This window comes from Cornus florida, unplaced genomic scaffold, assembly GCF_030987335.1.
Source record: "Cornus florida cultivar Cherokee Brave unplaced genomic scaffold, ASM3098733v1 CherokeeBrave_3.0.0_Hap2_Chr11, whole genome shotgun sequence".
NCBI lineage: Eukaryota > Viridiplantae > Streptophyta > Magnoliopsida > Cornales > Cornaceae > Cornus > Cornus florida.
The window spans coordinates 47859120-47988504 of NW_026775581.1; the positions used below are offsets into that span (position 1 = coordinate 47859120).

General features: G+C 38.3%; 2 protein-coding genes and 1 long non-coding RNA gene across 5 annotated transcripts; 2 read left to right on the top strand and 1 right to left on the bottom strand.

Moving 5' to 3' along the window:
- The first annotated feature begins 44252 nt into the window (after positions 1–44252).
- Positions 44253–61220, top strand: LOC132286751 (RINT1-like protein MAG2). The gene is made up of 4 exons (XM_059789136.1): positions 44253–44763; positions 44856–44963; positions 58614–58717; positions 58808–61220. Exons 1-4 carry the CDS (start codon positions 44460–44462, stop codon positions 60722–60724), a joined length of 2433 nt encoding a protein of 810 aa, XP_059645119.1. The 5' UTR covers positions 44253–44459; the 3' UTR covers positions 60725–61220.
- A 2781-nt stretch (positions 61221–64001) lies between these two features.
- On the top strand, positions 64002–73953 carry LOC132281033 (receptor kinase-like protein Xa21). The gene is made up of 4 exons (XM_059782772.1): positions 64002–66407; positions 69861–69865; positions 73110–73318; positions 73856–73953. The coding sequence occupies exons 1-4, from the start codon at positions 64002–64004 to the stop codon at positions 73951–73953; spliced, it is 2718 nt and encodes a 905-aa protein (XP_059638755.1).
- Positions 73954–74743: 790 nt separating this feature from the next.
- LOC132286925 (uncharacterized) lies at positions 74744–115761 on the bottom strand. Of its 3 annotated transcripts, XR_009472890.1 has the most exons (5): positions 115282–115761; positions 110033–110098; positions 106671–107439; positions 105334–105413; positions 74744–75148 (listed from the first exon to the last, which is right to left on the bottom strand). It is a non-coding gene; the product is annotated as an uncharacterized LOC132286925 (long non-coding RNA). The 3 variants fall into 3 exon arrangements; XR_009472891.1 differs by lacking the exon at positions 110033–110098 and having other exon boundaries at positions 115300–115759; XR_009472889.1 differs by lacking the exon at positions 110033–110098 and having other exon boundaries at positions 115282–115758.
- Between the last annotated feature and the right edge of the window lie 13624 nt (positions 115762–129385).

Here is a 129385-nt window from a genome sequence, read left to right on the forward strand (position 1 = left end):
ACTCAGGGAGCATCCTAAGCTACCTTAGATCATTTCTAACATAAATCACATGCTCCATGCAATTCCAACAATATAAGAGCATTCTATACAAGCAACATGATATAGATTCTTAAGGTCACCAACTTGAAATCTAAAATACGAAAACGACAAAAGTAGGTCATGCCACCTAACGTCTATGTTCCAGATGCATCTATAGGATCATTCTAAAGTTGCATTTGAACAATATAACATAGATGTACTTAACAACAGTAAAACCTGCAATGATTCGTTTGAAATCATAATGCATAAATGTACTTAACAACATTAAAAATATGCTACGATTCATTCAAAATCATAATGCCTAAATGTACTTAACAACATTAAATCACCAATAACCAAAACCACAAGTCACAATTAAACATTGGTTGTCAACTTGGAATTGAATGCGAAATCAAATTGTGGAAAACTTGGACATCACGTCTCGGGGTAAACCAAGATCAAAATGGTTATTCCGGGCATTAACCCACTGGGAAGACCACCCTAGTGCGCACTATCTCAATTGGGGAGAATTCCTACCTCCCGCACTAGAGCCAAACTCTAGCCATATCACAGTAACAATGTCCCAAGCGACTCCAAAATAAATAAGTTAATAACTTATATACGTATTAAAAAGTACACGAAACTACCCTCATGCACAAGTAGGTTGAAACCACACAATACATGCTCTAAATCCACAACTACTATAGGATGACGATGTCGAATCTTCAAAGTATGATTCATTACACGCTATAATAACATCACATGTCGAATCTTTAGTGTACGACTCATTACACGCTATAACAATAAAATATAATATTAAAAACATAAACTCATAAATCCATTACTGATCGGTTGAGAATTCGATCTATAATAAATCAATCTTCGCAATAGCACGAATCATTGTAAAATAGGGCTATTGGTCGGGTAAGTTGAACCACTGGGATTGTGCTAATCTATGGCAACCTAAGTGTCTAGAGTCTTTTTAGAATGATACGGAGTGTTCATAGAGGATTTGTTGGTTGTCACTTAAGCTATGAAATTGAGGTGCATAAATTAAAAGCTTGCAAGAATTTAAAGGAAATGAAATACAAGTAAAGAGGACTAGGGAAGTAAATCCTCCTCCATCCCTATACACATGCTAGATTAGAGCTAAATTGGGGGAAAACAATATATGATGGTCAAGAAATATATAGCAACACATAGTTGCCATATAATCAACAAGATGTACAATAAATCTCAAGCAAGCATGATCCATCAAAAGTGAACATGTTTAGACTACCTAACTAAGGTGTAGCTTAACCACATTTACTTGAATGAAAGATTATCAAGCCCTAGATAAAATGATGAAGCACATGAAGGTAAGAAATAAGCATAAACCATCAAAGGCATCACCTAAGCAATGATCTATCAAAGTTCTCCAACTCCATGCCATTAAAACTATTCCATGATCTCACTACCATTGTCACCATGAGAGTGCAAGCAATATGATTAAAAGAATAAACCATCTAAGATAGATAATTGACTCAACATTAATCATTTAAATACATGAAGATCCATTACAAGAGGCAAAATGCTCTAGACCATGAAAAGACCAAAGATTATACATTGCAATCCCCAAAATAGAACTATACTAGGACATGCTTACAAGGGAGGGGCTTCATCACCTCCCTAGATGGAGGTTTAGTTACCCATGGGAGCCTTAGAAGAAGGAAGAAGCTTGGTTTCCATCCCCATTTTCAAGCTCCTTTGTTGTAGCTTCAAGAACTCTATCTTCCCTTCCACTTTCTCTCCCCAAAAATCTTGCAAGAATGAGATATCCCCATCTATCATGAGATATCCTCCTATATACACTCAAAACCTACTCCCCATGCTGAAAATCTCAACCTTCCCTCTCTGGTTCATTCTCCACCACATAAAATGAAGATAAGGGGACAAAAATGCTGAAAAAGAGGGGCAGGTGAACTGCCTGCAGAGGGTCGGCGGGCTCCCGCAAGGCTCCGGCAGGCGCCCGCAGAAGCTGCGGCTCGCGAGGACATCTCTGGAGTGTTTGGCGGGCGCCCGTGGTGGGGCCGCGGGAGCGTGCAGGGGCTCCTGCGGCTGCTGTGCAAGGTGCCGAGAAATAAGCCAGAGAGTTTGGGGTTGGCGGGCGCATCGCGGGAGCTCCGCGGGCACCCGCAGATGCTGCACCTGCACTTCAACTCTTAATTTTTTGCAATCTTCTTTGGGCTGGAGCGATGACACACGTCCCTCATGAAACACTAAGCCATGTCGCCACAAAAACGGTAATAGAAGAGGCTTGATCAAAAAGATGATTTCCCGACACGGCGCATGCAATTCAACACAAATGATATCAAAACCGTTTCTTTGATCAATCTCGGGCACAAAACCTGAAATCCGAAAGAAAAACACAATTGAATTAAAACTTTACATTATCCTCTAATAATGGACTTAATTAATGCAAGAAGGGGCGCTTGAATATGCAATATTCGGCGCTTATCACACCCCCAAACTTACATTTTGCTAGTCCCTTAGCAAAACAAAATATAGAATCCAGCAAAAATGACAACATGCATCAATCATTAAGCAAGAAATTTATTTATGAAGCTTAAAGGTAACATGGAATGACAAAAAAAAATTGGAGGAAGTTCCATTAAACAGACTACCTTGCATATATAAAGCCTTAATAATCAAAATGGCAAAAATGAGTTCAATCATAAATGCATCAGTCATTAAGCTCTATATAAAAACTTCAATTATCATCTCTTGAATAACATGGACTCCAACTTCAATGATGGTGGGCCGAATTCCCAATATGCGGCTTTAACCCTCTTTTTCCAATCCCAAGAACACATTTTCACATCCTTAAATCTCCTTCAAAATGAGGTCCCCATGGCATAGTTTATTCATAATGTAACTTTTATTGCTTATTGAGAACTCTATTGTTCAACACAAAAGAAAGCATACAATTGGTTGTGCAATCCCTTAAGCTTTTAACCAACCCATGTAGCAAGCGTTAGGCCAACAACTCCCAAACCAGATGGCTTTAGGGTGCTAAGTGTAAAAACACTCCTAGGGCTTAATAACTCGGGCTGGAAAGGCTATGAACTTCGACGAACCAAATATATTTATTTTTGAATAACCGTGCAATGTCTAGGTTCTTTAAGCTTTCTAACCAACCCATGTAACAAGCGTTAGGCCAACAACTCCCAAACCAGATGGCTTTAGGGTGCTAAGTGTAGAAACACTCCTAGGGCTTAATAACTCAAGTTGGAAAGGCTACGAACTTCGACTGGTCATTGATTGCTTTTTCTTTTTCTTTTCCCTTTTTTTTTTTTTTTTTTTTTTTTTTTTAAAATGCCAAGGGTATCGCTTCATTAGGGTTATTAATTCAGATCACTAAGTCCCGATCAAAGTCAATTTGGGTTGCATGCCTCACGATTAGGTTTCCGGTGTGTAAATGTGCAATGTGAAGCATAAAAGAGTATGAAATCCGACAAGAATTTAATTAAAGTCTTTATACAAACCAACTATGAATCAATATGCTTATTTCAAAAGTTTCCTTATTTTCAAAAATTATCTTGGCTTCTATACACAAAGTATTAAGTTCATGCTTCAACCTTCAACAAGTTCCATGGTTACACTATCATTGCTTTCAACAACATGATTTTATTAACTTATGAGCATCAAAAAAGAAAAATGAGCAAAAATCATACGAATGAAAGCACATGCACCCCCAAACTTGAATGTCACATTGTCCTCAATGTGAGAAGACAAAGGATAAGAGAATTAGAAAGAAAACTGGAAAGTGCAAAGAACAATAGTACCAAGTTGAGGAGGAATAGAGTGGCGGTGCAAGAATAAGCCACTTTGTGAATTCCAAGAGCATACCCCCACACTTGAATTCAAAAACCTGTCAAAAGCATCTATACAGAGCAAGAATCAAATGAATCCAAAAATTACTAACTATAACTGCAATTTATTTTAAAGCTAAAATTCATGCAAATGAACAAAAGAGATGCAGTTAAAATTTTAAAAGAACTGGAAAAGAAATGCCAAATGCGGCCCAAAAGAAGTCTAAAAGTAGTACTACTGCAAAAGGGAAAATAAAACGAGAAATAGGAAATCAATCCTCCATTGGCGCGGAGGAAGAAGCACCAGGTGCGCCCGGCGCCCGGTCAATCAATGACTGGAGCATAGCCTGCAAAATCTCTTGATTCTCCTGGGTCTTCTGGACGGCACCCTCAATGGCGTCAAAGCGTAAATCAAATGCATTAAATCGAGCATTCATGGCGAGATAGTCAGCGCGAGTCATGACATCCGGCAGCGGGACAAAAGTGGCAGCTGGAGAAGCGGGGGCATCAGGAGGAGCAGGAGCAGGAGCCACAGGGGGGGCTGGAGCACCCCAATCCAGCGCGTCACCAATGCTGGCCTGACGGGACGTCTGAAGTTGAGCTGTACTGGACTTCCAGACCCCAAGGATGAAGTGCAACACATTTTTTTCTTTCTATTCACCACGGGGAGCTCGGAACCCCATATTTTTTAGCAACCTTGTAATAAGGTATGGAAATGGGAATGCCCAGGTTGTGGTGGTGCGCGACCGAACCAAGAGTAATTCCTTGTAGATTTTAAGCAATTGGTCCCAAACAAGTTGTGGGACACAAAACCAACACTCCTTTTCAGCGTAGTAGAGGGTTCTCAAAAATTCTCCCTTTCGCTCAGAATGGCCTGGCATGGGTAGGACGTTCTTGGCCAGGACCGAATCCAGAAACCATAGCCGGTAAGGTAAGAAAGATTTATTGGTGCTTATGGTTCTACTTCCGGTGAATTGACCATAACAAATTTCTCCCATAATGTCCGCTAAGGTAAGCTGATCGGGACCTTCGACATAAAGGGGGAGGCCCGCCTCATCCACTGGCGAAATCAAGGGGCAATCCATAGCCATTGCAAGGTCATCGAGGGCAAATTCATAATCATAGTCATCAATGGTGGTTTTGATTTTGTTCGGTTCCTCACATGAGTGGACCATGTTGGCATAGTACAGCCGGACCACACGCGAGAAGTACGAATGAGCACGCGGTTTGAAAATAGAGGATAAGCCACGAGCCCTCAATTCACGGACGGACCATGCGGTCTCCACATTGCTCTCGAAAGTAGGTGTAATGTCAAAATGAGCTTCAGTTTCAATTGGCCATTCAGCCCAATTTGGGGGCAGAGGAGCATTAGAAGGGCCCTCAGATGACCTAGCACGCTTGGAAATAACCCTAGGAGCCATGGGAATGAAGAAATATGGTTTAGGACTTTTAGCGAACACCTGGTGTGTAACACAATTAGGAAGAGAGCAAAATGTTGGTTAGAGACTGAAAAACAGAAAAATATTGTACCTAAAATCAACCATGCACAACTCCAACAAATTCACCAACCGTCACCACATCAATCACATCCGCCATAGATCACAAAATCAAAGAAGTAAAAGAAGAAGAAGAGAGACTTACCCAATGTGGAGCAACCAAGGCTTTGCAAGCTTGAATGATGGATGAAGAGGATGGAATTTTGCTATTGGATGATGATGATGGAGAGTGGAGATGGGAAGAGGAATATTGGGGGAGAGAGACGGATGGTTGTAGGGTTGGAGGGGTGTAGGGGGAGAGTAGAGAGGGGGGGAAAGTTTATAAGAACCAAAATGGGCTTTCAAGCCCATTTTATTGCCAGCGGAGGGGATTCGCGGGCGCCCGCAGTGCGACGAATTTGCCTGCAATGTTTCGCAGGGGCCCGCTGAGGCTCGGCGGGGCCCCGCGGTTGTGCTGAGTGTACTAGCCTAATTTGCGGGTGCCCGCGAGAGCTCTTAAATTGATGCCTTGGGCATCAAACACAATTTCTCAAGGCCGTGAGTGAATCAGGTGAGCTCTTAACATGAATTGGGGTATGACGGAGATCTAGATCACCACATAAAGCGACATGAGTGAATGAATTCACAAGCTATGGCCAAGAGATGCAGAGACAATAAAAGCTCTGAATGAAACGGAGAACGTGCTCAATGACTTCAAATATTTCCCAAAGTGGAACGAAGATTTGGATATAATGAATAAAACCAAATGGAATTACCTGAATACCCGAAGAACTAATTCAGGGAACATGCACATTCTTGGTCGACTTCGCCACTTCTCGGGGAAATCTAGTTACAGGGCATGAAGAAGATGGAAGCTAAAAATTCGGAAGAATTGCTTCTCATGAAAGCTAAATTTAATGTCGATAGCTAGACGAACCAGGCTTAGCATGGCGCACTAGTCCTCATAAATTGGGTTCGTCAATAGGACTTTCTCAACTTTTCGAATAGGGACTATGCCATCAACATAAAGCTTAAGGCGTTGGCCGTTAACCTTGAAGAGAGATCTATTGGCAGGATCTTGAAGCTCAACCACTCCATGAGGAAAGACAAAATTGATGAGGTATGGACCATCCCACCTTGACCGGAGTTTACCGGGAAAGAGTTTTAAGCGGGAATTGAAAAGCCAAACTTTTTGTCCCGGGGCAAAAGACTTATTGACAATGTGTTTGCCATGGAATGCTTTGGCCTTTGCCTTATAGATTTTGGCACTTTCATACGCATCATTACACATTTCCTCGAGTTCATTTAATTGCAAAGCACAATTAGAGCCGGCCTGTTTGAGATCAAAGTTGAGCCTTTTTATGGCCCAAAAAGCACGGTGCTCTAATTCTATCAGGAGATGACAAGCTTTTCCAAACACTAGCCGATATGGCGACATGCCAATGGGCGTCTTATAAGCTATCCGGTAAGCCCAAAGCACATCGTTTAGTCTCAACAACCAATCTTTGCAGTCCGGTCGAACCGTTTTTTCCAAGATGTGCTTAATCTCCCGATTAGATACTTCCACTTGAGCACTCGTTTAAGGATGGTAGGGTGTAGCAACCTTATGAATGACGGAATACTTAGAAAGGACGGATTTAAGATAACGATTTCTGAAATGTGATCTGCCATCGCTGATGATTGCTCGAGGCGTACCAAAACGACTAAAGATGTTAGATTGAATGTGTTGGCCTAAGGATTTTATCTAAAGGTCAATCTTATATTTTGATGATTACAAACCATTAATGATGTTTAAGTACTAATGTTTTCATTGAGTGATATATAGTTGATCAATATTCAATCCTCAATGTTGAGCTAGAAGATCCATTCTAAGCATTACAAATACTCAAGCTATGGATTCAAGGAAGCCTCAAAGTTGCAAGAAATTGAAGAAAAGTTCGGACTTCAAAGATCACACAAAGCATTTCAAAGAAAGAAAGCAAGTCTTCATCAAGCCTAAACGATCATGGTCAAAAATGAAGAAAAGGGGTAGATAAGATGGTGAGAGCTTAAGATTTAATGTCAAAGTATTCTTGAATTCATTTGAAGCTCATCTCTATAGGACCATGCATATCATACATCATATGCTCTTACATCATTAGCAATAGACTTTGAACTTTAATACACATATATTTAACATATGAAGTCTTTGCTAAGAATGAGTTAGTTCAAGCTTACATAAGCTTTGAAAGAACTCAACTTAAGCTAGAAATGCTAGGACCATGCACATTAATCACAATACTTATTTTGGTCTCTAGAAAGAAAAGGAAAAGGCATTGAATTTTATATTTCATCTTTAAAGCCTTTATTGCCATAATTTGGTAAATGACTCTAGGACACAATGCACTTGAAATTTAACATCTTCATATGTCCCTAGACTCCTACAAATAGGCCTTGAACTAAATTGAATCATTCATCAAAGTCCTAGGTGCTAAAAAAATGAATATCTCAAAAGAAGCAATTTTCAGCCTAGAAAATTTCCAGACCAGCTTGCACTCAAAATGCTATAACTATTTGTGTAGTTGGAATTTTTACATAAGGCCAGTGGAATTAGAAACCTGACTTCGAGCTCTTGAGTTTAGACTCAAATTTCACCTAAAAAGGATTTGAATTGAAAGAGATATAACCATCACAAGATGACTGATTCTGCTCTGCGAAAATTCTGACCAGGTTGCACTAAAATGGCCATAACCATTTCTGTGTTTAGAATTTTTGAGCAAGGCTAGTGGCATTAGAAAGCTTACTTCAAGGTAATAAATTTAGACTCAAATTTCACCTCATTTGGAGTTTCATGGACTGAGTTATGTCCATCTGAAGTCATGAACTTTTTCTGTCCAAACCAATTCAGCAGCAGCCTTCATGAAGCAAGAGCCACCTCTATAAAAAATAGAGCCAGCTCTCTCAAGGCTAATAGAGCCTGCTCAATGAAATTTAGAGAAGGCTCAATGGGAATTAGAGAAGGCTCAAAGAATAGAGAAGGCTCCATGAAAAATTAGAGAAGGCTCCATGAAAAATTAGAGAAGGCTCAATGAGATGGAGAAGGCTCCATGAAATAAAAGAGAAGGCTCTTTTCAATTCCAGTAGGCTTTTTAACGAAAAATTAGAGAAGGCTCAAAGAAAAGAGAGGGCTCAATTAAAATAAAGAGAAGGCTCTTTTCCACAACTTCAGTATTTGAGAGGGCTCAATTAAAATGAGAAGGCTCAATTAAAAGAAAGAGAGGGCTCTTTTTTGTTCCAAGTAAGCTACGAAAAATGCATCTTCAAAATAAAGAGCAGGCTCAAGTTTTTACAAGAGCAGGCTCTTTCTAATGAAAATAAACAAAGAGCAGGCTCACATTTTTACAAGAGCAGGCTCTTTCTAAATAAAATGAACAAAGAGCAGGCTCTCTTGTTTACAGAGCAGGCTCTTTCTAAGGGAAAAATGATTCTTCAAAATAAAGAGATGGCTCACTTGTTTACAAGAGACGGCTCTTTCTAAGGAATAAATGAACAAAGAGACGGCTCACTTGTTTTAAGAGCAGGCTCTTTCTGGGTTTTGAACTGCAACGGAATTATTTTCATTAAATGTTTCCCAACAACCTGTAACAGCTATATTGAGTCTCAAAATTCTATAAATACAGAGGGCTAGCATGCTAAATAAATTATCATTGTTGAGAGACATTATATTGCATCAAAGAGAGCTGTTGTTCTTATATCTTCTCTTCTTCTCTCTCATTTCACGCTTATTCTATTTTTGAGAGATTCAATCAAGCATAAAGATCAAAAGGGCTTTTGCTCTTGTCTTAATCTTCATAGAGTTTCTGCTCTATTATACTACTTGAGAGAGCATTCAAGAACATCATTCAAGTGCATCCCAAGAGAGCTTTTTGCTCTACCATTATACAGAACTTTTGTTCTGCATTTTTTCCTCATCATCTCTCATACATTTCATACTTAGAGTTTGAGCTTCACTTGACTTCATATATACTCTATTGTGAGGTTTGATTTGTATCAGTTCTTGAGAGGATTTCTTGTACTACAAATTCTATCTACAAATCTGCTGTAAGACTAAGAGGAAGAGTTTCCCTTAGCAAAGAAATTGTAAGGGCTGGTGTGGCCTATGTAAAACTAAGAGAGGTGGTCTCTTAGCAAGGATATTGTAAGGGTTGGTGTGACCCAAAGGAAGACTAAGAGAGGTTTTCTCTTAGCAAGGAGTTACATCTAATCAAGGTTTGCTCTCCACCCGTAAGGAGAAGCTATATTGGATTGGGAAGTCTCAAGAGGGATCTTGAGCCAAGGAGTAGGAGTTTTCCAAACCTCGCAAAAATCGCCGTGTTATAGTTTGCAATTTCTCTTCCCTTATCTCTTTTATAATTGTGCTATAAATTGTTTACTTTCATATCTTGATTTCATATGTTGATTATTGCACAATAGGTTATATTGTTAATTAGAAATTGTATTTCTATAAATTACGAAAATTGGCCATTGACTCTATTCACCCCCCTCTAGAGTCAATTATTGAGTAACAGAATGAACTCGATCATGACTTTATGATCACTGGTTTTGGTAGCTGCGGCTTCCACCCATTTGGAAACATAATCCACCGCTACAAGGATGTACTTATAGCCATAAGAAGGTGAAAATGGTCCCATGAAGTCGATTCCCCACACATCAAAAATTTCAATTATTAAGATGGGAGTAAGGGGCATCATATCTCTTCGGGACATGGATCCAAGCCTTTGGCATCTTTCACATGATTTACAGAAATTGTATGCATCTCGAAACAGGGAAGGCCAATAGAATCCGCTTTGAAGAACTTTGTGAGCGGTCTTTTTGACACTGAAATGGCCTCCACAAGTAAGAGTATGACAGAAATTGAGGATGCTTGTGGTCTCAGTTTCAGGAATGCATCGCCGGATGATTTGGTCCGGGCAATACTTGAATAGTTTCGGATCTTCCCAAAAGAAATGCTTGACTTGGGAGAAGAACCGGTCCTTCTCTTGTTTGGACCAATGAGTTGGAATTTTACCTACCGTAAGGTAGTTGATAATATCCGCAAACCATGGAAGATTTGCATGAGAAATCTGAAAGAGTTGTTCATCCACAAAGGAATCACGGACGACGGCGAAATCTGAAGATTTTTCAATGAGTAAGCGAGAGAGATGATCGGCAACAACATTGTCTACCCCTTTTTTGTCCCGGATTTCAATGTCAAACTCTTGAAGTAAGAGTATCCATCAAATCAAGCGGGGTTTGGTCTCTTTCTTTGCTAACAAGTGCCGAAGGGCGGCGTGATCCGAGAAAACTATGACCTTGGAACCTAGAAGATAGGATCGGAATTTATCCAAGGCATAAACTACAGCTAGCAACTCTTTTTCAGTAGTGGTGTAATTTAATTGAGCATCAGAAAGAGTTCGACTAGCATAATAAATAACGTATGGGAGTTTGTCCACACGTTGGCCCAAAACCACGCCTAATGCATAGTCAGATGCATCACACATGATCTCAAAAGGGAGAGACCAATTGGGCGGTTTCATTATTGGGGCAGATGAGAGGAGAGTGCGAAGTTTAATGAAAGCTTCCATGCACGCTTCATCAAAATGGAATGGAACATCCTTGGCTAAGAGATTACACAGGGCCGAGAAATTTTACTAAAGTCCTTGATGAAGCACGATAAAATCTAGCATGGCCAAGAAAGGAACGGATTTGACGGACGGAATTCGGAGGAGGAAGATTAGAGATTAACTCAATTTTTGCCTTGTCTACCTCAATTACCCGTTTTGAAATGACATGTCCTAGAACAATGCCTTCTTGGACCATGAAGTGGCTTTTCTCCCAACTTAGAATGAGATTTGTCTCCTTACACCTTTGAAGCACAAGAGATAAATTTTTGAGACAAGAATCAAAGGATGAGCCAAAGACGGAAAAATCGTCTATGAAAACTTCCAAGAATTTTTCAACCATATCAAAAAGAACATCATGCACCTTTGAAACGTTGCCGGAGCATTGCATAGCCCAAAAGGCATGCGACGATATGCAAAGGTTCCAAAGGGACATGTGAATGTTGTTTTCTCTTGATCTTGGGGGGTGATTGCCACTTGGTTATAGCCGGAATAACCATCAAGAAAACAATAGTAGCTTTGGCCGACTAGCCTTTCTAGGATTTGATCAATAAATGGGAGTGGAAAATGATCTTTCCTAGTTGACGAATTGAGCTTCCTGTTGGTTTCCTGGATGGAGTCGCCACAACCAACAAAGCTTGAAAGTTGTGTGTGAATTTAGGAGGTGGCCAAGTTTTACATTTATAGAAAGCCACTACTACCTTTTTCTATATAAAATATAGATAGGGCGAGTAGGGATCGTCCCAAGGGATTTGATGGTGTATCGAATCGTGAAACTATGGTAATTAGGGTTAGTAGGTCGAGTGATCACACAATTGTTGATTGATTGGTTGATTATACTAAATGAGCTAAACTATAATAAAGCAATGCAATAAGATAAAGAGTAAGTAAGAAGGAAAGGTCTTGGGGTGTAGAGATCACCACCAAACAATACTATTCCAAACCATAATCAAGTGACTAATGAGGGAAATGAATGTGTTGCAACAATGTTGTGTGTGTAAAAGACATTCAATTGGTAAGGGTGACTCAACAAGTGCAAATTGTCTCAATCAACATGTGTGAGGCCACAATACATCTATTGGTAGAGGAATATATTGTCTAAACATCATGTGAAGATAACAAAATAATAATTCAAGTCATTGAACCTTTCATTAAGCTCATAGTCCAAGCAATCCATAAGGATGACTTAGTTAAACATGCATTATCTAATCATCATGTGAGAGGTACAAAATATCTATTGGGAGAGGAATAAATTGTCTAAACACATGTGAAAGATACAACATATCATAACTAATCATTAATCCTTCATTAAGTTCAAAATTCCATTACACCACAATATTAGAGCATATGCTTCTTGCATTCAAAAGCATGGAACATCAAAGAACAAGCATGAATTGTTTCCCCAACTAACACTACACTACTTAAAAGAGAAACACAATCCATCAAGGAATAAGTATGAACCATCTAAAGACATAACAAGAGCATTACATTAAGAACTTCATATTTTGGCAATCTCAAGATTAAAGGCATTAATACACATAGACATGCATCAATAACATTAAATCTAGAGGTGAGCATCTACTCTAGCATACATAGACATATAGATAGAGAAAATGATCAATTAGAAGCATTAATCCATAGAACTCAATGAATAATCAAGATCTTCATAAGTTCAAGAATCAAAATATGCATTACAACACAAATCCCTCAAAATTACACAAGATTAGGTAAAGAAAGCATGTTTGGGGCTAACTCTAGCCCCAAGAAGATGTCTAGCCACTCATGGTAGTGATGATCCAACCCTCAAGGGCTAACTCCATGGCTGCTCCTAGTTGGTGAAGATCTCCTCCAATGGTTGCTCTAGCTTCCTCCCTTCTTCCTCTCCAAGAATAGCCTCCAAGATGATTTTCAATGTGTGACAAGAGACTCTCGACTCCTCTCCAAAAAGTGTATCATATTCCTTATATAGGTAGGTCAAATACACCCTATGATGAGCTGTGGTCGTGCAAGGCATATTCTCCAATGATTGGGTGAAGGACGGAATAAATGAGCTAGACTTTAACTTTTTCTCGCTGGAGGAAGTTCGATCGATCGAACCTTAACTTGGATCGATCGAAGATGGGTTCGATCGATCGAACTGCATCTTGGATCGATCGAAGTGGTCTGACTCCTCCGGATAAGGACAAGGCTGAGATATTTTGAAGATATTTATGGGGAAAAGGACAAAAGTGGTTGGTAGGCGTACAGCTGTGGATAAGATCAATCATTTGAATAGGACAAAATAGGGTTCGATTGATCGAACTTGGAATTTCAGCAAAGGCCAAGGTTGGATCTATCGAGAAGTACTGTGATCGATCATAGATGTTCGATCGATCGAACTCTAAGTTGGATCGATCGAACTTTTCAGCTGCACAACTTTGATTCCTTTTTGCTCTTTTCTTTCTCCACTTTGCTCCCTCCTTTGGTTTATCTCAGGATTGCTTCAATTAAGCTCTTATTTGGCTGAGTTAGCTCAATTTTGGGATTAGTGCCTGAAAATATAAATAACACGTAATAAGTCTAAAACGGCAAAGTAAGATAGATAAAGGTACTAGAATGTTTAAGCTTAACGGGTTTAAATGCGCACTTTTCAGTGCTCATCACTTCCGGTAGTCAATGCACACATGCCACCCGGTGGTGGTTCGTTGCGACATGAGCTCACCCGCTGAATTTTCAACAACGGTGAGACCAGATTTCTTGGGAACAACTTGTGTGGGGCTTACCCACTTTCTATCAGAAATGGGGTAGATGATTCCCGCATCTAGCAATTTTATCACTTCCTTCATTACCACTTCCTTCATGTTAGGATTTAACCGGTGCTGAACCTCTCTAGTAGGCTTTGCGTCCTCCTCCATATGAATGCGGTGCATACAAATGGAGGGGTCAATTCCTTTCAAGTCAGCCACTGCCCAACCAATAGCTTCTTTGTGCTCTTATAGCACCGCTAAAAGGTTGGTTTCTTGGTCCTTTAGAAGGTCCGATGCAATGATGACCGGGAGAGTTTGATTTGAACCAAGGAATACATACTTGAGATGGGCCGGGAGCGGCTTAAGTTCAAGTTGTGGTGGAGATTTCAGAGATGGAACCGGAGGAGTGGTGGAGAGCTAAGGAAGCAGCTCTTTTGGAATTTTCCCAGGGGGAATGTCCATGATAGCAGCAACATCAAGCAAAGAATTAATTTCTTGGATAAATTGATCAATGTCAAAGTTTGAGAAGTCGAAATGAGACATGCAAGTTTCAAGAGGGTCCTTGCTTAGAATGAAGGGGAGAGATTCTTCGACCACTTCATTAATGACATCAACAAGGAAACAATCATCCTAATTGGAAGGATGTTGAGTTGCATGAAAGATATGGAGTTTAACTTGCATGTTTCCAAAAGCAATGTCCATCACCCCGGTTCGGCAATTAATTGATGCATTAGCCGTAGCTAAGAATGGCCTACCAAAGATCATGGGAATGTACTTTTTTGGATCGTGGACCGGTTCTGTGTCAAAAACCACAAAGTCTACCGGGAAGTAGAATCTGTCCACTTGGATGATAACATCCTTAAGAATGCCTCGTGGATGCTTGGTCGATCTATCGGCAAGTTCCAAAACCACAGAAGTCGGCTTTAAATCTCCCAGGCCAAGCTGTAAGTAAACTGAGTATGGAATTAAATTCACACTAGCTCCTAAGTCAAGGAGGGCCCTCTTGATTTTGTTGTCACCAATGACACAAGAGATTGTGGGGGCACCCGGATCCTTATACTTTGGAAGAGTGCTGTGCTAAATGATAGCACTAACATTTTCAGTTAACCTCACTTTTTTTGGCAAATGATTTTTAGAAGTGCGCTTTTGAGTGCACAAGTCTTTGAGAAATTTTGCATAGGAAGGGATTTGCTTGATAGCATCCAAGAGGGGCAAGTTGATCTTCACTTGCTTGAAAACTTCCCACATGTCTTGAATTTTACAATTCTTGTTCCCAATATGTGTTGACTCTTGAAGACGTTGAGGAAATGGAGCTTTTGGCTCATAAGTAGTTTCCACATTTGGGTTAACATGTGTGGGATTTCCATGAAAGGTATTTGGACGAGAAGAGCTTGGAATTTGATTAGAAGAGCTTAAATTTGGATTTTTCAAAGGAGGTTCCTTTTCATTTTTGTCTCCATCAACCTTGTTGTCAACCACTCTACCACTCCTAAGGGTGGTGATTGCTTGAACATGCTCATGACTCGGCCCACTCAATGGAGGGGTTTCATCAATCGCATGCATCCCTCTAGGGTTTTCAAATGGTTGAGCGGGAAGCTTACCTTTATCCTTTTGAAGCAATTGGTTCACAGAGTTAGCTATTTGGCCCACTTGATTTTCGAGCTTAGCTATGGATTGGGTATGAGAGTGAACCATTTGAAGAGTAGGCTGCAAAGATGTCAAGAGTTGCTTGTTGGAATCCATAATTTGCTTGTTTAATGATTCCATCATTTGCTTGTTTGCAGCCATAATTTCATCAGTTGGGTACACCGGAGGTTGATTGGAGACATTTGGATTGTATGGAGGATGGTAGCTTGAAGAGGGTGGAAATTGCCTATTTTGAAATTGAGGAAGGGGCTGATTTTGATGCCCCGTATTTTGGAATTGCGAATTCTGTGGGGCTTGTTGCCTCCACGAGAAATTCGAGTGATCTCGCCATCCCGGATTGTAGGTATTGGAATAAGGATTATTCCCGGATCTTGAGAACATGGCATTAGCTTGCTCTTGATTTGGATTGGAAAATTGCTCCGATGTGGGGCAATCTTCCGTGAAATGGAATGGACTAGTACATGATGAACATACCAAACTTGTCGAATTTTGAGATAATGAAGGAGAGAGATGTGGTGCCATCAATTGATAGAATATATGAGCTATGGCATCCACTTGAGATGATTCATCCCTTATTGATTTTGGTTGGCAAGGGTTGGTGTTCTTTGCATTGGTTGAGGTCGGAGCCCTACGAGAATTATGTTGAAGTGAATTTTCGCTTAAATTCTCTAGTAGGGTCCAAGCTTCATCCACATTCTTGGACATGAACATCCCACCACAAGAAGAGTCAACCATGAATCTATGGGGTTCGGTCAAGCCAGCATAGAAAGCTTGCACTAATTGCCATTTTGGAATCAAATGATGCGGACATTTTCTAAGAAGATCTTGTAGCCTTTCCCAAGTCTCGTAGAGTTATTCTCCATCCGTTTGAGAAAAGCTAAGAATGGAATGCCTCATTTGGTTGGTTTTACTCACTGGATAATACTTCTTAAGGAATTCTTGCAGTAATTGAGCCCAAGAAGTGATGGAATTTGGAGTGAGTGAGTTCAACCAATACTTTGCCCTATCTTTTAAAGAAAATGGGAAAAGATGCAGATGGAGTGCATTCTCAGGGAAACCTCTCAACCGGATGGTCGAACAGATTTCAAGGAATTCATCAAGACGCTTATACGGATCTTCATTATCAAGGCCATGGAAAGATGGAAGCATTTAAATGGTACTTGATTTGATCTCATATTGAGCCGCATCGATGTTTGGCATTACTATGCATGAAGGTGAAACATAGGTAGTAGGGATGAAATGGTCCCTGAGAGTCATTGGCTCTACATTTGGAATTTCGGCCATATCATTATTAATTCCCTCATTTCTGACATCTCATACATTTTCAGCCATTGTGTTAAATTTAGTTTCAAGTTCTCTTATGCTAGAAGATTCCCTAAGGTTTCGTCTAAGAGTTCTTTCAAGTGAATTTATGTCAACTGGCGAGTCAAGAGTTGGTAGGGAGAGTGATCTACGGCCAAACATCAACAATACATAATGCTATCAATGCAACTATTCATCATTCACAATTCCACATACGATGTTCCCATTCTCCTCAATTATCAAGACAGAATTTAAATGGCCACGACAAGGACCGATGCTTGTACACGAAATTTAAACAAGATAATAGCCTTAACAAGGACTTTAAAACTAAATTATCACTAAGTTTAACACATGCACAATATTCACAATGTCAAAACTAGAAGGTCAAGAGACTTACCTAGGGTCCTCTAGACTTACAAATTAGCTAGCTTTCCCTCGGCGAGTTTTGAGTCCCTAGAATCTCACTTACAACACAAAATGGTCAAACTACACAAGATATATTCACAATTCACAATATTGACAATCAAACCAAAATTAACCCTAGCACTTCGGTTGCTAAACCGTTTACAGTCCCCGGCAACGGCGCCAAAAATTGATCGGTTGAGAATTTGATCTATAATAAATCAACCTTCGCAATAGCACGAATCATTGTAAAATAGGGCTATTGGCCAGGTAAGTCGAACCACTGGGACTGTGCTAATCTATGGCAACCTAAGTGTCTAGAGTCTTTTTAGAATGATACGGGGTGTTCATAAAGGATTTGTTGGTTGTCACTTAAGCTATGAAATTGAGGTGCATAAATTAAAAGCTTGCAAGAATTTAAAGGAAATGAAATACAAGTAAAGAGGACTAAGGAAGTGAATCCGCCTCCATCCCTATACACATGCTAGATTAGAGCTAAATTGGGGGAAAACAATATATGATGGTCAAGAAATATATAGCAACACATAGTTGCCATATAATCAACAAGATGTACATTAAATCTCAAGCAAGCATGATCCATCAAAGGTGAACATGTTTAGACTACCTAACTAAGGTGTAGCTTAACCACATTTACTTGAATGAAAGATTATCAAGCCCTAGATAAAATGATGAAGCACATGAAGGTAAGAAATAAACATAAACCATTAAAGGCATCAACTAAGCAATGATCTATCAAAGTTCTCCAACTCCATGCCATTAAAACTATTCCATGATCTCACTACCATTGTCACCATGAGAGTGCAAGCAATATGATTAAAAGAATAAACCATCTAAGATAGATAATTGACTCAACATTAATCATTTAAATACATGAAGATCCATTATAAGAGGCAAAATGCTCTAGACCATGAAAAGACTAAAGATTATACATTGCAATCCCCAAAATAGAACTATACTAGGACATGCTTACAAGAAGGGGCTTCATCACCTCCCTAAATGGAGGTTTAGTTACCTATGGGAGCCTTAGAAGAAGGAAGAAACTTGGTCTCCATCCCCATTTTTGAGCTCCTTTGTTGTAGCTTCAAGAACTCTATCTTCCCTTCCTCTTTCTCTCCCCAAAAATCTTGCAAGAATGAGATATCCCCATCTATCATGAGATATCCTCCTATATACACTCAAAACCTACTCCCCATGTTGAAAATCTCAACCTTCCCCCTCTGGTTCAGTCTCCACCACATAAAATGAAGATAAGGGGACAAAAATGCTGAAAAAGAGGGGCAGGTGAACTGCCTACAGAGGGTCGGCGGGCACCAGTGAGGCTCCGACGGGCGCCCGTGGAAGCTGCGGCCCGCGAGGACGTCTCTAGAGTGTTAAGCGGGCACCCGCGGGAGCGCGAAGGGGCTCCTGCGGCTACTATGCAAGGTGCCACAAAAGAGGCCAAAGAGTTTGGGGTTGGCAAGCGCATCGCGGGAGCTCCGCGGGCGCCCGCGGATGCTGCACCTGCACTTCAACTCTTAATTTTCTGCAATCTTCTTCGGGCTGGAGCGATGACACACGTCCTTCATGAAACACTAAGCCATATCGCCACAAAAACGGTAATAGAAGAAGATGATTTCCCGACACGGCGCATGCAATTCAACACAAATGATATCAAAACCGTTTCTTTGATCAATCTCGGGCACAAAACCTGAAATCCGAAAGAAAAACACAATTGAATTAAAACTTTATATTATCCTCTAATAATGGACTTAATTAATGCAAGAAGGGGCGCTTGAATATGCAATATTCGGCGCTTATCAATTACAAGTCTAAAATCATGCTTTAAACATACTACCAATGTTAAATACATGATTAATCATTAATACAATAGAAACGAAAATTAATTAAATCAACTAATTAATTTCTCTAGGTTTCAAATCTCAGCTAAATGATCCCTAATTAATACATGTTAAACAACATAGCATGGTCATTACATATACCACATCAAAAACTTAATTAAACCAATGGAACCTTTAAATAGATTTTAATTAAGCCTTTTAATTAAAATCTCTAAATTTTTATACTTATCCAAATGCTCTCAAATTAAAGTATGTTAAAGAACATGCCAAGACTTAATTTAAAAGTATATCACAACTTAATTTCATGTGAGGTACGTCCATGATAATTAAACTTTTACAAAAGAAAAATATTAAATAAAAGTTGCAATTCTTTTCCAAATAATCCAAGTTTAATATATGTTAACAAACACGTTAAAGCTTAATTTTCTAGCATGCCACAATTTAATTCTAAGTTGTATATCATCATGAGAATTAAATCTTAATTATAGAAAATAATTAAATTAAATTTTAGATTATGAACAAAACCATGCATACAAGTTGTATAATCATGGGAAACACTCAATACAACACATACATAATCCTAAAACATCCCCTACCTCAATTTGAGATGAAAATCTCAAAAGCCACCAAAATGAAACGATTCCGAATCTGACAATACTTCGAGATTTTATCGGGGACAACGCCGTGAACAAGAACCCCAAGGAAGCACCATCAAAATCACAACTTGACTTCAAACCCGAACTCAAAAATTGGCCCAAACGAGATTCCAATCGGTGGAATCGAAGGCCTTGCCAAGGCGAATATAAAACACTAAGGCACTAAGGCTTTTCACTGAAGAGAAGAAGCTCAAAAGAGGAGAGAGAATGTGGTAGCCCATGGCTGCCATGGAATCCAGCCAAGAGAGTGGAGAGACGGAGAGAAATCTGATTTTTTTTTATTTAAAAGTCCCCCATTTATAGAAAATCTCAAAAAGTACCCTGAACGGGCCTCACGGGGTCTGAAAAAGTGAAATTTGAGCATACGCGCTCAAACAGCAAAACTTCGTGAACAAAAAAGAACCAAAATGAGAAAAGATGAACAATGAAATAAACAGTGTCAAAAATTGAGTCCCGAGCAGAGAGATATGCCCCGAACAATTTTGAATTTAACCGGGTCCAAAAACCCTGAAATTGGGAAAAAAAAACGACCAGAAGGAAAATCTATGAGTACATGACTCAATGAAAAGTAAAAATGAATCTCGTACAAGGATCCAGGCTCTAAACAGGACTTTTTGCAATAACTTTCATTAATTGCACATGGCCCTCCAAAAAGTGAAAACTGCACTAATGGCCCAGAATGAAAACATCTTCCAAAAATATTTTCTTAAAAACCCTAGAAATAAAATATCTTCAAAAGATATTTACGAAAAACACCCCCAGAAATGGAAATGTTTCTGAAGAACTATGCATCCATGTCCCTATGGACACCGGAAACAACCAGAGTACTTTTCTGCAAAAGTAAAGATACGTATTTCGTGGAAACTACTTTAAATGAAGATACGTGAAGTTGGAAATCAACTCCGAGCACAAAAAGTGAGGTTATGCCAACAAAGTAACAAACGGGAAAAGACAAAATAGGGAAAAGGACGAAAAAGTGAAAATATGGAAATGACTCGGTCCTTAAAGGAAGTTGTCAATCCAAAGAAAAGAGTCTTAGAAACTATTTCCGAGCACTTGAGACAACACTAAGTGACGAGAAACCGAACTCAGAATGGGGAAGATCAACGAAAAAAAAAATATCCGTGAGAATCCAAGAAAATGAAAGGAAGAAAATGACCTGGTCATTACGTATATATATGGACTAGATAGATATAGTTGAGGTATCTAGGATGTATCTGTGTATCGGGTTTTTGTTTGGATTGTAGTTAGAATAGAACTTATTCGTGGGCCTGACCCACTATTATTTTTCAAGTATCGGACGGTTCCAGTCTTAGAGCTTGTTCGTGCTGAGCAGAGACGGTCACTCATTCTTCCGACTGCGTAGGGCTGCTATTTGTATTTAGTTTTGGAATTCCTTTTTTAGTTTAATGTATCTTCAGGTGGATTTTCTAGGGGTCCACATGGTATGGATTCCAGAGATGTATTTGTATTGGATGTACCAGCATAATTCTTATATAATAAATTTATTATGAGGTTTTCATTATTGGATTATCGGTTTAGTTTTCTTTCAGCAAATTTTATTTATTCCTATTTATCATAATTGAATTCTGTGTTCGTTTATTGCTATTTGTTTTTTATATCCTCGGGTGTTCGAGCGTGGGCCTGGCAACCCGTATCTGGAAATCCGGGGGTATCATAATATATGTACAGACTATTTAGTTATTGCATGAGTTAACTAGGATGTGTTCGTTCCTTAGGTCTCTGTTAGATGTAGTAGAAAGAACTTGTTCGTGGGCCTGACCCACTATTTATTTTTTAGGTCTATGTAGATTTTGATCATGCAGAGTAGAGACTAGTCATCATCATTCTTTTGGGTTTTTGTTACATATGATATTACTATATGTTTCAGTATTTAGATGTAGACCGTGTTACTGTTGATTATCTTTTTTGGATTTTCTAGGGGTCCACACAGTATGGATTCTAGAGTTGTATTTTGGAGTATTGATTGTATTGAAATATTTTATTATTTAATGAAAATTTATTCTGAGGATTTATTAGATTATCATTTTAGTATTCATTTTAGCATTTTTATTTAGTCTTATTTATCCTCTTGTATTTTGTGTTTGATTATTGCTGATTTGTTTTTTATATCCCCGGGTATTCGAGCGTGGGCCTGGCCAACCCGCATCCAGAAATTCGAGGGTATCACAATTCCGGTCTCTTAGTCTGCAGGAAATACTTATCAAAGAAAATATTCTTGAAAGTACACCAACTCATATAGTCGACATCGTGCGTTCTAGTCACGGTCTTCCACCATATTGCCGCGTCACTAACGAAGTGCTACATGGCTAAGGTGATTTTTAACTGATCATCGGGCATGGTTATTACCCTGAAATGCTTTTTAACTTGCTTAAACCAGTCATCTACAACTAACAGGTCTGGACCTCATTCAAATGCTACTTTCATAAGCTTGTCAAATTGAATAAGATACCGAAGATTCCATTCCATCCCCGTCTCTTATGGCTGAAGAATCGGTTGTGGTACCACTTGAGGAACTGTGGTATACATAAAATTATGAAAAACTGAGGCTACACTCCTTGCTAATAAAACATTGTCCACCGGTACTTGTGGATTATCATCTACCTCTCTATTTTGGCCCTGTCCTACTGAAACCCTATCTGGTTGGGATGACCCTTCACCTGCTCGTTCTCCAACTTTATTCGGATTCATCTCTTTACATCATCCTCAAGCTCAGTGCTATAAAAGCAAAGTGTAGATAAAAAAACAATGATGCAGGAAGTAGCTCAATTCACAAGTTAAGATAATCACATTACTCGTTCGATAAGGACTAAAACACGCACAAACATAGGAATGATCAAATTCCCTCACACACATGGGTCAGAACCCTCCGTAATCTAACATAATGTACTGCCATGAACACGTAACCTTGTTGACAACAAAACATGATTGTATACATAAAACAACTCAATAGTGGATAAATAACCACAACACACATCTATACTTATAGTCATGACTCAAAATGAAATTGTACCTATCGAACTTAGTTAATCATCATACTTTCTTGTAATACTTGCTTACATACACATACTTAACTATCAATCATACTATTACATATATCATGCTTTCATTGATAATAAACACTTAACAATTTAGCATACAATCAACAAAGCATGCTTTAAGAAATCAATAATTCTTTTAATCATATAACTAATTGCATTTAATGTATAACATTTAGCAGTTAAGCGTGCTTTAGGAAATTACTCACTTTATGGATCACACGTCTAATATTTAACATTTAGCAGTTAAGCGTGCTTTAGGAAATTACTCACTTTATGGATCACACGTCTAATTTACAAATAGGCATTTAACAATCAAACATGTTCTCACATCCAATAAACAACAACTCGATAAACAGCAACCACGTAAGCTTTTAATATTCATGGCTATAAAATACACATACTAGAATTTGAATGTATGTGCACCTAGCAATTAAGTATGCATTAAATAAATTTAACCACTTTATTAGTCATACAAAAGATTACACGTTAACATTTAGGAAATAGGCATACTTTCACATTCACCAAACAATAAACTTATTAACAATAAACACTTTACCATTTAGCATGCTTAAATTTAATCATCATTTCATAACTCTCATAATCAATTCGCATGTAAACACATAGTAATAAATTATGCTCTTGAAATAAATAAGCAATAACCACATAAGCATGCAATTACGTCAAACCAAATTCTAACTCCATCTAGACCAACCCTAGCCGTCGTCCTTAGGTTTTCGAACCTAAAGCTCTAATACCAAATTTGTAATGACCCAAATTCGCTAGATCTGAATCGCTAATCGGGTTCTTACTCAAACCCGAGGTTATGTAGGGGTACTATGGTCATTTTCCATTAAATTAATATTTTAAGGCCCAATAAGGCAAAATAGTCATTTACTAAGGTCAGTCAATGATTAGGATGAAGTTTGGGGTAATATGGTCATTCTCGTAAGTAAATACTAGCAACGTTTCATATGTAATAAGGGTAAAAGATGAAAATAAAACACAACTTTGAAAAGCAAAAATCGGTCGACGTGTAAACACCACACGTGGTGTGAGTAATTCACTCGACTGGTTTGGGTCATTCACAGTGAAATTGCCCACTGTCCAAAAATTTTGAGATACCAGTCGATGTGTGGGAAGCTACACATCGACCGGTTCTCACCAAACATGTATTTATCCGTTTCTTTTTACCCAAACAATTTCACTCAAACCACCCAAATCACAACCACTAAAACGACCACCAATACACTATAAAAGCTCTACTTGGCTACCAAGCCCATAAAAGGTAGAGTGAAACTCCTGGTGGTGCGGACAGAGATAGCGCTGCTCCGCTCTAGGATCTCTACATATATATTTATACCCCATGCAATCTGCACAAAAAAACGTTAACATATTTATATACCCAAATATAATTATTGCGAATATTATTACAATGTTAGAACAATGTTTGGTAAAAAAATTACAATATAGGGATGCAATACTATCGCTACCAATTACATACCCCAAAATAATAAAAATTATATTGCCATTAGAATTAATACAATTACAACATGATTGAACTTAAAACATTACAAATAATGAAGACTATAATCACATCAAATGGCACTTCCTAAATGGTCTACAATGGTGAAGATGAATCGTCCACCCTATCTCTGCTGAGTCCTGAAAAATGATAATAATGGGGTTAGCACAATGGCTCAGTAAGAAGTGCCTAAAACGCACTCCTTAATGATCCTATGAATCCAAACAAAGAACGGTGTATAGAGAAGGGATCATACTTGTTTTAAGGAAAAATTTATCAATATACACCTTCACATACAGTCCACACATAACAAGTGCAATGCTATGTAAGGCCATGCAATGAGATGTCACTCACCGTTTCCAAAACCTTTACCTAAAACAATTTCCTTTATTTCCAAATCAATTCCCTTTTTCCTTGCCCCATGCCAATGCATGAATGCTACATGCATTTCAATACTATGAAAATCCATGCTTCTGAACCTCAATCATATAGCAAGCTTAAAAGTAAATTCACTACCACAATTGTCATCTTCACACGTATCAAACATAGCACTTTACACAAGAAGGTCATAGTACAACATACATTAAACACTTATCTTCACAACAACTCACATAGACATGGCATTCAACACATTTCATTACATAAAACATAGATTTCATATTTTAAAACCACAACTTGTGCATGCTATGAAACAATTATGGGGAAATAACTCACATAAACCCAAGGAATTGCGGTTTAGAAATCCCTACCTCAACAAATCTAGCCAAAGCTCCCAAAAGCCCCAAATTTTGAAATCCTCAAGATCACCTAATTGGAAATCTACACCGATCACCTTGTAGCTCTCGTCGAGCTCCACAACTTTGTGTTCAATGGCAAAGCTCAATTCTAATAAGAAAGAGATGATATTAAAGGCTTGAAATTTGAGATTTTAGAGAGAGAAATTTTTAGAGAGAAAAGTAAAGGCTGTTGTTTTGGAGGAGAAGAATGAACACAAAATATCTGATATTAGTCCATGTGGGGTCCACTTGACACAATAAAAATCTGTTCTGTCTCCTTCCATACATATACATATATACTCATGCTATAAGAGCCCATTTAATCATAAAGCCACATAATTATACACCAAGTAATAATATATGAAGTGTAATAAAGCCGAAAAATAATCCTGTGCGTGAAAAATCCGAGTGCGGGACCCACCAGGGACCTCTAAGCCCAAAAATCCAAAAAATACCGAAACGGCTGACAATTCATTTTGAAGAGTCCTAAACTCGAAGAAATACCCCAACAACTCTCGGGACTCACACGGCACACTCCACGGTGTTCGACACGTAAAACAAGGCGATAAATAAATAAATAAATTAGAAAAATAAAATAAAAAACCCGAAAAATAGAAAAATGGAAAATTGCAAATTGTCACATTGCCCTTCCCACTGGCCTTAAGCATCACCACATAACATTCTTTTGTAGCAACCTGGTCTCCGTGGATGTCAAACACCTCCTTCCCGTCTGGGCCTAAACATCTTATAACCTGGTATAGAGTAGACGAAATGCCCTGTACTCGGTGGATCCACCCTCTTCCCATCAGGAGGTTGTAAGAAGGGTGCACATCCATTATGATGAAGTTTTCCTTTAAGTTCCGCCGTACAGCGGACACGAGTAACTTAACAACTCCAATAGGTTCCACTCTCTTACCGTCAAAACCTACCAAAGGATTCCTGTAGATCTTACCTGCTTTGGATCTACCATCAATTGCTCGAACACTATCTTAGTTATGATGTTGGCGCTGCTGTTCGAACGCACCAAAATCTTTTTGATCAAGCAGTTTGACACTATTACACTGATCACCAATGGGTCCTCATATGGTGTCTGTACCATCAGGAGGTCATCCTTGTCAAATCTAATCAAGGCCACATCTTCAAGCTCCCTATCCTTCTCATCTTGTGAGCTTGCCTGAGTTGCGTTCGTCTCAATTCCTCTGACTCATCCTCGGTTTTAGGTCGACCATGAATTGTTTTGATTACTCAGACTGGCTGCCCCTCGTGAGGGTTCGCCCATATATTTCACCTTAGATGATCATCTGGGCTATTATGCTCCTTATCGTGGACATAGTTGGCCAAGTCTCCTTTTATAATCAGTATCTTGACTTGCCTTTTTGAGTTCCTACACTCATTTGTCTGGTGTCCATAGTTATTATGGAACGCGCAATGCTTGGGCTGGTCTCTTTGTTCAATCGGCTGTTTGATTGGTTGAGGTACTCGAAACATCCCTTTGTTCTCTTAATACAACCGTGCCAAAGTGACCTTAAGTGGTGTGACTATCCCATCCTCTCATGGCCTATTTTCTGTCTTCCAAGGCATCACTCGGGACTGTGATACTAAGGGTCTCTGAGCAGTTATCTTTGCTCTTGACTTGTTTCCACTGAAACCTTTGTGGTCTTTCTTATATTGACTGCCTCATCCTCCTCGAGACATATGTAACCTTGTATTCTTGAATTGAGTTCATCCATAGTCTTAAGCGATGCCACCACCAAGGAGATATGAAACTGAGTCCCTTTGGTTATGGCAAGTTTAAATGCATGTACTACTGATGACGAATGGCAATCAATCACTATGCTCATCTGCAAATTAAATCTGGTGATAAAAGCCTAGAAGCATTCCCCTTCCTGCTGCCTCATAGTGAACAGACATGATATATCCTTCTTAATCCGCTGGTTACCAAAATACTGACTTATAAATAGGTCTCAGAGTGTCCGAAACCTACCGACCGACCCCCTTGGCAGGTGTTTGAACCAATTGAGTGCAGGTCTATGAGGCTTGTTAAGAAGACCTAGCACATTAGGGCGTCGTCCTCGGTGTCCAAGGCCATCTTCATTTGGATTTGATAGATGTGCTCAGTTGGATCTTTAGTTTTTTCAAATAGTGTGAATGTTGGCATTGAAAACTTCCTGGGTTTTAGGGTTCTTAAGATCTCTTCAGTGAAGGGTAAATGAACCATCTGGGCTTATGTCCGATTAACCTCATTGAGAGGTGGAGATGCTTTTTGGTCTAACTGCCGCTTTTCGGTGGCTCTCTGGTCATGAGTGTTTACCTTTGATTGGTGCAAAACGTCGAACACTCTATCTGTAGTTGATTCTTTATGCCATGAAGGAGCAGCTTCAACGTGTTCCACCTCCTCTTCCGGTCCGGGCATCCTGTGCTGAGGGTCCATGTGAACGAATCTTGATCTCTCTGCCCGTCAGTTGACGTTCGTCAGCTCTACTCACTCATCAGTGATCTGTGGGTGAGGAAGTGGTGGAACTTCTCTTCCTTCCATCCTGGATCTCAACTTTGTGTTCTCCCTTCGTAGAGTCTTCACGATCTGCATCAATTCATCATGCCTATTTTTAAAATCTTTTTTAAACCTAGACCACTCAATTTGCAGGTTTGTGACAGAATAAAAAAAAAAACAGAAGGTAAAGGCAACACATCAAGAGAAGATGGATTTTTAGACATGATGCAAAAAAAAAAATCAACAAATATAATCGACTCAGTATATCGAGTAACCTGGCTCTGATACCAATTATGAAAAAGTTTTAAATAACGCGGATTACGGAAGCTGTTAGTTGATTTAATTGTGATTAAACATCTATAATCACAAAGATAAATACTAAAAAGTAAAGCAAGTAGAGTTAGAGAGATTGCACCAGGATTTTTAGCGATGAAACCCTAATTGGTAAAATAGACTAATTGTTTGCGTGGGAAAAATCTCATGGACTTTGCAGTCCAAAGTAAATCATTCCTGATCGGAGTTGTGTCATTCATCGTTGAAATCAATGAAACCTTCTGTCGTTTCCCACAGATAGTGCCAGATGAAGATGCAAGAAAATGCCATTTTCTATTTGGAAAATATTTTCTCACACTCCAAACAATCTGCCTTTCTTTCCTTCTCTAGCTTCTATTTATAGAAGCTTACATTTGCCTTAATTTTTTACATGTTGCCCTTAGGTTGAAGGTTGATGGGCCTTCCTCCTTGGTGGGGTGATCCACTTATACTAAAAAGGCTCAAATGGACGCCTATTTTCATTATTTTTTATTAAACACAAATTGGTCCTGAACTATAGATCTTTCGGATGATGAGCAATCCAGTCGGTCAGGTCTGTTGGGCTACACCTGGCCTAGTCCAGGCCTGTTCGTATTTCCCAACTCTTCAATGCCTCTTTTGCAACTCACATATATGTAAAACCCTTTTCTTTTGACTACCACATCTATATATATTAACACCTAAATCCTAACCTAAGACTAACTAAAAATAAAAATAAAAATAAAATAATAATAATACAAACTATATATATATATATATATATATATATATATATATATATATATGCATTAATAGGTCATAATCCTGACCTATCTAAGCTTCCTATCCAAGTAGTCCACGAGACCCACCCATCTAAGCTTCCTATCCAAGTAGTTCATGAGATCCATTTGTTTGGTCCATTACTACTATCCAAATTCACCCCTTTAAATAAAATAAAATAAAATAACTAAAAAATATTTAAACCTAATAATTAATTACAAATAATTACACATAATTAAGCAAACAAGTGCACATAATTAAATCACATAATTCACATTAAACGATTTAAATCAATTAAGCATATAAACACAAAGCCACATAATCAAATAAAATGCAAATAAAATAAATGAATAAATTATTTGAAAATTAGGGGTATTACACGACCCTTCCGGTGACGACAACCCGTAATACTTCGAAGGGGTTTCACATTGTCACTGTGTTTAGGGATTTCTATGGCTTTGATGTTGTGTGGGTCTGCTACGTCTTGATTGGGTTCTCTAATTGGAGAAGATATATGAAGACAAAGTAATTGAAGATGGGTTATAGAGAGCCAAAATGAGTAGAAAGAGGGTGAGGGGTGATGCTAACTCGGCTGCCGGCATCGGTAAAGGTTCATATCTCGTCGGCAGGGTTCGGATCATTGCATTTAGGGATTTCTAAGGCTTTAATGCTGTTGATGACCGCGCCACGATAGCTGATTAAGTGCCGCCACCTCTGCAATATAGGCATAACTGGCCAGCGCTGACCTAGCGTGCCCATAATGGATTAGGTATTCTCGAGCTACCTATCCGATAACTTAACTCACTGGCCGAGGAAGGGGTCGCTACCCTTCCTCCATTATGGACGCGCCCTGCTCCAGTCAGATGGGCTCTTCCCCCCCTAGCTCGTTCAAGGACGCTCTCTGAAAGAACGACCTCGACTAACCTGTTTACACAACTCTCCTCCACAAAAAGGACCTCGGAATAAAATTGGGATAGGACCTTGCGAGGTCATGAAGGCAGGACCTCGAAAGGGACCTATACCTACTGAAGCACGGGAATCTGAGGACATGTGGATAGGTAGCTGAGATCCAAGGGGTCGCCTCAGCCTGAGGCCAACACAAGGGGGAAAGGATACTTGGTACCTAAGCTGGAACAATGAAGGATAAGAAACACATTAATTGTGAAAGACATTTGATAAGACCCATATTAATTAAGGAGCGTCATTACCTCCTTTAACCGGGGGGCAAAGCGCCGCGGCCCATCCATCAATGTCTCATCCGTCAGAAGAAGAGACCATCAAACCTTTAGATAAGAGCGGGCTCAGTTAAAGGACCAAAAGACATTGACCGAGGAGGAAAATTGTCACGCCCCAGAAATTCCAATAAAATCCTCAATTTTATACAATTCAAATACATCAAAATACACCCAAGATCATAAAAATTACCCCTTCTTTCATACAAAGTCAATTTCCTTAAATATACAAAAAATTCTCCAATTAAATAAAATAAATCCTCCACGCCAACTCTTCATCCTAAGCCCGTATCTACGATCCCCGTCTATCTTCGGTACCTGAAACTGGAGGGTGGTGAGACAAAAGTCCTAGTAAGAAAAACCATAACAGGAATTTCATGGAGGTTTAATAAAATAGTTTCACAAAATAAACATACACAAGTGAGTAGATAAACAAAATACATATGAATTTAATAAAAATAATTAATAAATCATTTTAAGCAAAAACCACTCCAAGCCATTCAAGGTATAGAGAACCCTACACTGAAAAGAATTATTTCTCCACTGGATCATCAAATCTCCAAGCTCCTGCAACTTTCTGCTCCTCTGTCTCTCTCTCAACTCACCGTCTTTTTTTTCTCTGTTTGCTTACTTAGCAGTACACACAAGACTCAATAAATAGACTCACTCCACCGACCCAATCCCACTTTCAACTCATCAAACCCACGTGAAGGAAAAAAAATCAAGCCCAAGTCAAAAAGTTGGTCTGCCAAAATTAATTCATTTCACCTCCTCCTTTCTTTTCATTCCTTTAATTCCACACACAAGTACCCAAATAGCCCACGTGAGCACCAAGTCCAAAGAACTTTGAAAATCCTTGTAGGTCCCGCAAATTATACATCACCATTATCACAATTTGATACACTATTCTATATCCAATGCAACACCACTAAAGAAAACAAGGCCACGTGATAAAATATATATATATATATCAAAGTCAAAAAGTGATTTGAGTGGGACCCGCCAATATCCCATATCACCAATTCAATCATCTTTCCTCTCACTTCGGCTGGCTCCATGTTATCACCTTCATCAGACAATGAAAATATATATATATATATATATATATATATATATATCATAAGTATATGTAATAAATAAATCAAATCAAAGACCCATTTTCATCATTGTGGGACCGAAAAAAATCATAATTCAAGCTTTCCATTTCAATTTTCCAGAATTTTCATGCACTTGCTGGCTCCATTTTCCAAATGCAAAATAAATAAATAACTATAAAAAAAACTACAATTACACCTCCACTGAAACGAACTCAAAACTTAAATAATAATAATAATAAATTATAAATTAAAATCTAAAAAAAAATTCGGATCATCACAAAAACACTATAAATAAGGGTGTTAATCAGCCTTTAAAACACACAACTACCACATTAACAGCTATTCCCTGACAAGCTCGAGCTCACGCGGTACCCAAAGTCGGCCTTCCCTTTTTTAATCTCTGAACTTAGAGAATCCCTTGTGTTGCTTGGATCTCCACCTAGATACTGATCTCAGCATTCTTGGCCTACGTGGAACGGTCTACTCACGAACTACCATCAACATTTTGGCGACTTCACTGGGGAGGAGCACTTCGCATATGTCAAGCATACGGGAGATCAGTCCACCTTCTCAAACTAGCCCTGCTTTAGATGAGAGCTATAACGGATCTGTGAGTATGCCTGGGTCGTATTTCCCTGGGACCAGGATTATCTATCCTGATGCCCTGGTTGAAGCTCATAATGCTTTGCCTCATAGGATGGAACAGTTAGAGGGCACGCAGAGAGAAGTGGTGACATTGCTACGGGAGATTGTCGATAGAGGGGTACCTCGACGAGATTTAGGCCCAAGCAGCGTCCCCTCCGACGAGCTTACTGGGTGACACGTGACCCCAGAAAACTTGACACGACATTCGTTCTCATCATCAGCTGAAGTAAGACAAGCCATTGGCCGATGTAGACGGTCACGAGATGCACTGCCTCGGGCCCGCCGAACTCTTTTTAGCACTCCCCTCACGGCATCCGCAAGGTTGAGTATGCCAAGTACTAGCCGAAGGGAGGCACGACGTTGGGATGGGGGATCAGAAGAGCTCAGATGTCAGCAAGATCTCGCGTAGCGGTCGCCGTATGTAACTATGGCGGATCTGCAAGCACTGCTACGAAATGAAAAAAATATGTTAATGCAAGAAGCGGCTCCCGAACCACCCTATGCACAATCCATCGCACTCCTCCCTTATTTCCCAGGGTATCTGACCCCTAAGTTTAGTAAATTTGATGGGAGGAAAGGGAACCCGCGGGAGCATGTGGTGCGGTTTATTGAAGCTTTGGGGCCCTTTGGAAACTATCACACACTGCGACTTAGAAAGTTCTCAAAAACTCTCACAGATAAGGCCTACAAATGGTATGCGAATTTAGAGTCTGGGTCGCTCACTACCTAGAACCAATTAGCCACGATTTTCCAATCGAAGTTCTTTCAGGCGGAGGAAAGGGTGACTACTCTCTCCTTGACCAAGGAGATTCAGGGACCTGGTGAAGACTTGCTTACATATGTCCATAGATTTCATGATCGAGCCATGGAATGTTACGAAACCCATGAAGAAGAGGCACTGGCCAAGATATGCATACAGGGCATGCAGGGATCCTACCGAATCCATCTTATTAACTTAAAGTTACCCACTTTTGCCGATTTGATAGAGGCATCTCGGAATTTGGCGAGTAACCTCGCTATCTGTGCACAAGGCGCTACGCAGGAAGAGTACCGAGGCAGACGTAGACCTCAGGTTTCGGCTACAGATGAGCCAAACAGTAAAAGGAATGCGAGGCCAGCCCGTGCCCCTCGAGCAAAGAATCCGAACGAGGCACCTCCTCCGTTCCCATGCACCCCGGAAGAGGTGGAAACCATTCTTAAGAAATGGATCCAACATAGAGATATCAGACTTCCTGAGGTTCTTCGCGAGCCTACTGCGGAAGAAATGGCTCACCCAAAATACTGCATGTATGATCGGCATACTTGCCACCCTACCTACCATTGTTGGGCTTTGCGAAATACTTTCCATAGACGGATTACTAATGACGAACTTATTCTCCCTCCCAGGGATGTGAGGGAGGAACCATTTCTTGTACATAATCGAGGGGCTGCAATAATGGTCTCCGGCGTAGCAAATGACGGAGAACGAGTCGAGGAGGATGTTTCCTCGCCCAGCAATGACTACCATCAGCATGGGGACAGTGTCTCCCAGGTCGCACTGGTAAGAGAAGACGATCTCGATGCATTCCGCTTGCTGGAAACCGCTCCAGTCAAAAATATCCTTCAGAAAATGGATTTCTCTCCTCTTGCTCAGAAAGAAATTGCTAAGTTCCTGTGGTTGGCGGCGAAGGAGGGTGTAAAGGAAGTTGCATCAATCACATCACTCCCAGTACCTCAGAGATCGATCAGGTCGGCCATAGTCTTTACTGAACAAGACAAATGTGTTCCTACGCCGCACAACAGGCCGTTGTATGTTACGGCCTCTCTTAATGGGGTCGAACTCAAGCGGGCGTTTCTTGACAATGGTTTATCCCTCAATATCATGCCATTGGAAATCTTTCGTCGCACTGGATTACCAAGTGAGAAGCTTATCCGGAAGTCGACTAAAATTACCGGGTTTATGAGTGATATTCGAAGAATTGAGGGATATGTGACAACCGAGTTGGTTATTGGAAAATTCAAAGGCCCAGTTAAGTTCTATGTCATTGATTCAGACACTTCTTATCACTTACTTATGGGTCGCGGTTGGATGCATAAGTTTGGAATTGTTCCATCTTCGTACCACCAGTGTGTGAAGGGATTCTGGAACGGGAAGCAAGTAACGGTCCGCTGCTCTGATCGACCATTCACCAACAGGGAGTCTCATATAGTGGAGGATGCATTCTTTAATGAACTAGAGGAGGCGGAGGAACCCCAACCATTGAAGGCTTACTCTTTGCCAAAGTGGGAGGCCATCGACCGATAGGGAAGTGAAAAGATGCCAAGAGCGAATACCAGTCCGAAGGGGCTGGCCGTTTGCAAGAGAGTACGTCTGGCCGACGGAAGGATCGCCTACCGCTTATGACAATGTTGGGGGGCACGATCTCGGGTGAAGCCGCGCCCCCGTGTGGAGACATGTCAAGTGGAGTCTCCTTGTCATGGGGACGAGGTTAAAATGGAGTCAGCCGAGTCTGTCCAGCTTACCCAGGGAGAGCTAGAAGAGGTCAATTTAGCCACTGACGGTTGTCACCGGGTGATCTATGTAAGCAAGCAGTTGGAATAAAATGAAAAGTTGGCATTGATAGCCCTACTTAAGGAATTTGAAGACGTCTTTGCCTGGACGTATGAAGAAATGCTAGGATTAGACCCTCGGGTAGTGGCTCATCATCTTAATGTGCGACCGGACGCATGCCCAGTTAAGCAAGCGCAAAGGAGTTTCCGGCCGGAGCTCGAGTTACAAATAACAGAGGAGGTACAGCTGCTTTTGCGAGCCAGCTTTATCAAACCGATTTAGCATCTTATGTGGCTGGCGAATGTGGTCCCAGTAAAGAAGAAGAATGGAAAGATCAGGATTTGTGTTGATTTCAGAGATTTGAACAAGGCGTGCCCTAAAGATGATTTCCCGCTGCCCATGATTGATAGTTTGGTAGAGTCCACCTCAGGGCACGAAATGTTCTCTTTCATGGATGGATATAGCGGGTACAATCAGATCAGGATGGTGTAGTGTGATACGGAAAAAACGGCATTTCGTACCCCCATGGGGAATTTCTACTTCACGGTCATGCCCTTTGGCCTAAAGAATGTCGGGGCCACTTATCAGCGAGCCATGACAGTTATTTTCCATGATATGTTGCACGGGCAATTGGAAGATTATGTGGATGATCTGGTGGTAAAATCGTGAGCTCGGGCTGATCATTTTGCTGACTTGAGAAGTGTTTTCGAAAGGTGTCGAAAGTACAAGCTGAGAATGAATCCGTTGAAATGCGCCTTTGGTGTCGAAGTCGGCCGATTCCTGGGATTTATGGTTCATCAGCAAAGTGTGGATATTGAGGAAAGTAAGGCTCGGGCTATCATAGAGATGCCCCCACTGCGGTCCCTCAAAGCTAAAGAGTTTAGTAGGGCTGGTCTCGTACCTACGACGCTTCATACCGGCGTTTGCCGAGATAACGCACACTTTTGGCACCTTGATGAAAGGAGGCTCCGAGTTTAGGTGGAATGAGGATCATCAACAGGCTTTTGACCAACTCAAGAAGTTGTTAGAATCGACCACCACCATGATAGCTCCCCAGATTGTCGTCCCCCTCAGGCTTTACATCACGTCGACTGAACGCTCTATAGGAGCGTTTCTCGCCCAGGAAAAGGATGGCTGAGAATGCCCTATGTATTACATAAGCCGAATCATTCAAGGAGCCGAAGCACGCTATTCTCCGATAGAGTGCCATTGTCTATCTCTAGCATTTGTAGCCAAAAAGTTTTGCCATTACTTTTTGGCTCATACCATCCACCTCATCACCAAATGTGACCCTTTGAGGTACCTGCTCTCGCGACCCATTATCTCAGGGCGAGTGGCGCGTTGGCTTCTAATGTTAGCCGAGTTCGCTATCCAGTGCCTCGTACCCCGCGCTATCTTAAGTCAGGCTATGGCAGACTTGATAGCCCAATTCCCTTCTAGAAACTTCGAGCCAGTGCACGATGACTTACCCCATGACGAGTTCGGGTCGATCTGTTGCGTGGATCAAAGCATGATGTGGACCCTGTCGTTTGACGGATCGTCAATCTCCACGGGAGGCGGCGCGGGAGTAGTTCTAACACCCGAGGAAGGGAAAGTCCAAAATTTGTCATTTAAACTCACTTTCGGATGCTCCAACAATACGGCAGAATATGAAGCCCTAGTGTTGGGCTTACTGGCAGCGCAAGAAGCTAAGATCAAGCGGTTGCGTGTCCAAGGTGACTCAAATTTGGTGGTGAAACAGTTGGTTGGATCCTATGCCATCAAGGAGCCGACGTTAGCGGCGTATAGAACAATCATTCAAAAACTTAGCAGTAATTTTAACGAGCTCTGTATAACTTATGCACCTCGGATAGCCAATCGACACTCGGATGCCCTGGCGACCTTGGGATCTAAAGCTGAAATTATAAGAGAATCGGTGGATATTCGAATCCAAAAGAAGTAGAAATCCTGCTTACATAATGAAGAATTTGTTGAACGAAGGAGTGAGGAGGACTGGTGAAGCCCATATGAAGCCCAATTGAAAGGCAATGCAGGAGAAATTCCCTTGCAAGTACTCAGAAACTATACTCTGTACCTCGGAGTGTTGTATTTTAGAGCACCCGGTGGAACCTTGGCGAGATGCATTGGGAAACAGGAGGCTAGCCGAGTGTTAAACAAGGTTCATAAGCACACGTGTGGCGACAACTTACTGAGCCTGTATCGAAAAATACAAAGGCAGGGATACTACTGGTTGACAATGGCAAAAGATGCAGCGGCTATTCAAAAAGCATGTCCTGAGTGCCGAGACCAACTCGAGGAAGCCCAATATATGGCTAATATTGAAGAAGACTGGAGGCAGAAGTATATAGAGTATTTTGAAAAGCGGTCGCTCCCACAGGATCCTGAGGAGGCCGCGCTGCTTAGGAAAGATGCTGGGCGATTCTTTATCTGTAATGGCAAGTTAATGAGGCAAGGCTTTGATGGTAATGCTAAGCGGTGTATCAGTTTGACTGAAGCCCATGAGGTCTTGAAGCAAACACACGAGGATGAACATCAAGGATTGGAAAAATTATACAATCGCATCATACAGTTGGGTTATTACTGGCCTACAATGCAAACTGATAGTAAAGATTATGCCCGAAAATGCCGGGAATGCCAAGTTCACAACCATGCTATCCACGCACCAGCTGTGGAGTTATATCCCACAGAGGCTCCTTGGCCATTCCACACTTGGGCCATGGATCTGATAGGTCCAATCTCGCTCAAGTCCAAAAAGATGAAGTGGATACTGATGGCAACAGAGGTTTACACTAAATGGGTCGAGGCGACTGCCTTGTCAACAGCAACTGGCCAGGTGGTGGCAAACTTTATCAGAGAGAATATCATATGCCATTTTGGCATACCTCGAGTCATTGTATCAGATAATGGAACCCCCTTTGTCAATAGCAGAGTCCGTACGCTTCTTCAAAGATATCAGGTGACTCATCGAAAATCAACACCTTATTATTCGAAGGGGAACGAACAAGCCGAAGCCACTAATAAGACGTTGATTCGAATTTTGAGCAGAACGTTAAAGGAGCAGCACAACAAGTGGGCTGAGCAGTTACCACTCGTTCTTTGGGCTTACCGTACCAGCACAAGGGGCGCTACAGGCACTACACCCTTTTCCTTGGTATATGGGACAGAAGCAGTGCTCCCAATTGAGATAGCAATCCCTTCTGGAAGTCTAGCCGAGCGAAGCCAACTGCAGTTCGATCAACAAATTGGGGAGCTTGAGGGACTTCAGGAGTGGAGAAGGCAGGCAAATGATAAGATAGTGGTGTATCAGATAAGGGTGGCTCGGGCCTACAATGCCACTGTTCGACCTTGAGCATTTCAAAAAGGTGACTTGGTCCTGAAGGCCGCAATGCATGTAATACGAAACCTGGCCGCCCCAAAATTCACTCCAAAATGGGAAGGCCCCTTTGAAGTCAAGGCTACCAGCCCTAGCGGATACTATGACATCGGGAAAGTGGGAAGCAATAAGATACTGGGCATATTTAATGCCAAGTGGTTGAAAAAATATTATTTTTAACCTGTAAGCCTTACTCTAGGCCCTATGACTATATTAAAGTTTTGAATTTCAAGCTACTAAGAATATGTAAAGCTTTAAAAGAAAAAGGCCCGAGGGACCCTCTGCTTCCCTATCAATGTCTAATGTCTGAGTAATTCCCTTTGAGCCAAATTCCTGGATTGACCTCATCTCTGGTAAAGGTCATAAAAGCATGTGTAATGAAACTCTGAATGGGTGTTGGTATGAGCCTCTAACCTCTTACCCCTAGAAGAGGTCTTTCATAATCGCCATATCATATATATTTTTTTTGGATTGCCCTATAGCCTATAGAGAACATCTGTAATAACTACTGTATACAAAAATGGATAGCACAAAAAAAAAAAAAAAAAAAAAAGAGAACTGTTTAATTGATAAAAAACCTTTCACAAACAACTGATCCATTCCTTGTACATAAATTGTTCTCAGCAATACATCATTAAGGTAGATCGCCTAGGGCTAGAAGGGCAGGGCCGAGTTGTGCCGACTTGCGCTCGATCTCGTTCTTCAAAGAGGTGATATGCTGCTCCCTCAGATTCACTTGTTGTTGTAGTTCGACCAAACGTATCCTCTCATTTTCAAGGATACCTTCTTCTTCAAGGACCTGATCACGAAGATCCTTAATTTCCTCTACCATTTTCTCGCGCTCCCCAAAGGCCTTGATTCGCGCAAAGATATCCTCGGCCCAAGTCACGTCAATTTGTGCTCTTTTCAGGTTTATAAGAAGGCGATCTAGGGAGTTGAGCTCTTTTCTGCCTAAGGAACGATCCCTGGCCCTTCGGAGACTTACCACGAGCTCGCACGTGGTTTTGTATAAAAATTCCAGGAATAAAGGCAGCATCCCCTCGAGATTTCCAAAAGTTTGCGGATACTTAGCCTTTATTTCTTCTAGGATCTCTACCTCTTCCCTCGAGACAACAGTACCACCCCATGAAATGAATAAAGTAACGCGCTTTCCTTGATCTAGCCTATTAGGACTTTGTTCGGTGTCTTCCCTCTCCTCGTCACCTTTGAGGGAACAGTGTCTCTCACTGGCCGCATGCGCGTCCCGCCCTGGTTCAGACAAAGCCATGGCCTCGACTTGATCAACACTTGGATCATTTTGCTCTGGACCATGTGAGCCTGAGGCCTCATCTTTGGAAGAGTCATTAAAGGTTAAGCTCCCCGTCTCATTTAAGCTATCTTCTTCGGGGGGAGGAAGGGATTGGATGGCTGACTCAACCATCTCCCGCAGCTCGGCAATAGGCTCTCGCGGTAGTACGTGGACGATCTCAACCTGCGAGCTAGTGCCGCTGTCCTCACCTCATTGACCAGAATGATGACCCTCAGAACCATCAGCTGCCTCAGCTGCATCAAAGGCAGTCGCTTCGATGTCTGTAGCATCATGAAGACGAAGGTGTCTTTCAAAAAAAAAAAAATTTTAATTAAATTACCTGCGTTTGAAGGCGAGTGAGTTGGGCTTCTTTCAAAGTTAAAGGTCCCTATGGCAGGGTCCACCTCGGTATTGACTTCTCCTGTCTCCTCGTTAAGACGGCCTAAGCCTCGAGCCAAGGGGATTAGCTCTTTCCCCATCCCGCGATGGGAAGGTACAGGAAGATTTAGGTCCGATGCCAGTATCTCTCTTGCTGCTCGTTCGGGGTCTTCAAGGACGCTTGCAAGAGTGTGAAGTGGATCGGGAGGAACTGCCAAGCCAGTATAAGTTGTTGAAACATGAACTGTGGCACCTGCGGTAGAGGTCTTCTTAAGTAGCACAGAGTGGGATCTTGTGCTCGAAGCCACCCCTGCTCGAGTAGATGGAAGAGAAGCATCCGCGGGAGCAATAGAACTCTGAATGAGGGGGGGATCCTTTGAGGTGTTCTGGAAATAAACGAGGAGCAGTTAAGTATTAAGAAATGATGGAAATTGCAAACACGGTAAATTGCACTGACCTTAGGTTTCTTGGAGGAAGTGACCGCGGGGACAAAAGTACTAACGTCCCGATCGACTTTGCGCTTGTCTCGACGAGTTGTTGTAGCTCGGAGAGCTATCACGGGCGCTGCGGCACTCGATGAAACTAAGGGAAGCAAACCCGAGGTATTGCAAATCTTCCCGCGAGCCGCTATCGACGTGTTCTTGAAGGGACGGAATAAGGCATCACTTTTCAACAAGGAACGAGCAGGGACATGAACTGGAGTGCTAACCACAAATTGCTTAAAAGAATTGATCACTTCCTTCCAATATGTTCTTGTTTGCGCTCCCCATTGTCCACTCGTGAGGTCGAGGGAACATAAAGAATCTGGCGATCTCTCAAGAACTCGGCCTCCTCAGAATCAATGAAGCGTAGAAATCCCAAGGCATAGGTACTATGGTCTTGGCGCGTACCATATCCATAGTCTCGAGCAAGCCCTTGATCCAATCCAAACTGTCGAGCCACCCTATGGGGATTGTAAACTTTACCCACACCTGAGTTAGGAGGAAGAAGGGCAGGAAGGTAACCCGTAGTGTACATAGCAATCATTGTCAAGGCTGAGGTACGTCTCAGAGACTTGCCTGAGATAACTATGCCATCCTTTGAGGCACAACACTCCAGCCGCGGCCAGTAAGTATAAGGACAAGCTAGAAAACAACTCTCCCTGTCAATATACTCCGCCAGTTTTTTTTTTGTGGAATGTTTATGCCATTGAAAAGATCGCTTCAAACCTTTGCCCCAAGGAAGCGCTATCGGTGAGGACCATATCGGGGAAAATGCTCATATAAGAACATTTGAAGGAAGATTGTGTTGATAGGAAAAACCACGCTCATACGCCCAACGGAGCGTTCCATTCGGGCATGTGCCAAGTTGAGCTCATGATAGAGTATACCAAGAAATAGCGCGGCTAAAGGAAAGCTGTTGCCGCAGGATAACCTAACAGCCAAAGGAATAAGATCCGGACACAGTCCATCATCAGGAGGACCTGGAAAAATGAACCTCGATAGCCAAGATAGAAGAAAAGCGGCGAGGCGAGCTGAGTCTTTGCATTTAGGACCATTGAAGGAGGCCTCTCCTTCTTGGTCCTGAGGAGGAAAGTCCCGAAAATAGTAACGGAGGAGCGACATGAAAGTGCATTTCTTTCCAGTCTCTAGAAACTCCTCGCAAAGACCGTCATCCTGATAGCGTGAAGCGATCTTTCCGGCCGCGGTGACACCGCTGCGAAGCTTGGCAACGAGTTTGACCTCGTCTTCAGAAAGCACCCAGGAGCCAGGGTTGTGCTCGCCAAACACATTCAAACACATAAGTTGTACTACATCCTCTATCATAGGGGTAAACTAGCCCCATGAGGTAACAAAAGTATGGGTATCGCGACTCCACCGAGATACGAGAAGGGCGAGATCATGCACGTCTCGTGGGATGGTTAGCTCGCGGGTGTTCCGGACCGCGTCTGCAATCCTTGAAGCCTTCAGAGTCTCAAGAAACTCAGCATCAGATAATATGGCATCCGTCCACAGATCCCAGCCTCGGCCATGACCGGTCTGACTGGTAAAAGCGAGACTAGAATGGGGAAAGTCACCGCGTTCGACTCTGAATCGCAGTACCGAACTAGGAAGGATGGGTACTCCTGCCTGTGCATAAGACTTACCCTCAAATAGGAATGTGCCTACTGGGGTCTCATCCACCTCGCTAAGCTCATCGCTATTTGCCCAAAAGGTATCGTTTGGGCCAAAATAGGGAATAACTCGCCATTCAGCCAAGGGAGGGACGTTAGGGACATCGTCGCGCAAGGCCATCACTGATATCCTACCTCGAGTAAAAGTGGGGGAGGGTGAGATTTCTAAGAAGTCAAATTTAATTTGCACGATCTCACAAGAAAAAAAACAAGTGTGGGCTTAAATAGTAAGGGTCAACACCCCAAGCGTCGCACTTCTGACAAACGAAAGGATAGAGGCTCGGCATTCGAAGCGTCGCAACTCGGCGCACCGGTAAAAAAGCGACACGTGGCCTAGGAAGCCAAAGCAACATGACTCTTCAAGGTAATGTGACTCATCGAGACTGAAAATATGTGACTCTTTAATACCAGCAATAATGACGGCAAAGCTGAACCAAGTTAATAATTTGCTCGAGCTCCCCCTTGGCGACCTCGAGCAGGGGGGCAAAATGTTGATGATCGCGCCACAATAGCTGATTAAGTGGCGCCACCTCTGCAATATAGGCATAACTGGCCAGCGCTGACCTGGCGTGCCCATAATGGATTAGGTATTCTTGAGCTACCTATCCGATAACTAAACTCACTGGCCGAGGAAGGGGTCGCTACCCTTCCTCCATTATGGACGCGCCCCGCTCCAGTCGGATGGGCTCTTCCCCCCTTAGCTCGTTCAAGGACGCTCTCTGAAAGAACGACCTCGACTAACCTGTTTACACACCTCTCCTCGACAAAGAGGACCTCAGAATAAAATTGGGATAGGACCTTGCGAGGTCATGAAGGCAGGACCTCGAAAGGGACCTATCCCCACTGAAGCACGGGAATCTGAGGACATGTGGATAAGTGGATGAGATCCAAGGGGTCGCCTCAGCCCGAGGCCAATACATGGGGGAAAGGATACTTGGTACCTAAGCTCGAGCAATGAAGGATAAGAAACACATTAATTGTGAAAGACGTTTGATAAGACCCATATTAATTAAGGAGTGCCATTACCTCCTTTAACCGGGGGGCAAAGCGCCGCGGCCCATCCATCAATGTCTCATTCGTCAGAAGAAGAGACCATCAAACCTTTAGATAAGAATGGGCTCAGTTAAAGGACCAAAAGACATTGACCGAGGAGGAAAACACTATAAATTGGGGTGTTAATCAGCCTTTAAAACACATAACTACCACATTAACAGCTATTCCCTGACAAGCTCGAGCTCACGCGGTACCCAAAGTCGGCCTACCCATTCTTAATCTCTGAACTTAGAGAATCCCTTGTGTTGCTTGGATCTCCACTTAGATATTGATCTCAGCATTCTTGGCCTACATGGAACAGTTTCCTCATCCTACTCACGAACTACCATCAACAGATGCTATGTGGGTCATTTACGTCTTGATTGGGTTCTTTGATTGAAGAAGATATATGAAGATGGGGTAGTTGAGAGAGAAAGTGAGTATAGGGTTTTTGGGGAACAAATTCGGAAATTAAAAGTAAATTTGAAGAGTATAAGAAGGTTTGTTAAAGGTTCTTGGTTTAGTTCTGGTTTGAAGATTTGAATCAAAATCGTAAGAAGAGTGTCGAAAATTTTCAAGTAAAGAGAGTGAAAGATTTTAGGTCAATGTTTTTTTCATAAAAATAGTTGATATTGATGGTGGTGGTGGTTGAGGTGGCGGTGGTTCGCCGGTTGGGGTGGTTGAGGTGTGGCGGTGCTGGGGATGGTTAGCCGGAATGTCTGGTCAGAGAAGAAGGATTTGGCCGTGGGTGGTGGTGTCTGGTTGAGGTGTGGCGGTTGTGTGTATAAAAGAGAAGCAATGTTAGTTTAGTAAATTCCATGAAGTATTTAAGGGTAATTTGGTTTCCATGTATGCATGATTCGTAAAAATTGACAGATTTGTTCGTAATTACTTTTACCTAAAATATTTTTTGAAAGGTTTATTTTTAAGTGTTTACATTTTAGTAAATCTTTGTAAAGTGCTTTATTTTTGAGTGTTTACATTTTAGTAAATAAGGCTTCTAAGGCTTCGTTTGGTTAGATAGAAATAAGCAAGAAAAGAAAAGAAATGGAAAATGAAAGAAAAGTGAATGAATGAAAAAAAAAATTATTTTCTATCAAGCATTTAGTTAGCATGAAAATTTATTTAAGAAAATTGTATAAAAATATTAATTTGTTATTTTGGATAGCATGAAAATGAAAAGAAAGTGATTGTGCATACCAAAATTACCCTTATGATTTCAAATACTAAAAAAATAAATAAATTTGCGTTTGATGATGTCTATTTTTATTAAAGTTTTTAATAAAATGATGAATTATTAAATTTAATAATATAATTATTTATATTCATTTATATTATTTAAATTAAAACAATACTTTAGGACTTCTTAGGTGGAATCATAGAAGTAGAACTAACTATTTATTTAAGAGAAATAAGGAAGCTTAAAAATAAAAATAAAAAATTTTGAAAATTTTGGGCTCATGAGCTTTCAACCAGAGAGCACAAAAAGAGCCAAATATAAATTATTCTTTATATATATAATAGAGGCGTGTATATATATATATATATATATATCAGATACAATGTATATATTTGGAACAAAAAAAAAAAAAAAAAAATCCTCCAAATAATATTGCAAGAGAATATGTTTAGAGAAAACTTGCCTTCTAGAAGTCCACTAAAATAAAAATGGTTAGAGAACTTGCTTCTTTGAAACTCAGTTAGAAAATAAAGAAGTTAGTTATTTTACATAATTCAGTTGTTAGATAAAATTTGAACTTCAAATAAAAAGAAGCATTTTCACGTCGTATTTTGTGTGAGAAAAGTTTTGAGGAAAACTAGTCTAATGCGGAAATTATATTTTCTATTACGGTTCAAATTTCTATATATCCAAAACTCTAAATTTTTTTTTTTTTTTTTTCTAATTGGTTCCATCCAATCAAACAAAACCTAAGGGTTTTATATTAAATTAATCCCTTATATACATTATTTATGTATATAAATATATTACTAAAATTTATTGAAACCCATTTTCTATAAATTATGTTGTAAAAAGCTGTCCGTATTTGTGCGAACTGTACGGGTGCACAAGAGGATCAAACAGAACAATCTCGTCGGGAGCGAGAAGGAACAGCTCCTCCCTCCCTCCCTCCTATTGACTCCATTGCCCTTCCATGGAAGCATCGCACTTTCTCTCTCATACATTCCACACAATCCCTTAACCCTAATCCTCTTTGCCCTCCCGAGGTCAATGGAATGAAAATGGACTCCATGATCGAGACTCTGCCTCCAGTATCGTCTCTCTCTCCCTCAATCCTCACCTTTCTTAACGACAAGCTCCACTCTGGAGATAATCTTCACGAAGCTCCAAGCCTTGTATTGGAGTTGCAGGCTCGGTGTCTCGATTTAGACCAAAACCTCACTGATCTGAACCGACGGCTCGAAACGAGTCTCGTCGCTTACGATTCGTATTCTGATCGAATTGGTGGCTTCTTTGGCGATATCAATGCCAAATTAAGCGATCTCCAATCATCAACTAGTTGTTCCGGTTCTTTATCAGGTTCAATATATATAAATTTATACAAATACATATATGCACCTACACTTGTATGTATTGATATTTATATTCTACTATGTGGAATTAAATTTCAGATGGAAGAAGCGGAAAGGGTTCCGGAAGATCGGAGCAGATATTGGATGAGGAGCTACTTTCCCTTGTGAAAGAAGTGGCGAGGATTGAGACGGTTCGAATGTATGCAGGTGAGTTTTTGGTGTTCTTTTTAAGTTTGTGAGATGATAGTAATTGATTAACAACTTGTAGCTCTGGAATTAATAACAAAATTGAATATGATAATTTGATGGTTAGGGATGTAATGTAAAATTCTTTGATGGGTCATAAGCTCTTGAGGTGGTTTTTGCATTCATTATGTGGTTGGTAGGAGATATGATGAGATATGGAAATGTGTTAAGAGGAAGAAACTATGATATATGATCGCTTATCTCGGTGTTGAGCAAACTCTTAATATTTATAAACTTAACAAAATGAAATATGATTGGCAATGTAACATAGTGATGCAACCAAACATCTCACTGTCAAGTTTCCTAATACAACTACGTAGAGTTGTGTGAGTGAGGGTCGAACACAAGGACTATGGGCTTGAATTAAACTTAATAGCAATGAGATTTTAAAAAAAAAAAAAAAAAAAAAAAAAAAAAAAAAAAAAAAACTTAATAGCAATGAGCATTTGATTGTTTAAATGATGGTTTGGTTGAGTTGATTAATCCTAGAATTAAGCTAAGTGTAATAATAGCTAGAGATGTACAAGAGTTAAGTAAAATGGAATCAAAAGAGAGAAAGACTTAGGGTGTGGATTTCACCGCTAAGCTCATGTAACTACACAAATGACTTCAATTCATGGGAATATTGCATTGCATAAATAGAGACAAGGCTACAAGCACACATCATCAATAAAGAATAATGCTACACATGCATTCACTAAGTATGAATTATCAACCTCAAGAATGAACTATCCACCTAACTACTCAACATTGTGGTATAATCCATCAAGAATGAGCATAATCCATCAAATCAAATATCAAGTGTATCCAAATGAGCACAAATGCAAGGCCATCCTTAAACACAATTACAAAAAGCATTCAAGGTTGGGATCAATAATAATCCATCCAAATATAAGACAATATGAAGATGATTTAAAATTGATATAGAGATAAAGCATAACATTGTTGGGTACAGCCAACAAAGAAATCCCTAGGCCTAGCAATTATACAATTACAATTTCCCAATTATGAAGTTAAGAGTTATAGTTACACAAAATTAGGGTTCATCCAAACCCTAAGTGGAGAGTTTAGCCGGCCATGGAGAGAAGGAAGACAATTTTCTAGGTGTGCCCATCCAACCCTAAGCTTAGCTCTATCTCTGCCTCCTCCTCCTTCTTGAAACCCTAGAGAGAGAGAGAGAAAGTGTAGAGAGTCTCCTATTTGATCCTCCAAGTATCTTTCTGAAATTGAGGCTAAACAAACTATTTATAGTTGACTCCAATTGTCCAAAATAGGCTAGACCCCGTACTCCAATGTCAGCTATATCGTGCACCGCGGCTTGGCCTTCAAGAGGGCTGAATCTGATGTTTTTAAGACATTCTTGGCCCGCTCGATCGATCGAGTAAAAACTCGATCCATTGAGGCTCGATCGATCGAGTGTATCACTTTTGCAACTTCTTTCCCTTTTTGCCCCTTTCTCTCGCCAAGACTTCGTAAAAGCTGTAATACACTGGAATAAACTTTGAGTAGTCCTAAGTACCTGGAATCGGACATAAAACAAATTATTACTAAGACGGAGAAAGAAAGATAAATCAAGGTTCTAATATACCCACGGTTAAGGGTTGATATCAATATAACAATTAGAAAAGAATATTGCCAAAGTTTTAACATTTTTTACTGATCATAATTCATAAGTAGCATTAGACACATTGTAGGAAACACTTCTATAAATGCTAGATCATGAAAATGATTTTCGTTAAAATCTAATTCTACAGGTGATCCATACAATTTTATTGTGATTTGTGCCTTCTGCAAAATCACAGTAAATAAATTGAAAATAGGGAATGGAGGGGGAAGTGAAGCATCGAACTTCATGGGATGTTTGAACCTTCTATGAGAAAAACCCCAATACTTTGAAACTATCTTGTTCCTCGTTTAAAACCATATGACATCTACAAACACACACATACACATATATACATGCATAATAACTAAATATAACTCCATAAACTGCTAACAACTTCTTACTCTCATCCTAAACAAAGCCAAAAGTATTCTATAATATTAATGTTTGTCCTGAAGAAAACGAAGAATTTATAATAGGATAAGTACACATCATGTAGCCTGTATCATATTAGCATTGCATAATGGAAGAACGTCTGTGATTGTTCTTAGTCATATATTTAATCAATTTTCTTATATAGATTATTTATTTGCTTTAATGCTTTTGAGTTTTATTTAATATTTTAAGAATGTATAGTATTGGAACAATTCTTTAAAATCCAGAAATACCATTGTTTCTTGTGGCATAATGTTATAGGCAGTTAACAGTTTGTTGATAGCAATGTTTTTACATCTCATTTTGGGATGTGCCATTTTCTACGAATTGGTTGGACTGGGCAACTCCATTCAACTCTTATATGCAAACAATTCGATAACAGAACTTTGTAATAACTTAATTTCAATGAAATTTGTCAAATCTGTCATGATCTTCCAAACTAAAATCCAGAAATGCCATTGTTTCTGGTGGCATAATGTTATAGGCAGTTAACAGTTTGTTGATAGTAATGTTTTTACGTCTCATTTTGGGATGTGCCATTTTCTACGAATTGGTTGGACTGGGCAACTCTAGTCAACTCTTATATGCAAATAATTCGATAACAGAACTTTGTAATAACTTAATTTCAATGAAATTTGTCAAATCTGTCACGATCTTCCAAACTAATACAGGATGCTGAATCTCTTGTGGTTTTGGAGATCAAGCTTCTGGATCTTTATGATAGTCTCTTTGCCATGAGTCACTTGCTACCCAGCCATTGAATGGTTGCACTAGGTTGACATCCTTGATTGCATCTCTCACTTGCAAACAGAAGTCGAGGGCTTTAGAGCATAACGAGGGGGACAGGAATACAATGTTTTTCCATCAGCTCGCAAATGCTTACCGAATGGGTAATCACATCAGAAGAATTCCTATTAATGGCATTGAGCTAAGTAAGGAGGAAATAAAGTGAAGGATCTCTACATTCTACTGGTAGTTGTACACGGAGCAACATAGTTGGAGAGGCCTTTTGGGGCAGAGGAGGTGAAGGTGACATTGAAGAGTTGTAATGGAAATAAGGCACCGGGCCTGGATGGTTCCAGTATGGCATTCTTTCAACAGAATTGGGAGGCGGCAAAGGAAGAGGTGACGGGATCGCTCAATGCTTTCCATATGCATGGCCACTTTGAGAGGAGTATCAGTGCCTCTTTCTATGTAATCCCTGAAAAGGGCAGGGCTATGGAAGTCAACGATTTTAGACCTATTAGTTTGGAGCATCTACATATCCATAGCTAAATTCCTTGCATTATGGTCGAGTAGAGTGATTGATGGCGTGATATCAGACTCGGTAGATTTTGGACTCATTGTTGATAACTAGTGAGTGTGTGGAGTCCTTGATCCGAAGTGGAATTCCGGGGATTGTCTGCAAGCTGGATATAGAGAAGGCTTGTGACGATATTAACCTGAGGTTCTTGGTGGATATGCTAGAGAGGATGGGATTTGGTGAGAAATGGAGGTCTTGGATTCTTTTTTGCATTTCCACAGTGAAATTCTCAGCCCTAGTGAATGGATCTCCCACAGACTCTTTTTCAAGTTTCAGAGGGTTGAGATAGGAGGATCCTTTATCCCTGTTCCTCTTTATCATTGTGATGGAGGCACTTAGTAGATTGATGAGGACGATGGAGGATCAATGGTGACGCACCTTCTTTTCGCCAATAATACCATTGTTTTATGTGAATTCGAGGATTAGTTGCACTACCTAAAATGTGTTTTGGTTCAAGCTGTGCTAGGTTTGAAGGTTAACATTGGGAAAAGTGAGATGGCATTAGTAAGGGAGGTCGGTGAGATCAATCATTTGGTGGAGGTGGAGGTCTAGGGAGGTGCGATCTTGGAGGGTGGGAGGTTGAAATTCATTTATAAGGGGTGGAATGATTTTTCAAAACATATTCGAGTCAAGGTGAGAAGTGGGAGACTAGTTCGATTTTGGCTCGATGCTTGGTATGGTGATCGGCCATTAGCTTGCAGCTTCCCAAGACTCTTTAGGACAAACAATGGCTCCTCAGGGTCTAGTTGACGACTATAATTAAGCTTGATAGCGAGATGGTGACTTGGGATGTCTGACTTGGTAGGTGTAACGGGTGGGCGCTTGCCCATTTACCCAAAAGCTAAAGGCATTGGGTAGTGCTGCATACCCACCCATTTATACCCAATCATTTTCCCATTCAGATCTGATGTGGGATATGACTCTTGTTACATTCTCCCCCACCCAAACTTGCAACGCCCTTGTTGCGACTCGGACCACCCTACCTACCCGACTGCAAATCCAGATGCCCTCCGAGTCGAACGCTTGGTGTGACATCGGATTAAGGATTGGATTGGGCTCTGATATCAACTGTAACGGGTGTGTGCTTGCCCATTTACCAAAAAACTCAAGCTGTTGGGTAGTGCTGCATACCCACCCATTTATACCCAATCACTTTCCCATCCGGATCCGATATGGGACAAATGACCCTTGTTACAGTAGGCATCTTCAAAATTGGGTGTTGGCGGATATTGTTAATCTCTTGGTTCTGTTTTATAGCGAAATGTGGATGGGTGAGGGAGTGGATTTGGATGGGTTCCCGGAAGGGTTGGTTCTGGATGTAAATATTCTATTGGGGTTTGTTGTTGGCTTATAGGTCTTCCTTTCCTTGGAAGGCAATTTGGAGAACAAGAACCCTGAGGATTTTGATGATCGATAACCTTAGGAGGAGGCGGTAGATTATAGTGAACTGGTTTTGTATGCGTAAGAGGAATGAGGAGTTGGTGAATCATTGTTTGTAAACTATAGCTTCAAAACTCGGTAGACTACCTCAGCCTTGACAGGACCAAGATCTCGGCTAGAACAAAAATCATTGGTGTCTCGGTCTAACATCACCGATATGCTCGAGTCCTTACCTTACTCAGCTGAGAAGGGCATGATTTTTGGCTAGGGTTTAAAATCCCTATCTTCAGCTTCCTCTCATTTTTTTCAAATCTTAAGACCAAAATAGAGAAAAGCTAAACCCCTACCCTACTGAACTATATGTTTACAAATCAAAAGCAAACATTGGTCGATTTATGTTCTAGGAGTTCCAAGTACCAACCACTGGTATACTAATCTCCAACTTCTATGTTATATGTGTATATAATTTTGTGAATATGATATGTTTATTTTTTTTATTTTATTATGTATTTATGGCTATTAATTCAGTGCAAAGAACAGATTATTACACTGATGCTACTGATAGCTCCTTATAATTTAATTTATTGGCCATTACTCATATAAAATCACATTTGAATATTAAACAAGTTCATTAAAAATCATTAAAACATTGTTTTATTGAATTTTGGAGTTAAAATTTGCGTATTGATTCGTTTTATTATTGTTAGTTAGTGTTGAAAAAGTTTCACGACTGCGACAGTCGGTACCCATTATGTAACATCAGTTACAGCTTGAGACCGCGACATTGTGACACTGCAACCGTGTTTTTAAAACCCTGGTGTAGTCAAGTGTTATATAATATTGTATATGATGTTATTATTGTTAAAAATGCTAAATTAGAATTTAAATCAAATGTGATTTTTGTGGTGAACAAAGAGGTTCCCATCTGTCGAAACAAGTAAGGAAACCTTTATTCTAATCACATGTAGATAATTGGGATTTCCAGTTTTGGTTCTTGTGTCAAACACATATCATAGACCCACGTTCATATTGTGTCGTGCTGACATGGGTACTTCAAAAGAAATAGGAGATTTATGTAGACTAGGTACACACACACACACATACATGCACATGTACACGTAACTATAGTGACTCCTCTGCTCCCATGTCCACTCCTTTGATTTTTTTTTTTTACTTCTATATATTTATATAGATATGGTCAAAATGTTTTTTACTTTTTTCTTTGAAATTTATATAAACTCTTAATTTTTCAACAAAGACACAGAGAATGACACTAACAATAATGATGATTGAAGGTCAAAGGATTGTTTAAATAATAATTTTTGGCACTTAGGATCAATAATACAACATGATAGGGAGATAGTAGGTGGTGTAAGTAGTAGGATTGGAATAATTCGGACAAAGTCGAGACAAGCTGTTGGTATCTGTGCGATAAGAGATTATCAAATAAATTAAAAGGAAAATTCTATAGAATAGTAAGTAGACCTGGTATGTTATATAGAGTCGTTGAAAAAAAATAACAAAATTAATGCATTCATTTTCATGAAATGAGAATAGTGACACCTAGGAGTGATAAAACAAGAGAAGGTAGGCTTAGGTGGTATAAACATATGCAATGTAGACTGAAAAATGCACCAATGAACAAGGAATATTAGTTGAAATAGAAGGTAAGACGTAAGAGCCAAAAGGCAGACCAAGATTAACATGTAGTAGGAAACATAACCTATAATAGAAAAGAATGGAAGAAGAAAATTTAAAGTTCGAATGAGACTAACGTAAGGAATTTTTTTTTTTTGATAAATAAAATGTATTAGAAATCGTTCTAAAAAGGGAACACATCCCAAGAGATATACAAGAAACCAAACAAAAAGCCTTATGGACCCAAAGAACCCAAAAAGTCCACAATCTCATCTAAAGATATACAATTTCTTCCCATCACCCAACTAAAAAGAGAACTAATAATAGCAAATTTCAGCGCCCCGATGGAGGTTCCTCCATATCAAACGATCTTTTGTTTCGCTCTTTCTAGATGTTCTTCCAAACACGAAGGGGGGTCACCCTCCAATGGACACGAGCGTGGCCCCCATCCTTTGGCCCCTCCAAATGTCAATCAAATCCCTTGAAGACCGAGGCATAATCCAATGGATGCCAAAAAGACCAAAAATAAGACTCCAGCAATCATAAGCCATAGGACAATGTAAGAGAAGGTGATTCACTGACTCTCCATCATTCTTACACATACAATACCAGTTGACTGTGATCCATCTTTTCTTTCTTAAATTGTCCAGAGTCAGAATCTTACCCAAAGCCGCAGTCCAAACAAAAAATGCCACCCTGAGAGGAGCCTGCGAACGCCAAACCATCTTCCACGGGAAACTAGAGCCATGAAAACTGGCTAGGCAATGGAATAAAGAACGGATATCAAACCTCCCCTGAGGAGAAAGCATCCAAACCAAGGAGTCAGACCCTCTACCATCCACATCCTGTCTATACAAAAGATCCAAAAGGCCAAGGACATCCTCACCCAATCCTGGAAAGAACACCGAAAACGCACATCCCATGTAAGCCTTCCGCTATCAAGCCGATAACAGTCCGCTACCATAGCATGTCTATCTGTAGCAATCCTAAAAAGTCTTGGAAACAACCAAGACAAAGATGTGCATGTCCAAGATGTGCTAAATTCATGCTATCAAAAAAGAACAAAAAAAATCTGCGACGCACGTGTTTTCAAGTGTCTTGAAGATATTTGTGCTCAACAAGGACACGCGTCCCTCCGGAGAGCATATGTGCTTCTTAGTGTTGGTTTAAAACAAATTGCAGTAGTAGGTCATCACCGTCATGTTAAAGCTATGGAGCCTGTACTTTGCAGCATAAGTTTGATTGACAGAGAATTCAGATCATGTATGACATATGGTAGAGCTTTCATTTGTCCCACCTCTTCCAAAATATCAATTAAAATATTAGACTGGTATAAACTGGTTTAAAAGAAACCGTCGGGCAGAGTACATTATCATCTTATGTAAAGAAAAACACCCGATAACTTTCCTAAACCATTGGAAGAATATATAGCAACATGTATGATGTCTAAACACAAATGAGCCTGATTGTAATTAATTGAAGTTGAATGATTATGAGGATCAGAGACATGCAACCAACATCTTTGTTGGAACATTATAATGTTTTTTCACATGGCTGTGAGAAATCTGGGGACTAAGAACAGTAGGAATTTTACTTGCCCCAACTGATTAGAGATATTTTCTGTCTCAAAATGATGGAAACTTTAAAATTCAATATTTTAATTAATTTTTCTTTTCATGATCCTTCAAAGCAAATTAGGTTTCAATAGGAACTGCTGATGGAAATTTCTCCGTCCAGGCTTGCAAGTGTTGTCAAAACCCTGTCACGGTATATTCCATATTGTTGCTTCAATTTATTTATTTATTTCGTTTTTTTCCTCTCGCAGCAACTGGTGAACTTCTTAGCTAGTATATACTTATAAAAATAAATAATAAAAAACTTCTTAGCTAGTACATCACCGAAGAAGAGAATCTCAGTGAAATTTTCTCTTTTCTTTCAACATTTTGACGTCCTCTCTGTATTCTTCTTTGCAGAACTTGTAATATCAGTTCAAAATTATCAATTTGGTAGGGCTATTTCATGACTCTAGATTTGTGCTAAGATTATCTGTCTAAAGCACTCCGTAGTTAGTAATCAGATAATACTTGCAAACATTTGGTTCCCTATGTCTCTTCCTAAATCCAAAGTAGGATTTCTTTCCACACTCTCTAATAATTTTTACACTATTTTTACGCTAGACATGTCTCCATTCAAAGTGGTAAGGACATGGTGTTTTATATATCCATTTATTTTTTTGGTGGGCAAATATACTTGTCAAAAAAAAAAAAAAAATGTGGTGGGAAAATATGGCGTTTAATTTTAAATTATATAAGTCCTATTATGTTTTTGTACATGATATTGGTATGGGCAAGCAAATTGACTGATGCAGGGACAGACATTATGTGAGAGGGGGCGTCCTTTAACAATAATAAGATAAAAAAATTCAAACCATCGTAACGAGCAAAAGAATTTTAACTTTTATTGATAATTTCATTAAGTGCATTTACAATTGTCCTTGATGACTTTTCATATCTTGAAAACTTTGTATGATAGCTTCATTCTCAATGCTAATAGATATATCTTTTTCAATATACACTATCAAACTATCACTCATCCATCCATCTCCCATCTTGTTGCGCAATCAATTCTAGTAGAATCAACGCCAATGTCACAAGCAAATAAACTAGTGAATGCACCTTGTCTCTTTGGGTTTAAACCTTTTTTTTTTTTGCAGGATCACCAACCCTTTTTAATCCTTCAAACTCGCTACTAGAGTGCACATCTGCAATATAATTGTCAAGTTGCTGACCAAAAATTCTTTTGGATAAAATTGAGCAAGGCGGATTAGTTTTTGCTTTTCAAAAGCGAAAAATGAATTATTCAGACACAAGCATGCCACACAAAGCATTTTCAATGCAACTGCACTAATATCCTCGTTATGATTCGCAAGATATCGCAATGTCTCTAGAAAATTCCCTTGGTTGCTTGAATCCTCCGATTCACCGTCACCACGAAATGCAAGCCTTATCGCAAAAGATGTCGAACACAATCAATTGATGCAGTCAATTGAGTTTGATATTCATTTTGCATCTTGTCTGATTGCTCGGAGAAAATTGATTGGATGTGTTGCTTTTGTTTCAACAAAGCTTGACGCATACCCAAAGATTTGTTGTGAGCACTGTTTGGACTTCCAATGTGACTTTGCAGTCTTTCTTTCTTCTTCCAATCTGAAAACCCTTCACTCACGAAGGAATCACCACCCGATTTCTCTCCAATATTTGGTTTAAAGAGATAGCAACATAGAAAATATGTTGCATCTTTAACTATGCCTATATTCCAACCAGGGGAAAAAATTCAATAAACCATGCCGGGTTGAATCGTCGTGAGTTTTTCCCTTAACTCATGGTTTCGAGGTTGGCAAGGACCCTTTGGTGCATACGCTTACAAATTTGATCTTGAACACTAGCATTGTAATATAATATTGGAGCTCGTAGTCCAGGATCTGCAGAAGATCCTCGAGGTTGATCTCTACATCAACATCACTTTGCTTTAAAGAGTCATCAACTCTTCCTACAGAGGGTGGCAACTCTCTTGGGTAATATTTCTCCATTACTGATTCAAAGATGAACTTATATAATTAGCTAATCACATTTTAGGATATTCACGCTATGTTTTCAGTTTCTACAAGCAATAAATTCAACCAGAACTGAAAACACAACATAATTGTGCGCATGTGCATTGTTCACAAGACAACTAACTAATAACTATAAATCTATCACCCACAACAAATAATTGTGCGCCTATGCAGTGTCCATATTCAATATTATTAGAAAAAATAAATCAAATAAAGCAAGTTAGAAGAAGAAGAAGAAGAAAAAAACAAGAATAATCAGAGATGGAATCTTATCAAAAAACAAGAATATATTTTTTTTTTTTACTTATCAAAAAAAAAAGAAAAAAATAGATGGAATAACTAAGACTGTGAGGTTAGGATTTGATTTCAAAGTTTTTCAACGACAACCAGTGTTGTTAAAGGCGCTCCCAGGCTCGCGCCTAGGCTCAGGCTTAGCGCCTGTTGTAATCGCTGGCTTACTGACGTTTATTAGGCGTGCGCCTCGGTTGCACCTCGTCCTGTTTGTGAGGCGCGCCTAGATATTTGTTTAAAAAAATACGATTGTTCTATTTCTTAAGCCAAAAAGGGTACTTTTGGCAACTTAATAAACAAAAAAGAAAGCCCAAGCATACGATAGAAGGAACTTTTGTACAAAAGAATAAAAAAATAAGAAAGCCCAAAGTCAAAGTGTTAACCGAACAGTGATAGAATGAGATTGTGAGATGAAGACGAAGCCTTAGTTGCAGAAGTGAACAATGAAGCCAAGTTAGTTCTTTCTTCTTCTTCTTCTTTTTTTTTTTTTTTTTCCTTTCTCTATTCTCCTATAGATCTCCCCTCTTCTTATCTTTGTTTTCATCTTTCTCTTTGTCTAGTTCTCTTCTCTCTGTGTCTTTTTTTTTTTTTTTGGGCTTTGTTTCTTCTTTTTTTTTTTTATTTATTTTTTTTATTAGCATATAAATTTCTTTTTGTGCTTTGTTTTGCCATTCAAAAAAACACATTTTGCTTTGCCTTTCAAGAAAACAAATTTGTGCTCTGTTTTATGGTTGTTGGATGCTTGTATAGTTGATGGATTTACTTTTTTATATTTGATATTAATCTTTAGAATATTGATATGACTTATGAGATATGAATGTTATTATGGTAGTTTAAATTTTCAATTGTGCGCCTCACTTCACTCAGGCGCGCGCCTCGCTGTGCGCCTCGCGCCTAGGCTCCAAAGGACCTCTAACGCCTTGGTACACCTTGGGCTTTTAATAACACTGACGACAACACTTGTTACTGAATTCCTGATCCCTGGATAACTCCTTGCTGGAAGAGGAATAAAATTATATGATCACAATATGATATAAAATACTAAATAATTAATTTACTTGCAGAAGAAAAAGACTAAATTCCTGAATCATTTAAAAAAAAAAAATCAGTTAGCCAATGAAAAGGGCTAAGATTAAATCCCTTGTAGGGTTTTGAATATTCGAATTGGATGTGGAAATAAGAAATGCAAATAGGAAAAGGGAAGAGAGAACACAGGCATATACATGATTTGGCATTAAGGCCTACATTCATAGAGAAAGAGCCACTAAGGGTTACATTTTTATTATTCAGATCTGTATATTGCTCGAGTACAAGAGCCTATATATAGGCATGGTAAAGATAAGAATATATGGAAGGTGTACAATAGTCACCATGATTGGTGGAGGATTTGCTCCACAATTATATAGAAATATTTGTGTATTTCTACAGAATTTGATCACCAACTACTGTGAAAGAGAGAAAGAAAGAGAGAGAGACGGTGGATGGCCAGACTCGGGTGGGGACTGGTCGGCGATGGCAGAAGCAGAATCACAGCGTTCGATTGGGATGGAAGTGGGAAAATGGGCAAGGCAATAACAGAGAGCGTGAGAGAGTGAGGAACGTGAGCCCTTAACAAGTCCGTACCTGGACTGATGTGATGGCTCAAGAACCAGACATCTCTGATTTGTTTCGCCCCAAGCTTAACTTATGGAAGTTGTTGTAAAGTGATGGCATTCATCAATGGGGTTAGTCTTAACTCAAAATGAGTTGGAATCCTTGGGGATACCCTGGGTTGACCAAAAAATAGAGAAAATGGCATGTTAAGTGTTGACATGCTTTTAATTGGATGTGTTGATGGAGATGTTGTGGGGTTTGGCACGTACGTTAGGGATAAATAATAATTCATAAAGAAGGCCTTATATCCAGTTATTTGGGGTTATCTACAAAAATGCTTCTCTGCTACTCATCCATATCAATGACCATCTTTTTGCAGGGTATCATTCCATTCAGTCTTCTTGGCCTTCCTCTTTTCTTTCTACCACCTTCTTCAATTGGATTGCTTAGTCTCTCTGGTACACACAACGAGCTCTTCATTTTTAGGAAGTTAAGGAAGAAAATTGGACACGTCACGATTCCTATCCCAAATTTTTTGGTTTGAGCAGATTTATCAGGTAGCCACTCCCAGGCCTAACAGCTGTACTTGAGCATATAGCACCCGCTTATACCATAATGTGCAGGCAACACAGACTGGGTACTGGAACAATGAGGCAGATTGCTGTACAAACCACAAGGTGTTTCCTTGTAAGATGAAGTAGCTCGATCTTGAAGACAGCGATTTAAAGATGTTTTCAATCTAAAGATGATAAACCAGGTTCCACCAAAGAAAGTGAGTCTGGCTGCCTCACTTTCTCTTCTTCATCTTCCTTTAATCAGGAACGGAGGGCCGGTCCCCGGGGTTAGTATCACATCTGTCCTACAGAAAGTGTTAAGTAAAGAGAAGAACTTTGCCTTCAACAGATGCACTTCACCTCTGCCGATCCACCACAGGTTGGGTTTGAGAGCCATGTGATGGGTGACTATCAGGCACGGTTTGGGTGCTTATTAATGATATTTGTCTTTCTGATCTACGACCGCCCTTGCTTTGTTTGTCCCATCCCCCTAACCCCTGCTGTATCCTCATACACCCTTGAAAGGAAATATCTATAGAACTCTGTTCCAGTGAATGCAACAGGTTCCGTTTTACCAGTTTCTACGCTAGTTACCATGTCTGCCCAGGTTATCTAAACCAAAGCATTTTTGTTTTTGATAGTGGAAATAGTATTTGCCTTTAATAAAATGGGATACATAGTCATTCAATCACTGCTGCTTGGGCTGAAGCTCGCTATGATTGTTATCAATGCAATTTCTGCCTCCCCGATTGAGTTGCCTTCCAAGTTCTGCTATTGAGTTGGAAGCCGGCGTGGTATATCTACTATACGACCATTAACTAAATATGTCTATGGTTAACTAATTGGCGGGCTCCAGGAATAGTCGATGCCATATCCAATCAACCCACACCTTACACACCCCTTCGCCACCCCAATGCTAAAATAGATGCTTGTATGGTTAAATACACTTGGTTTGTGTTTCTGGGAAAAATAGTGTTACTAGTAAAAGTATTGAATCCCGTTCTACTGTATGTAGACACCTGTACTCATATTTTCTCGGCTGTTCCTTCTCAGGATGCCTTGTTTTACCTCTATTTTACATTTATTTTATTTTATTTTATTTTTCTAGAAATTAGGAGGCAAATTGTTTGTTGTGTTGAGAAAATTTTTTATTTTATTTTTTTCTTTTTCTTTTTCCGCTCAATCATCTTATATTTTTCAGAGACAGCATTAAAGCTTGACAATTTAGTTGGTGGCGTTGAAGATGCAGTATCTTCCACTATGAACAGGAACCTAGTGAAGCGCACTTCTACACAGAATTCGGAAGTGAGCACCTTTTCAATTAATTAAACAAATGATGATGCAATTATTTTCAAACCAACTATTATTTCCTTTTTAATTTCCCTTTCCCTGCAGGAAACTCGTCTGCTTGCTATTAAATCACTCAAATTGACTGAAGATGTTTTAACTTCAGTTACGAAGACTCGCCCTCAGTGGGCACGTCTTGTGTCAGCTGTTGATCACCGAGTAGATCGAGCTTTAGCAATTTTAAGACCCCAGGCAATTGCAGATCATCGGGCCCTTCTTGCTTCTCTTGGATGGCCACCGTCTCTATCCGTTTTGAATTCCTCAAATCTAGATAGTGGGAAATCAGCTGAAGTTTCAAATCCCCTTTTCACAATGCAAGGGGAGCTCAAACACCAGTACTGTGAAAACTTTCTTGCACTGTGCAGCCTGCAGGAGTTGCAGAGTAGAAGAAAATCTCGGCAACTAGAGGGACATAATAGGGAAGTTGCTCTGCATCAGCCGCTTTGGGCTATTGAAGAACTTGTGAATCCTATATCAATTGCATCCCAACGCCATTTCTCAAAGTGGGTTGATAAACCAGAATTCATTTTCGCTCTTGTATATAAGATTACTCGGGATTATGTTGATTCCATGGACGAGTTATTGCAACCACTGGTTGATGAAGCAATGCTATCCGGTTACAGTTGCAGAGAAGAATGGATTTCAGCAATGGTATCCTCCCTATCCATGTACTTGGCTAAGGAGATATTTCCTATATATGTTGGTCAACTGGATGAAGAGAGTGTCACTGGTGTTCAATCACAGGCTGGAATATCTTGGCTCCATCTTGTTGACTTGATGATTGCCTTCGATAAACGAGTCCGGTCTCTTATAGTGCATTCTGGAATCTTGCTTTCCCTTCAGGAAGATGGGAACCTACAGAAGATTTCTTCCTTATCCGTATTCTGTGATCGGCCTGACTGGCTTGATTTGTGGGCAGAAATAGAGCTTAGGGATACAAAAGATAAGTTGAAACCTGTGATGGAGGATGAAAGAAGTTGGTCAGCCAAAATTCAAGGTGCAGTTCTGCTGTCAGGTCCAGAAGATTGTAAATCTCCTGCAATTTCCAGTTCTTTTCTTCGGCGCCTATCATCTGTAATTGATCGTTGTCGGACATTGCCAAGCATTCATTTAAGGTCAAGGTTTGTCAGACTGGCAGGAGCACCTGTTATACAATTTTTTTTGGATTGCTTACTTATCAGGTGCCAAGAAGCTGAGGGGCTAACGGCTCTGACGGATGATGATGCTCTTGTCAAAGTCACAAAATCCATTAACGCTGCTCGTTACTTTGAGTCTGTTTTGAAGGAATGGTGCGAGGATGTCTTCTTTCTAGAGATGGGATTGAACCAGGATGATCAATTGGGAGAAGCAGTTAGTGAGAGTATTTCTATTGGCAAATCGTTGGAAGGACCTGGGATTGGCATTCTTGATGAGGAAATTGGGAAGCTGGAGGATTTCAGAATGGAGTGGGTTGAGAAGTTATCCACTGTCGTTTTGAGGGGATTTGAAGCTCGATGTCGAGATTATTTGAAGAATAGGAAGCAATGGCAGGACAGGATTGAAGATGGAACAATGGTGTCCAAGACTTTCGTTGCGGCGTTGGACTATCTTCAAGGGAAAATGTCAATATTAGAAGAGGGTTTGAATGGGATGGACTTTGTTGTTGTTTGGAGAAATTCAGCAACTGGGGTGGATCATTTAATTTTTAATAGTATTCTTGTGAACAATGTCAAGTTCTATGATGGGGGTGTGGAAAGACTTGGGAATGATTTGGCAGTCTTATTTGGGGTATTCGGGGCTTGGTGTTTGAGGCCTGAAAGTTTCTTCCCCAAATTGAGCGAGGGCTTTAAGTTGTTGAAAATGGAGGAAAAGCAACTTCAAGCTAGTTTGGGTGGAGGAGAGAAATGGTTGAAGGAGAATGGTATAAGGCATCTGAGTGTAGCTGAAGCACAAAAGATTGTTAAAAACAGGGTATATATGAGTTGAATTCTTTTGGGTTGAAGTCATTTTCTTTTCCTATACTCCAACGAGGTCGTAGAACAAACTTAGGGAGGATTAAGGGAGGTTAGATTTGTTTCAGCATGAGGAAGTGCTGTACATTGCTTTGGAGGTCCCAAACTGACTGGTTCCAGCTAGTTTTTTGTTTTTTTTTAAGAAAGAAAAATACAAGTTCGTCTTTGAAATATTCTTTTCGGGTTATTTTGATAAATAAGCACCTTTTGTTGTGGGAGTGCCGGGGGCATCTACTGTTTTCACCACTTTACAGTTTGGATTGACGGTAAGAGCAATCATCCTTTAAAGTTTGGATTTTCTTTGGAGTTTGCTGGTCAATTTGGAGCAGCATCGTGCCTCCTCAAGCCACTTGTTACCTTTTATGGTAAATACAGTTGAATGACCTTTTTGTTTTTTCTCTTCTTGTTGTCAGCAATTAAGTTGATTCCATCTTATTTTACTCAAAATTTAGAATTTATTTTTTTCTCCTTGATGTTGTATCAGGTTATCATTCTTTTATTAAATGATCCCATATTTGTTTTTGCTGGTCTAGGTGATTCTGACGTAAAATATTTTGTTTTGAAACTATTTTTCTTTATAAGGTAAAATATTCTTTTATTTTTACTCTTTTGGTGTTGGCCAAAAGTTTATGTCGAGGTTAAGGTTGAGTCCATCGGGCGGGCCACTTTTAAATAACTTGCCGAAAATTGATGGATAAATTATTTTTGTTAAATTTTAATATTTTTTTACTCCATAAATATTTTACGACAACCAAATCTCAGAAAAAAATATATATATTTTTTTAAAAATATTTTACATCCAAACAAATGGAGCCTAAGTTTAGGACTTAGTGTTGGTACAATCAAGTTGTAATTTTCACTTAAAATTGAGCATATTTAGTGGTTTTGTAATTAAGTTAATTTTGGTGTCACTAAAAAATACGTTTCTCTTGGTCCTTTTATAGTTGAATTCTGTTCTACGTTTGTAGAGACTTTAGGTTTGTTTGTTTGATTTGTTTCTGTTTTTTGTTTTGTTTTGTTTTGTTTTGTTTTTTTGTGTTTTTTTTTTTTTTTTGGCCTTGCTTTTTTCTTTTGCCTGGGATATGTCTTTGCCTGTGCTTGTGGGCAACTCTTTAGCGTTGCCTCATTTGTTTGTACCTTTATTGTATATCTTTTCCGTAAAATCCATTCCATTGAGGGGAAAAAAAAACACACGAAAAAGAAATGGAGTCAATTTTCAAGTGAATGAAACTCCATCATTGAATATGCTCAATCATGATTTGTTTAAACTTTAAAGTTTTCAGTAAAGTGAACAAATTTCTCTTGAAGAAACAAGAAAAAAAAAAAAAATGCAAATTATAATATATAAATATATATACAGAATTGTTCAGGTGTGCTGGAAAATGTATGCACACCTGAAGTATTAACCGTTAGATTCTATTGGGTAATTAAAATGATAATTTATCGTTACATTTAATTGAAGAGTTAAAAAGTTAGTTTACCATTGTATTCTTTTATATCTAACTATTAAGATTTAATTCGTGCATAAATTCTTTGCTCAGAGTAGGTGAAGAGTTTTAATATATATATATATATATATATTCATAAATGTGGTAATTTCCAAAATAAAAAATAAACAGTACAATGGAAAAGGTGGAGGCATACACCTCTTATTAGAAATCAGGAAAAGATGGACCATTTGCAATACACCTTGAAATAAGGAAAAATTGTGAGTATCAAGTTCTTATTTTTTAAAGGGACGGGTTCAAGTTTTAATAGAGGCACGTGCAAGTGAATACCAGCTAAGAAAAAAGAAAAATCAAGATAAAAAAAAAAAAAAAAAAAAAAAAAAAAAAAAAAAAAAATTGAGTGTCAAACTAAGACAAAACGATGCGAAGATGTGGTGCATTATGAGATTTCTTGGTCTCCAAACAGCCCAAATAGATGTAGCAAACAACATAACAAATACCATAGATGGCTCAGCTTTTTGTTCACCATTGCAGCAAAAGAATTGATAGTCCAATTCCAATTGAAAACACACAACAAACCACCTCCACATAGATCTAGCAAAAATGCATTCAAAAACAAGTGATCTATATTATCAATAGCTTGCCTACAATTTTAGTAAATTGGAGTAATCCATCTTTTCTGCAAATTATATGTAAGCTGCCACACAATTTCTTGCTCATTCCTCTATCATTTCCTTTACCACTTTTCTTTGTAAATGTAATCTATCATTTCTTTTCTTTTTTTTTCATTTCCTCTTCTCTATGTCTTTTCTTTCTCATATCAATTTTCTATTTCTATTTATATCGGTTGCATTTTTCTCAGTTTTTGGATTATATTTTCCTCAATAAATTTATAAAGAGTAATATTATAAAAAAATTATATTGCAATTAATTTACAAATTTATCAAATTTCAATTACATACTTCTATTTTTGATTCCCAAAACAAAATTTCTTGCTCTGCCACAGCTTTAACCTATCTGAAAAATATTCCATACCTTTAATTTTAGGTGGTTTTTTTTTTTTTTTTTTTTTTTTTTTTTTTTTTTTTTTTTCACAATATTTTGGCCTATCCCTTTTATCATATTTCTTTCATTCCATCCCACCAAACAAGGGACACACGATATTTTGGCTCATTCCTTTATCATATTTCCTTCATTTCATCCTACCAAACAAGGGACAATTGTATAATATAATTCGTGCCCTTCTTCTTTCTTATATGACTAAATTCAGGGTCTTGTTCTTATAAGAATTTGAATAATGGACCTTCTATTTTGGAATAGAAGGTGAATAAGTACTACTAGAAAATATTCACATTAATTATATTTAAATACTTTTTTAATGTAAGCATTTCTTGGACCGAAATCACAACCACAAACAAGTATTTGGACGTGTTGGTTTACCCATTAATTTCCTAGTGCCCAACTTTTTCTTCAATTTGACCTTTAGTTTCTTTCTTTCTTTAAAGACTCGACACAAGGACGATAATAATATCACTCTTTGGTCGCAGCCGTTTGTTATGGTTTGTTAACTAAAAAACACTTTTAAGCGTCATAATGTCTCTCTTTTTCTAGCGTATCCCATGGGGTCATCTTAATCAAACAAGACTCGGACGTACGTACAGGCCAGTATATATATATATATATATATATATATATATATATATATATGCCGTTGTTACAATGCAGTTAAAGATATATACTGAAGCACTGTGTAGCTCTCTTTCTGTCTCTCTAAAGCGCTCTTTTACCTTCTTGAGAGGGACGATGGAGAGGTTTGGCATTGCCTTGTTGCTATTAGGGCTTCACCTACTGTTTTTGTCATGCACGGTCTGTGGTGCCAAGTTTTCCTCCGATTACACCGATGAATCGGCTCTTCTTACGTTCAAGTCCGCAATCACCTTCGACCCCAACAACGTTTTGGGGAGTAACTGGACTGAAAACACCAACTTTTGCCAATGGGTTGGTGTCTCGTGTAGCCGCCGACACAGGCAGAGAGTCACAGTTTTGCGGCTTCCTGAATTTGGACTCCACGGCACCATCTCCCCTCATGTGGGTAACCTCTCCTTCCTCAAGGTGGTGCATCTTGGTCGTAACAATTTTCGTGGTCAACTTATTCAGGAGATCAGTCATTTGCGTCGCTTGAAGGTACTCATTTTAGATTATAACTACTTAGAAGGGGTGATCCCTGCAAGTATACACCATTGCCGACAGCTTCAAGTCATATCTTTGGTAAGGAATGAATTTAGTGGCAGCATACCGAAGGAATTGAGTACCTTGTCCAGTCTCTGTGTGCTTTTACTAGGCCGAAACAACCTCACAGGTACAATCCCATCTTTCTTTGCTAACATGTCAAGCTTAAAGCGGCTTGGTTTGGAAGAGAACAAGTTTCATGGAAGTATTCCTAATGAGATACGTAATGTTCCAAGTTTGGAAGGGATTAATTTCGGTAGAAATTATCTCACTGGGTCAATTCCTCCATTTTTATTCAACATCTCCTCTTTACAAGCAGTTCGGTTATATTTTAACTACCTTTCCGGAAATCTTGCCTTGAGAAGTACTACTGGGCTTTCTAAACTTGAATTTCTCTTTCTTGGAGAAAATCAACTCAGTGGAAACATCCCTTCCTATCTGTCCAATTTTTCCATGCTCACTGAATTAACGCTATGTAGGAACCAATTCACTGGAACAATACCCACAAGTCTAGGCTACTTGGAATCACTCACAGTACTTCATCTACATGATAACCAGTTAACTGTAGAACCAAGAAGTCATGAACTTTGTTTTCTCACTTCTTTGACAAGCTTGAAATACTTGGAAAGATTAGTTATATGTAATAATCCATTTCACGGCATCTTACCAGATTCTTTTGGAAATCTTTCTAGTTCTCTTCTCAGGTTTCGTGCATCTAATTGCCAACTAATGGGTCGAATTCCTGAGGGAATAGGTTCCTTTACAAACTTGAATTATCTTATCTTGAGTTGCAACAATTTCACCGGATCCATTCCGTCTACAATAGAGGGTATGAAAGAGCTTCAAAGGTTGTACCTTGGTGGTAACAGGCTTGAAGGATCCATTCCAAAGGAGATTTGCAGTTTGCGCAACTTAGGAGATATTAGTCTCCATAACAATAACCTCTCTGGATCAATCCCTGCATGCATCGGAAATGTTAGTGGGTTGCGGACGCTGTCATTGCATTCTAATTCATTGAACTCGTCAATACCATTGAGTTTATGGAGCTTGGATAATATGTGGTTCTTGAATTTGTCATTCAATTCATTAACTACTCTAGATCCCAACATTCGAGCACTGAAATCACTTGTAGCCATAGATTTGTCTTGGAACCAAATCTCAGGTAACATTCCAAGCACTTTGGGAGCCTTTGAAAGTCTAAGTTCTATCAACTTGTCTAAAAATTCATTTTCGGGAACCATACCTGAATCCAAAGGTAACTTGGTAGCACTAGATTTCATGGACCTCTCCCACAACAACCTATCTGGTTCTATACCCAAGTCTCTAGAGGCACTTTCACATCTCAAATATTTGAATCTCTCTTACAATGAGCTATCTGGGGAGATCCCAAGTGAAGGTCCTTTCGAAAATTTTACAACAGAATCTTTTATGAAGAATGAAGCACTTTGTGGGAAACCATTTTTACAGGTTCCGCCATGCTCAGGTTCAAGAACTAAACATTTTCCTTACAAATACGTTCTTCCGGCCATTTTTGCATTAGTGGCAATCTGCATTGCTGTATTGTATACGGTGCTCAAAAAATATAATGGAAACAAAGTACAAGCTCAAAGTTCTGCCTACAATCAGTTAGACGGAATGGAGCATAGGTTGTTTTCATATCAAGAGCTTTGTAATGCTACAAATAACTTCTGTGAAGCCACCCTGATTGGGGTAGGAGGTTTTGGTGCGGTGTACAAAGGAATACTCTCTGACGGAACAAATGTTGCTGTGAAAATTCTGAACTTGCAACTTGAGGAAGCTTTCAAAAGTTTTGAAGCAGAATGCAAAGTACTGCGAACTGTTAGGCATCGGAATCTTGTTAAGGTCATAAGTACATGTTCTAATATGGAGTTAAGAGCATTGGTTTTGCAATATATGCCTAATGGAAGTCTAGAGAAATGGTTATATTCTCACAACTACTGCTTGAATCTCCTTCAAAGAGTGAGCATTGTTGATGATGGATTCTGCGCAACCTGGATCTGATCTGACTTCCTGAATAAAGAGAAGAAAAAGTGATCCTATGAACACCGGTGTGTTACCGGTGGAGTAGGCTCCGACGAACAAGTCAGTGTGAATGATAATCTCCCTGGAGAAATCGAGAAATTGAGTTAGGGTTTATTGCGTACCTCAAAACGTTGATTCCCCCACCTTTTTTATAAGGCTTAGGTTAAGATGTCACGTAGAATTACCTTATTGTAATCTGTAGACTTAATCCTCATCGTAATCTTTAATCCTTATAACAATCTTTAATCCTTATCGTAATCTGTAAAGCCTATCTCAATCTGTAATCCTTATTGTAATCTGCAGAGCCTATCTCAATAGTGCGTTAATTTAGTTATCTTCCCTTAATTATGAATATTTAAATTATACATCCATCAGTTGCCCCCCGTTTCGGAGGATTGCTTGTCAAACCACCGGAACGTTAATTCCAAAATATCACACAATAATATATAGTTAGAATTGCAGAGCCTTGTCCATTAGCCTGACTTATATTGTCATTTCGCGAATACAGTCGGAGGTCATAGTATCACATTGGCAGCTCGTATATGTGGCAAGCTCGTATATTTGTCGTATATTGGCAAGCTTGTATATTTGTCGTATATTGGCAAGCTTGTATATTTGTCGTAGTGCCACATTGGCAGCTCGTATATGTGGTAAGCTGCCATGCTGGTAGTCTACCGTTATGTGGCAAGCTGCCATGCCATGCTGCCGTGGCAAGCTGTCCTGCTGGCATGCTGCCGTTATTTATCAAGTTGCCCTGGCAGACATGCTGCTTTATTTGGCAAGCTGCCCTGCTGGCATGCTGCCTTTATTTGGCAAGCTATTATGCTAGCATGCTGCCGTTATTTGGCAAGCTGCCCTGCTGGCATGCTGCCTTTATTTGGCAAGCTGCCCTACTGGCATGCTGCCGTTATTTGGCAAGCTGCTCTGCTGACATGCTGCCTTTATTTGGCAAGCTGCCCTGCTGGCATACTGCCTTTATTTGGTAAGCTGTCCTACTGGCATGCTGCCGTTATTTGGCAAGCTGCTCTGCTGGCATGTTGCCTTTATTTGGCAAGCTGCCCTGCTGGCATGCTGCCTTTATTTGGTAAGCTGTCCTACTGGCATGCTGCCGTTATTTGGCAAGCTGCTCTGCTGGCATGCTGCCTTTATTTGGCAAGCTGCCCTGCTGGCATACTACCTTTATTTGGTAAGCTATCCTACTGGCATGCTGCCATTATTTGGCAAGTTGCTCTGCTGGCATGCTGCCTTTATTTGGCAAGCTGCCCTGCTGGCATACTGCTTTTATTTGGTAAGCTGCTCTGCTGGCATGTTGCCTTTATTTGGCAAGCTGCCCTGCTGGCATACTGCTTTTATTTGGTAAGCTGTCCTACTGGCATGTTGCCGTTATTTAGCAAGCTGCTCTGCTGGCATGCTGCCTTTATTTGGCAAGCTGCCTTGCTGGCATGCTCCCATTATTTGGCAAGCTGCCCTGCTGGCATGCTACCGTTATTTTATACTTGATTTTATTGACATCTTTAGTCGGCTCGTCCCTTTAATAAGGAAAGTAGATTAAGACGAGTTTCACGTAACTCGTAATAAGGTAAGTAGATGAATATGAGCTTCACTCAGCTCACCCTTTAACAAGGGAAGTAGATTAATACGAGCTTCACCCAGGTCACCCTTTAACAAGGGAAGTAGATTAATACGAGCTTCACCCAGGTCACCCTTTAACAGGGGAAGTAGATTAATACGAGCTTCACCCAAGTCACCCTTTAACAGGGGAAGTAGATTACTATGAGCTTCACTCAGCTCACTCTTTAACAAGGAAAGTAGTTAACCCCTCATCTTTTTACGAGGGAAGTAGATTACTATGAGCTTCACTCAGCTCACCCTTTAACAAGGGAAGTAGTTAACCCCTCATCTTTTTACGAGGGAAGTAGATTACTATGAGCTTTACTCAGCTCACCCTTTAACAAGGGAAGTAGATTAATACGAGCTTCACCCAGGTCACCCTTTAACAGGGGAAGTAGATTAATATGAGCTTCACTCAGCTCACCCTTTAACAAGGGAAGTAGTTAACCCTTCATCTTTTTATCGAGGGAAGAAGATGAAGCTGACCCTTCATTCTTTTAAGGGGGAAAGAGGTATGGTCTTGACATGGGAGTCATCTCCTCTGACGGTTGTCTCGGGATGTTGGCAAATCGTTGACACTTGTCGCACTTTTGAACGAAGTCAAGTGCATCTTTCTGCATGGTGGGCCAATAGTATCCTAGTCTGATGGCCTTGTTAGCAAGTGACCTACCCCCAGCATGGTTTCCACAAACTCCTAGGTGGATCTCCCTTAAAATGTAGTCAACTTCCTCGCTAAAAACGCATCGTAAATACGACATGGAGAAGCTTCTCTTGTTGAGCACCCCTTTGATAAGCGTATACCTAGCTGCCCACATCTTGACCTTTCGAGCTTCTGCTCGGTCTGTTGGTAGCACCCCATCCTTGATATATCTGATGATAGGATCTGCCCATTCCACACTCAATATCGCTTGTTGCACTTCAATTTGTCTCTCCTGAGATATAGATGGTTCTTCCAAATATTCCAGTGGTATATTCTTATTAATCTCAGGTTCAATGCAGTAGCTAGCTGGGCTAAAGTGTCTGCTTTCCCATTCTCTTCTCGTGGTATTTGATGAATTGAGAATCTTTGGAAGTGATTCTTTAATTCCTTCACCTTTTGTAGGTAACTCTTCATCTTCTCGTCTTGTGCCTCATATTCCGCTTGAACTTGTCCAGCGACCAGCTCGGAGTCGGTGTACATATTTAATTGCTCAACCCCTAGGGCATTTGCCACTTTTAATCCTGCTATCAAGGCTTCGTACTCTGCTTCGTTGTTGGTTGCTTGGAAACCAAACCGAAGTGCGTACTGTATACTTTCTCCCTCTGGGGAGACAAGAACAAGCCCGGCTCCGCTAACCTGAACATTAGATGACCCATCCACAAACAAGTCCCAGACTACTTCTGGGCCCATCTGCTCACTTAAACCTGGTTCTGTCGAAAATTGGGGTTGTTTCTCCTCTTCTGGAGGGGTAAACTCAGCTAAGAAATCAGCCAACACCTGAGCCTTTACTGCTGTTCTTGGCTTATACTGAATGTCGAACTCTTCTAACTCTACTGACCACTTCGTCAGTCGACCAGAGCTTTCTGGCTTGTGTAGGACCTGTCGAAGGGGTTGATCTGTTAGGACCACTATCGTATGCGCTTGAAAGTATGGTCTCAGTTTCCTGGCGGACACAATTAAAGCAAAGGCCAACTGTTCCATCCTTGGATATCTTTCCTCCGCACCCCTAAGTACTCTGCTCACGAAGTATACTGGCCTTTGGACCCCTTCTTCTTCTCGTATCAGAGCTGAACTGATAGCTGTCGTGGAGACTGCAAGGTATATGTATAGTTCCTCTCCCGGTATGGTTCGAGACACTAGTGGGGGAGAACTAAGGTATTGCTTTAGTTCTTTGAACGCCTGCTTACACTCTGGGGTCCATTCCAACGCCTTCCTTAGCACACGAAAGAAAGGTAGACACCTGTCAGTTGACCGAGAGATTAGCCTACTCAAGGCAGCAATCTTCCCTGTTAGTCATTGTAGATCCTTGGTTGATCTTGGCGATCTCATGTCAATGACTGCTCGAATCTTCTCTGGATTGGCCTCAATTCCTTTCTGGAACGAAAGTCCTCCTCTTTTGTCTGACAGGTTTAAAGTCAGGATTTACATTTAAGCGGTGCTCCATGATAGTGGGGTCTATACCCGGCATGTCTTCATGCAAATACGTCTCGATTCTTCCTGAAGAATTGAGTAAGTTAATCTTTGATACCTGGGGGGAGTAAAGACCCTATACTCACTTTTTTCTCAGGCTCATCATCACCAAAGATGACCTCTTCTAGCTCTTCTGTAGGTTCCGCTCTATGAAAGTCTGGTCTATCTTTCCCTTCCAGCCCTTCAATCGTAAATGCCTCTTGCGATTTTGTTTTCTAAGAGAGGCGACATAACATTCGTGAGCTATTGTTTGGTCCCCTCTTAGCTCTCCCATACCATATTCAGTTAGTAAACGCATCAGGAGATGGTAAGTGGACGTGATTGCTTTCATGGCATTCAATGTTGTCCTCCCCAGGATAAAATTATATGATAATGGGCAGTCCACCACTACAAAGTCCACCATTACAGTGACCTGCTTTGGATTGGCTCCTGCAGTAACTGGAAGGGTAACTGCCCCTAGTGGATATACTTTGTCGCCTGAAAATCCCACCAGTGGTGACTTCATGGGTCGGAGCTTCTCTCGGCCAATTTTCAATTTCTCGTATGCCCTAAGAAATAGTATGTCAGCCGAGCTACCATTGTCTATCAGTATTCGTCGAACAGTGAAATTAGCAACAACCATGGAAACTACCAGAGGGTCATCATGGTGCTGGTGAATTCCCTTGTCATCTTCTTCAGAAAAGGTTATGACCGGCTCCTCAACTCGAGGTAATTTTGTTGGAGGACTTGTCATTCCAACTTCATTCACCTCTGAAAAACTCCGAATTCTCCTAGCATGAGCCCTCCGAGCCGAACTTGTCTCACCACCACCAGCGAAGCCACCCGATATAACTTTGATCTCACCCATTGGTTGGTGTTGAGGAGGGTGATCATCTCAGCCCTCCCGGGCTGGGTTGGAGCCTCCTTTTCCATTTCTAGTTGTGAATTTACGTAAATGACCTTTACGAACAAGGTTCTCGATCTGGTTTTTGAGGTCGAAACAATCTTCTGTGTTATGTCCATGGTCCCGGTGAAACCTACAGTATTTACTTAGAGACCTCTTTGTTGGATCAGTTTTTAGCTTTGGCGGCCATTTCAATGATGCGTCATCTTGAATCTGCAGAAAGACTGGCTCTACAGATGTATTTAGGGGGTATAGTTATTATACCTGCCTGGGCTCACTGGGCGGCAAGACGATCTGTCAGCCTGATTGTTTGAGAATTTCTTGTACTTCGATTCCTTTTCCACCCTAGTGTTAGGTGCTGGCCTCTTCTTCTCCGATCTCTTATCTTCACCATCTTTGTTTTTTCGTGCATTCATAGCATCCTCAGCGTTCATGTGCTTCACGCTCTAACCATCAACTCTGTCATGCTTGTAGGGGCTTCTTTTGATAAGGAAAATAGGAACTTAGAAATCTGTAGTCCTCCCATAAAGGCTGTGAGGGCAACCTTGTCGTCCACCTCTTCTACCTGCAGCATATCAGCGTTAAAACGACTTATGTAACCACGGAGAGGCTTTCCCTTTTGCTATTTCACATTCAATAAGTGTGTTGCTGTCTCCTATGCCTCTGCCCAGCGATGAAGTGTCCAATGAATTGTTTGCTCAACTCATTAAAGATTTCAATGGAGCCTGGCTTTAATTTATTGAACCAAGGACGAGCCCAACCTTTTAGTGTGGTAGGGAAAGCCCTGCACATAATCTCATCCGGTACGACTTGCAAATACATAAGAGCTTTGTAGGTCTCCAAATGATCGAGAGGGTCCCGCGTCCCATCGGAGCTCTCAAGAGTTGGCTGTAGGTCTCCAAATGATCGAGAGGGTCCGCGTCCCATCGAAGCTCTCAAGAGTTGGCATATTAAATTTGCTAGGTAGAGGACAACTCATAACATAACAGCAAGGCTAAATGCTAGGTTGGTCTTCTGTACCAGATCGTTCACTGTGGCCTGGCCCTTCCCTTTCATTGCTTGCATGACGTCTTTGACCCTAGTTCTCAGATCTTGCATCTACAGATTGAAATAAGTGACGTCTTCAGTCTTGTCACCAACACAACCAGAGGTACCTGCACGGAGCCTGGTATTATTCCGTTCAAGAGACCGATGGTGATGGCTTCTCTGTTGACCCCCTATTTGACTAAGCTCAGCGTCGTTGTCAATCCTACGGGAGTCATTCTTGGGTACTTCATTATTCTCCACCTCATTAAGGGCGGCTAAGCGTTGTAGAATCATTGAATTTTTCTGGACTAATTGGTTTATTCCCTTATTTAGGGTTTAAACTTGTTGTTCCAACGCTGTGATGCGTTCCTGATCGTTTGGGACAACGGGGGGTTGCCTCGTCGAGTCCCCTTGATCAGAAGTTTGCAACGCTTCGTATTCGCCAGCAACCAGACCAGATCGCAATCGAACCATACTTTATTTAGAGAACTAAAATCGTTCCCACAGACGGCGCCAACTGTTGATGATGGATTCTACGCAACCTGGATCTGATCTGACTTCCTGAATAAACAGAAGAAAAAGTGATCCTACGAACACCAGTGTGTTACCGGTGGAGTAGGCTCCGACGAACAAGTCAGTGTGAATGATAATCTCCCTGGAGAAATCGAGAAATTGAGTTAGGGTTTATTGCGTACCTCAAAACGTTGATTCCCCCGCCTTTTTTATAGGGCTTAAGTTAAGATGTCACGTAGAATTACCTTATTGTAATCTGTAGACTTAATCCTTATCGTAATCTTTAATCCTTATCACAATCTTTAATCCTTATCGTAATCTGTAAAGCCTATCTCAATCTGTAATCCTTATCGAAATTTGTAGAGCTTATCTCAATAGTGCGTTAATTTAGTAATCTTCCTTTAATTATGGATATTTAAATTATACATCCATCAAGCATTATGCTTGATGTGGCATTAGCTTTGGAGTATCTCAATCAAGGTCAATTAGAGCCTATTGTCCACTGTGATTTGAAGCCTGGCAATGTCCTTTTAGATGAAGACATGGTCGCGCATGTTGGTGATTTTGGCATTGCAAAGATATTAGCTGAAAATAAGACTACAACACAAACGGAGACTTTAGGTACAGTCGGCTACATTGCACCAGGTAATTTTTTTTTTACCTTATTCACCATGCTTTCTGTGCGTAACTTCCTTTTTCATTTTTATTTATTCAAAATTTTTAGCATATCCAATTTTATATGTATGGAAACTCAGACCCTTGCTACATTATTATTATTATATTTTTGAAAAAAATTATCCCTAGTATGATTGCATTCAAATGATCAATTACAAATCTATGTATTTTCTTTTTTGTTTAATTAATGATTAGGAATATATGATAAACAATCACGATATGAATTTTGATCAAGCTTGAATAAAATGAATGTTTGACAGAGTACGGTTCAGAAGGAAAAGTGTCCACTAAAGGTGATATCTATAGTTATGGAATAATGTTGTTGGAGACATTCACAAGAAAAAAACCCTAGAAATGAAATATTCATTGAAGAATTAAGTCTGAGGCAATGGGTGAGTGCATCACATCCCCACAAAATAATAGAAGTCATTGACAGAGGTTTGTCGACAACAGGAGGAGATGAAATGAGTTCCACACAAGGCATTTTTGTATCGATTATTGAACTAGGGTTGGAGTGTTCTAGAGAATTACCCGAAGAAATGAGTGACATAAAAGAAATTGTGGCTAAACTGAATAAGATCAAATTGCAACTGCTTTCCAACTAAGGTTTCATGATGTGTGCTTCCGTTTTTACCATGCTCAAGTTTATGTTTTTAATTCCACAAATTGGTGTTGTGTATAGCTCTAGTGAAAATGTATGGTTTGTTTTTGTTGTTCACTTGTTGCCTAGCTTGCTAGCAGGCATTCTTAGTTCTTTTTTTTCTCAGTTTTGGTTGTTGGGACATATTATCTTGTAATATACCTTTTGTTTTTCTTTCCTGTGTTGATTGAATCCATAATCTTTCCTCCTAAGTGAACACTTGAATAACTTCAAGTAGAAAAACCTTCTTGAATACCGGAAGGAGGAATTATTATAGATTATCCCTTCTCATCTTAAATAGGGAGGAGGAATTATTCAAAGCTTGCTATGGTTCCATTACACACATTTTGTGGGAGAGATGCAAGAAATACATTCACCTCTCAAATTCAATTGAACACGCATACCAACAAGCTTGTGGTCTAACGGTACAAGGCTCCTACTTCTCAAAGAGAGGTCAAGGGTTCGAATCTCAGTGGAGGCAGCGTGTGTGAGTCCCAACTAGGGGGAAAAAAAAAAAAATTGAACACGCATATAGGCAATATAATTTTAAAGCATAGTAATTCTGAAAAGAGGACAATAGGAAAAGAATGACCATAGGGAAAGCAAGGACAAGAAGAATAGAAAATTTCAGCTAAACCATATATCCTAGATTGCCAAAATTCGCTGAATATACAAGAATTGTTATTGGGGTTGCCCATTTTTTTGAAAGGACTTTAAAATCATGAAATGGCAGCCCGATTCTCACATATCCTAGATTGTCAAAATTCGCTGAATATACAAGAATTGTTATTGGGGTTGCCCATTTTTTTGAAAGGACTTTAAAATCATGAAATGGCAGCCTGATTCTCACATATTCTGTCAACTCCTGTATTACGACAATTTCAAGTTCATATCAATGGTGACTAGAAAATCTCCCATAAGATATTCCAGTTATAACAGACTCGAAGTTACAACAATCTTATTCTGAAGCCTCGAGATGAAATAATATTTAGATAGTTCATTAATAAGAAGCGAAATTCACTTCCTTTAATTTCTGCAAAATCTGACACAGAAAGATATTCATTGAGATGTCCCAAAAAGTGTGAGACAGTCGGATAATAGTTTCATTTACAGCAGCTAGCTGCAGAAGTAGCCGAAATGACTGTTGAAATAAGAACGCCCTGCAATTCATATTCCCGAATCAAGTATCAGAGATATTTCTTTTTCCAAGGTGATTGAGGCAAACAAGACATAAGAATTCTTGCAAGATGATGCAATGAATAAAATTAAAGCGCTATACAACTATCCAAATGAATTTACATTGATAGAAGAAGTGTTTACTGAATCTGAAGATACAAGTTAAGATCATTTTTAAACAAATGTATTTCATTACCTATTGAAATCATAGAAGATACAGCTAGCAATTTTTGTCATATAAATGCATAGAATGGATATATAAATATTACTATCTTATGTCTAGTAACTAAAATATAATAATAATAAAAGTGATCAAATATCTCCTATCAAATTTGTCTTTTTGAGAATAAAAATCATCTATTAACAAATCAACCAACTATCTTGAAAACTTGTCTATCAATTAATTAGTATCATCACAACAAATGTAAATAAAAAACATAACATAAAACACACCAAATAAAAAACATCGAAGTCATCCAAAAGTTAACAAGCTCATAGCACCAAGATCTTATAGATTTTAACAAAACACATGGAGAAACACATTGATACAACTCGATTTTAGCCAATTTATTCATCAACTGAGCTTGAACATTTGATGACATCTTAATCATAAAATGAACCAGTTTAACGATTACCAAACATAAAAAAGAGAATTTATAACTTAAGCCAACATATGCACATCCCTCAATTTTGAGACTTTTCAAGAACTCAGAATTGAGTTTTTGGAGATACAATTGTTGCAACCAAGTTTAACGATTACCAAACTTAAGATACTAGAATTGTGTCTATGCTAGGTCCAATAAATCTACAAAATAATTAGGTTAATTTAGTAGCAAGTCAAGTGACCAAGTGATTAAACGATTGCTTTCAGGTTTTACTGCTTGAGGATTTGTGAATTCTTTAAAAGGGATTTCCTCCTAGAGGGTAGGTCAGAGGTCAGTGTGGAACTTTATAAAGAAGAAGATTAATAACAAAAATATAGCTAAAATGGGAGGGAAGAACACCATCTATAACTGAATAAGTGGATATAGTCAATCTTCAAGGCCAACTACAAAAATTTGACGAGTAGAATGCATATATATTAAAAGAAGAGAAGAGCCATGTATGAGACTATAGAAAAAAAACACGAGCTTGCTTTGCTTATCTCATAGAAAGGAGGGAGTGGGTTCTGGTTCTGTTGCGATATGGGCAAGGGCAATGTTGGGCCGGTAGTCACCTCCATCCTCCAAGCACCATTTTTCAAGAAGTGGAAATTGTTGATTACAAAACTGTGAAGGACTCCAGACATGGAATGTATTGAACAAAATTTGGGCCACGTAACAAATCTCCACCTTAGCTCAAATTACACCAAGTTCCACAATCTCTAGCTACTCATTTTGCATCCTTCACATGCCCCTAAGTGCCTCAGCAACTGCAGACACCAATCAAGTCCACACAGTGTCTTAACTTAATAGTAGGAATGACCTTAGTCATCATATCCTCCAGATTCTCTGTTGTTCTAATTTTTCTCACTGCAATAACACCCCGTGCAATCACATCTCTGATGAAGTGCAACCTGACATCAATGTGCTTGCTCCTCTCATGGAACATATGAGTTTTAGTCAGAAGTTTGGTACTCTGGTTGTCGCAAAACACAATTAAATCATCATGTTGCAAGCCTAAATCACCAACCAAACTTTTCAGCCATATAGCTTCCTTCACTGCCTCTGTAACTGCCATGTACTCAACCTCAATAGTAGACAGTGCAACTATGGACTGCAAAGTCGTCTTCTCACAAAGAGTAAAGATATACCATGTCAAGGACCTCTTCCTATCAAAATCTCCAGCGTAATCCGAATCAACGTATCCAAAAACACTCTCACACGTGTCACTGCCTCGTTCATAGTACTATGCCAACATCTACAATGCCTTACAAGTACCGCAATATCCACTTTACACCTGCCAATGGACCTACCCAAGTCTATCCACGTATCTGCTGACTACACTCACTGCATCTGAAATGATTGGCCTAGTGCATACCAAAACATACATCATGCTACCAACTACACTAGCATAAGGAACACGAGACATGTGCTCCACCTCCTCCTCGGTCTTTGGTGACAATCCTGCCAAAAGTCTGAATGGAGTACACATAGGCTTTGATGCTTGTGTACTTCCGTTTTGCACATTCTCTATCCTAGCTTGTTCAAGAGTTTTAACTTCTGGTTTATAAGTTAGTCACTGAAGAATTACTTCGGAAGCCTTATCTTTTATGATATTAATATGATTTTCTGTTTCTATATTGTCCAATAATTCAATCTTGCATATGGCTCGCGTACTAGATCACTTGAACGATACTTGAGTCTAGAGCAATTGAATAGAAATGACACTAAAGTAACTGAGTCTAGAGCAATTGAATCAATGAAAAATCTGTCACAGATCCCTACAAGATATAGGAATTACACAATATGAATACAGAATATATATAAGATACAAAATCTGTAAGAATGCGAAAATATATACAATATATATATGTGTGTGTGTATATAAGATACGTAACGGTAAGAATGAGAAAACATATAACATTAAATATATATAATAAAGATTGATGAAGCACTTTGTTGGTGTTTGGAGAAGTTCAGCAACTGGGGCGGATCATTTGGTTTTTAACAGTAGTCTTGTGAGAAATGTGAAGTTTTATGATGGGGGTCAGTAATTAAGATGATTCCATCTTGTCTTGCATAGAATTTATAATTTATTTTGTTCTCCTTAATTTTGTATGTGTTTTATAAAATGATCCCATCTTTGTTTTGGTGATTCTGTAGTTAATTACATTTTGAAGAACAAATTGCATGCTCACTAAGTTTAGGACTTGGTGTCGGTCTGTTGGTAATTTCAGTGTTGAAGACTTAATCAAGTTGTAACATTCATTGAGTCTTGAGGTCTTTTGATAAACCAGTTTAACAATTAAAATTGAGCATATTAAGTGGATTTGTAATTAAGTGCATTTGACAAAGAAATTTTGGTGTCACTAAAAAATATATTTCAGTTGAGATGAGTCAATTTTCAAGTGAATGAAACTTCATAATTGAATTTGCTCAATGATGATTTGTTTAAAGTTTTCAATAAACTGAACAAATTTCCCTTGAGAGAACGAGAAGAAAATGCAACTTCTTATAATCTTCAGCACCTAAATTTCAATTTTATAAAACAAAACTCAACTATTGTCCTTGATAGAGTTGACGAAAACGTTTTCAAAAATATTAAATAAATAAATAAATAAAAAAGAACAAAAACAAAACACTCTGATTCGATGAATGCACACATTGTGATAATAAAATTGTTTTGAAAAGGACATCGATTTTTGATCCAGTTTTTCTCACATCATGCTTAATAGCGAGTTGTGCAATGGTATATGTGGTTTATTCATTGACACATTATATACAGGGTTTTTCATAATTAAAGTATTTTTAAACAATATTGTTTATAGTACTCTAAGAAGCACGGACACGGATACGGGACACGAATACGACATGACACCGACACGGCGACACAGCAAATCCAAAAAAATTAGGACACGGACACGGCGAATAATATATATATATATATATGATGTAGTACTTTAAAAATTACTAAGTGAAACTATTTTTCATCAACCTCACAATGAAAAAAAAAAACACCAATCGTAACTCATAACTAATAAACTATAAAAGAACAATGTTGCAGAATTATAAAACCAAATAAAAAATAAGACATTAGAATAATAACTAGTATCATTTAATCATCATTGCAACTTTACTCCAAATACAAAAGCATAGACAGAAAGGACTATTAACATTCATGACTTTACTGTTAGCACTTAACATTTACAAACACCTAAAGGCTAGTCCCCAAAAAAGATACAAAAACAAATCAGTGTATTATCATCTATTCCCATCCATCATTTGACCTAGGACTTTTACCATTTACAATACCAAAAGGGTAGTACAAAACAAAAAAAAAAAAAAAAAAAAGAACATATCAGCATTAAAAAAAAAAATTCAAGAAGTGTCCATGCCGTGTCCGCGTCCTCGGAGTGTCCGTGCCGTGTCCGAAAATTCAAAAAAAAAAAAAAAAAATTCCAGACACGTTTTTTGGCGTGTCCGACACGTGTCGGGGCGTGTCTGACGCGTGTCCATGTCCAACACGTGTCGGACACGGATTCTTCGCCCATTTTGGAGTGTCCGTGCTTCCTAGATAGCACTTCTATTACTAATTTTACAACACTACTTTTTTGATGGAGTGTTACTATATTTGATAATAAGAAGACTTTAAAAAGAAGGGGCAAATTGTCTTCATAGAAAATAAAAAATAAAAAAATAAAATTGTCTAAAAGAAACTTATAGAAACATTACTCAGAACTTTGTAAAAATAAAAAATAAAATAAAATAAAAAATCAAAACTTTTGTTTATACTGTTTAAAAATAGTTATTTTGTAAATAAGCTCAAAGAGAGAGAGAAAAAAAAAAAAAAAAAAAAAAAAAAAAAAAAAAAAAAAAAAAAAAAAAAAAAGAAAAAGAAAAAAGAAAAAAAAGAAGAATAAGAAGAATAAGAAGAAATTATACTAACATCCCCTTGTCTTCAATAAATATACACGAACCTTTATCACCACACATTTTCATTATGTAGTGATTACCAGAAAAATATGTTAACTTATATGCTAATCTCTATGTACAAGTCTTTGGAGCTGTGGGAAGAAAGGGAAACTAAAGTGTTATGATACCAAGATGGCAAAAATGCCAATAAGAACAATAATATCATACATGCTAATTTTTTTAGTTCTCACTTGATAAATGACAAATTCTACATCTAATACTTGTATAAGTTATTAAAGTGCTTCTCCATTTTGTTCCTAATAATCATATTTTATTAAAGCTTGCAAGATTTTATTTAGTTGAAATGGGACATTTACATTTTTGGGATGACATTTGGTGTGGGGATCGGTCCCTTGCTGTCACTTTCCCTGAACTTATAGGGTTGCTATTGATAGGCAATCCATGGTGGTTGACTGCTATCGCATTGATAGTGGAAGAACGTTGTGGGATGTACATTTCATGAGATTATTTCAGGATTGGGAGATGGAGGATGCATTTGGCATTTTGGAGCTGTTATACCATCAAGAGATAGCTGAGGAGGATTCTGATTTGTCCATTTGGGTTTCATCTGCACATGGATGTTTCGATGCTTGGTCGTTTTATTGTTGTCTTGTGGATGCTCTTGGATCGTCCTTCCAATGGAGGGCAATTTGGTATACAAGTGCTCCTCTCAAAGTAGCATTTTTTGCATTCCATTTTCGGTAAGATTTTGACCCAAGACAATCTCTAGAGAAGAAGACAGATCGTGGTCAACTGGTGCTCTATGTGCAAAAATGACGAGAAAACGGTTGATCACCTTCTTTTACATTGTCTAGTGGCCTGAGATTGTTGGATTTTGTTTGTGGGTTTGTTTGGGATTCATTGGGTTATGCCACGGTCTGCTAGAGCCTTGATCGAGGCTTAGAGAGGTTTTATTGTGGGTGCTCAAGTTTGAGATTCTTGGAGGGCTACTCCATTGTGCATTTGGTGGTGTCTATGACTTGAAAGAAATAGGAGATCCTTTGAAGGAAAGGAAAACAATATTGGGTCATTGAAGTTCTTCATTCTTAGCACTCTTTTTTGTTGGGTTCTAGGGAGAAATTGTAAATCCTTGGATGAGCTTGTAGAGTTTTTGGATTTATTGAGAGTTTAGAGGTCCTATTTAGCCTTGTGTTTCTTTCGAGGGACGTGAATTCTTCCTTTCAATAAATAAATAATAAAAATGGTACATTTGTTTATTAATTTTCATCAAGGTAATAATGATATATCTTTCTCAAAGTGAAATAAAGGTATTCAATATTTCATTTTCAAAAAATTAAAACAATTGCTCAAGGAAAATTAATTTTTCATTTAACTGTTTTTACCACTTTTCTTTTTATATGTAACTCATCATTTCCTATTCTCTATGTCTTTTCTTTGTCAAATCAATTTTCCATTTCTATTTATTTCGGTTGCATTTTAATCATTTTTTAAATTATATTTTCCTCAATAAATATATTAAGACTAATATTAGAAAAAATTACTACAATTGATTTATAATTTATTCAAATTTTAATTACATAGTTTTATTTTGGTCCCCCAAATCAAAATTTCTAGCTCTGCTTCAACCAATCTTACAATAAGCTATATGGAAAAGTATTCCATATGCTTAATTCTTAGGTTCTAGACAAACCCATGGTGGTAATTTCAAAATTTCTAGCTATGCTTCAACCAAACAAAGGACAATCGTATCGTTGCACTCTCCCTCTCTTCCTTTCTTTTAAGTTATATGTTCGTTGTCGAAACTTTGATAAATTTGATGTGTTCAATGTCGAAAGTTTTTTATGACTCAAATTGATACAAATTAATTAATTTTTTGTGGAATTAAGAAGTATTCACATTAATTATATACCTTTCTTCTTCTTCTTTTTTTTTTTTTTCGATAAGTAACATTAATTATGTACTTTTTTTAGTTTGTGAAGTGTGAAAAGACCTCCTCACTTCATCACACGGTTGACACCATAAAATTCATTTCTCAAACAAGTCCTAATGTTCACTAGCATAAATTGGTTTGGTTCAGCAAATCCATCCCCGCACATTCCTTTCGCTGATGGTCAGCTATTGTCACAAGGGAGGACTTGTCCCACATGGATCCGGATGGAAAGTGAAATGGGTATAAATGGGTAGGTATGTAGTACTACTCAATAACTTAAACTTTTGGATAAATGGGTAAGCGCCCACCCGTTACAGCTATCACTACATTCTACTACTCAAGATAAGCCTGCCCTCCTTCATAGGATGCAACCAAATGTTTGTGCCCTATGTCTTTTTACTCAATATTAATTTGGAACAAATTACAACACAAATGTGGTTTCTATAAACCCTAATTCTTGGAGTGACTTTCTTATTTGGGCATTTTCAAATTGGAAGTGGAAATTGAAACATAGCAGTGTTAACATGGAAGCTCACCTTGGCCAACTTTGTGAAATAAGCGCATCTTAAACAACAAATCAACACCTCCTTTGAAAACCCTAAACTCCACTGTAGATTTGATCCCGCACCGGCTCTTCTCGATCAAAAGATGCAATTGCCCTTATGCTGAAACCATAGCATAAGATTATAATCTTCCTCAATCCTTTAGTGATGCTGAAGAGAGAAATATCCTGTCTGCTTCACCTAGCTATCAATGCCTGCTCGCTCTCTAGTTTTGATGTTTTTCCTACCCTCTTCTAGTTTAATTGGGTTGTTTATTTCGGTTGTCCTGTGGGCCTATAGAAACCTTGTGGTTGGGCTTGTTAAATTTTGGTCTTACGGGCCTTTCGGGTAGGACGTGTTGCTTACCCATTTTAGGCCCCAAAGAAAAAGTATTGGGTCGTGTTCATCACCCTTTAAAACATGTAGTTACAATGTTAAAACATGTCAAGATATTAAATTGGTGTTTTGATTTTTGGCCACAATTCGTTCTGCAAAACAAAACATTTTTTACTAACAACGTTTTTTTTTTTTTCTTTTCTTTCAAAAACACTGCTATAGTACCCAACCAAAAATAAAAATATTAAAAATAAAACACGTACCTAACAGACCTCTATCAATGTTTGCTTTAGTTTTGATGTGTTTCTAGCCCTCTCTCCCGGTTTGATTGGGTTGCTTATTGCGGTTATCCTGATGGCAACCTTGTGGTTGGGCTTGTTTATGGGCTTCTTTCCTTGAAATATTTTCATTGTTTGATTGAATAAAAGCTATTGGTCATTTATTTATTAATTTGTACTATATTCAATAAAACTTAATATGTACTATATAATATATTCAAGCTTATCATGCTGACATTGAAATTTCAATAGATGATTTAAAACATATACAGTAATGACGTCACTAGGGGCGATTTCACCCCACTAGGGGCGATCTCAAGGCGATCGTGATTTCATTACTCTTAGATGAAATCCTTTTTAGAAATTGCAAAGATTCCAAGAATTTCACTTTGTGGGGATGTGAAGTCGGCAATTCTTTTTTTTCCTAATTGGTACACACACACACTTGTCTCTTTTGAGACTTGAACACCTGATCTCCTTTTGGGAGGTAAGGGGCAATTCCTCATCGAGGGCCGTTACTGTACATAGACGGGAAGTCCGTCGGAGGGAGGAAAACGGTTGTTTCATCTTGCTTGGTCGGTCGTTTCGACAAAGAAGTTGGGGGATGTGCTCGAGTGGAGGAATGGGCGGCACGAGCATGGAACACATCTTGTGGAGTGGGGGTCACTCCCTTATCCGATTCGCTGCTTCTCTTTAGGTTTCCTTCTCAAGCAGAGGCTCAAAGAGTGTTGAAGGAAGGCCAGCGACAATGGGGATCTACAACCTTGCGGATCGATGTGTGGTCTTTCAGAGTTGGATGTTGCGGCTTCTCAGAGACAAAGGTCTCAAACAGATCCGGTTGTTCGGACTTCCCCTTCACCTATGGTGTCACGCTTTATTTGTTGAAGTAGGGGAGTTATGCGGCGGATTCGTGGGAGTTGTTGCTGATGAGACAAGGGACACCGAAAGCGTTCGGATTACAGTGAGAATTGGATTGCCCTGTCCACAGTTCATATTTATTAGTGACGACACCTTCTGCTACAAGGTTGCGATCTGGGAAGAAGTCTCGCCAAAACTGGTTCCCTCGACAGAGAGTCTTGAAGGCAGTGATGGGTCTCATCTCACGACAGGGGAAGAATGGAACATGCTTTTTAGCAAAGGGAAAGAAGGGGTGTTACAGATTCAGCAATGGCTGAAAGATAAAGAACTCCAAAGGGCGGTGAAATACGTGAGAGGAAGATCAAGTTGCCGACACAAGCCGGTCAAGCGCGTTAAAGCTGATAAGAAAAGAGTTGCACGTGGCGACCGTAGGGGCTTTTATAGATTCTTCCTTATCCTTATCTTCAAGGGCTAGTGAAGAGGTTGGGATGGGCCGCAATTCAGATTAACCTAAGGTTGGTTTGGGCCGGAAGGCGACAGGCCAAGCTAAAGCTTTAAGTCATTATGGGTCTAAGAATGGGCTCATCAAGAATAAGCCCAAGCTTGTTTTGACTTTGGCTAATCGTGGGCCTCGGATAGCCCACACTAAAAGACAGGTTCATAAAGGACCCAACTCTTTGTCCATTTCTTTTTTTAGTGACCCAAATCCAACTTTGGGACCAATTAAAGGACAAACATAGGTTCAAGCCCAATCCCAAACTCTCTCCTCTTCTTCGTTACAGCGAGCTACACCTCACTGGTCCTTGACTGAGAAAGCAAAGTGGAGAAAGCCGAGTGCATCAGTTGGTTGCCAGGGTTCTCGATGGACTCGCAATGATAAACAGAAGTGGGTAGCACGCTCTCCTTTTCCAGCTTTAAATTCTGATTCTCATTCTCAGAGTTCCATTTCTACCCTTTCTTCGTGTGAGGTGTTGGGTAATGGTGGTGGTGGTGTGGAGGATTGCATGGCTCAACAGAGGAGTTTTTCTGGGGGCCATTGTCTCACGGAATGAAGGGTCACTGTCTTCAAAGAACACGTCCGGAAGTGTAGGTTGCTCTAATGGGGTGACAGTATGTGTAGGACGGGACCTTTATTTCAAATTGACAGATGACTTAGCTGTGACTTTGCGACTTAGCTGTGACTTTGCTTAACGAACTTAAGTTCTTTGTTGCTCTAAAAGGCTTAAATGGTTTACCCTCCGAGACTGAGGCGAATAATCCTCATGATGATACGGATGATCCTGGAACTGAGATGGATATGTAGTTAAATATGTACCGGAATGATCTAAAAAGTGAGGGGGGCAAGTATGAAGATCAGTTTTCTTCTCAACAGGTTTGCCATCATGATTTTAATTCCTGGGATATTGATCAATCTGATGTGAACATAATGGAACCCTTGGCAGCTGTGCACCCGAATTGTTTAGAGACAGCTTCTGATTTGGGTATGGACTGGGCGTTTGAAAATATTGGCGAGGTTAGTGAAGCTCTGGGTGTCTCTTCGGAGGGTGATGTCAACCGAACTCAATCCATTCTTCATGCTATTGTGGCAGGAAACGAAATTACAAAGACCCTTAAAAGTACAAAAGTCGTTAAAAATAGAAAACATTCATCACATCGGAAAGGAGAACATGAGGTTAAGAACCTTATTTCCTGTGTCCACTACGAGAGGAAGGATAGGGTGAATAAAGAAAGGGGAAGGACCAGAAGTGGGAAGCGGGGAGGATGGGATTTGATCATTTTTGGTTCTCAATGAAGATACGAATTATTACTTGGAACGTCCGTGGTTCGAATGATCCGGACAAAAGAAGGGTGGTTAAGGCTGCTGTGAGGAAGTGGAATGCCCATATTATATGTTTGCAAGAAACTAAGTTAGCTTCTATTATTGATGAAGTGGTTAGGAGTCTTTGGGGAGGAAGGTTTGTGGAATGGGAAGCGTTAAACGCCTCTGGCACATCAGGCAGAATTCTAATTATGTGGGATCGAAGATGGTTGTCGATAATGAACTTTTGGAAAGGGATCTTTTCCTTGTCATATGTGTTTCAAATGGAAGATGATAATTTCAGTTGGGTCTTTTCTGGAGTTTATGGATCCGTTATTGATTGTGATAGACCTATCTTTTGGGAAGAGCTCAACTACGTTAAGGAATTGTGGTCGTTGCCTTGGTGCTTAGGTGGGGACTTTAATTCTGTTAGGTCTCCATTTGAGAGATCCACAGGGGGTAGGTGGTCCTCGAAGATGACCCAGTTCTTTGAATTCATTGATGGTCACTTTCTTATTGATCTGCCATTGGAAGGGGCAGCTTTTACTTGGTCTAGTGGCAGAGTTCCAGTCACTCTTTCAAGGCTGGATAGATTCCTGATTTCTAAGGATTGGGAAGAGAAGTTCCCGGATGTTACTCAGGCAGCCTTGGTTAGGGTCACGTCTAATCATGTGCCCTTAGTTCTTGATTGTGGAGGTATGAGATCTAGACGCACACCATTTCGCTTCGAAAATATGTGGTTGAGATTAAAGGACTTTCGAGGGAAAGTCCAGTCTTGGTGGGGGGAGGCAACGTTTACAGGCTTTGCTAGCTATATGCTTGCTAAGAAGTTTCAGATTCTCAAATCTGAGCTTAAGAAGTGGAATAAAGAGGTGTTTGGGAATCTTGAATGGAAGAAAAATAGAGTTTTGGTTGATATTGCTGAACTTGATCGTTAGCTGTTATTGAGGAGATTTTGTGGCGTCAGACATCTCGGGCTTTGTGGCTAAAAGAAGGTGACCACAATACAAAATTCTTTCACAGGCTTGCTAACGCTCATAGAAGATGCAATCACATCGAGCGTATCCATGTGAATGGTTCAAAGTTATGGAGAGAAGATGAGGTGCATGCGGGAATTGTATCCTTTTACCAGCAACTCTATACCGAGACTTTAGGATAGAGACCTAAACTTGATGGTTGCAATTCGATGTTATTTTTACGCTGGATAGTGATAGGCTTGAAGTTCCTTTCTCTGAAGAGGAAGTTCTTAAGGTGTTATCCAGTTATAATGGTGATAAAGCTCCAGGGCAGACGGATTTACTATGCGGTTTCTTAAGGAGAGTTGGGAGGTGGTGCACAATGAGGTGATGGGGGTGATGGGCACTTTTCAGGATTTTCATTCTCATGGCACATTTGAGAATTCCTTGAATGCATTTTTCATTGCTCTTATTCCTAAAAAGGGCGACGCCTCAGACATTAAGGATTTTCAGCCAATCAGCTTAGTGGGATGTATGTATAAGCTCATTGCCAAGGTCCTTTTCTTAGGATGCGAACTGTTTTGGATGGAATTATTTCAGAGTCACAGAATGCTTTCGTTTGTGGAAGGCAGATTTTGGATTGCGTTCTCATAGCAGGGGAATGTGTTGATTCTAGATTGAAGAGTGGAGTTCCTGGTGTCTTATGCAAACTTGACATCGAGAAAGCCAATAATCATGTCAAGTGGAAGTTTCTTCTTTACTTGCTTCGGAGGATGGGGTTCGGGGAAAGATGGATAAAATGGATTGAATCTTGCATCTCGTCTGTTATGTTCTCTGTGCTTGTGAACAGATCTGCAGCTGGGTTTTTTCTGAGTTCGCGTGGCTCGAGACAAGGAGATCCCTTATCGTCTTTCTTATTCCTTATTGTTATGGAGGGATTGAGCAAATTAATGAAAAGAGCGGAAGATCTGGGTTTCATAAGGGGGTTCACAGTCGGTAGAGATGTTGCTCATTAGATTGAGATATCCCATTTGTTATTTGCGGATGATACCTTGGTTTTTTATGATGCTGATGTTTCCCAACTCAGATACTTGAGGTGTATTCTTGCTTGCTTCCAAGCGGTGTCCGGACTTAAAATCAATGTTGGAAAGAGTGTGCTTGTCCCAGTGAGGGATGTTCCTGATATTTCCTCCTTAGCTGCAGTTCTTGGGTGTGGAGTGAGTGATTTCCCACTTCCTTGTCTGGGATTACCTTTGGCAATTTCCTCCAGGAAAGTGGGGAGTTATCCGATGATTAATAGGTATGAAAAAAGATTGCCAAGACGGAAAAAATAGTATCTTTCGAAGGGGGAAAATGTCACTCTTATTAAGAACACCCTTTCGTCCCTTCCCACCTATTTCTTATCTTTGTTTCAAATCCCGTGCTCTGTTGCTGAACGGATCGAAAAAATTCAGAGAGACTTTTTTTGGGATGGAAGAGGAGAAGGGTTCAAGTATCATCTTGCTAATTGAGAGCAAGTCTGCAAACCTTTGAAATTTGGCGGCTTAGGCATTCGGAAGTTGGTCCCATTCAATAGAGCCATATTGGGGAAGTGGTTATGGAGGTTCGGTAAAAAGCGTCATAGACAATGGAGAAGAATTATCTCATGTCGCTTTGGGGAGGAGAGAGGGGGTTGGTCCTCTCGTCCTGTTTCTGTTACCGGAGGTGTTGGCGCTTGGAAACTCATTCGGAAGGGATGGGATGTGTTTTCCATCCATATTAGATTCAAGGTTTGTGATGGTACGTATGTTCGGTTTTGGGAAGACTTATGGTGTGGTGATCAGTTATTGTCCCTTTCCTTTCCTCGTCTCTTCAGCATTGCTGAGAATAAGCATGCTTATGTAGTTGACTGTTATCATCTTGATAACAGTGGGGTTACGTGGGATGTGCATTTTAGGCGTTCTTTTCAGAATTGAGAGATGGCAGAAGCATGCGCTTTTTTGGAATTGCTGTATAAACAAAAGGATGTTGCCAGAGGTTGTGATGACATCTTGTAGATCTCCTCCACCCATGGTGGATATGGAGTACGATCCATGTTCCTGTGTTTTTCTAATTTCGATGGTCAAGATTTCCAATGGAAGTCTATCTGGCGCTCTAAAGCTCCTCTTAGAGTCGCATTCTTTGTTTGGACTACTACCTGGGGAAAGATTCTGACATTGGATAATCTGCGTAAGAGAGGCAATACCATTGTTAATTGGTGTTGCCTATGTAAAATAGATGGAGAGTCCGTGGATCACATTCCTGTGGCGTCTGATTGTTGGAATCTCATATTCAGTATTTTGGCATTCAGTGGGTAATGCCTAAGCACTCTTTTCAATTAATCAACGCTTGGAGCAGATGCCTTGGTCATGCTCGTGATTTTTGGAGGATCGTCCCACATTGTGTGTGATGGTGCATTTGGAGAGAGAGAAATAATAGAAATTTTGAAGGAAAGGAATCGTCTCTTGCAAACTTAAAATCTCATATTCTTCGTTCTCTCTTCTGTTATGTAAGAGGTAGCGCTTGCTCCTCGATTGATGATTTATTTGATCTATTGGACTCTGTTGGTTCTTAGGTCTCTCGTTTTTGTGTATTAGGGATGCGTTCCCCTTTTGAAAGCTTTTCTAATATATTTTTACTTATCAAAAAAATATATATTCAAGCAAATAAAAATGATTTTGAGATGGCCAAGACAGTAAATTCTATGTAATTAAAAAAAAATAGAAAAAGAAAAGAAAAGAATCCTAGATTTCATTTTCATAATTATTAGCCATACATGAGTAAGGCTTAATTGGTCAATGCATTTATGATTTCAAGCACCATGCCTTTCTTTCTTTAAAGACTTTGAACATCTATAAAGACTTGACACTAATGAGCCAAGGCACTTTGTCAACCCCAAATTTGTACATTACTCATTTTCTCTTTTTCTAGGATGGATCTCAGTCAAAGACGACTAGGATTGCGGCTTCATTCTAGCCAAGGCCGGTCAAGATTTGTACACTTCTCATTTTCTAGATTTCTTTTATGCAGGGTGCGTTGTGCAGTTCAAGTAGTTCTCTCTCTTTTTAAGCACTCATCACTGTGTGTGTGTAACCTTGAGGGAAGATATTAGATATATGGAGAGGTTTGGCAGCGCCTTGCTACTATTAGTGCTTCAGCTACTGCAGTCCATGTTTTTGTCGAACTACACCGATGAGTCTGCTCTTCTTGCTTTCAAGTCCGCAATGACTTTCGACCCCAACAACGTTTTTGGGAGTAACTGGACTGAAAAAACCAACTTTTGCCAAGGGGTTGGAGTCTCATGTAGCTGCCGACACAGGCAGAGAGTCACAGCTTTGGAGCTTTATGACATTGGACTCCATGGCACCATCTCCCCTAATGTGGGTAACCTCTCCTTCCTCGAGGAGCTGCGTCTTGTTGCTAACAATTTTCGTGGTCCACTAATTCACGAGATCAGCCATTTGCGTCGCTTGAAGGTACTCATATTGGATCATAACTACTTAGAAGGGGTGATCCCAACAAGTTTACACCACTGCAGACAGCTTCAGGTCATATCAATGGCAGGGAATGAATTTACTGGCAGCATACCCAAAGAATTGAGTACCTTGTCCAAACTCAGAGTGCTTTTTCTAGGAGGAAACAACCTCACAGTTACAGTTCCATCTTTCTTTGGTTACATGTCAAGCTTAAAGCGGCTTGGTTTGGAAGAAAACAAGTTTCATGGTAATATTGCTAATGAGATGCGTAATGTCCCAAGTTTCGAAGGAATTAATGTCGGTAGAAATTATCTCACTGGGTCAATTCCTCCATTTTTATTCAACATCTCCTCTATCCAATGAGTTCATTTAGATCATAATGACCTTTCTGGAAATCTTCCCTTGAGCAGTGCTTCTTGGTTTTCTAATCTTGAATTTCTTACCCTTGGAGAAAATCAACTCAGTGGAAACATCCCTTCCTATCTGTCCAATTTTCCTATGCTCACTATTATAGATTTTAGTGGCAACCAGTTCACTGGAACAGTCTAGGCCACTTAGAATCACTGACAACACTTAATATAGAGAGTAACCAGTTAAATATAGAACCGAGAAGTCAGGAACTTACTTCTTTGACAAGCTTGAAATCCTTGAAAAGGTTGTTTATACTTGATAATCCATTCCACGGTGTCTTACCAGATTCTTTTGGAAATATATCTAGTTCCCTCCTCATGTTTGATGCTATAATTGCCAACTAATGGGTCGAATTCCTGAGGGAATGGGTTCCTTAAAAAACTCGACTTATCTTATCTTGAGTGGCAACAATTTCAACGGATCCATTCCGTCTACAATTGAGGGTATGAAAGAGCTACAAGAATTGTACCTTGATGATAACAAGCTTGAAGGATCCAAAAGGAGATTTGTAGTTTGCACAACTTGGGAGAGATTAGTCTCCATAACAATAACCTCTCCGGATCAGTCCCTGCATGCATCGGAAATGTTAGTGGGTTGCAGAGGTTGTTCTTGGATTCTAATTCATTGAACTTGTCAATACCATTGAGTTTATGGAACTTGGATGATCTCTCGTTCTTGAATTTGTCATTCAATTCGTTAACCCTAGATCCCAACATCCGAACACTAAACTCACTTGAAGCCATAGATTTGTCTTGGAACCAAATCTCAGGCAACATTCCAAGCACTTTGGGAGACTTTCAGAGTCAAAATTCCATCAACTTGTCCAGGAATTTATTTTCAGGACCCATACCTGATTCATTTGCTAACTTGAAAACACTAGATTTCATGGACCTCTCCCACAACAACCTATCTGGTTCTATACCCAAGTCTCCAGAGGCACTTTCACATCTCAAATATTTGAATCTCCCTTACAATAAGCTCTCAGGGGATTCCAAGCGGAGGTCTTTTTGCAAATTTTACAGTGGAATCTTTTATAAAGAATGAAGCACTTTGTGGGCAACCAAGTTTATAAGTTTCGCTATGCTCAGGTTCAAGAACTAAACATTTTCCTTACAAATATGTTCTTCCAGCCATTGTTGCATCAGTGGCAATTTCATTGCTCTATTGTATATGATGCTCAAAAAATATTATGAAAATAGAACACAAGCTCAAAGTTCTACCTATAATTTGTTAGACAGAATGGAGCACAGGTTGTTTTCATATCAAGAGCTTTGTAATGCTACAAATAACTTCTGTGAAGCCGACCTGATTGGGGTAGGAGGTTTTGGTGCGGTGTACAAAGGAATACTCTCTGACGGAACAAATGTTGCTGTGAAAATTCTAAACTTGCAACTTGAGGAAGCTTTCAAAAGTTTTGAAGCAGAATGCAAAGTGCTGCGAACAGTTAGGCATCGGAATCTTGTTAAGGTCATAAGTACATGCTCTAACATTGAGTTAAGAGCTTCGGTTTTGCAATAGATGCCTAATGGAAGTCTAGAGAAGTGGTTATATTCTCACAACTACTGTTTAAATCTCCTTCAAAGAGACAGCATTATGCTTGATGTTGCTTTTGCTTTGGATTATCTTCATCAAGGTCGGTCAGAGCCTATTGTCCATTGTGATTTGAAGCCTAGCAATGTCCATTTAGATGAAGACATGGTCGCACATGTGTGTGATTTTGGCATTGCAAAGATATTAGCCGAAAATAAGACCGCAACACAAATGGAGACTTTAGGTACAATCAGCTACATTGCACCAGGTAAATCTTTTCAACCTTATTCACCATGCTTCTGTGCATATCTTCCGTTTTCATTTTTACTTATTCAAGATTGTTAGCATATCAAATTTTATATGTATAGAAACTAAGACCCTTGCTACCTTATTATTATTATCCGTTATTTTTTTAAAAAATTATCCTTCATATGATTGCATCCAATGATCAGTTACAAATTATTTGTTCAGTGTATTTTCCTTTTTGTGTACTTAATGATTAGCAATATATGATAAACAATGACGATATGAATGTTGACCAAGCTTGAACAAAATGAATGTTTGACAGAGTATAGTTCGGAAGGAAGAGTTTCCATTAAAGGTGATATCTATAGTTATGGAATAAATAAAGTTGCTGGAGACATTCACTAGAAAAAACCCCAAAAATGAAATCTTCAGTGAAGAACTAAGTCTGCGGCAATGAGTGAGTGCATCACTTCCCCCACAAAATAAGTGAAATCATTGACAGAGGTTTGTTGATAGCAGGAGAAGACGAAATGAGTTCCATATAAGGTATTTTCGTAGCTATCATTGAACTAGGGTTGGAGTTTAAGAAGCATGGACATGGATACGGGACACGGATACGACACAACACAAACATGGCGACACGACAAATCCAAAAAAATTAGGACACAGACACGGCGGGGATACGGGCGAATAGTATATATATATATATATATATATGATGTACTACTTTAAAATGTCTAATTCCCTACTAGCAATTGATGTAGGCAACATTGAAATGTCTAATTCCCTAGACATAAAAAGAAAAGAAAAAAACATCCATACTTACAGCAGTCAGCAAAGAAAGAACAGTCAACAAAGAATGAATAAATTCCTATTTGATCACAGATTCACAAGTCATATGCAACAATTGATATTAAATCAAAGATGAAATCCTATTCATTTACAGGTCAATAAGTCACACCAGCTGAAATTAAATCAAGAATAAAGACAACAATGAAGAAGAAGAAGAAAGAAATTAGGGTCTGTGAAAAAGGAAAAACACCAGAGAAGAAGAAAGAAAGAAAGACGGGTTTGTGAAAAAAAAAAAAAAAAAAAAGAAAAAGAAGAAGAAGAAGAAGAAGAAGAAGAAGAAGAAGAAGAAGAAGAGGAGAGAGAGAGAGAGAGAGAGAAAAGAAGAAAGACTCTGGGGTTTTGAAAAAGGAAAACGAAAAAAAAAAAAAAGATGAAGAAGAAAGAAAGAAAGAAACTGAGGTTTGTGAAGAAAAAGAAAGAAAAGAGGAAGGAGGAGGAAGAAAGGAGGAGGAAGAGGGGGGAGAGAGAGAGAGAGAGAGACTGACCTGGAGGGAGTCGCCTTTGATCGGCAGCAGGAAGTTGCAGAGCTTCGTCACTTTGAGAGAGCAACCCAGACGTCCTTTGAATCTCATCTTGTAATAGTGTAATGACTAGCCTTAAATATCTATTTCTTTTGTTTAAAATTGCATATTAACCTTGAAAGTTTAAAATTATTATGTTATAACCACATAATTGTTAAATAACGTCATATATTTATACTTTAACCGAACTTACTTTCAAAAATTATCTTTTAGACCCTTGAAAATAAGACACGCGTGTCAGACACAGCCCCTTGGCGTGTCGGACGCATGCCCGTGCCGTGTCCAAAAATTAAAAAAAAAAAAAGAATTCCAAACACGTTTTTTTGGCGTGTCCGACACGTGTTGGAGCGTGCCCGTGTCCGACACGTGTCGGACACAGATTCTTTGCCTATTTTGGAGTGTCCGTGCTTCCTAAGTTGGAGTGTTCTGGAGAACTACCAGAAGAGAGGAGTGATATAAAAGAAGTGGTGGCTAAACTGGATAAAATCAAACTGCAACTGCTTCACAACTGAATGTCAGGATGTGTGTTTCTAATCTTGCCTTGCACAAGACATTAATGTTCTAACATGCAAGTGCTCATGTTTATTATTTTATTTCCACAAATTGGTGTTGTGTATAGTGCTAGTGAAGATGTATGGTTGCTTTTGTTATTTTGTCTCGTTGCCTATCTAGTTAGTAGGCTTTTTTAGTTTTTTCTCAGTTTTGGTACGTTGTTGGGACATTTTTATTATGTATTGTACCTTATTTTTAATTTTTTTTTTTTTTTTTTTTCCTATGCTGATTGAATCCATAATCTTTCCTCCTAAACAACTTAGGAAAAGTCATTAATTGACTTCTTTGACAAATTGACATCCTTAATTGTGACACTGGAGCCAAAGCCCAAGCAACTCAAGGTTACTTGGACTATGTTTTTCAGAAAACACGGAATGCAGATTTGGGTCAACTTTGAAATCCAGCTGAGAACACTCCCGAGAGATTTTTTTGCGGAGCCAACTATGGGTGGAAAGATCTAGAATTCTACTTTCCAATGCAAAAAAACGGTGCACAATTTGGACATTCCTAGGAGTTATGGCTTTTTTTGAAAAAGGCATTTTTGCTGACTGAAAATTCAGCACTAGGGAATGAGACACTTTTTTGTTTTTTTTGATAAGTCACTTGGGAATTAGACACTTGTTGGGCTGTTTTGACTTTCTTCTCGGTTTCAGCTGTTTTTGATTAGTTTCCAAGTCTATTATTATAATTTTTACTACTTATTTTGATGAACTTTCAAGCCCTTAAATCTTTAATTAAGTGTAAGTAACTTGTGAGTCCGGATTGGATGGATGAATTCATTGATTGGCTCCACTGGAAGACCTTTTGATTTCAAAGACATCCTAGAGCACCTTAGAGTGAAGTTAGTAGTCGTCAAATTAAAGAAGCATGCCTCCATTTGGTGGGAACACCTTAAGAAGCGATGAGTTCGTGAAGGAAGGAGTAGAATTGTGACATGGGAAAAAATGATGAAATAATTAAAGAGAGTTTCTGCTGGAGAATTACCGACAAGATTCTTTTCATCAATTTCACAACTTCAAGCAAGGGGATCTTTCGGTTGAAGACTACATTGCTGAATTTGAACACCTTATGATAAGGTGTGATATTTCTGAGCCGGAAGAACAAACTATCGCTCGTTTCATTGGGGGTCTTCGGTCTGAAATTGGTGACATTGTCTAATTGAAACTTTATTGGCTTATTAATGATGTTTGTAAGCTTGCACTCAAGGTGGAACGCCAACAAAAGAAGAAAGGACATGGTTATCAATCATCTTCAAGACAAGGAAGCTCTTCTAGCAGCGGAAGTTCTTCTAGTTCAAGGTCCTTTCCTATGTCTAGTACACCCATCCAAAAATCAGTCCCTAAACATGATAGAGTGACTAGTTCAACATGTACTAGTTCCCATCAATGCTTTAAAGGCCAAGGATTTGGTCACATAGCCTCCGAGTGTCCTAACCGCAAGATAGTTGCATTAGTTGAAGAGGTGGTGGAAGAGGAGTCTGAAAAAGAATTTTTCCATAATGAAGATTCGGAAAATGAAGATGAAATCACCTATGCGGACCAAGGAGAGTGTTTAGTCAACCTTAGAAGTATGAATGCAACCCATATAGAAGAGGTGCCAGAGGAAGATTCATCCAGCTCTATTGAAGAATTTAAAGAAGGTGAAATAATTGTTGGAGAACAAGAACAACCCCTAGTCATTGCTCAACAAGAGCCCAATGTGATTTTTGATGAAATAATTTGTGAAAATGTGGTGACCACAAAAACAATGAAAGAGAAAGAGGAGCTTGAAGTCTAAACTTTGATGCATTCATTTTTATGTGAGTTCCATGATGACATTCGTACGTTGGCATGTAAGAAGTTGAAAGATCATCAATTTCACTTATTGACATAATTTGGGAAGAGTTCTTGAGCATGATACAATTAAGAAGAGTACATTGAAAGCAAAAATAAAGATTCAAATCTATACTATTAGTAAATGTGCAAAGTGTTTCAGTATTTCAGTATTATTAATTGATATAAATTCTATAAAACTCAAAATCACCTAGTGTAAAATTAAAATTAATTCAAATTAACAAAATATAAAAAGAGTTTAATTCAAATTACAAAATCCCACATTGGTTTTAAGTAAAAAGGATTACATGAAAGCTTCTTATAAAACTATAGAGCTAAAGAAAAAATAATCACACCTTCTCGGCCTTTTGGCCATAGTTGTTAAAGGCGCTGAAGGTGCGCGCCTGAGGCGCAAGGTGCCTCCAGGCGCCACCCTGGCACCTTGAAAGGCTTAAGGCGACTCTGTTGTAGTAGGCGAGCGCCTCTAAGAGAAAGGCGCAAGGTTACAGGCGCACTAAAGGCGCGCCTGCTTGAAAAATAGTTTTTTTAAAATTATTTTGTTATTATTTTGGATGTGTATGGTTTATTATTTGTTTATTCTTAGTTTTTATTTGTTTATTACAAAACCTATACAAGACTTACAAGTTACAAAACAAAAAAAAAAAAAAGAAAAAGAAAAGAGAACCAAAAAGCGAAGAAAGAAGAGACAGAGAAGTACAAGACAAGAGTGAAGAGCCTGATCTGCGAAGCCTGGACTGAGACTCTCGGATCTGCATCTGCAGGTAAGTTCTCCTTCCCTCTCTTCTTCTTCTCTTCTTCTCTCCTTGCTTCATCTCTTCTCAGATCTGCCGGAGGCCCGGATCTCTCAGATTTTTTTTTTTTTTTTTCTCTATTCTTCTTCTTCTTTTCTTCAGTTCTTCTTCTCTCGGCTCTTAGCCTCTCTCGGCTCTTGCTCTTCTTTTATTCTTTTATTTATTTATTTATTTATTTTTCTCTATTTTTTAATTTTTTAATTTTATTCTTCTTCTTTTCTTCTTCTTCTCTCGCCTCTCTCGGCTCTTCTTTTGTTTTCTTATTTTTTTATTTTATTTTTCTCTATTCTTCTTCTCTCAGCTCTCTCTGCTCTACTTTTATTTTTTTATTTTTTTTTTATTTATTCTGATCCTCTGTTTTTTTATTTTTATTTTTATGCTTGTCTAGAATAGTGCCTTGCATGTGTTTGAACTTTGATGATCAATCTGTTTCTGTTTTTATGCTTGTCTCTGTTTTTATATTCTTTGTTTTACAGTAATTAATTAATCCAAACAGTTTTATTGTGATAGTCCAGAAATGTCTATTCTTTTTAATTGTTTGACACTGATAAAAAAAAGTCATTGAGTGAGTTTGTGCATTTCTGTAATCTTGTATTAGGTTGCACGTTTTCCTTAATTAGTCTTTTCTACACGCTGACACACGCATATATTTAATAAACACACACACCCATATATATATATATCTTCTATATAAAAATTATAATTCTGTCAAACCTTGACGGCATATTTTACAATTTGCTTCAATTTAAATGTACAATCCACCTTTTAAATAATGTTTTAGTGTGAAAAATTATAATTCTGAATGTTGACTTTATTGGGTGGGTTTTATTTTTATTTTTTTTCAACGTGCGCCTCGCTTCAGTCGGGCGCGCGCCTCACCTTGCGCCTTGCGCCTCAGGCTTCAGGAGACATTTGCACTTTTGTGCGCCTTGAGCCTTTAACAACTATGCTTTTGGCTAAGATCAAGTGTAGTACTAAATTATTTTGGGTCGGCCTTTTAGCTAACCTTTCTTGGTCTTTTAGCTAAGATCAAGTGTAGTACTACTTTTCTCAGTCTTTGCTTTTGGCTAAGATCAAGTGTAGTACTACTTTTCTCGGCCAAGAGTTTCAGTATTTATTCATTAATTGATATAAATTCTATAAAACTCAAAATTACCTAATAAAATTCAAATTAATTCAAATTAACAAAATATAAAGTAAGAAATACTGAAATTCAATAAAAGTAAATCTAAATAGAGAATGAAATATATAATTTATTTCAATAAATACATAACAATAATTCTACATCAAAATATATCAATAATTGAATTTCAATATTTCAATATATTAACTTAATTAAAGCAGAAAATGTATAACAATTAAAATAGTGACTTAATCAAATTAATTTGGAATTATGATTTTAATTATTGATTGCACTTAATTTGTATGATCATTACCAACAAATAATTTGTTTCATTATATTTATATTTTGAGTTTATCTTATTTTGAGAAAGAGTTTCTACCACATAAGTGTTTCTATCATGCACTATTTTTAGAAATAGTTTCTATCACATATTATTATTAAACTTAATTTGTATGATCATTACCGAAAAATAATTTGTATCATCATATTTATATTTTGAGAATATCATATTTTGAGAAAGAGTTTCTATCACATACCCTATTATTAAAATTATGACTTCCACATACAAAAAAAAAAAAAATAACAATGAAAATAATGTCTTAATCAAATTAATTTAGAATTATGACATGATTTTAATTATTGATTGCACTTAATTTGTATCAAAAAATTAATTCGTATAATCAAATTCATATATAGAGTTTATCATTTTTTTTTTTTTTTTTTTTATATTCTTGGCTGTTTTGGATCTTTTTATTGAAAAATTTTAGTTGTTTTAAAACTCTTAACAATTTTTAGAATTCTTTTACCATTAAAGTTCTTGACGATTTTTTAAAATTCTCCAACTATTAAACTTGTAATTATTCTATTTTAAAAGTCTTGGATTTCTAAAATTCTTAATACTCCGTATTATTTTGGGATGTCAATTAAACAATAAACTATTTTGTTTTAGTGTGGTTTTATAATTATAATTTATGCATTTTCTTTTTTTGTCGTAATCGTAGCATTATAAATTTTGTTGATAGGAAAGAATCCAAGTTTTTCTTCCAAAATTTCCCTTGGTAAGTACTCCTCTGTCTCTCAAATTTTTTTTTTTTCTTTTTTTTTTTTGTGAGATTGCAATGAGGGTGACCACGTATTAGGAGTTTAATTCACAATAAAGAGTTTAATTATTATATCCCACAATCAATAAAGAGTAGGCCATTTTGGATATTAATTAAATCTATATTCTCTCTATATATATAAGTCTTTTTTTGCCTTCATCTAATCACATCAATTTTCAAGGTACGTGCATTGTTTTATTTTGCTCATGCATTGTTTTATTATTAATTTTATGTTTTGATCATGCATTGTTTTATTATATACATTTCTATATTTAATGTATACAAAAATAAATTATGAGGAGGACTGGCAATCGTGAATTTTAATTATTAGGACTGTTTTTATATTTTGTGTCTTGGTGATAGAATCAAAGCATAAGCAAAGTGTTGGTCTCCCTTTATTTGCAAAAATAAGTAAAGATCAACTTAAACAACCCCATGAAAATGAAAACAAAGCGAATAACTTTCTTAATGAGAAAAGTACGAAGGTGGGGTAAAAGATGCCCTGTTAGAGTTGACACCTGCCTTAAGAAGACTTTTGCGACCACCAAGAAACTGGAACCAGAGATGAACAAACAGAATAATGCGGGAAAGTCATCTAGAATAGAAGAACAAGAAAAGTTTTCTCAGATTGAAGAATTGGGTCTAATTTTCAAATGGACTGTTTTTATATTTTATATTTTGTGTTTAGTCTTTTCAGTTTTTTTTGTGCGACATATACTATACATTCTATATATATATATATTATATATAGTCTATATTCTATATAGACATTAGTTACATTATTACTTTACTTATGTATTATATATACATATTGCTTATATATTACTAGATTATGAGTTTAATCTAATTAATTAATTAGAATTATGTAATGATTAATCAAACATTGTTTTATTATTTGCTCATATAATATATAGATATAAACAAATCTAATTAAAGAAGAAAAGATATATATAAAAAAAAGGAAATTTATACAAAATTCTTTTTATATTTAGTTTTTTTATAATTGTCCAAGTTTCCCAAAAAAAAAATTTTTGTCTAATTCACAAATAAATTCAGTTTCCTTTGTGAATTCGATTGCTTTTTAATAATAATAGTTAAATCGCTCTTTACATTATTTACCTTAATTTAAGTAGGTAATTGTTTAATTGACTAACTTACCTGGAAATTTTTTTTTTTTTTTTTGTCTACGTTATTAATAAATTCACTTATATGTTTTCTTTGTAAATACAATTGCTTTTTACTAATAATAGGTAATTGCTCTTTACATTATTTACCTTTTGTTTACCTGATAAATCTAACCAACTCCTTTTATATTAATTCACTTATATGTTTCCTTTGTGAATGCAATTACTTTTTAATAATAAATTTACGTTTTGTTTACCTACTACATTTAACTAATTTATTTTTATAATACTATGTCCGGGAAAAAAATGAAAAAAATAATAATTATTCTAAAAAAAAAGTACCATAATATGAAAAAAAACATATATTCACCACGTGCATTGCTCATGTCTTTTCCTAATATATATAGATACGTATCGGGTTGCTATTGAATCTGGTATTAATGTTTTATATATGTTATTTAAGTTCATATGTAACATTATTGAGTTATATTTTGGCTCTTTCGTGGTTGTGTTTTTTATTTATTTTTATTGTTAATCTCAATTAAAATTTGAAATATTGATGCAAGTTTAAATTTATACGCTAATAGTTAAATTGATTCAAAAAGTGTTTTTTTTTTTTTTTTCTTGATATTTGGTTAGAAAAAATAACTATTCTAAGTTTTGTGCTATTTTGTAAGTTAATATATACAAAAAAAAAAAAAAAAAAAAAACCTTAACCAATTGTCTTTCTCTTCTTCTTATTGTTATTAATATTATGTTTTGATTATGCATTGTTTTATTATATATATTGCTACATTTAATGTATACAAAAATAAAAAAAACCTAATCAATTGTCTTTCTCTTTTTCTTATTAGTTTAAGTTTTCCCAAGATCGAAGCCTTTTTTGCAAGGTACATGTCACCCCCCACCCCCTATTGGTAGAGTAATTCATTAATTTTTTATTATATATATATATATATTTTGATTCTAAGGTTGTTTTTTTATTTTTTTTTCATTGTCTCTCTAATGCTAAACATCTTTAATATTTTTTATTATAAATGCATGTCTAACATATCTCTTTATCTATACATATGTTTAAATTTGTTAGTCACACTTGAATGGCACCCACACATAAACAAAATCAAAGAAGTTCAGACAATAGAAAATATTATGCAAATTTATCTACCGAGGAAAGACAGAAGAGGATTAAAGAAGTAACAGATGTAGCCAAAACAAAAAAAGTAGATGTCAAACAATCAACAAATGTAGAAAAGCAAAGGAGTTTAGACAATAGAAAATACTATACAAATTTATCTACTGAGGAAAGACATGAGAGGATTAAAGAAGTCACATATGCAACCAAAAGAAAAAAAGGAAACGTCGAACAATCAACACATGTAGAAGAGCAAAGGAGTTTAGACAACAGTAAATACTATACAAATTTATCTACCGAGGAAAGACAGAAGAGGATTAAAGAAGTCAAAGATGCAGCCAAAAGAAAAAAAAGGAGATGTTGAACAATCAACACATGTAAAAAAACAAAGGAGTTCACACAATAGAAAATGTTATGCAAATTTATCTACTGAGAAAAGACAACAAAATTCAAGGTGTAACACATGCAAGAAAAAGAAGAAAGGGAGACATGGGATAGTTATCCCATACACCATCTCAAGCGTTAAAGAAGGTTCCAAGTTGTTCTCACTGTCTTGCAAAGAAATTTGAACACGAGCCTCCGACTTTTTGTTGCTCAAATGGCGATGTGATCTTAACATCTACTCTTGTCCCAGATGAGTTGTACAAATTATTCACATCCCAAACTGATGCCTTCGCGAAGGACTTTCGTCGGTATATACATGCATATACTAGCATTTTTTCTTTTACATCTTTCGGAGTCCGTCTTAACAAAACTCTCGCAACTATAAAGAGTGGTATATATACTTTCCGAGCGCAAGGTCAAATATCTCATGAATTACCTTCACTCTCAATACAGGACAGATCTCCTTGTTACCTCCAGTTATACTTCTATGACACTAACAATGAGTTACGAAATAGAATGAATATTTTAAATGACTCGAACTTGAGTGAACCTATTGTTGCAAAGTTGATGAACATATTGTCGTCAAATCCGTATGCTCAGTTCCTTCGTTGGTTAAAGGATATTCTCGTTTCAGACAACCATGAAATTGTTATTAAAAATGATGTTCGACTAGATCAAAGGATTTTCAATTCGCCCACAGCTGACCAAGTTGTAGCTGTTTGGATAGAAGGAGCATACCCTGACATGCGCTTAGAGCGTGACATAATTGTCGTTGCACACTCTGGCATAAAACACAGAGTGAGACACTATTTTAGATGTTATGATCCACTGCAATATCCTCTACTATTCCCATACGGTGAGATCGGATGGCATCGTAATATCAAGAATCGTCGTCAGCCATACCCTGGGACAGATATTACACATGAAGACGATATCTTCGATGATTCCATTGTAACAGGATCTAGAGAAGGTAAATACAATTATCAATTTTCCTTTATTTATTTTAAAAATAAAACTCTCATACAATTCAAAATATCAATTTTTTTAACTCTTATACAAATTGAACATGTAGGTGCCGAAGGAAGGAGAACTAAAAAAATTTCATGCAGACAATATTATTGTTACAAGCTTCAAATCCGCAACCAAGACCGATCAATTCTCTTACATGCCAAGAGATTGTTGCAACAACATAGTGTTGATATGTACATTAAGATTGAAACAAAACGTTTGGATTACTATCGAACTGAACAATCACATATTCGTGCCGAGCTATATCAAGGAATTGTTATAGTGTTGTGGCCGGAGAAAATAGAGGATATAATGTTGAGAAAAGAGTGGTTCTTCCTTCATCCTTCATTGGAGGGCCTAGGGACATGCGAAAGAGATATTATGATGCGATGTGTTTGGTTCAAAGATTTAGAAAGCCAGACCTCTTCATCATAATGACCTATAATCCTGATTGGAATGAGATCAAAGAGGAGCTGAAACCGAGACAGTTAGCTCAGGATAGACCAGATTTAACAACAAGGGTGTTTCGAGCAAAGCTATATGACCTTAAGAAACAATTATTTCAAAAACTCATATTTGGAAAAGTGGTTGCACATGTTTATGTGATTGAATTTCAAAAAAGAGGATTACCACATGCACACATGTTGCTTATGTTTGAATCTGATCATTTTGATGAATTCAGCAACAAAGTGACAAGCTGCAAAGGGAAATCTTTTCTTTTTTTCTGGTGAAGATAGACAATACTCAATAAGAAGTCGTGAAAACTTATTTTGCGGTGGAAGAATTAAAAGAATTGACACTTGACAATGATTCATTTCATGAAGAAATGAGATATGCAAAAAAGATAAAGATTGAGAAATAAATAATTTAGGAATACTTTTATTTTCAAACAGTTATAGTTTTGGATTTTCTAATGTATTTTGTTTCTTTTGAGGTGACAATTATTACAATCTAAACATTGTTGGTACCCTTTCGGATTTTATAATATATAGAATTTTTATATAGTATTTATTTATGAATGTTTTGTAAATTATAGAATTTTAATTTTCATATATTTTTTTAAATGTTTATAGTTTACCTATTTATTTATTTATTGAAATCTAATTATACAAGAATTATTAATATAAAAAAAATATTTATTAATTGACATAAAAAGAGTTTTTAAAAGAGTTTCTATAAAATTCTAACACATATTACCTATTTATCTATTTATTATGAATTTTTTTAATAAAAGAAAATATGATTAAAAAAAATAAAATAATTTTTATAAAATCTACCACAAAGTGGCTGTTTTATTTTCTATAAATTTCTATCACATTATCTACAAAAATATTCAACAAGTGCATCACACGTGCCTTTTCCTAGTATTCATTAATGGTAAGTGCTCAATCAAGTTTGCCAAATCTGTTGAACTTCAAATGAGAGCATTGACAACTCATTTTCATTATGCAAGGGTAATATTTGTTGGTACAAAAAGATTAATATCTTTTACTCTAGTGCGGAAACGAAGAAAGAAGAGAAGGAAAATTATTCTTGGGATTTATGATGATTTTTTTTTTTTCCAAACTCGAGGACGAGTTTTCATCAACTGGGGGAATATGACACCGGAGCATCCTTTGCCAAAGCCCAACCAACTCAAGGTTACTCTTGGACTATATTTTTCAGAAAACATAGAATGCAGATTTGGGTCAACTTTGAAGCCCAGCCAAGAACACTCCCGAAAGAATTTGTTGCAGAGCCAGCTATGGTTGGAAAGATCTAGAAGTCTACTTTCCAATGCAAAAAAACAGTGCACAATTTGGACATTCCTAGAAGGAGATATGGCTTTTTTGGTAAATGGCTTTTTTGCTGACTGAAAATTCTGCACTTGGAAATTAGACACTTGCTATTTTAGACTCTCTTCTCGGTTCGAGCTCTTTTTGATTTGTTTCCAAGTTTATTATTCTGATTTTTAGAACTTCTTTCGATGGACTTTCTAGTCCTTAAGTCTTTAATTAAGTTTAGTAAGTTGTGAGTCAAAGAAGTCTCATGTCTTTGCATTTTATTTGCTTGGTTTTTTTAGTAATTTGTTTTGGAAATCTACCGACTGCTGGAGGTTGTTCCATACTTCTATTTAAGCTGCTATTGATGTATTAGAAGGGAGTTTTTAATGAATTTGAATGATATTTGAGCCTTTGGCTTTTAAGGAGGAGTTCTTCTTGTTATCCTTACTCTGTATCCCTTTGGTGGATTCCACTGGGTGGTGAGTAATTCTATCTTTCTTGTTCACTTGTGTTACCTCGTATTTCTCCACAATTTTCCGACGTCAAATTGGTATCAGAGTATGACACTATATTTTCCAAAAAACACAGAATGCAGATTTGGGTCAACTTTGAAGCCCAGCCGAGAACACCTCCCCTTTTACACTTGATCAAATAAAAATAGAAGTCACATTCCCCAGTCCTCACTCTTCCTCTTTTACTTATAAGATAGCAAGACTAAATACTAACAAAGATTTGAAATACAGACAAATTACATCATAAGATAAAGACTGCTGAGGCCAAATTTACATCATTCAGTGATGAAATTTTCAATTAACAATAAAAATCAATCCTCAACAACTGAAATTCCAAATGGAATTTATAACATGATATAGTCCTAAATAGACGATGTTCTAACACAAATTATAAGTATTGCTCCTAAAAAATATAGAAGTGATCGTAGTAGGGCTTCAAAAACCGAAATCATTTTATTATGGTATGAAAGAACACAAGAAAATTACCTTTCAAAAAAAAAAAGGACAAGAAGAAAATTTTACCTGAGATTGAGTAACAAATTGGGATTGGCTCATTGAAATCAATCTATAGATGCTTTTGCATTGCTCGAAAACAGCGAACCCTGTAAATAATAGCAATTAGTCAAGAGATTCTACATAGGAGACAAACCACAATCAATGAAATAAACAACAAAACCTTCTTTGTATTTAAAAAAATTTCTGCAAACTTATTTAGAAACAAAAGACAGATATTAGACACACACAAACCACATGAAATCATCTATGAGGTTTAGACAGTGATAATATTCCCTATGGAATTGTCACCATGTGAAAACTATTGCAGACAGAAAAATTAGGCAATAAGCACACTAGTCACAATTTATACTGATTTGATTCAGAACTACACAAAATCTATGAAAACATGCATGCTTAGGAACTTCAACTCTTTTCTACCTCTAGTTGCCAAATTTTAATAGTAAATTGTCATTGAGATGATCAATCGACCCCTTGTATAAAAAAATCATGCATTTCTTATGGCTTACTAAATCTGTATCCAAACCAATTTTAAGAAAGAAATTAAATCTTACATAAACATAGTATATATGTGCATAGTATAAAGGCATCTATATATGATGAATCTCACAAGAAAACATTACAAAAACTCTAATAAAATTACTCAATCCTATATTGAGATAATTTGGAGCTAATGTTGCTAACCCTAACTTTGTAAGCTAGATATACAGAAATGCTTACAAAATAAATAGATTTAATTTGAACAAAATAACAATTTTGAAGAACCAAGAAAGGGGTGAATTGTTTTAAACTGATTTTTAATGACTTCTAAAATAAATTAAAAAATTACCAACAGGCCTGTGGCCTAGCGGTACAAGGCTCCTATTTCCCAAAGGGAGGTCAGGAGTTCGAACTTCAGTGGAGGCAGTGTGTGGGAGTCCCAACTAGGAAAAAAAAAAAAATGACTTCTAAAATTAATATATAACTTGGGTGTAAGCTTGAATTGACAAAACTAGGGTATGTGTACACAAGGTGTGTTTGTTTGATGAAAGTCCTAAATGAAACCCTAGTTGTCACCAACTGTTTGTTAAAAATTAAAATGCCAATGAAGAATGAAGAGCAATCACAAGACCAGATTTATGAGGTAGAACCCCTAGAATAGGGGAAACATCCTCGAGGCATTAAAGCCTAGCTCAAATTCCACTATGAGTAAAGTTGAGCACCATACACACACTTTCACTCACAGCACCCCAGTGATTAAACTTTCACTCACAATATCAACTAAGAAAGATAAATGAAGCACTCAAGCAGATTAAGATAAGATTCACAATACAACTAGCTTGAAGGGTTAGAGCAGCAACACTTACTGCAGCTGCTGTTACTGCAATCTGAGGTTTGAGTAGTGAGAACATGAGACAGCCTCAGTTGCTTCTTGATGATGGATTTAACAGCTATGCATTGATGATTTACACATGCTCACATCAAGATGGGACTCAGATTTGTATGTGGAACCCTTGACAGCTTCATCTGAGGCTTAATAGCAGCAAATAGACACTAATGGCTAGGTTTACTTGGTGAGATTTTGATGCAGCCTTAGCTTTTACTGGTGTAGCCCCGGACTAGGCTTAGAATGAGATTTGTGAATTGCTTAGCCCAGAAAGTGACTCAAAAGACCAGATATGAAGAAAGATTTCACCTCATGGTCTTGAAAGAAGCTGTGACTAAAATCTGCAGCTTAGCACAGTATTTTCTGCTGAGCTTCAATCCTCACTATCAACAATGTATTTTGGCATTGTCATATCTTCAATAAGCTCTCCAGAATTTTAGAAATACTCTCAACACAGTAAAGATGCAGTCACTCCTCAAGCTTCTCTCAGAATTTCAAAATTCAATACACACAGTTCTCTGCAGCAGCAAATACAATATATAGACCAAATGCTGCTGCAGAGGATAATCAGACCGTTGTAGGCATTAAATGATCACACTACCCTTCACCCAGCTGCCCTTCTATAAAAGGCAAGTTTACCCTCAGATTTCAAAAACTGCAGCACCTGAGCTGCTGAGACAATTGTTTAATCTGACAAACCTTCTGGGATTGTGTGAGCTGACAGGGCACGTGCCTAGCACCTGAGATACCTGCACATTTACAAAAATGCCCTTGAGTAGCAGTTAGTGCATACATGCTGACATGAGCTCACATATAACTACTAAAAGCTTTACTGAACAAGTTTAAACACTGAGAAGCTAAATATATGCAGTTTAGACACTAGCAGACATACTATTCTGACAAATGAAATAAAACTTTTTTCAAAACCAGAACTGATGTAAAGACACTAGCAGCATACACTATGATCATAAATACTGATATGATGAATATTGAGCTCACAGCTTATAATGAGATAGCTCAAATTGGATTTTGACATTAAATGTGCAAACCCTAGTACATAGACCAACAAATATGAAGTTAATAGATCATAGCTATAGTTATTGTTAGATAGTTAGAGAGTTTGGGTCTTATTGTACTGTAGGCTTTACTGTGGGCTTAAGGACTATTTTGTAATCATGCTATTTCTATATAATATTGGAGTGGTGTAGAATCTCAAGTTGAGCTTTCTATTCCACGAATATATTATTTCTCTTCTCTTCTTCTTCTCCACTTCTGCTCTCACTAAACCTAGAAACACCATCTCACCATCTTTAACTTGGAATCAGAGCCAAATCAATCTCTCTAACTATCTAACACTTATAATGGTGGATCCGTGGATGGTTGTTATGGCATGTGATTGTTGGAACCCTATCAACCAATATCAGAGCAGTCACTTCACCATCCCACTTTAATCATATTTAATTAAACCAAACTGCAAAACATGAGACTCGCTATCAGAGGCTCGCTTCACGCCAAGAGAAAGAACACATCTTTCCTTCAAATTTTCAAATAGTTAAACAGAAACAGAAAACTCCAATCCAATTTTTATTTTGAATACGTAAAACATAGGGCATGTCTTTCAAAGTTTCCCAATCTACATTTTAGGTTAATTTGCCATTTTAACGAGCAACTCTATTGTCCAAAATACAAAAACAAAATCCATTCAACAGTTTAAGCCCCAACCCAATTGGGCCAACATCAATAATCAACTCAAACTTCAATTCCCCAATAGTTAAATTCAATCCAACAAAGGTAAAAGTAAAAAAGAAAGTAAGAAAATCTGATCTCCAACGAATCTCAGACTCACACTCCAAAGAGAAATCTCAATTTCTTCACCCAAATCATGTAATGATCAGTAAAAATCCAAATTCATGCTCCGATTCAAAACATAGAATTTCAAACTCAAACTTAACTCAAACCTAAAATTGTACAAGAGATGAAGATAGAGACTCAGATAAGTTCAATTTTGTCACCCAATTTGTGCAATTTTCAGTAATAACCCAAAATTCAGGCCCTAAGTCCAAAGTTTTGAATCAAAACACATAATGGAAGGCAGGAATGGGTACGTGGAAACTTATCCTGATGGGTTGGGATGAGTTCTCCAAACACATTTGTTTCAAAGTTAGGAGCGGAAGGCATGTGGAGGACAAATGGTGTGGGAACTTTGCTTTGGCTAGTAGGTTTCCTCGTCTCTTCAGGTATTCTGTGAACAGACATGTTGTGGTTAATAACTATTATTGGCTCGATAATGAGAGGGTGACTTAGATTGTGCAGTTTCGTATAGAGTTCCATGATTGGGAATGTTCCGAGGTTACAGATTTCTGTTAGAATATCTATATTAAGACACTTGTAATTAGTTTACCCAGAGGGGTGTTAAAGTGAGAAAGGAGTAGGCTTTTCTTCTCAAATAAAGTACCCCAAACCATGTCTATTGTATTTCACTCAACAATTTCCAAGCCTTCATTTATTACCCGGTGGTGGATGGTGTAGGCATGTACAAGATCGTGTGGGTGGGTACCTCGAGAGGTGTGTTTGAGGTTAGGAATTTTTATCAAAGTCTTATGGATCTTCTTGTCCTCACTTTTCCTTGGAAAGCTATTTGGAGGATGAAAGCTCCCTTGAATGTGGCATTTTTCACTTACTCTGTTACCCTGGAGATTAACCTCACCCTTGACAACCTTAGAAGGAGATGTCATATTGTAGTGAACTGGTATTGCATGTGCTACATGTGCAAGAAGTTGGGTGAATCTGTGAATCATCTTTTGCTTCATTACCTGGTGGAGAGGAACGCTTGGTCTATGTTTTTGGTTGCTTTTGGTCTAGTTTTAGTTTTTCAAGAATCCACGGTGGACATGTTAGAATCTTGGAAAATGTATACAGTGGAGAGCTGAGTCAGAGATGCTTGGAGGGCCACTCCCCTTCGTTTATGGTGGGGTTTGTGGTGTGAGAGGAATAGGGATCCTTTGAGTGAGAGGAGTCTCCTATTTGGTCTCTCAAATACAATATACAGTCTTCTTTATTTTTGGGGTTAATGGGCAAAATTGTAAATCTATGGATCGCTTTTTGGGTTTTGTGGATTGCTTAAAGTTATAGTGCCGTCGTGGATAGCTCTTGTTTCTTTTGGGAACGCTCCCCTTTTGAGCGCATTTAGTGAAATTTTATTTTTTAAAATAAATAATTAAATAAAACACATAATAAAAAATAAAAATAAAAAAACTCAAATCAAACCTAAAAAAGTATAGTAGAGGAAAAGAAATACATTTTTTTTTTTTTTTTTTGATAAGTGAAAAAAAGGATACTCACACAGCTAGTTTTCTCAACTGATGGAATATGGATAACACCGATGAGAGCTGCCATAGCCACCCACACCTACAAGCAGAGCTTCCAGATCATCTTTATTAGCTACCCTATATAGTTCCGGATCAACCAACAAAACGACTTCTTTGGAAAACAAGTCTCAAGTTTATGGCAGAAAAATGACAAAGAGGCTATATTTCAATTGTTGTTGAGGCCCCGAGGGATGAAACTAATATTGACAAAGTTTATGTCATTCCCATTGTGGGCATGGGAGGTGTTGGTAAGACAACTCTCGCTTTGATGGTTTATGATAACGAACGTTTGGAAGGTCGTTTTGATCTAAAGGAGTGGGTCTGTGTTTCTAATGATTATGATGTTATTAAGAGTGGCAAATACAATTCTTGAGGCGGGCACTTCAAAAACTCATGATTTTGAGGCTCTAAATATGCTTCAAGTGAAATAAAGGAGAGCATGTCAGGGAAAAGATTTCTTCTTGTTTTGGATGATGTATGGAATGAGAAGTATGCATTCTGAGAGTTCCTAAAACATCCTTTTACATTTGGAGCACATGGGAAAAAAATTATTATCACAACTCGCCATGGAAACGTTGCATCAACCATTAGTTTATCTCTGATTTACCCTCTGAATGAGCGGTCGAAAGATGAATGTCTTTCTTTATTTGCCAATCATGCACTCGGGAGCCGAAACTTTAATGCACATCCAGATCTCAAAGTTATAAGTGAGGAAATAGTGAGTAAAAATAGTGAATAGCGAGATATGGGATTTACTTGAACAAAAAAAAGTCATATTCTTCGAGCTCTTAGATTAAGTTATCATCATCTCCCATCTCAGTTGAAGAAATGCGTGCTTACTGTGTGATATTGATGAGCTAGTTTTGTCATGGATAGTGGTAGGTCTTGATGATGAATGGTTTGATGATATAATATCAAGGTCATTTTTCCAACAATCACGTGATTTGTTTATGATGAATGATGCCATGACCTTCTAAATGATCTAGCTCTGTATGTTGCTGAGGATATGTGCGCTTTAGGCTGGAAAAATTGGAAGGAGATAAGCAATTTGAAATTCCTAAACGAGCTTCGCCCTTTTCATTTATTCATGAAGACTATGAAGTCCTTCAAAAGTTCAAGCCTATTCATAAAGTTTTGTCTAGTTATGCCATAACTGGGCTACCCGACTGGGTTGGTGATTTGAAACATCTAACGTATCTTAATTTATCAATCAAACAGTTAGCACGCAACTTTGAAGAACTTTGTGTGTTCAAAAGTTGGCCCGTGGACTCGGGCTATGATGCACTTTTCTGATTTTATTGATGGCCACCAGCTTATTGATCTCTCTCTTGAGGGAGCTTCTTTCACTTGGTCCAGTGGAAGGGAAGTTCCAACTTTCTCTCGCATTGATAGATTTTTGATTTCAGGTGAATGGGAGGAGAAATTCCCGGATATTGTTCAGGCAACTTTGGCTAGGGTGACGTCGGATCACATTCCCTTGGTTTTGGACTGTGGAGGTTTGAGATCTCGCAACACTCCTTTCAGATTTGAGAACATGTGGCTTCGTGCGGATAACTTCCAGGAATTTGTCCATTCTTGATGGGAGGAGAATCTGGTGATGGGTACATCGAGCCATATTCTTGCAGGAAAGCTTCGAATCCTGAAAACAAATCTTAAAAGGTGGAATAAGGAGGTGTTTGGGAGCTTGGTGTGGAGGAAGAATAGGGCTTTAGCTGATATTGCGGAGATTGATAGATTGGAAGGGGAGGGTGCTATTACGGAATCTCAACGCAGTAGAAGAGCAGCTTGCCAGGCAGAATGTGTGGAGATTGCTCTTTTGGAGGAAATCTTGTGGCGTCAGAAATCTCGGGCATTATGGCTCAAAGAGGAGGATCGAAATACGATGTTTTTTCACAGAACTGCTAATGCTAATACGAGGAGTAATCATATTGGGCGAATGTGTGTGGATGGTGCAATTTTGTCTTCGAAGGAGGAGGTGCGAAGTGCTATTGTCTCTTTCTATCAAAGACTTTATTCTGAGCCTCTTCGTTGGAGACCTCGTCTAGATGGTCTTCACTTCAATTCTATTTCTGCCTTGGAGAGAGATGGGCTGGAAAATCCTTTTTCGAAGGAGGAAGTGCTGAAGGCTTTAAAGAGTTGCAATGGTGATAAGGCTCCAGATCCTGATGGTTTCACGATGAGATTTTTGTTGGAAAGCTGGGAGGTGGTCCGGTACGAGATTATGGGCACTTTTCATGAGTTCCATTCCACGGGGCGATTTGAGAAATCGCTTAATGCATCTTTTATTGCCCTTATTCCTAAAAAGGGTGGTGCTTCTAATATCAAGGATTTTAGACCCATTAGTCTGATTGGGTGCATTTACAAGATCATTGCGAAAGTCCTTGCCTTTAGATTAAGGGAGGTCCTAGATGGAGTTATCTCTGAGTCTCAGAATGCTTTCGTTGGGGGTAGACAGATTCTGGATTCCGCTCTTATTGCTAGCGAATGTGTGGATTTTAGACTTTGTATTGGGACTCCTGGTGTTTTGTGCAAGCTGGATATTGAGAAAGCCTATGATCATGTCTGCTGGAATTTCATGTTCTATCTGTTGGAGAGGATGGGTTTTGGTGAGAGATGGAGGAAGTAGATTGTTTCTTGTGTTTCCACTGTCAGGTTTTCGGTGTTAGTGAATGGCTCTCCTTCAGGGTTCTTTGGCAGTTCTCGTGGGTTGAGGCAAGGGGATCCTCTCTCCCCTTTTCTTTTTATTATTGTTATGGAGGCCCTTAGCAGGCTGATGAGAAGGGCGGTAGATTTGGGTTTTCTTAGGGGTTTCAAGATTGGCCCTGAATCAGTTCAGCAGTTGGAGATCTCTCATTTACTTTTTGCGGATGACACTATTGTTTTTTGTGAGGCTAATGTATCCCAGTTGAGGTATCTGAGATGTGTTTTGGTTTGTTTCCAGGCTATTTCTGGTTTGAAAGTAAACGTGGGAAAGAGTGTGATTGTTCCTATGGGGGAGGTTCAGGAGGTGGACACTCTAGCTGCTGTTCTAGGGTGTTGGACGCAACGCTTTCCCATCTCATACTTGGGTTTGCCGCTGGGGGACTCGGCTAAGAGGGTGGGAAGTTGGAATCCGGTGATTGAGGGGGTCGAGAGACAATTAGCAGGTTGGAAAAAACAATATCTGTCAAAGGGCGGTAAAGTTATGTTAGTGAATAGCACTTTGTCAAGCCTTCCAACGTACTTTCTTTCGCTTTTTCGTATTCCAGCCTCTATTGTTGGAAGACTAGAAATGCTCCAACGGAATTTCCTTTAGGGGGGTCGCGGAGAAGAGGTCAAGTATCATCTTGTCAAATGGGAACAGGTTTGCAGGCCTATTCGGTTGGGAGGGCTTGGAATTAGGATATTGGCCCCTTTCAATTGTGCTCTTCTTGGTAAGTGACTTTGGAGATTTGGTAAGGAAAGACACAGATTATGGAGAAGGGTTATCTCATGTCGCTTTGGGGAGGAGAGAGGAGGGTGGTCAGTCAGACCAGTCAGGTCTGTTAGCGGAGTGGGTGTGTGGAGGGCCATTGGTAAGGGGTGGGATGCCTTTTCCAAACATATTAGATTCAGAGTTCGGGATGGAAGAAATCTCCGGTTTTGGGAGGATCCATGGTGTGATGATAGGCCTTTGGCCCTTTTGTTTCCCAGGATTTTCAGGATTGCTGTTGACAAACATGCTATGGTTGCTGACTACTATCGCCTTGATAGCGGAAGGTTGTCTTGGGATGTGCATTTCCGGCGAGCTTTTCAGGATTGGGAGCTGGATGATGTCACTGGGTTTTTAGCTCTCCTTTACGGACAGGAGGTGGAGGGGTCTGGGGCAGATTCCTTGATTTGGGTGCCTTCTTCTCAGGGGATGTTCCAGGTCCGGTCCTTTTTTGTGTGCCTTTCTGGTTTTCATGGTACCTCATTCCCATGGAAGACGGTGTGGAGGTCTAAGGTGCCTCTTAGGGTAGCCTTTTTTGTGTGGACTGCAGCTTGGAGTAAGATTTTAACTTTGGACAATTTGAGGAAGCGAAGGCATGTCATTGTTAATAGGTGTTGTCATTGCAAGATTAATGGGGAGTTGGTGGATCATCTTTTGTTGCACTGTCTTGTGGCTCATGATTGTTGGAATTTGATGTTTGGCCTGTTTGGTATTCATTGGGTCATGCCTCGGTCAACTCAAGAGTTGTTAGATATGTGATGGGGCCAATGGGGGGGGGGGGGGGGGGGGGGGGGGGGGGGTGTGTTGTCATTGCAAGATTAATGGGGAGTTGGTGGAGCCTTTGGAGAGAGCGTAATGGAAGATCTTTTGAGGGAAAGGAATCCTCCATTGGGGTGTTAAAATTTTCTATCATTTGTAATTTGTTTTGTTGGGGTCAGGGGAGAGACAACTCCTCTCTTGAGGATATTGTTGATTTTATGAGCTCTTTGAGTTCATAGGCTCCGTTTTGTCTTTGTATAGTTTGGGACGCATTCCCTTTTGAACGCTTTTAATACAATTTACTTATAAAAAAAAAAAAAAGTTTTGCTTGATTTATTTCTAAAGTTACAATGTGTAAGGGTGTTGTCTCTGTCTAGTTATGCCATAACTGAGCTACCATACTTGGTTGGTGAGTTGAAACATCTAAGGTATCTTAATTTATCAGGGACTTCAATCAAACGGTTAACTGAATCAGTGAGTACTCTCTAAACTTTACAAACACTATCATTGCACAACTGTGAAGAACTTTGAATGTTGCCATTAAAAATTGGAAATTTAATTAACCTACGCTATCTTGACATTGGTAGTATCTTGACATTGGTAGTGTGCAATTATGAGAGAAGTGCTCATTAGATTGAATTTTCAAGAACTGTCAGAATTCGTTGTTTACAAAAATAAAGGGCCAGGACTAAAAGAGTTGAGAAATCTAAGTCTTTTATGGGGAAGTATTTATATTACAGATTTGAAAAATGTATGGAATGTTCGAGATGCAAATGAGACGAATTTAAGGGCTATGCAGGACCTTGAAGAATTAGAGTTGGCATGGTGTAGTGAGTTCAATTATTTTCGAAATGAAAGCCTTGAAATGGATGTACTTGACAAGCTATAACCTCACAGGAATTGTGAACATTTTCAAGTCTCCGTGAGGTTGTAGCATATCAAGTACATTCATTTCAAGCTTAACAGCAGGAGTTGTGCAGGGTGTGAAACAAGTTGGGAAGGAGTTTTCTTACTAGGAGGAGTGGTGCTACCTTGAAATTCTGCCCCGAGTCACAAAATTTGAGTAACCACATCATGGAGAAAATCATCCTAATCGTAAACAAGTCGATGAGTTCCTCCCTTAACACCACGAGCATCTCAAGGATCGGCCCGAGAAAGATCCCTGCAACCTCCATCGATCATTTGTCAAACCAATTAGCAATCACCAAAGGAAGAGATCGTCGGTGGCCACTGCAAGAGACTTCTTTTCTGAAGGCGGCGGAGGTTCAGTGGTGAGTTTAGCTTTCTCAGAAGGGTTTTTGTGGATGAAATTAGGGTTAGGGTTCTTGACGGAATACGAAATATAGGGTTAGAGTTAGGGTTCGAGTTTGAGGGATGAAGGAATGAGGAATGGAGAAGAAGAGAGAGGAGAGTAGCGGCATTGGAGAAGAAGTGCAGGGGTTTCGGTTGGATTGCTCAGTTTCTTATTGAGAGAGTGTTCGTTACTGTAAAGGTTAACCCATTTTTAATGGGTGATCCGATCCACTGATCCATTCTAACTTGTAATAAAAAGATGGGTTAAGTCATACTCCGTAAGTCCAAAAAAAAGGAGCAAAAAAACATATCCCGCACAATTTTTTATGAATAAGTGTAGTCTATCCCATCCAATCATCAGTTGAAAAATAGTTCGGCCCAAACGTGACAATAAATAGTTTGAAGTTCGTCCTCCTTGCGCATGATGGAAGTACTACTCAAATAAATAAGGGAGTGATGTGGCCACATGTTGTTACGCCACAATAATAAAAATGGGCCCATTTGGCAGGTACCCGCTTCCCCTGTCAGTCTCTTCTCTCTCCCCAAATGCAGAAGGCCCAAATTTTCATTGCCTTCGCCTTTTCATTATCACTGAGGTAGTTTGGTGCAATGAAAAAAAAAAAAAAAAGTAATGGAGGGTGATTAAAAAATTTTGTTTTGCAAAAATAGTTGGAAGGAAATGAAGGGTTTTGAAAGATTATGAATAGGCTTGAACAGTAATTTCTTTATCCTCCCAAAAATGGAAAGAAATGAAAGGAAATGTTTGATGTGTGATTTCTGATGCCAAATTTACTCTTGATTACACTTGATTTTAGTTTGCAAAACAAGAATTACAGACCTTGATTAGTTGATTTAGAAAGAAAAAAAAATTAAAATAAAACCCATACTTACAAGTTAGCAGTTATACAGGGGGGGAGGGGGAAGCTTGAGAGTTGAGAGATAGCGGCTGAAGCTTGCGAACGGCAAACAGAGCGAACCCGAACTAGAACAACGGGCGATGGAAACTAAAAAATATGGATTTTGATATTTTGAACAATCTAAAATGATATGGCGATATAGGTTTTGAACTTTTGATTCTTGTAGACAGATATATAAACTGAAATATATAGGTTTTGAACTTCTAATTCTTGTACAGTTGCAGAGAGAGAGAGAGAAAGAGGGGGCAAGTTCAGAGTTGAGAACGAGAATATAGATGGAGGCGAGGTTGGGGAGCCTGAAATAATTTGCCCTAAAATATTTATTTCTTTTTTGGTGGCCATCATCCATTGGCCATGTAAAAAATAATACTAATAATAATAATAGTTTAAAATATAAAAGGGTATACTAGTAAATTTATTAAAATAATTCTCGTTTCTTTTCCTTTCTTTTCCCAAACATATTATTATCCTTCTCTTTCTTTTCATTCATTAATCAACCAAACACGAGATTAAAATTATCATTCCCTTCCCTTTCTTTTTTATCTCCATCTTCATCTCTATCTCTTTACCTCCATCTCTATTTCTATATATGTATCTGTTCAGCTCACGAGAAAGCGCTGGTTCTGTTTTCCGGATTGTGTGGAAATGTGGAATAGAATAATGTGGTGTGCGGGCGTACCAGGAACTGCAGTAGTTCCAAAGTAGAAATCCAAATGGTTATCCAATTGAAAAGTTGTAGGGATCAGGCGATTATACGAAAGTCTGGAATGACCACCTTCGAAAGGTCTTTTTTGCCTTTGAACAAGGATTTCAAACTATTCTATGGCTAATGGAAATGAAGACGGTATTGAAGGTGCAAAGCTGGAAATTAAAGTAATTGAAAGTGCAAGACTGGAAATTAAGATAACTGAAGTGCATGACTGGAAATTAGAGAATTGAAGTGCAGTGCTTAGAAATTAGAGAATTGAAGTGCAGTGCTTGGCTGAAAGTAACAAAAGGAGTATAGGACTGGAAATTCATCGCATGGAATGAAAGCTATATAGAATAGCAAAGTGTTGGACTCAACTTAAAAGTATGTAAATTCATTGCTGGAATGGAAAGTACATGAACTAGCAAAGTGCTAGGTTTAGACATAATGTAAATTCATTGCTGGAATGAAAGGTACATGAAATAGCAAAGATGTTGTGTTTGCATGCTGGGCAGGCAGGGTTTACAAACTAGCCTTGAGTGCTCTATTTATAAAGCTTTTCATTGCATGGATCAACTTAATGTGGCAGCTTCAGCAGCTTCTACGTGGACTGATTCTGGACTGCTAAGTGTCCCATGTTCTCTTGGTCTCCTTGCTCTTTATTTTTTCTGATGCACAACTCAACCATGTTTGTAGTAGTCCTTCACTAACTTGCACCGTGGGTAGTTTTTTGGAATGAAATTCCACTTGTCTTCTTCACAATTTGACATGCGTCCCACGTCTTCTTGTTCTTCTTCCGTCTCCCACGAATTCTTCCTCCAATTTAGACACGATTTAATCACCTTAAAACCATCATCTAAAACCCACATCAACCATTTTCAGTTAGTGGTAGTAGTTGCATGAGACACTACCACTTTCAACTGATCTTATTCCACGATCTCATGTAATCCCTTCCTTCTTTAAAGTCCTTCTTCTGTATAATTTCTATATATATCATACATGTATATAGAAGTTATTTGCAGACCACCTTCTCCTGGCTTTGGGTAACTTCCTTCCAATTGAACTTTCCATTTTGGTCTTTGTATCATGACGTCGTGGCCCCTTTCTTTCAACGATTTCTTCATCGTGGAAAATATATATATATATATCCATATATCCATGAATACATCATCCCCCACGTCTGCTGACCATGATCTCCATATTTTAATAACCTTCCTTAATCAGACTTCCCCTTCTTGCTTGATGGCGTCGTGGTCTCTTCTTTCAATGATTTCCCTTTCGTGAGTCATATTTGATACATAAATATATATCCATAAATACAGATATTCCCTACGTCCCTTATTCTTCTGTAACTTTCCTCAACCAAACCTTTCTTCCTATTTTCACATCATTATGCTCTCAGGGCACAGGTGACTTCTTTTTAATTATGGGTTTAATATATATATTTATCAATATATTAAACCCACGATTTTGCAGAATTACAGCACCAAATACTGACTAGGTTTGAACAAGCCGCTGAGATTTCCTAAAAATAAGGAGAAATTCTAGCCCCACGTTCTCCTCTCTTGACTTGGTCAATCTTGAAAGAATTAATCCACCGTGGCAAGTTCAATAAGACCCGCCATGTGTTAATAAATCATTAGTTGGCTAATCTATGACTTTAAATTTCTCATGGGGTTGCACTCATAATAGTAACTCCATGCCACCTTTTTAGGACACTATATCCCAAACTTGGTAAGTCCTAATGGGACTCACCATTTTCCTTCAATTCAATAATTCCACGTGGTGGAACTTCTCTCGACTAATCACTCTTCTAATGAAATTACGTAGTTTCAATGTCCTAAAAGAATATATTAACCAGAATTACAATCCAGCGTGGCACGTTCCATTAGACCTTGTTATATTTTTCTTTTCTAGTGGTAACCCATGTCAATAATTACATGTCACGCCTTCCTTTATTGGATAATTAGTGTAGAAACCCCATATGTTAAGCTCGCTAAAACTCGTCATTTGTCATTTTTCCATTGGACAAAAATAATGGAGTAAACATATGCCCCTCAAATTCCATGCCTTGCGGAACAACTTAATGACAAGGCATGGGACTTAAACCCTCACCATCATGGCCTACTTAATTTTCAATGTTCCATAGCTGGCTTATGAGTTCCATCTATACGAACCTCTTTTGCCGCCAACCATAAACATATCGTAAAAAATCTTATCTGTTTCCTTCTTTTAAATTTCAAAATTCCATCTAGACTCCTTCTGAATATGCCCTTAGAAACTTGAGATAATTATTAAAGGGAAAATTTCTATGTAATACGTGGCTGCTCCCTCGGCTTCTTCTCTATCACTGATTCCATATCCCAAAGGAGTCCTATTCATTTATGGCTTAGTGCTGTCAGACTTCCCAATCCTCATTATTTCCTTTTTAAATTTCGAAAATCCTCCAGCTACTCCTTCTCAAAAAAGGCATCCTTGGACTCCGGAGACTTACCATAATCAAATCAAATCTTCCACGTGTTATCCGGCTGGTCTCTTGATTCTCCCTATGCTACTCTTTCCTGCCGCCAAACACGTTTCGTCTTCAAATAAACTTCTTATCTATTTATAGCAGTACATTATTTAGCTTCCAAAACTCTTAAGACTTCCCCTTTTGAATTTTGAAAACCCCAACTAACAATCCTTAGAAAATGTCCTTAGTCTTGAATACCTTCCTCATTACTCTTATATATATAAGTATACCTTCTGTCCTTATCACTTACCCAAAATCCCTTTCTTCTATCTTCTTCTTTCTTCCTCTCCAAACAGAAACCCTAAAAGAAAAAGACTTCAGTCACGAATCATGGCTCCTAAGAAACCCTCCAAACAAACCACTAGTTCATCCCTGCCAGCCCCTTCCATTCAAACCAAAGTCAAAACTCGAAGTCATAGTTGTAATACCCCTAATTTCAAAAGGATAGTCTTGGTATTTAATTTGTTGTTTTAATTGAATTTTTAATTATTTAATTGTTTATTTGAATTATTTGAATTACTTGAATTATTTGAATTATTTGTCTTATGTGAATTAGTTGGGTTATTTGACTTAATTTTACATTTAAATTGGTAAGTTGTTTATCTGACATATTTTATATTTCTTTGAATCACTATTGTAATTTACTTATTTGTTTTCATTTAATGATTTAATTTAGGGTTCTTTTAAGAAATCACGGTTATAGCCGACGTAGGTTTTAATTAAGTTTTTATGGGCCGATTAGGATTCAGTTTGGGGCTTGAATTAATTTTGGGTTTGGTATAACTCTATAAATATGTAGGATACATCTGTTTAGGGTTTAAAATAAAAAGAAGATAAAACCTATTCACGTCTGTGGAGGCAGAGAGAGAACAGAGGAGGAATTTGGTAGTCAGAATCGCCGGAACTTTAGAAGACGAAGTAGAGATTTTGAACAAAAGTCTCAAAGACAAGTTCTAATCCTATCTCTATTCCTTAGACTCGTGTTCTTTGCATCTCTAATACAATTCTAGGGTCATATAAAGTTTAAAATTCAACTAGTATGCATGTTTGAGTTTTAAACTAGACGTGGTTGCAAGATGTGTATTGTTGGTTTAAATTTCCTCTTTGCATAACTTCTGTTTTAAATTCATGTCAATTGGTGTTTTAAGCGTTTAATTAGTTTGGAACCTGTTGAAAACTACTAGAAGTAATTTGGATTACAGTGTTTGAATTGTTTAGACAATAAGCGTTTACAAACTGTAAATTGTCTGTGTTGAATCCTTAATGTATAATTCGGGTTTAAATCATCGTTGGTCACTGGACAAAGAGGTTAATGGTCTCTGAAACACCTTAGAGTTTAGTTCAGACCTTTTTTAACCTTAGGTTAGGAGGACAGACAAACTAGACGTCACCGGAGAAGACGTAGTTGAAGAGAAGAAGCACAGAGGAGAGGAGGAAGTTGGAGGTGGCTCCAAAATGTTTTGGAGCCGGCTCAAAGTGGTTTGGAGGCGGCTCCATCTTGGTTGGAGGCGGCTCCAACTTGTTTGGAGCAGCCTCTCTTCAGTTCTTCAGTTTTCTGAGTTTTTGGGCAACTGTTTGGGCTGTGGAACTTGGATTTTGGGATTTTCAGATTATGTAGGAAGCTATACTTGGGTGTTTTGAGATTTTCTAAGTCTAGTTAACACTTGAGAGAGTGGATTAATGCTTAATAAACCAGCAGAAGTTTATAGCTTGAACACTGGTAAGTCTCGACGGAAATTGTTTTATTTCAGTGCAGAGGAATTTTAAATTACTGAAATTTAATTTATTTATTCTCTGTGAGTGGAAGTTTTAATTAATATGATATTATTGATAGTGGACAAGCATGAACTAGCAAAGTGCTAGGTTTAGATATAATGTAAATTCATTGCTGGAATGAAAGGTACATGAAATAGCAAAGATGCTGTGTTTGTATGCTGGGCAGGCAGGGTTTGCAAACTAGCCTTGGGTGCTCTATTTATAGAGCTCTTCATTGTATGCAGCAACTTGATGTGGCAGCTTCAACAGCTTCTACGTGGACTGATTCTGGACCGCCAAGTGTCCCATGTTCTCTTGGCAGTTGTAATTTCTTTTTAGTTAAACTTCTCCTTGCTCCTTATTTCTTCTGATGCACAACTCAAGCCATGTTTGTAGTAGTCCTTCATGAACTTGCACCGTAGGTAATTTTTTGGAATGAAATTCCACTTGTCTTCTTCACAATTTGACACGCGTCCCACGTCTTCTTGTTCTTCTTCCGTCTCTCACGAATTCTTCCTCCAATTTAGACACGATTTAATCACCTTGAACCCATTATCTAAAATCCACATCAACCGTTTTTAGTTAGTTGTAGTAGTTGCATGAGACACTACCACTTTCAACCAATCTTATTCCACGATCTCTTGTAATCCCTTCCTTCTTTAAAGTCATTCTTCTGTATAATTTCTATATATATCATACATGTATATAGAAGTTATTTGCAGACCACGTTCTCCTGGCTTTGGATAACTTCCTTCCAATTGAACTTTCCATTTTGGTCTTTGTATCATGACGCCGTGGCCTCTTTCTTTCAGCGATTTCTTCATCGTGGAAAATATATATATATATATCGATGAATACATCATCCCCCACGTCTGCTGACCATGATCTCCATATTTTAATAACCTTCCTTAATCAGACTTCCCCTTCTTGCTTGATGGCGTCGTGGTCTCTTCTTTCAGCGATTTCCCTTTCGTGAGTCATATTTGATACATAAATATATATCCATAAATACAAATATTCCCCACGTTCCTTATTCTTCTGTAACTTTCCTTAACCAAACCTTCTTTCCTGTTTTCACGGCATCATGCTCTCTGGGCACAGGCGACTTCTTTTAAATCATGGGTTTAATATATATATCTATAAATATATTAAACCCACGATTTTGCAAAATTACAGCACCAAATACTGACTAGGTCTGAGCAAGCCGCTGAGATTTCCTAAAAATAAGGAGAAATTCCAGCCCTATGTGCTCCTCTCTTGACTTGGTCAATCTTGAAAGAATTAATCTACCGTGGCAAGTTCAATAAGACTCGCCATGTGTTAATAAATCATTAGTTGGCTAACCCGTGACTTTAAACTTCTCATGAGGTTGTATTCATAATAGTAACTCCATGCCACCTTTTTAGGATATTATATCTCAAACTTGGTAAGTCCTAATGGGACCCAAACTTGGTAGGTTTTAATGGGACTCACCACTTTCCTTCAATTCAGTAATTCCACGCTATGGAACTTCTCTTGACCAATCACTCTTCTAATGAAACTACGTAGTTTCAATGTCCCAAAAGAATATATTAACCAGAATTACAATCCAGCGTGGCGAGTTCCATTAGACCTTGCCATATTTCTCTTTTCTAGTGGTAACCCATGTCAATAATTACATGTCACGCCTTCCTTTATTGGATAATTAGTGTAGAAACCCCATATGGTAAGCTCGCTAAAACTCGCCATTTGTCATCTTTTCATTGGACAAAAATAATTGAGTAAACAGTATCTATCTTCTTCTTCTTCTTCGTTCTCTTCAATCTCTACATCGACATCTTTATCTATAGCTATAATCTTCAGACAATATTTTTTTAATCTTCAAACAATTTTGATTTAATTCTCTCTTGAAATCGAATGGATTTGATATGTTTTTTCTTTAAACCTTCGCAAGGTTTAAGGTGAAGACCCAGTGCGAATGGTAAAAATGGTGAAGAGATTGTAAGGGAGAAGATAAACTAATTTGATGGTGTGATTGAAAATTTTGTGAAGAAAATATACAAAGAAGAGGGATTGCCTCGAATAATTGATTGAAACAGTAATTAATTTACGATTTTAGATCTGTATCTCCATCTCTCTTACTTCTTTGTTTATGCCTATTTGTCTCCACCTCTATCTATATCTATACCTCTTTCTCTAAAAAGTACAAACATAAATTATATTTGATTTAATGCTCTTCTTGGAAAATCCAGTGAGCGTAATGGATTGAGAGAACAAGAGAACATAAATTGATGGTATGATTCAACAATTTATGGAAAAAAAAGTACAAAAAACCCTAAAAATGAAAATGGAAACTCAAATTAATTTAGGATTGAACATTAGACAAAGTGGAAAAAGTACAAAGAAACCTAATATCCTCCATCCTGAAAAATAAAAAATAAAAAATAAAAAAAAATAAAGCGAGAGGAGAGAGAATCCAGTAATTATGAGACCACGTGGCATTGCCACATCAGTGCCGAACTATTTTTTGACCATTTTAATCGGACAAAGTTTCGTTAGTCATGTTTTATTTCTTTGTTGCAAATTGCCATCTAATTAATTATTTTAATTATTATTATTTTTTAAAAAAAATTCTAAAATACCCTCCTAATCGGGTGAAGGACATAATCGCGCGCCAAACACCATTTCCATTTCCGGGCAAGCTATGTTTTTTTTAATTTTTTTTTAATTTTTAATTTTTATATTTTTTAAATAAGGTTCAAGCTATCTTTAGGATATACTATTACAGTGGCCAACACCACAGATTTGTGCCACTTCTTCCACCAATGGCACCACCGTCCTCCTCCGTCGCCTCTCCAGCAATATACTAAAATTTATAATCTTCTTTACCATTGTCTACCTCTCCGCCATGTCTATCAGTACTACCACCAATCCTTTCAACACCAGTCGCGAAATCACCAAACAAACCACCGATTCCAAACCGGTTCTCACATTCACCAACACCACAATCCACCCAGCAAACCACCAACCACCACTCTCTCTCTCTCTACTCACTTTCCTTCTATATTATAGACAAGTGGTGGTGGTGGCAGGGGTGGTTCATTATTTTGGAAAGCGATAGGAGAGATAATCTGGTAATTATGAGACGACGTGGCATTGCCACATCAGTGTCGAACTATTTTTGCCATTGGAACAAAGTATTCGTTACTCATTTTTTATTTGTTTGTTGCAAATTACCATCTAATTAATTATTTTAATTAATTTTTTTTTATAAAAATTCTAAAATACCCCCCTAATCGGGTTAAAAAACATAATCGCCAAACACCATTTCTAGCCGAGCTATGTTATTTATTTATTTATTTTTTTAAAAAAAGGTTCAAGCTATCTTTAGGATTTATTACAGTGTCGAACACCACAAATTTGTGCCACATCTTCCACCCAACGGCACCACTGTCCTCTTCCGTTGCCCCTCCAGTAATATAATAATATTTATAATCTTCTTCGCCATCGTCTGCCTCTCCGTCATGTCTATCAGCACTACCACCAATCCTCTCAACACCAGTCGCGAAATTGCCAAACAAACCGCCTATTCCAAACCGGTTCTCACCTTCACCAACACCACAATCCACCCAGCGAACCACCAACCACCATTCTCTCTCTCTACTCACTTTCTCTCTATATTATAATACCCCTCACCTATAATCCTAATTAACTTTCTAAAAAATAATGAACCACCCCTACCACCACCACCATTTGTCTATGATAACAGCAACTACAATACCTATAAGCCACACAAATGATCAGTTCCCCGATTGATATTGATTTTCAATTGCTCCACAATATACACACACACACACACACACACACACACACACACACACACACATGCACAAACCCAGAAGTTGTCATAGGTTTTGTGGATGTTGCTGAATGGGTCAAAAGGGGAGACGATGGTAGAATTGGTGATGGTGGACGAGGTGGTCCGACGGCAACTAGGAAATGAGGGTCTTGCAAGAGATATTTGACGAGTGAGGAGGGATTTGGGAGGGGTCGCGATGGTTGTACATGTTCTTGTGGAGGTCATCCCTATTCATGGAAGTCTGATCAGTTTAGAGGTCAGGGACTATGTGAGAAAGCGTGGCAGATCCGAATTGGGCTGTGATGTAGATGTTATCACCTTCGACTACACCATAAACTGAATTTCTTGGGATTGTTCAGTGATGGGTTAAGTGCAAAAAACCCCCCTGATATATAGACTTTGTGCAGAACAAGTCCTTACTTTTTAAAAAAGTGCATGCAAGTCCACAAAATTCAAAAAAGGTGCATAACCGGTTCTTCTGACAACTTTTTACAAAAAGTAAAACTGAAAATCCCATTTTACCCTTTTGTTTCCCATTTTGCCCTTCACCATTTGTGTATATAACCTCGCGGGAGATGTGACCGGATTTTCGTCAGAAAATTTGCCAGAATCAGATTTTCGCTGGAGAAGATGCGTGGGGTGCGTGACAACACATGAGATTTATGTGCAAAACTTCAGGTGGCGCATGTAGGCGCGTGTAACGTCGTTTGTGGCTTTTATTTGCAGTGTCGTGTTCGTCTTGGTCTTGTGAACCTTATTCGGCGATCAAAATGTGGTTTTGATCACGTTTAATGGCTCTCTTTCTCTCTTATCTTTGTAATTTTCCTACTCTTTCTGGACATGAACTGAAGTTTACCGAGAGAGACGTGATCAGATGAGAGAGAACAAGATTTATGACTCCGTAGAGAGAGAAAATCAGATATATTGTATATGATAATATATATACTTTTTTTTATATGATATATATACTAATATATAGAGATATATACTGTATATGATATATAGCACAATAGAAATTCCAATATGGCCCAATAGTCACTTTTTTCTCTGAACCAATATTGAACTCCTAGGCTTTCTCTCTAGGGCATTGCTTACATTCAGAACATCTATTTTCGTCACAACCTATCAGATCCAAATGGAAAGAAGAATCATCCTTTTTATTTATTTATTTATTTTCCTTATATGATATATATACTATATATAGAGATATATACTCGGGGTGGCTTAACAAGATTCAAGAGGAACTTGCAAATTTACGAAAAATTCGTCTTGAATGCTTATTTCAAAAGGAATTTGGGCTATTCATGTTATCAGATTTACCATAATAAGATATACAACAAATTTACAGGAAACATGTCCTGTTGTTTCACCGGAAAGCCCGTAAGTGACCAGTCCGGTGGCCTACACCGCAGACAGTGGGTCGTTGCCGCTACCAGTGGCGGTGGGATTGACATCGAATCCGAAGGAAAGGTTCTCGGAGGCAAGGAAGAAGCCACCCAGTCTACAAAATCACCAGTATCAGAAAGAAATCTCCTAGTATTAAGAGGATGTGGAGAAGAAGAATCATGAGAAACTACCAACATAGTCCAATTATTCTAATGTAACATTGAGATTAAAATTACAATTTAGTTTCAATCATAAACCCTAGAAAGTTCCAAATCCAGAGTCCAAAATAGTTACCCATCTCACTGAGTGATTTTTATGGCTTCGCAACCACCCTCTCTCTCTCTCTAAAATAAGAAAAAAACTTGAGATCCTCACAAACACACTCCCATCTTCAATCTTTTAGGTACACGGATTTAGAAAAATACACTTAGAGAAAGCTGCTGCAGATTTTAGGAGAGATGAGAAAGAAAAAAAAATTTTAAAAAAAAAGAAAAAGAAAAGAATAAAGGACCTAAAATGGTAATTTTACATGGTCTATTTTTTAATAATATTTCATCTATATTAGAAAGGGTATTATCATCATTTTACACGACCAGGGACCCAATCGCACCAAATTAATAGTATAAGGGAGTTTTTTTATCACACAGAGACTGATATACATTATATCCATAGTAGATGAAGATTTTTGGCACTTAACCCTTCAGTGTTATATAGGTTTTGTTGTATGAGATTTGTAGAATAATGGGTATTTTGAATTTGCAACTATTATATAGTCGTATCTAATGTTCTGTATTTTAATTTGAATTGTCTTTGCCACTCTAATTTTAGCTTGAACTTTTCAAAAAATATATATAGACATAGATGGGCATTTTGGTCTTTAAAATTTTAAAATAAAATACAATATATATAATAAGGACATAATAGTTAAAGCCATCTAATATACAGACATGGAGGTCAGTGTAATTTGAATAAACACAAAAGCCCAAACACTGTGTTTCGAATGGGAGGATTTCATTGGAATTGGATTTGAAAATGAATTTAAGATGTTTGGAAAGAATGGGATTTTACCGTAATTTGAACAGAAAAATTGGAGGATTTCAGGGGATTTGATAATTGCGGTCTAACTTACCAAAATTATCCCTCTTTCGTCTTACTTTTCTCCACTCTGTCCTAAAATTACTTTTTAACTTGCCAAAATTATCTCTCTATCTACAAAGTGTAATCTTTGTAGTATACCATCTTTGAATTTGAATTTTTAATTTTTTATAATTTTATTTTATAAGTTTGGTCTAAATTTGCAAACTGATGCAAATATACGTTATTATATTTATTGCAAACAAAATTTCATTTTAATTAAAATCCAATCCCTTTTCCAATTCTCAATTTACATCTAATTTAATTATTATGCCCAAGTTTTTGATCCCGAGGAGGATGAGATACAAGATGCTGGCGACCAGCTTTGGATAATAAGTTTCCCGAATTTTTTCGAATGCGTCAGAGACACAGAATGGAAAGTGTGTGCTTATGCTGCTTGTTGTTGACCGCGAGAAATAGTTGCTAGCTAAATACAATTTCAAAAACCAAATTATGGAGACTCTGTGCAGATAACTTTGGTCCCTCTTACAAGGCCACGCCGGGTTCCATTCTCTGTTTTGATGACATCTTTTATTATGTCAGACGGGTTCAAGACCACTACTACGGCGAATGTTACAAGCCCACACCGGGTTCCATTCTCTGTTTTGATACCAATAAACCTCAAGCCATACCAAAACAAGTCACCTTCCCTGAAGATGATTTGAATTTACTTCCCCAACCTGTGAAATTTCTCCATCTATGCGGCACCGAGTTCTGTCTCCTCGATCAATTCACATTGATTGATTCTGTATTCACAAAGACACATTGGACAAGAAAAATACGCTTCTCAACTTGCAGTTTAATGCGTTTATAGTTTGTGTAATCTGGTGATGTAAATGCTTATTTGTGCATGATGATGTAAATGCTTCTTTTTGTTGGGCAACTTATGCGGATTTGTCTTTCTCTGGTAATAGTCGCTGACAGGAGGGCACTCCTGGCAGTCGTCAGAGCATGAAGAGAAAAATTGAACTATAGCTATGTAACTATACTTTTTTTGAACCTAAACTCAATGTGATTGCTTGCAGTAGGCATCTACCTTTTAATTGTGTTAAAATGTATTTTTCGACAGAAGTTTCATCCTAGTTTTGTTTATCTGATGAAGATGATGTACGTTTCCAATTACTTTAATATGCATTAAGTGTTGAAAATAAACTTGATTTTAGTATTTAGTATTTTCAAGTATTTTTGTATCCATGATGCATGCGTTAATTTAGCATGTTAGTGGGTACTAAATTGTCTTAGTGGGAGTTAAGGTTATGTAAAATAAAGAGTCATGAGAATTAAGCCTAACAAATACTATGTTGTGGGAGTTATGCATATTGAAGATTATGTTAGTGGGAGATAGGAGAGTTATGGACATTTAAATGTAATGGTTACACATACATATGTGAGGCCTATATATTCATGTACTCTAGTCAAATAATAGAAGTGAAATAAAAAATATTTTCCTCCATTTCTATTCTCTTCCAAATAGTATAGTGTTGTGTGTGTAACTAGGTCACTATTTCCAACAAAGTGGTATCAGAGCCAAGTTCCATATCAGAGCCAGGTCATTATCAGAGTCTAGACGATCCTTAAGGCCTAACGAAGTTAA

Excerpts from the sequence above, each read along its gene's own strand:
- LOC132286751 (XM_059789136.1), top strand. The coding sequence starts at position 44,460 with ATGAAAATGGACTCCATGATCGAGACTCTGCCTCCAGTATCGTCTCTC. Across the intron at positions 44,764-44,855 it reads TTGTTCCGGTTCTTTATCAG|ATGGAAGAAGCGGAAAGGGT; the intron begins GTTCAATATATA and ends ATTAAATTTCAG. Across the intron at positions 44,964-58,613 it reads GACGGTTCGAATGTATGCAG|AGACAGCATTAAAGCTTGAC; the intron begins GTGAGTTTTTGG and ends TATATTTTTCAG.
- LOC132281033 (XM_059782772.1), top strand. The coding sequence starts at position 64,002 with ATGGAGAGGTTTGGCATTGCCTTGTTGCTATTAGGGCTTCACCTACTG. Across the intron at positions 73,319-73,855 it reads AGTCGGCTACATTGCACCAG|GGTTGGAGTGTTCTAGAGAA; the intron begins GTAATTTTTTTT and ends TTATTGAACTAG.